The sequence below is a fragment of the Thamnophis elegans genome, chromosome 9 (assembly GCF_009769535.1).
Source record: "Thamnophis elegans isolate rThaEle1 chromosome 9, rThaEle1.pri, whole genome shotgun sequence".
NCBI lineage: Eukaryota > Metazoa > Chordata > Lepidosauria > Squamata > Colubridae > Thamnophis > Thamnophis elegans.
In genome coordinates, this window is record NC_045549.1 from 28,392,971 (window position 1) to 28,537,149 (window position 144,179).

Sequence of the window (144,179 nt, forward strand, 5' to 3'; positions counted from 1 at the left end):
TCCAGCGAAAGAAATAGCAAGCGCTGGTGTCCAAAGAATGGGTCTCTCGGGCTTACAAGAAAGCACCTCTCGCTCGCTGCGCCCACCCCATTTTCTTGAGACAAGCGTCCGTTGGCCCCCGCCCTTCGGCTTCCCACCGCAGTCGGAGGTCGCTTCATCCCCTCGCATTCCTCAGCCGCGATTGCTCTTTGCTGCTCCAGATTACCCCCCTCTCCCTCCCTCTCCGTTCTCCTTTTGTTTTACTATCAGGCGAGAGTCTCGCTTCCTGTTGATACCGGAATGTTGTGAACAGGCGAGGGAACCGCCACCTTCGCCCACTTCTCTCTTTATCTTTATCCCTTCCACCGTAGTGGAAGTAGTCGCCCCTCGTTTTCCTGGAGGGACGGTCCTGGAGCTGCTTCGGCCCAGAACCCTTAAAGGCCTGGACTTGCAGCTTGGCGAGACGGACGGGAGGGAGGAGAAAGCAAAAGCGAGGGGGAGGGCAGCGTCGAAACCGGGACTCCCCGCCCTCTCCGGCGGGAAGCGTCAGGTGCAGGTGCGGACAAAGGGGAGCCGAGAGTCCGCCTGGGCGCAATGGTGGACGCCGCTGCCTAAAGGCCGCCTTTGTCCCGGGAGCCGATGGCTGAAGCCTGGCGACTGGAAGAAGACGAGGAGGAGCGGAAAGAGGTGGCCAGAAGGCACCGCAGGGCGCTTTTGAACCCGGCGACAGGTAAGCCGAGGAGGTGAGAGGGCCATGCCGGCGGCGTTGGGCGGGCGAAGAGGGAACTTCGCCGGAGAACTCTGCCCGCGCTGCCTCCTTAGCCGAAGGCGGGGGCGAGTGGGAAACCGAGTGCCGCTGGATTGGGGATCAAGGCTACAACCCAGAAGGAGAGCGCGCTCTGTGTAGCCACTCGGCGTTGTTGTGTGTCAGAAAACCCTGCAAATCGAAGACAGCTTCTTGGGGGCTTAATGAATCTAACTTGATTCCACAAGATATCTACCTACCTACCTACACCTCTTTCTCTCTCCCTCTCTCCCTCCCTCCCTCTCTCTCTCTCTCTCTCTATCATCTATCTCCCCCCCCTACCTACCTACCTATCTACCCATCTTTAAATTTTCTCTCCAGCACAATAGTGCTTTTGTTTCTCCTTGACTTTCAGTTATTCTGTCTATGCCACCGCACAGATAATGCTGTTGGACCCTGTCAAAAGGAAATGTGGAGATATTTGGATTTTTTCCTTGATAAAGCAGTTTTATCAGTTCCTGTTTAAACAAGAAAAGGATGGGTTTCTGGATGGATTGAACAGTTACCATTACATCATTGTAACGCTGTGGTAACAGCTGGGAGTTGTCATGTATCTTTGGTATTGTTGGGGTTTATATTTTGGACCTGCTCAGAGTTGGTTGGAAACTTAACTTTATAGTGATTTCAATAAACCTTGGCTAAAGAAATTATGGCTTAGTGTGACGTATAAACCCAGATTATGGGTTAGTGAAAAAAGCAAACAGCTACCTTACACCCTTTCTTATCTCACAATGAATTATAAGAAGCCATTCACACAACTTATGGTTGGGTAAAAGGAAGTTCAAAGTTTAATACTTAACATTTCTGATAATCAAGTGATTAATACACAGACACACACATACACACTGGTGATGGAACATTTTATAAAAGCACTTTTTTTTCTAAAGGGAGTGACATGAAGCTTTGTGCAACAAGTGTCATGATTTAGTTCCTTGGTGATCTCCTGGGAGGATTGGGAAATACTCGATTTGAATTTCTGAAAGCATTGCCAGTTCATATAAAATGGTTAATAATGAACACTATAAATCAATGCTTTAGCTTAGTTTCAGGAAGCTTTTTTAAATTCCTGTGGTACACGATACTTATCAAGTCTTTATAAAAAGGGAGGGAACATGAATGACCATCTCCTCTTGGCATACTTTAAACTTGAGTTGGACTGCTTACTTTGCAAACTTCCTGAATTATCAACCACGTCATTATGTTTGCAAAGCACTAAAATGTTCTGTGTTAAAGTGCTATTTTCCCTCCTCACCCTTTGGCTGAAAGTTTACTAATCCCTTATCCTCACATTATCTGCTGGCCATTTTTCATGCATTTCAGTTGTATAGGAGCAGTGGAGTTTCACAAGCATTCCGTAAAGTTATTGCATGCAACTTAATTGTCATATATACAATTGCATTTGAGGCATTTCATTTTGTTTTATACATATTACACCGTCCTTGCAGATAGGTATGCAGTACAGGTAGATGTCAGTTAGCATCCATTCATTTGGCAACTATTAATGTTACAGAGGTGCTGAACGAGGGATACTTATGAAGGGTCCTCATAGTTTTGGCTGTTGCAGTGCCACACAGTCTCATGATCACCATTTGTAACCTCCATTGCTGACTAACAAGCAAAGACATTGGGGAAGTTCGCAGGAGGTCACAACAGTGATAACGTAACTGGGGGGATGCTGCAATCACATGGAATTCAATTAACAATGGCAGCTGGAACTGCCAGAATGTATCTGGAGAATATCAGGAATCAAATAAGATACTTGGTGGCATTATCTTATTGTAGGATGGACTTTGTCTATATTTGAGACCTGGTTGTATGTGTTTAAGTAGTCATGTATTAACTGGAGTAACATTTACTTTTGATAAATATTGTAAAAATAGAAGAAGAGATCGGATAGAGAAAAAGGCTATTGGCAGTTTGTGGCACTCATTTGTCCATTTAAGATAATCTTCTCTGGTAATCTTGCTGTTGGGTCTCAATTTGCTGTTCATCAGTGCCAATTCTGGATATGGAATTGAAGTCATACTTATTGTTTTCATGCACAACCATGATATCCTTCTAAACCAGGGATGTCAAACTTGCGTCATCATGGCATCATCACGTGACTTATTGTGACTTTTTTTTCCCCTTCACTAACCTGGGCGTGGGCATAGCCAGCACATGACGCATCCAGCCCACAGGCCACGAGTTTACACCCCTTTTCTAAACTATCTAAGAGGATTATGAATTGAATACATTGGATTACAGTGTTACACTTCATCCAGAGTGGGTTATTCAAAATAATATTAGCCAGGGCAGAGTATATCATATTCCATTTGTGTAGTCTGTACTTTCCCCATATTACATAAACAGTATCTCTGGAATACAGCAATTTGTTAGTTCAGATGAGGCAGTATCAGTATATGGATGACATGTAATTGTAGATTACAACTATGAGCTGGACAGGAGATGCAGTTGATGTTCTGTTGATTGTAAGGATCTGGATAGAGTGAGCCAAGGTAAATCCCAGCTAGTCTTGCTGTTAATCTAGAAGCCTTTGGGCTTTCTGACACATTCTTTTATTTATAAGGAAGAAGGTCCCATTAAGAAATAGGTCAGTGACTTGATGGTCATTACAGTTACTTTTAGAATCACAGTTACTGTTAGAATCACAAATGGTGTTTATGAGGGTACGGTCTTTCTCTGCTGCCACTGGTGTAGCAATTGTGGTCCAAAGTAGAGATGGATATTTTAGTAATCATAACACACATATTCTTTATTTGCCAGTTAAACCAGGGCGACGCTCTTCATCTAAGACCATCCCTGAAGACAACTTGAAAGCTTCATGCACTCTTCCATGTGCTATGGAACAGTATATTACCTAAATTGGATGCTCCATTAGCTAGCAATATATTTCGGATAAAGATGTTGGTCATTATCTTATAAAGCCCTAAGTGATGCTTCAAAGTTTGTGACTTCTTTTGAATTTTCAATATCCTTGCATAAGTATGATGTAAATCATAGTCTATACTTTACACAAGTAAAAAAAAAACTAGATAAAGGGAATCCAATTAAACAAATGAATAAAATATTAGATGTATTTATTTATTGAGGAAAATGAAACATTGAACATTCAAAAGGGTTCGCAAATATTTAAGCACCACTGTATATTATTTATGTCCAAGAAACCCAAGGCCATCTCTTTCAAAGGGAATCTACTTGTAGCCTTCAATCAGCCCAGGAGTCATGGCACCTTCCAGGAAATTTAAAGGATGGAAATAAGCCTAGAAGCAAGTTTTTTTGCTGCAATGTCCTCACCATCCCGGTCCCACTTAATGGAATATGCTTGCCCAGAAAGTTCTTGCCTGCTTTTCAGTTTGGAAACCCATGAAATCACAATACGTGGAGCGTAGAGTTACATCATAAGCCATCTTACACCTAAGGTGTACTATTTTATCATGTAACCTTATTATATGGGCTACAAAATTTAGTATATCAAATTATAGGATCAAACTACTTGTATGAATTTGTGTAACAAGCAGCTATCTTCATTGTTTTTGTGCAACTACTCTTGTTACAAAACACATGCTTTTTTTTAAATGTCAGAAATGTGTGTTTTGATATGTGACAGAGAGCTGGGTAGACAGTTTTACATTTTAGTAGACATTTAAATTCATTGTTCCTTATTTTCCTATTTCACTACTTTGAATTTACAATTGACCGTATTCCCAGTAATCAGTGAGCACGTATGCATTGAATAAATCCAAAGCAAAAGATTATCCCTATGACTTTTCTTTAGGCAAAAGAAGTCAGTAGGAAGAATCTGTTCAAGTCAGCTGGTTCTCGCTCACGTACTGTTGGAATAAATTAGGGATGGTAACAGAGGCTCTTTGACTATTATCTATCGCTGCTTGTCCTTGGAAATGAACCAGCACCACTAAGCACAATGCTGTTTTAATTTTACAGAAAAGTACTTGTCTGTTGGTATTTGTACCAAAGGACACATGGAGCTACGAAGAAGTTGCAGTTTTTCACTAACTGTAAAAACATTATATGTAAAAAATATAACTCTTAATACAGAATGAAAAAATATTTTTTTAAAAATCCAAAGGTAAAGAGTAAAAAGCAGTTTCTTTCTCTGGAATAGTCAAATGAATAAAATTGAAGTAGACAAATTGAAGCTAGAAATTCAAGTTGTTGTTTTAAGTATGATGCTTTTCCTGATGAACTTGGACATTCATATTTATCTAGATAGTTATGTCAGAAAGCCACTCCAAGGATGAAAGCAAATAAATGCATAAAACATTTAGCAAAAGTTTAGCAAAAATATTATATAAATACTGTAAATTCCTTATGGCCCTTACTGTAACCTTGCATGAATAAGGTGATAGTCATGAACTTAACACAGGCAAAACTGTTATTACAATTAAGATCCTAATATAACACCCTAATGTACACTGAATAATATCTGTTTCATTATAAATTTCAATTTAATTTAAAATAGTTTAGAGTAGACAGATAAAATAGTCGGGAATTTCTAAACCTTTGGCTACATTTGGAATTTAGAGATATAATCTAATCATCATGAAAAGTGACTGTTATGGTGGGAGTACATGACTACTCATTTCAGAAAAATGCATACAGGCAAAAAAAAAATGTATTATCCAAGTCCACTTTTCATTCACATCTCTTCATCAATGTTGTTTTTCTTGCCACATTTTTAGAATGCAAAATCCATGTATATTTTACCCTTCATACATACATGAAACCCAGTCACTCCAATAGTTTCTCCCAGCATTCAGACAAGAAAACTTGAGAGAAATGAGTATGGACAATGTAGTTTATTCCTCGCTAAAAGATTTGGGAGTGCCCAGTTTATAGGCTCTGAGTAGATTGATGCAACATATTAAGTAATTGTGGCTTATAAAATTTGTCATAGATTGGATGTAGTCATACAACACCCTTAGCCATAAACATTATTAGCTTAATTCAGTGGATAAAATCAAGAGACTATATTAAGGCTTATTACAGTGTGGGAGTTGTGCTCTCACCCTTAATGGTATGTTATTTTCAGTTAGATGTGCATGTGTATGAGTGTGTGTGTGTGTGTGTGTGTGTGTATGTATGTATGTATTATATGTATGTGTATGTATATATATATATATGTTTTCTGAGGTTTTCGCGGGTGTTAGTATGTAGGTCTCTAGTTGTTCGGGTTTTCTCCCGCGTAGAATATATATATATATATATAAAAACAAGAATGTAAGTGCTTCAAATCACATTGAATGTGTATCAGATATGTGTTTGAATGACTTAGTTTACATAATGCTAAATTACAATTAGATGATGTGTTCTTTTGCTTGCCTTTGTGGCAATTCAAACTATTTTTAATTTGATGAATCAGGATTTATTTATGAAATTTATATGCTTTCCATCTCACTCTGAAAAGTGACTATACTGTATTTAAGGTTACATGCAAATCTGCCAGTAAATTGACCATATCTTCTGATAATAAATCATATGGAAGACCATGTCTGTGACATTGGCATGGTATTAGATGTAGATTAGATTAGAAAAGTACTGAAAGAAGATGACTAGAAACAATTATTTAGATAAGAAGATAGTATATTTGTTTGGAAACTATAAGGAAAAATAAATAAATCTCGTGTTTGAATTATGTATAAATAATATATTTTACCTAGACAAATGGTTGGTACCACTAATACCAGTGTTGTCTAAATGTTTATTGGGTTATAATTGAACTCAAAGATAACAGATTAAATAAGTTATTTAGTTACTTCTATTTTTGTGAGCTAATTTTTGGTGACCGGTGGCTGCATTTTGGAAAGTTATGGTCACTATGGGTGGCATTCAAATAAAATTAAGGCACTTACAAAATGATACAAAATACGCTAACATCAGAAATATTAAAGGAGATATTAAAGAAGAGTGAAAACAGAAATTAGTAGCTACAATATCAACCATCAGTAATACTATCTTCTATGGAAAGTTTTTTAAAAATAAAGAAATATAGTAAGAAAGAATGTAAAGAAGAAAAATTATAAATAATTGCTTCTTTACAACAAAACCATTTTTCTTTATATTCTCCTATGTACATAATGTTAGATTGGGAGCTGCTATTAACCCGTTTATACTATACATTGAATATGTGATCTAATGACAGAGTAGTTGAGTTTATAATTGTGCTAAAGCCAGAGGTGGGTTCCTACTGGTTTGGTCCAGTTTGGCCCAGTTTGGCTGAACCGGTAGTGCCATGCCAGCCTGGGTCACAGAACCAGCAGTGACCCAGGCTGGACACGCCTCCGAACCGGTTCCCCAGTTCACCGTCACCGCCATTTCTACGGTATTGAACTGTGCATGTACACGTAAAACACACGCATGAGCGAACTGGCAGTAACACTGGCCAGAACCCACCCCTAGCTAAAGTAGAATATGGCTTGTTTTTGTAAAAAAACAAGCAAGATATACTGCATCAGTAGTGGGTTTCAGGCGGTATGCCCCGATATGGGCATATCGGAGCCTTCCTGTAGCACCGGATACTGTTCTAGTACGGTGCTCCGGAGGGCCTGCTCGCCCACCCGCGCTCCTTACATGTCCTTTAAAGCCTTCGGCGGTTCCACACATGCGCGTGGCAGGTACAGTGCCTGTGCGACGCTCCGCTGAACAGCTGGAGCATTGTGAAGGCATTGTTGGAAGATAAGATGCATGCGCGTGCTGCTCGCATTCATGTGGAGTACACCGGGCCTCGTTGCAACCGGAACACACCACTGAACCGTATGTAGGCTTAAGTGTAAAACTATGACTAGATTTATACTTTGTGTCATAGAATGAGTATGGTTTGTTGAATAAGACACAGTCAAATATAATTCCAGATGGTCCTCAACTTACAATTGGGAGCAGGACATCCATTGCTAAACAAGGTAGTTATTAAGGGAATTATGCTTGAATTTACAACCTTTTTTGCCACGGCTGTTAAGTAAATCACTGCAGTTGTTAAGAGAATCACAATCATTAAATGAATCCAGTTTCTCCAATTGACTTCAAAGTCGGAAGTTAGCTGGGAGTGTTGCAAATGGTGATCAGATGATCCCAGGATGCTGCAACCATATACATGCTGGTTGCCAAGCATCTGAATTTTGATCATATTGACTAGGGAGATGCTGAGATGGTTGTTAAATGCAAGGACTGGTCACTTTTCTCAGTGCTTTTGTAAATTGGAACTATGACTAAATGAATGTTTGGAAGTCGAGGACCACCTGTATTCAATATGCTGTAACTGAGTAAAACAAAATCTATTATGGCTTAATACTGGGGTCCTTAAATATGATGCTTATGGTTCATGATGTGTTTTTTGTTCAGGCTATGGCAGCCATTTTGTGAAGGGCAACATCTTTCACAATAGCTGCAATAAGCATCCATACATATTAAATTTTGAATTTTCAGATTAGCTCATTGGCCAGAAAAGTTGGAGACCCAGGACTTAGCATGAGATCAATTTCTAAACACTGTTGCTTAACAACATATTTCTAATACAGGTAATCTTTGACTTACGACCATAACTTCTGTTGGTAAGTGACATGTTTGTTAAGTGAGTTTTGCCATATTTTATGATCTTGTCACATAAATCACTGCAGTTCTTAAGTTAGTAACATGGTTGTTAAGTGAATCTGGCTTCATCATAGTCTTTGCTTGTCAGAAGGTTGCAAAAGGTGACCACATGACTCCAGAACATTGCAACTGTCATAGATATGAGTCAGTTACCAAGCATCTGGATTTTGATCATGGAGCCATGGGATACTGCAATGGTTGTAAGAATGAAAATGGGTCACAAGTCACTTTTTTCAGTGCCATTGTAACTTTTAATTGTAACTGAATGAACTGTTGTAAGTTGAGGACTATCTGTAATGGCAGGCATGTTGTAGGCATATACAAGTGAAACTCAAAAAATTAGAATATCCTGCAAAAGTTCATGTATTTCAGTAATGCAACTTAAAAGGTGAAACTAATATATGAGATAGACTCATTACATGCAAAGCAAGTTAGTTCAAGCTGTGATTTGTCATAATTGTGATGATTACGGCTTACAGCTCATGAAAACCCCAAATCCACAATCTCAGAAAATTAGAATATTGTGAAAAGGTGCAATACTCTAGGCTCAAAGTGTCCCACTCTAAGCAGCTAATTAAGCCATAACACCTGCAAAGGGTTCCTGAGCATTTAAATGGTCTTTCAGTCTGGTTCAGTAGGAATCACAATCATGGGAAAGACTGCTGACCTGACAGTTGTGCAGAAAACCATCATTGACACCCTCTGTAAGGAGGAAAAGCTTCAAAAGGTAATTGTAAAAGAAGTTGGATGTTCCCAAAGTGCTGTATCAAAGTACATTAATAGAAAGTTATGTGGAAGGGGAAAGTGTGGGAGAAAAAGGTGCACAAGCAGCAGGGATGACCGCAGCCTGGAGAGGATTGTCAGGAAAAGGCCATTCAAAAGGAGTGGACTGAGGCTGAAGTCAGTGCATCAAGAGCACACACAGATGGATCCAGGACATGGGCTTCAAATGTTGTATTCCTCTTGTCAAGCCGCCTCTGAACAACAAGCAACATCAGAAGCGTCTTATCTGGGCTAAGGAAAAACAGACCTGGTCTGTTGCTCAGTGGTCCAAAGTCCTCTTTTCTGATGAGAGCAACTTTTGCATCTCATTTGGAAACCAAGGACCCAGTGTAGGGAGGAAGCATGGAGAGGCACACACTGCAAGATGCTTGAAGTCCAGTGTGAAGTTTCCACAGTCTCTGTTGATTTGGGGAGCCATGTCATCTGCTGGTGTTGGTCTACTGTGCTTCATTAAGTCCAGGGTCAATGCAGCCGTCTACCAGGAGGCTTCGTTCCGCAGATGAGCTGTTTGGGAATGCTGACTTCATTTTCCAGCAGGACTTGGCACCTGCCCACACTGCCAAAAGCACCAAAACCTAGTTCAGTGACCGTGGGATTACTGTGCTTGATTGGCCAGCGAACTCGCCTGACCTGAACCCCATAGAGAATCTATGGGGCATTGCCAAGAGAAAGACGAGAGATATGAGACCGAACAATGCAGAAGAGCTGAAGGCCGCATTGAAGCATCCTGGTCTTCCATAACACCTCAGTAGTGCCACAGCCTGGTAGCTTCCATGCCACACCGCATTGAGGCAGTAATTACTGCAAAAGGGGCCTAAACCAAGTATTGAGTACAAATGCATGCTTATAATTTTCAGAGGTCCAATATTGTTCTATGTACAGTCCTTGTTTTATTGATTGCATGTAATATTCTAATTTTCTGAGATTGTGGATTTGGGGTTTTCATGAGCTGTAAGCCATAATCATCACAATTATGACAAATCACGGCTTGAACTATCTTGCTTTGCATGTAATGAGTCTATCTCATAGATTAGTTTCGCCTTTTAAGTTGCATTACTGAAATAAATGAACTTTTGCTGGATATTCTAATTTTTTGAGTTTCCACCTGTATATGTATTCTACTTTTTCTTCCCTGTGTTGAAAGCGTGGGAGGCAATGCATTCTTGAAAGAATGTTAGATTTAAAATGTCCTATATTTGAAACAAAAACTTACGCAAATATGTCATGGCAAAAGTACATTGACACAGCATGATGTCAAGAGCAATAAGGAAGCACATTATAAAGTTCCCTACAGGAAAGATTTTGTGCAGGGTTGCCAAGTAACTTATCCTTGATATATTGTTCATATTCTGAGTTTCAAAATCCAAGGTACTTAATAGTTTAAAATAGCTTTGATCCTGCTAGATACAGAGATTCAGCATTCTTCCATATACAGCAGTGGTTCCCAATGTGGGGCAATTTGATTTTTAATGGGGGCAATCTGAACCTTGTTTAAACCAAGTTAATGGCCTTTTAGGCTTCCTCCGCCTGAGTAGAGTACACTTTTTGAGTAAAAATTTTGAGTAAAAAAGTAAAAATTTTATGTCACAAGGGGCTTCAGGATTTTAGAGAAGCTTAGGTGGGGCATGGCCAAAAAAAAAAGGTTGGGAACCACTGATATATAGTAATTGAAATAACTTAATTGTTATATTTGATCATCATAAAAATGCGATGTAGATAAATGATAAATAAAAATGGACTTCATCCTTGTTAATATTGTATGAAATCTTTAATATTTAAGTTCTGTCATTATTGTACCATCGCCATTTCTTATATTTAGGTTCATTCATTTGCATAATTTTAAAACTTCATTAGGCCAATAAGATAACTGAGATGCATTTTCTTTCCAGTAACTAAATAAATTAACTCTACTTTCGATGAGTAAATTAATTAGTTTCTGTTCACTCTTTATGTATCATTTAATGCAGAAAACTAATGAACAATAATTTTAGAATTTGTGGTATATTATTTTTAATAATGGAAATATATCAAAAACTGAATAGTTATAGAAGAAATACGTTGTGTTCCTTTTTCTTCACTCTTAACAATTAATCCAATTAAAAACATCATTAATTGGAATAGTTTTCTTATCCTTTTCAGATCAAAGAGCTTGGTTGGTTTAAAAAAGAAAAGAAAATTATTGGAACTCTTGTTCAAAAGTAGAGTTTTAGTGATAGAAAATTGACTATGTTCAAGTGAATTCTGACCTCCCCTATAGTCTCTCTTAGAACCTCACACTGAAGTTCTTATGAACCTGAAGTTCTGTAGGACACAGTATGAAAAATTGTAGAGAAGCAAAGTTGACCTTGGTAGAGGTATGTGGGGAGTGCTAGCAAATCATGAGCTGGATCTGCAAAATAAGAAAGCATGTGAAAGAAACTTAAAATTGCCCTGACTTGAATCTCTTTGGTATAAAAGGGAAATAAAAGAATGATTCATGATTATTGTGGCCTATATCAATATAATAAGGTACTAATATATTTTTGTGTCTGTTTCCTGAATTGGCCTATCTTGAGGACCTGGCATAAGCCATAGTATGGAAGATTATCATAAACACCATGACATAGGTATTAGCCTGGTAGATTTAATTGATACAAATTAAATACAAGTAGTCCTTTACCTATGACTACATTTGGAATTGAAACATGTGCTACTAAGCAATGCAGTTGTTAAGTGAGTTGTACCTAATTTTACAGCCTTTTTTTATCATGGTTGTTAAGCAAATTACTACAGTAGTTAAGTGAATCAGGCAGTCATTAAGAAAAATTGGCTGTGCTCTACATGGGGCAGCCCTTGAAGAGCGTTCGGAGACTTCAGCTTGTCCAGAACGCAGCCGCGCGAGCGATTGTGGGTGCACCTCGGTACACCCACATTACACCTATCCTCCGCGAGCTGCACTGGCTGCCTATTGGTCTCCGGATATGCTTCAAGGTGCTAGTCGTCACTTATAAAGCCCTACATGGTATTGGACCTGGGTACTTGAGAGACCGCCTCCTGCCAATCACCTCCCAAAGACCTATTAGATCCCACAGACTAGTCCAGTGTTTCTCAACCTTGGCAACTTGAAGATGTCCGGACTTCAACTCCCAGAATTCTGGGAGTTGAAGTCCGGACATCTTCAAGTTGCCAAGGTTGAGAAACACTGGACTAGGCCTCCTCCGAATTCCATCTACCAGCCAATGCCGACTGGCGACCACCCGGAGGAGGGCCTTCTCTGTGGCTGCTCCGGCCCTCTGGAACGATCTCCCTGTGGAGAACGATCTTACCACCCTTCAGGCTTTCCGTAAAGCCGTTAAGATCTGGCTGTTCCAGCAGGCCTGGGGCTGCTGAGTTCCAACCCCACTCAAATTGGTGTGCTTGTTGAGACCTTTTAAACTGGCTCTGTATTGTTGTCTGTTTTTGTTTTCTTTTTTTTATGTATTGTTCCCTTCCCTTCCGGTTTGTGAGCTACCCTGAGTCCCTCCGGAATAGGGCGGCATACAAGTTGAATAAAATCCAAATCCAAATCTCATTGACTTTACCTGTTGAAAACGCTCTGAGAAGATTGAAAATGGCGATCTTGGGACTTTGGTATGCTGCAACCATCATAAATACATGTTGCTTGCCAAAGACCCATATTTTGATCACATGACTACACAGACACTGCAACAGTTGCTAAGTTCGGGGACTGTTTATAAGTCCCCCCCCCTTTTTTTTTTAGTATTGTTGTAATTCTGAAAAGTGTTTAAATGAATGGTTGTAAGTCAAGGACTACCGGTAAAGGCAAAATGATAATGAAAGAGCTAAATCTGAGAGCATGGAAACCAATGGTTCTGAGGATAAACATAATTAATACAAAAACGCTGAGTGGATCATTCTTGATTTCAAGGCTGGTAAGAGAATGGGCAAAGTTTATTGACCTAAAAATTCAGGACTCCAAATCACATATAATGATTGATTTTTAAATTGTTCAATTGTCAGATCTGTGCATATGTGGCTTCTGTCTTGTCTGCAGTAAACTTGGCTAGCGTGTCATGCCTCTGATCTTCCACTATAAGCAAGTTTTTGAATATGTTGTGAAACATCTGGAGAGACGAGATTGAATGTCATGCATTTTCAACCTCAACCAGAATAGAACTGGAAGGGACCTTGTAAGTCTTCTAGTCCAACCCCCTGCATAAGCAGGAGATCCTACACCATTTCAGACAAGCGACTGTCCAGTTTCTTCTTAAAAACCTCCAGTGATGAAGCACCCAATACATCATCGGGTAAAACACAGAGAGCACCTGGAGGAGTGATGGTGAACCTTTTTTGGCTTGCGTGCCATACGTGGTGAGCGCATGAGGGTTGTGCATGGGCGTGCCACACCCATAATGCAACATGCGCCCCCCCAGTGCGCATGTGCACATGAGAGGCGCTCCCCCCATTTTTTGCATGCTTTTTTCGCCCTCCCCAGGCTCCAGAGGCTTTATAGGAGCATAGGGAGGGCAAAAAAAACCACCCTACGAGCGAACCGGAATTGACTTCCGGTTTGCTCATAGGGTTGGTTTAAGCCTTCCAGAGGCTTCAGGGAAGCCCCTGAAGGGTCGTTTTTAGTCCTCTGGAGGATTCAGGGAAGTCTCCTGAAGCCACTGGAGGGCTTAAACCGACCCTATGAGCAAACTGGAAGTTCGGAAACGGACTTCTGTTTTGTCCATAAGGCCATTTTTTTGCACTCCGGAGGCTTCAGGGAAGCTCCTCCAGAGTGCCTCTGGGGGGAGAGGCTCTTTTCGCCCTCCCCAGGCTCCTATAAAGCCTCTGGAGCCTGGGGAGGGCAAAAAATGGCTTTAAAAAAGGCAACGTCTCACCTGCCCTGACAAATGGCTCCGCGTGCCACCTGTGGCACGTGTGCCATAGGTTCGCCATCCCAGACCTGGAGGAAAAAAGACAAGGAAACTCCCTCTTTTTATTCACAACAACCAAACAGAACTCAGGTTGGCTCGTGAAGTGGCCAGCTGTCTTTAATTAATTAGCTATGACTGTGTATTCTTACTCATTGTCCAACACTTCATTACTCCAGCTATTAAATTTTAAATAACATCAATGTGTATTTATTATAATCTGCATATATTGCTGTTTTAAAAGTTGGATTTGGATACTAACATTCTTGCAAATAATATTACTGTTAATGTAGTTCTTTGACAAACAAAATCTGAAAAAATATTTTAAATGCCTAATACCAGTTTCATATTTCAAGTCTCTTTTTTCTAAATTTTTCCTAATAACTCCTCCCCATGTATGTAGTACCAAGTTGTAGGATTAAGAAAGTCACTTTCACTGACTAATAATCCTATTTAATCTAGAATAAAATGGTTCTTTAAAAAAATAAGTGCCTCTTTTTATTGAAAATAAGTTTAATACTTATCAGACTTTTTAAAAAATTGCTATCATTTTGGGATGATTTTTTTAAGCAGTAAATTATGCAAGTTCAGCTAAACTATTTCCTGTTTAAACAAAGAAAGAAAGGGGGGAAATCGAATAACATTCACTTCCTGAATGACAGCATTCCAATTCTGAGATTGGCTACAGTATAACTGCCAATCAGAATCCTCCTTGGAAGGATCATTTCGAATGCTGTTTACATAGTTTGTGATTTTTCTTTCTCATTCTTGGTGTTGTACCATTTGAAAAATGTCTTGATTTGTTCTGCTGGACAGCTGTATGAAAACCATAAAAGTTTATTTTCTACACAGGATAGCAACATGAAGGGAAAGGATTGTATGTTCCTCTGTAATTTCAGGTATGGTAATTACCAGGTTGTGAAGACAGAAAAGGACATCTTTTCTTATGTTTCCCTATGGAAAGCTTTTTTAAAAAAAACTAATTTTATTAAAGCTTACTAATAGATTAAAGGAATTAAGAAAAATATAAAAAGTTTTTTAAAAGAATAGTAAAGGAAAGTAGAAGACAGAAAAGAAAACAGGATATATATATATGATGACTGCTTAAGATATCTTGAATGTTGACTTTGTTTTTCAATGTAGTTGGTGCTAATTATGTTGCTATGTTGGCATGCATCAGTTGCTAGGAATAGATGGCAGTAAATAATCTTGCTTGCAAAATAGAAAAATGAAGTACAAATTAAAAACTACTGCGCCGTTTGAGAAAGTAGCAATACAAGAAATGATATAGATGAGGGTATTCTGTTTATTAACATCATTTTAAAATATAAGATATTGCATTAAAAGTATGTTAATCTAGTTTGGTGGCTTATAAAATGAAATGAGACCTTTATATAGTTCCAAATATTGTAACTTAAAGTAGAATACTGTGCAAGTCTTTGGTAATATTATTGTATTTTTATATTTGAATAGCTGTATTTGTAAATTTCCTGTGAGAGCCAGTTTGATGTGGTGGTTAAGGCATCAGGCGGCAAACAGGGAAACAGAAAGCCAACTGAGTGACCCCGGGCCAATAATTTTCTCTCAGCCATAGGAAGGAGACAATGGTACTTCTGAAAAACCTTGCCAGGAAAATTGCTTAGACTTGTTCAGGCAGCCTCCAAAAATTGGACAGAAGTTTGTGGAAGAAAAAAAAATCTGTGAAAAATGTAGCATAGAATATTTTGCAGAGGAAATGATCTGTCTTGGGGAACTGTTTATATTTTGGTTATATATACAATACATTCATTGTAGTTTTAAAACTCCAAAGCGTTTTCTAATATAGTATGATTTATAATAACTAATGTTCAAGTCATCTTTGCCCAGTACATGTAATCTTCACCCACTGATTAAAAAGAAAATCAGTCTAGTAATAACACTTCTCTGGAAAAAGAACACAGAAAGGCTTAAATGCTTGCAATTGTAGAAGATCATGGAGAAAGGCATAATAGAAATATAGTCTGTATTTGCACGAACTGTTGCTGTCACTGAATGTTTCTCCTATCCTTTCCTAGAGTCTGCCAGCTGTGATTCATGAAATGATTCTTAGGCGCTGACTAATTCTGTGGTTTTCTTTTCCACTCCTCTCCTACATTCTTTGGAAAACTGTTGGGTTTTTAAAAAAGGACAGCATCTGTTAAACATAAAAACCAAACTTACCAAGCATAAAGAAAATTATATTTCTCAGTCATACGCTTAAATATTCTCTGCAGATGTTTTTATTTCTTTAGGCAAATAATCCTCTACAAAGTAAAATCTAGCTTTTAAAAATATCATTTTAAAAAGTTCATATCTGTAGGATAGTGAACTAAATTAACATCTTTTGTGGCCGTTTTTTTTTAATTCTAGATCGTTCAGAAAGAAATAAACCAGACCACCGTTCATCAGGGTGAGATTGTTTTTCTGTTTTTGTTCTTTTTATATTCTTCTATATTATACTAAAAAAAAGTTAAGAAACTGTAATTGAATGAAAATATTAAAAACATTAATTTTGCAGTTTAGATTTGCTCTGGTGATTAAAGTGTATAAAGGATCACATTGAGTCCTTTCAAATTTTCAAATAGGGTAAATATTTTATTGGTTCCATATGTACTCTCTCTTTCTTGCATTTATAATATTCTTTACGTAGGACCGAAAAACAAAAAAAATGCATGGCTTTAATAATTGTGAAAATGGAAAGAATTCTATTTTTTTTGTAACACAATGGGCAAATGTGCCCTTCAGCCCAGAAAATTTCTGTATCTCTAACTCTGTACATTTTATAAACTATGATTAAAAATTATTAATACTATATCATAAACTGTGAATGTAGCCATTGAAAGATGTAGGGACATTATGGAACTTAAAATGACTAGAATGTATTATTTTGTAGATTTATTTTTTTGTGTAATAAAGCATCTACAACGTGTCTTTGTAGAATAGAATAGTTTATTAATTTATTAGTCTTATGATCTTATCAATAAAATAAAAATACATAATTTTATTCTGGGATAAAATAATTAAAAGGAACCATAGTGATAAAATACATATGTGGTAATATAAGGAGTGCAAGTCCTTGTAGTTAAATACATATCCCTCATGTGAGACTATTTGTCTTTTTTATGTGTACAACTGTACAGAATATTAGTCTCTGCTCCATTTTAAGATACCTCTTGAAGATATTAGCACCCAGTCTGTAAATGTAAACAGTTCATAAATAAGGAAGAAAGAGATATGGTTCACTTGAAAATGGTTACAGTAATATATGGGTGATGGCAAATTGTATTTCATAAATTGATATTTCTCTATATTGATAAGTGTGTTTACCCATGGGTATCACTAATCAATTTATTGGCAAATGGAAAAATTTACTTTTTTATAATTATAAAGAAATATGAAAGGAGTATAATCTGATTTGATTGCTGAGACAATGTTTTCTACCCTCCAAGTATTTTGTTTACTTTAAACTACTGAATGCTGAGCCCTTTAAGATATAATTGCTAAAAACCGTTACAGTTTTCCCACATTTCAAACTTGGAAATGTTTTTGACTGGGACAAGGTCATATGTAATTTAACTAAGGGCAATATGTGGCTTTAGGGCCATAGATTGCTCAACCCTATGTCTAATTTAATGTGCTGTAAGCATTGTTAGTATTTGTTTTTTTAACACAAGAAATATGCAGCAAGGAATTTAGTAATTACTTTACTTGACTCTTTTAGTTCATATCTTTACGTGACATGAAAGTTTTAATTGCCCTGCTTCTCATGTAAGATATTTTATAATTGCTCAAACTTAGTTGAAAATGTGCAGTAGGAAACTATCAAAGTTGAATTAAGCTTATAAAAATACATTACACTGAAGAGTATTGTGTTTATCAGGTATTCATATCAGTGGTGGGATTCAATTTTTTTTACTACCGGTTCTTTGGGCATGGTTTGATGGACGTGGCATGGCTTGGTGGGTGTGGCAGGGGAAGGATGTAAAATCTCCATTTCCTCCTGATCAGCTGGGATTCAGGAGGCAGAGAATTGATGGGGGCGGGGCCAATCAGAGGTGATATTTACCGGTTCTCCAAACTACTCAAACGTTTCTGCTACCGGTTCTCCAGAACTGGTCGGAACATGCTGAATACCACCTCTGATTCATATCCCTAACAGGTATGAAATGTGACAGCCCTGTGTCATATACTTTAGAACAGTGGTCCCCAACCTTTTCAGTTTGGAGGCTTGGTCGTGGAGGGGGGGAATGGTTCTTTGTGAGTGGCAGGCACATGCAAGCAGGCACAGGTCCTTCTGCTCAAATGATGGGAGCAGGCACCCACTGCTCACACAAATGGAGCTTCACACACAAGTGTGAGTGCCTACCATTTGCACAAGTGGAGTAGCACGCACAAGTACCCACCACTCATACAGCCTGGTTCTGAATGGGCCAAGGTCTGGTAGTGGGCCCCAGTCCAGGGGTTGTGGGACCCTGCTTTACATGTCACTCCTATAATTTACAACAATTTATAAACTTCAGGTAAAAGGCACTTGAATATTCAGAGCTAAGAAATGCCACCGTAGAAAAGAAAGTTTTATGTGGATAAGTCAACTCTTTTTACTAGATTTTATATTTTATCAGTTTTAATTTCTAGTATAGCAGGTTTATTAAAGTCAGAAATGGTTTTAAAGATACAAATAAAACAGTAGCTTTGCTAACTGAACTTACCAAACTTAGTTGGCTTAATCTATCTGGAATCTTTAATCTTTGAGAACATTTAATGAGCAGTTTCTAACACATCAGACATAAATATAATTACCATAATTTTTGGAGTATAAGATGGAGCATTTTTCCTCAAAAAAAGAAGCTGAAAATCTGGATGCATCTTATACACAGAATACAGCATTTTTTGTCTCCCGAAGCCCCACCCCTCACCAAAATGGCCATGCCTACCCTTATGGAGGCTTTCAGAGAGCTCCTGGGGGCTAGGGAGGGCAGAAATGAGCAAAAAATGGGTCATTTTTGCCTTCCCAGCCCCTAGCAGTACTCTATAAGCCTCCATAAGGCTATGCATGCAATTTTTTGACAAAAAATGGGCCCATTTTTGTGGAAAATGGACCTTTTTTTGGCCATTTTTGTCCCTCCCGGAGCACTCTGCAAGCCCCCCCCCCAAGGCTATTCATGCCTTTAAAAAAAAAAACCAGGCCTGTTTTTGTGAAAACCGGGCTGTTTTTGTGAGGTTTGCAGAGTGCAAAAACTTTTTTCCCCTTTTGGAAAGCTCGTTAACTGATTGATGAGAATTACATTGATCAAGTGCTGTGCCAGCAGAAACACCTACCTATCTACTGTATTTCTCTCTATCTCTATTTCCCTCTCTCTATCCCTCTACCTACCAACCTACACATACTCTCTCTCTCTCCTTACCTACCTACTGTATTTCTCTCTCTCTATTTCTCTCTCTCTATCCCTCTACCTACCTACCTACACTCACTCTCTCTCCCTACCTACCTACTATATTTCTCTATTTCTCTCTGTCCCTCTACCTACCTACATACCTACCTACCTACCTACCTACCTACCTACCTACCTACCTACCTACCTACCTATACTCTCTCCCTACCTACTGTATTTCTCTCTCTCTCTCTCTCTTCCCCTTTATCTACCTACCTACCTACCTAACCTAACTTAACTACTCTCTCTACCTATCTACTGTATTTCTCTCTCTCTCTCTATTTACCAACCTATCTACTCTCTCTCTCTCCCTACCTATGTACTGTATTTCTCTCTATCTCTTTCTATTTCTCTCTCTCTATCCTCTACCTATCTACCTACCGACATACTTTTTCCAGTGGAAGAGAGGGAGGGGTTACGTGTGGGTATTCTCAAAGCCTGATTGGTCCAAAAACTGAGAGAAAACTTCTTAAATGCCCCTTCCTTCTCCTTATCTCCCAGTTTCCTCTCAGTCTTTTGGTCCAAGCACTGTTGAGAATTTTAGGTAGGAATTGAATTATTTAATTGGATACGTGTAATTCGAATTATTGGAGACTCTAAAATTTTAAATTTCCAAATTTACTGCTGTGGCCCAAGGGACAGTCTTTTCTGCCCTGTGCTGTCAGGGAGAGCCCCGTGGGGCATTGCCACTCCCTCTCCATGGGCCTGGAGCTCTTCTCCATATCCCCGGGCCAGTGGGGGTGACAGGCTCCGAAGCGCAGATTCGGGAACTTCTTTGGAAAGTGGACAGCGAAATTGAACATTTTTGACTTGCCGGCGCTTGCGAGGAGTGTGCGAAGAGTCTGCAGAGGCGCTGCATTTAATTTGGATGGCTGCCGTCTTCCACACTGCACCAGACATCGAGGGCACCGCGAAGCTAAAGACTAAGGCAGACAAGCTTTGGTGCCGGGGTTTCTGAGCCAGGAGAGCCCATTTCAGCGAGGAGCCCGGCTGTACGTTTGACAGCCAGTCGCGGCTGCCATTAGATCGCACCAAGCGCTCGGGAGTTCTGTCGGCCATTTTGGGTGCCATGTGCGGAAGGCCGCTAATGGCCATGTGGGCACTAGAGGAGCCTCAGACCGGAGAGGCTGGATTCATCACAGCCCTCAAAAGCTCCCGAGGATCCAGGCTCCAGCGGGGCCTACAGAGGCCTTATCAAATACATGAGTGGGGTGATGGAGGCGAGACCAGAAGTTTCCCAAGGCCCTGCGGCCTCTATGGCAGCTGCGGAGGACCAAGGCCTAGGTTCCAAGACAAGGGTGGTTGCAGCCAAACCCATGGCGTCTCAGCGCCCCTCTAGGGCTGTGACCAGGGAGGAGGCAAGGAGGCAGAAGGCCCTGGAGAAGACCTTTGCCAGGGCCGAGAAGCAGGCCCAAACAACTAGGCTTAGATCAAACTGCAGGTCTAGGTCCCCAGTCAGGCCCTCCTATATTCAATCAGCGTCTCCCAAGGGCTTCAGCCCGTCCTCTCCTTCGGTCTCCCCATCCAGATCTTCCAGATATCACGTTTATTCCAGACAAGGGGTGTCACCTTCCCCTTCTGTTTCCCCCAATCCTGCAAGTGGGGTGGCGGTGGACCCTTTGGAGGGTACCTCTAGAACACACCAGCCTTCATGCAGATTAGCTCCACAGGATCCAGGATCCTCTCATGAGGAGCTAGAGGAACTGGAACACCTCCCTGAGAACATTAAGAAGCTCATCTCTGCAGCCACCACCCGGGCATCGCTCAGAGGGACAGGAGTTTCCATTCTTATAGAACTCAGGGTGGCCATAGCCTACAACATCATAGGGCTCCCTCTCCATCCATGGTCAGTGAGGGATCCACTGGGATTGTCCTGGGGGAGGACAATCTCCAGGACATGGGTTTCTCAGAGGATGAGGACTCTGTTTCTCCTAACCCCTCTTCTTCCACGGGCCTTTTTTCCCGGCAGTGATCAAGACCCTATTGCACAAGGCCAGGAAGACCACCAAGATTGGGACTGGGGATCCGACAGTTCCCCCACCTAGAGACCCAGATATGGCCATGTTTTCCAACACAGCCAGGAGATCCCGGCTCCTCCTCTGTTTATGGAACTGGTTAAAAACCAGTGGGCTCACCCCTCCAATTTTTCTAACCCGGGGAGCAATGACCGGCACTTCTATAATTAGAGCAGGCCTTCGCTCAGGCCCTCCAATTACCATCTATTGACACACCCATTGCAGCCTTGGTTTCCTCATCTCCGGTGGTCTCTGGGGACGCTGCGGATAAGATGAAACCGGAGGACAAGCAGGTGGAACTTACCTTGCGTAAGAATTTCAATGCTTCCGCCTGGGCCGTAAAGTCCATGGCGGCGGCCTCATATTTTAACCGCACCACAGTGATGTGGCTCCGCCAGCTCCAGGATTGCATTCCGTTCCAGGGCAAGCGACTCCATCAGGATATTACTAAAATAATGGCTGCCGCCCAATTTTCTGCTGATGCGCCCCTGGACGAGGTCAAATTCACCCCCAGCGCCTTGGTCACTTCGTTTACATCCCGTCGTCTGCTGTGGTTGCGTAACTGGTAGATGGACAATAAGGTGAAATGGAATCTAGCTGCCGCCCCTTTCACCGATCCCAAGCTTTTTGGGGAGGCCCTCGACCCCCTCTTGGTCGAGAATAAAGACAAGAAGGTTCTCCCTTCTAACGCCAAAAAGACTAAGGCCCGCACTCACCCTTATCGCAGACCTTCGTAAAGGGCCCCTGATTATGACCACCAGCAACGGTACCAGTCGTTCAGGTCAGACAGGCAGTACCCACGGCAGGCTTATCAGGACTGTAACAGGTTCCAACACCAGTCTAGGCGGCCCTTTTGAGAAAGAGGCGGCCATCCTTTCCACAGGGGAAGTGACTTAAACCCGAGCCTTCCCATAGGTGGCTGTCTGTCCCACTATGCAGATCATTGGGACGAGATTACCTCGGACGTCTGGGTCAGATCCACAGTCCATCACGGTCTGAGACTGGAGTTCCTCTCCACACACCCTGATCTCTTCAGGTCGTTCCCACCATCGCGGTGCTTGGATCGCCGCCGCCTGATGGATCTGGCCGTAAAACATCTTCTCGACATCCAGGCGGTGGAGGCGGTCCCTCCTATGGAACGAGGTCAGGGCTACTACTCCAACCTGTTTGTGGTCCCGAAGAGTTCGGGGGGCTGGAGGGCGATTCTGAATCTCAAATGCCTGAACCGCTTCCTGGTCTACAGGTGCTTCAAAATGTCCTCCCTCAAGTCAATTCTGCAGGGCATTCGAGGGGGGACCTCTTGGCATCAGTAGACCTAACAGAGGCCTACCTTCACATCCCAATCATGCCGGCTCATCGCAGGTACCTAAGATTTTCACAAGGGGACCTTCATTATCAATACAGGGCCCTCCCCTTCAGCCTGGCGTCAGCTCCTCGCACATTCATAAATGTCTTGGCGGCTCACCTAAGAACTATCCCGGTGAGACTCCAATGCTACCTAGATGATGTCCTAGTTCAGGCAGGGTCCCCTCCGCAGGCAGTGGCAGATCTTCAGCTCACCATTCAGTACCTTGTAATTGTAAAGGTAGAGTACCTCTTTAAAACAGGGTTAGATAATGTTTCTGATAGGGTTTGACACACCCTTAAAAATGGTTTCTACCCCCTGAAAGTTACATACATGTTCAGTGACAGTTATAATACTGGGAGTAAGACAAATAGTCCAGCCTTTCTGGAGTGGGTTGCAAGAGAGTTTGAAGAGCCATTTCTTAATACACTTTTAAAGTATTTTAAAGGATGAGAATCGCCATAATCTCCCTTTTCTCAAGGGGAGTAAAATAATGTAGCATCATTTTAGTCTAAAAGGTTTCTGAATGCCTTAAATATTGCCCTGTACGTACTGGAAGTATTTTGAGCTAGTCACTTTTTCTCAGCCCAACCCATCTCACAGGATTTTTGTTGTGGAGAAAATAGAAGAAGGAAGGAATATTAGATATGCTTACCACCTTGAGTTGTTTGTAAAAAATACTAAAAGTGGATTACAAATAAATAAAATAAAAATACGTAAACATTGAGGTAAATATTGGTCAGCACTTAAAAATATGATTGCATTTCATGAGTATATCACAGGTTAGGATATAAGAGAGTTGTGTTAGGATATAAACAAGTATTGTTTTCTTCAATGTAATGTAGTAGAAATGTAATTAGAGACAGAATAACATTAAACATTTTGTTACTATGTCAGTGCACGCTATATTACTGCATTTGGAAAGACACGTTTAGAAGAGGTGTGGTTGTATCACACTAGAATTCATAAATGGCCACTCTTCAAAATGTATAGAGGGTGTAACTCAATTGAGTCATGGAGAATTTGGAACAAGCTGTTACTGAGCAGAAAGATAATGGTTTTGTAGATGAGATTCTTCCTTTTATAAAGATTTGATCATTTAAAATTATCTGTAGTACAAAATATTTAAAAAAAACCAGTGGGAATGAGTTCTCTGGATCTTAAAAGCTTAAAGTGGGAAGTCTTAAGTATTAAAATTGTTTAGATTCTGATCCACAAAGTTTATTTCCAAACACATTTATTTTATAGCATTAATGCTTTAAGAATAAATCTGTTGCTATCCACTTTTGTTGTATTGGACCTCACAATGATTTGATTCAATTTAATGTTTTTATCCTACTGCTATACAGTGTTGAAATATACGATTTGTGCCTTAGTTTTATGTTGAAACCCCAAACTAATTTGTCCATTTGGGAAAGTTACCATTTAAGAACAAAACTAAGGTGAAGGATAATTCATCATTAATATTATCATAGTAATGGTTTGAAATGGGAAATAGCTGAAGATCCAGAAAACGTCAGTGATTCATTTATGCGAGATAATAGACTCATGGGATTTTTAACCTCTTCTGTTATTATAAGAGCAACTCCAGATGCTCTCATGATATTTTTTTTCCTCCTGTATTTTGGTTTGTACTTGGGAATTAAGAGATTAGATAATTGCAACAGTGATGAACATGTGTTGTTGTTGACAACAGGTGGCAAAAAATTACAGGTCCTTTTGTAAGCACCTTTTTAGAAACAACCTCTATAACATTTGATAGATTTTATAATGCCTATAAAAATTATTTTTCCCACTTTAGAAGTTTCTACAAAAATATTCTCTCTTCTCAGTTCTCTGTATTTTCCTTAAGAAGAGAAGGGGTTGTTTGTTCCTACTCAGAGCAGGAATCTTCAAAATTATAGCAGAAAACTCACCCAATCCACGAGGGATACTCTATTGTTTGCCTTCACTTCTGGAGTTACTTATTAAGTCACCTCAGATTTTTTTTAAAAAGGTTAGAAGCTGTAAAGTGAGAAGGGTTGCCTCTCTTTTTCTCTCTTGAAACTTGAAAGGATCAGTAGGGTTGTGCATTCAGAGCATTGAATAGGAAAATAGGAAGTAAAAAGTAAAAAAAAATGTTCTACTACAACTTCTAGACCTATTGCCTCTCATTCTTGGGTAATGTATAACTTCCTGTATTATTCACCCTCAGAATATGCATTAATCTGTTTGTAGTTAGACTTCATTACTGAAGCACAATAAAATTATATAGATGAATTTAGTTGAAGAATGAAGCTTTCACATCTTTAGGGTTATATGAAATATATTTCAGGATAAAAAGATAGAAAAGGAAAGAGAATAATATGTCAATTAGCATTGTGCTATGTGGATTTCAGCCACCAGAAATATTAACATCCTGCCTGTGCTGCCCAGAAATTTTTAAAATAACTTTTCATAGATATTTTTCAATAATTATGTGCAATCTATTGCTTTAACAGTAACCAGAGAAACGAAATGTTTGTGGCAATGGCTGTTTTATTGTTTATACTTTTCTAGGGTTGACCTTTTTTTTTTTTTTTTGCTAAAGTTTAGCATGCAGTAGATTAAGTTATACAGATTAAAACAATAGAACATAAAATAGATTCTATTACTTTTTATATAAAATTACTTTCTCTAGTTATCAGCCTCTTGAAGAGTTAAGGTCTGAGTGAATAGAATGAAGGATTCTATTTTAGTTAATAATTGTACCGAAGTTTCCAATAAACATAGTTAAAACTAACTAGAAGATAAAAATGGTCAGAAAGTGCAGAAAAATAAAAAGAGAAAACAAAAATAAAAAGTGGTTTTCAACCTTCAACACATCAACATAAACTAACGTACTAACTTTTCCATCTATTTTAATGTTACAAATAAAAAAACAGCCCTCCTCATAGCCAAACTTTATCTAAACACAATTCACAAATCATCCTCTTTTCAATCATAGTTCATCAAAAAGAGTTTTAAGAGTTACCAGAAATATCAAACAAGGTTTATCCCTGAACAAATGGTTGAACTTTACATTCGTCCTTTTTGTTGTTGATAATCTTGATCTAGAAATTTAAGCTGCTGGAAATAGTTGATTTGGAGCACAAGAATTTGCCTGTATGTGATGATTTTCATTGTCCTAATTTGGTTTCTAGATTTTGGAATATATACTCCAAATATAGGAAAATAATATATTTTACCAATATACATTTGGGAGGGGGGGGGAATCCCAGGGTGAAACAAAATAAAAGAAATAAAAAACCCATCATATATTGTATGCAAAAATGTTTATAAATTTCAAGGATAATACAATAAATGACAAAATGAATGAATTCAACTAGCATATTAAATTGTGGTTGACTTAAACAGGTTTATATTAAGTTGGATTAGCTACAAACTATGAAAACTGAGTTCTCACAATAGTAAAACATAATCAATCAATCCATACTACAACTTCATACAGTATAGAGTGTATACCAAGCAGTGTTAGTACTAAAAGCATCATTTCTGCCCCTTTCTGTATTTTAGCACATAGAAACAATTGCCACGATACAAATACCAATATCCTTAAATAACTGATAAATTGGTAAACAACTGAATGTTTTTCTGTGGGTATGTGGCAGTCCCTGTAGTTCTCCTTTCCATAATTGGTTTCAGCCAATCAGTGAAGAAGGAAAAAAAAACATTTTTTTTGCAAATCTGCTCATATGCAATAATGTCTAATATATGTAGTCCTTGACTTACAATCATAGTTAAGCCCAAAATATCCATTGCTAAGCAAGGAATTATTAAGTGAAATTTCCCTTTTTAAACAATCTTTCTTGCCACAGTTGTTATGTGAATCACTGTAATTGTTAAGTTAGAAACAAAGTTGTTAAGTGAGTCTGGCTTCCCCATTGACTGTTTGTCAGAAGGTCACAAAAGATGATCACATGACCCCGGGACATGGCAACCGTCATAAATGCATGCTTTACTAGATGATCTATATTTTTGTGTAATGTGTAATTGTATTTTTTGTTCCACTTTTCATTTTTTAAGCCAAGGTCCCTTGTCATCTATTAAAGCAGCAATCAAGAGAAGTAAGTAGATTTTTGGTCTGTTATATGTGTCTGATGAATGCTGAAGAGATGAACAAATGTTTATTAATATTTTCATTAAATAGACTGCAGGTGCTTTGGTTTTTAGTGTTGTTTGTAAGTTGCTTTACCATTGAAAATAAATTACGTTTCTTTCCTGCACTTTCTTGTAGATATTGCAAATTCCAGGATTGATTATCATCATTATACACGACCTGATTCTTGTTGTTTCGTTTAACAGATAAATTTGTTTCTTTTTGAGCTCTTCTAAACAGAATTCATGTAATTTATCAAAATTATGTAAATTACATCCAATGTATTTTGATTAAAAATAAATGGGTTAAATTATTCAGATCAGTTGTTTGCCTTCTCACCGAACATACCTGTTTAAAGAAAAAATGTTGATAAGTCCTTAAATATATTTCTTTGTTATTTACTCATTTTATGAAACAAGAAGATGCTAGAACTTGTATTTGTCATGTCTTCTCTCCAACAAGTTTTGGAGAAAGATATCAGAATTTCTATTTTATATTATCTGCACTTTAATAGAGCATTTGATTTCTATTCTGTAGTTAAGCTGAACAAAGTTGGTTGAACGTGTCACTACCATAAATTAAAATATGACTTTGGATTATGAGGAAATTTATAGTTAATCCAAAACAAGCTTTTTCAAAAATTCTCTTTGTAAAGGAAGAAAAAAAACAATTGTAAAACTTGTTATGGCTTGTTATTGTAATGCTAAGTTATGATTTAATGTTAATTCTGAACCAAAATTAAAAGCAGGCTGATAGAGGTATTACATGATCCCACCTGATCTGGAATCCACAGGAAAAGAACCTGGTTCTTGCTTCTTCTGTCTAATAAATGTCAATATTCATTTTTTTTAGATGAGCCTGTAACCATGTCATTGTATTTAGTGGTTGTAAATTATACTGTGATATAGCATAGTGGGATATTATTAGCATTCATTGGATTTTAGAGTTATTTGAATAGCTGAAAGATTTGTTTATTTCTGGTGTTTTACGTCATTTCAGTCAGTACAGATCTAAGCAGCTTACAATATCAACAGCTTATGTTATAAGAAAATAAATATGTTTATTTATAAAGCAACAGCTTATGTAATAGCAACAGCAAATGAATAAACATTAATTGATAACCATAACAATAACACACATGCTATCTTATAATCAGTCAAGAATTGTATACTTTATTAATAGTGCCACCATTGTTCACCACAGGCACAATTATCTCTTACTTAGGGTTGTAAAGATCCAGGCACAAATCATATATATTATGAAAAGGTGTTCTCCAACACACAAACACCCCGGCAACCTTTTGGATGCCAGGGACTGGTTCCATGAAGGGTGGTTTTTCAGTAGATTGGGTGGGGCTGGTTTCATATGCTGTCTGATTGGTGACCCTTTTTCTATTCAACAGAGCCCCTGCAAAAAATGCTTGCTTTTGAGTGTCTTCCCATTATATTTCATATGTGTTGGACCTCTGAGCATATGTTCTCTGCATGAATGCTTTAGTTGGGATAGCTTGGTTCTATCATCCAACAGATAACCAAGCTTCCAGCCATGAGGACTTTAAAAGTGACACGTAGCACTTTGAACTGCAACCAGAAACAGAATGGCATCCACTGTAGCTGCTACAATAATTGATGCTATAGAACAGTTTGTAATTCCTTTAGCCAAAATTTGCATCAGTTGTAGTCTTGGGATGATCTTCAAGGGCATTCCCATGTAGAATATATAATAATATTCCAATAGTGAAATGATGGGGTGAGCAACTGTTGCCTGTACTTCTGGCTCCAGATAGAGTAGCACCTGGCAGGCTAGCTGCAGCTGGATAACTAAGGCTACCCCTGAGTACAGGTTTCACCAGCTATTCCAGCAGCAGCTGAGAGTTCCAGAGGACCCACAAATTATGCACTAGCTCTTTTTAGGGGAGCACAGCTACATATCTACTCCAGGCCACTTGAGAGATGTGGCATGCTGATCTGTTGTCTGAAAAGTCACGTACTGTCTGACAAGGGCAACTTTCCTGCTATTATTTGCATTGTAATAACTGAAAATATATTTGACATAGTATGACTATATTAATTCAGGCTTAATGATAAATTATTTGTAATGTTCTAGATAATATAAATAGGTGGCAGACTAAATTAACTCTGATAAACGAATACTGTTTCACTTTCTTCTCATCCCTTCACCCTTAAGCATTTTTGTCAAATTCTCACATTCTTTTACTTCAAACTAACATGGTTGCTTGTATGGAATTGTCATATATATAAATACAATTTTACTAAAACACTTTTCATATTTCCTCTAACCATTTTTCCAATTTTCCAATCAAAGTAACTTTTCCCCAACTTTTGGAGAGGGGGGAAGCATTAAATTAAAGAGAAGAACCAAAGTTTCTAAATATCAGAGTTTTTTTCAGAAGATATTTTTAGGACACATATTTAAAGTCACAACCCCTGGTATGCCCAAATATGGGAGGAAGTTCACTGGGATTGGAACCTTGCCTAAGATGCAATACAGCACAGGTTCCAATCCCAGTAAGGGTATGGCTAGCTGATGAGAGCTAAATAGCTTGAAATAGATCTATACTAGTCTCCCTTTATTTATTTATCAGCACAAATACAACACACACACACACACATATATGTGTGTGTGTGTGTGTGTATGTATGTATGTATGTATGTATGTATGTATGTATGTATGTAAGTTTGTATTTTGTGTCACAACCCCTGGTATGCCCAAATATACATGTCATATGCACACATGCATGCATACAGGCATAGAGGCATATTTTTATTTATTTATTTAATATTTACTACATTTTATGCTGCCTATGTCTCACCTACAAGGTGACTTTGTGCCACTCTGGAATATTATTATAATTAGCTGGTAGCTTTTACAAAAGGATGCACACAATTATTGTATGCATGCTTACAATATTTTTGTTTGGAAAGGTGAATAGGGAAGGAAATGTAATGCAGTGCCTGAGTTAGGAACATGTTTTGTTCCTAATTGTTTTTAACCTGCATTTCTTTTTAATTGAACTGCCTATTACTACAAATGGACTGCCTATTACTAAAACTGACAGATTGAGTTCCATCCTTGAGCTGGTGAAGCATTGAAGTTGTGCAGTGCTTTCTGGAATTGTTGAATTGTTGGCTATATATTAAACACATGTGGCTTCAGTGATACCTGAAACGATTGCACAGCTTCAGTGCTTTGTGGGTTCAAGGAAGGCAGTGCTGTTCACCATTTATAGTAATAGGCAGCCCATTTGTATCTAGGGGTTGCCTTTAAGTTGGACGTTCTTAAACTGGACATTGTATGCATGTAAAAGAAATTGTTTAGCATTTATTAGGTTTCAGTGAGTATGGTTCCATAGCTCTGGGGGAAAAATAACATTATTATATGTCATCGAATTAGATAAGGTATACCAGGAGATTTTGAATGACTTAATGTTCCTAAGGCTGAACAGGACTTGAAGGTGGATCTCCCTACACCCAGCATAACAATCTAACGCCCCAGAGATCCTTATCTCACTGCCAGAAAGCTTTTTAAACTCAAGAAATTCTCTAAAGCAATTTCAGTTTAAGACCACATGACTAAAATGAAAAAGGAGATTTTGTTTACAAGCAGAAATTATTTATGCATGGATCTTGACTGAAAATTTTCTTTAAGATTCCTTATGTGCAGATTTATAGGAAGCATAGTGAGCAGAGATAGGTTCCTATGGTTGGACCGGTTTGGCCGAACTGGTAGTGGTTTGTCTGCCTGGGTCGCTGGAACTGGCAGCAACCCAGGCCTGCTACGCCTCTGAACCGGTTCCCCGGTCAGCGTGGCATGTTTTTTTAATGTTCTGTGCATGCGCAGACCTATTTACGGGCAAGTGTGCATGCATGCAGAGCACGCGTCTGGCACACGTGCAAAATTGCATGTGCACCAAACCGGCAGTAATGCCAGCAGCAACCGACCCCTGACAGTGAGCCTTTATCTTTTAAATGCAGTGATAAATTATGATAATAACAAGAGAAAAATTGTATTTCTCAAAGTTAAATCTGTTTATCTGAATGTCCAAAACCCCAGAGAACCAACACAACCCACCTGGTCTCTTAGGCAACACATCTACAAGTATTCAAAGACTAGTACTCAGTTTACTATATCACTCTTTCCCTATTTTACTGCAGCTTTACTACAACTACTACACGGTTTCTCTATGTAAGCCCTACTTCTGAAGAACAGTAACTCTTCTATTTGCTTTAGGCTGCTGCAGGCTGTTTTAGTTTCCCAAGCGAGCACCAACCATCTTCCCGCTGATTCCCACGCCAACACCACCATACTAAGCTATGTCTCTGCTCAGCTTTTATTGCCACACTTTGCTGGGCTATAGGTGCTGGCTAATTTGCAGTTAGCCTGTCCTCTGACACTGAAAAAGACTATAAAAGGAGCATGTGTTTTTCCCTGAAAAAGTCATTAATAAGGAAACATGAACATTTGTTGCAAAATTGATATTTACTAAGACAGAGAAATCAAAACAATGTTTTGCCATTGTAGAACATAGAAGTTTTGAGTAATTCTACTATCTTCAATTAATATACGTGTTGAAGAGTCAGGGGGAAAAAGTACCAACACCTTCAAAATAAGGAAATTGTTTAATTCTGTTGTTTAAATAGATACAGTATGAAGCTGCTGGTTATTTCCCCCCCTCCTTTTTAAAACCAAATTTGAATTTTAAAACTGGCATTTAAAACAGTGCCAGAGTTCATTTGTGGGGGAAACATACTATGATACCCTTATCTGACTAACAAAAACAGTCTAATGGATCTTTACTGTTCATCTGGTTTGTTCTTTTTTCTATTTCTCTATCTTCTTCTGTAACCCTTCTTTTTCTCCTTTAGCACTCATGAATAGTGCACCTCAAATATGCCCCGTAGAAGAGGTATGTCTTTCCTCACTTCCCCACCTGGTGCTTTGCTTCTATAAATTTTAAATGGTGCAATTAGAATAATTTGCTGCTGCTTAATCAAACAAGAGTTTCTGCTAAATCATGTTATCTGGAGAATATTCCTCCTAATTTGCTATTGTTTAATTATATACAATGATGATTTCATTCAAATAAAGCTTCAGTTATTTAATAAGATTTATAACGAGAAAATCTATAGTTAAGGCATTTTACATAAGGAATGTACTCTAATATAACTACCTAACATAACATTTAATTTTTTATTAATAGTACTATTGCCTGAATCTTACTGAGGTTATGCTTGGAATTATGGTATTACTTACTGGAATTCCCAGTCTACTTTTTGCTTGTCATTTGAAAGCACAGACATGAAATGGGGGTCTCAGAAAAGTAGAACAAATTGATAGATCCAATCACATATTCTTTTGGTTAACATAGTATGCTAAGTCAAATTTGATGAATATATATGATGATGAATGTAGTAAAATCTGATGAATATATTATTCAATGGATCACAAAGTAATGTCTGATTTATAAACCAGAAGTGGCTCACTTAATAATGGCAAGCCAAAGTCCATATGGTTTAATTGACTGTGTGAATATTTCTCATATCAGACTTTTTGCCTTTGTACTAAAATGAAGTCAAATCAGGTATATGTGAATGTTAAAGACTTTAATAAATCAACCATGTACAGTATACATATAGTTTAATATTGTGGAACTAATTTTGAATGCTCTATATTTTCTCATTGGCCATAAGGTATGTCTAATGAAATTTCCTTAATCTCAAAGCCATAAGGAGATGCTGAACAAATGCTGGACTCAAAAACACTTTAATCATGTGTTTTGAATTAAATAATTAATGATTTTTTGATAATCACCTATGGATAGTAATCATTTCTGAAGAATTTTGGGAAACACACATTGAAATATTATGTTAGCAGTGGTAAAAAATTAATTGTCTGCCTTTTGTTTAAAATTAGCTTCCCGGACAACTTATCACAGTGAACAGCAAAGAGAAAGAAGGTATGGTGATAATCACTCAATTTCTAATTATTCTACCAATAAAATAAGTGTAAGAAGTGACTTATAACATATAAATGAAAATGTTGTTACAGAGTATCTAAATATTCCACTGGGTTTTTTTATTACACATGTTTAAAAATGAGATAATAAATAGATTTAAATATGTTTTCTTTGGAAATTATATTTTAAAATCAATCCTTTGTCCTGTGGCATATTCATTGGACTGCATTAACTGAAAAAGAGATTTGGGATTGGAGGAACTCACACAAAGTTTCAAGGACTTTGTTCTTTTATTTATTTAATTTCTACTCTTTCTGTCTGATTCTTCAACAATCAGGATGGCATCTACTGATTAAAACATAATGTAAGTTAGACTAATAATACAATTAAAATGAATATTGATATTAAGTTTATAATAAATTAACAATTACAGCCTTGATTGAAGACAAGTGACTTTATCATTTTCCAAATATTAATACTAATGCAGCCCCACGAGGTAATAAAACATATAGAAAAATAAATGAAGTTTGTTATTCATATAGTACATTAACTATATTACATATTTTATATGCAGCCCAAGACAATTATTCAATGTGGTATGGGCAAACGAAAAGCTTGGACAATCATGGTTAAAGCAAATTTATGGATATTTCAAAAATTTAATTCTTGCCAATTATAAGAATATTGGAGATTTTATTTGATCTCTTAGATATAGGCAAAAAAAACAAAACAAGGTACTAAATGGACTTATCTATGGGCACTAATGTGTTGAAAAATGAGAAAAGGTGTTTCCAAGCAACTGAATTAGAAAGAGCCAATCACTTTCCAAATACTGTGTAATCATAAATTGCTGAATTTGGTCCTATTCTTCTCCCCCCACTTCTCCATCCAGACGACCTGAAATCACAATAGTTGCAGCTGAGCCACTTGGACCATCCTCCTGGTTTCCAGGTGGAAACTGTGTCCCTCAACAAGGGCTACTGTTCCAGTCAACTCATAGCCAGACGCCTTGGAGAACTACTGAACTTGTTCCAGCAGAGGTGAGGAATCACAGGATTTCCTTCTTGGTTCAAGTTGATGTTTGTTTGACCATTATAATGTAGTGAGATAACTGTAGTTATCAGAATTCATGAACAGTGAGTTCAGGAGAAGAAATGGCGAACTGAAGTGGCAAAAAATAGAACTGACGATTATGACATAATAAAAAGCCAGCAGGTAGACTGGCTTTTGAAATTCCTCTCTGAACAAAAAGATAACTTGAGATTGCCATAAATTCTTCAGACAATTTCTTCTCTATGTTCTTGACAGTTCATTTAGTAACCATTCAAAGTTCATTTAGTAACTGTTCAAAGTTACAATAGCACTGAAAAAAGTTCCTGTTTTTCACACTTATGACCATCGCAGCATCCCCCTGATTATGTGATCAAAATTTGGATGTTTGGCAATTGGTTTTGCAACCTTCTGACAAGCAAAGTCAATGCGAGTGCCAGATTCATTTAACAGCTACTAATGTACTAATTTAACAGCTGCAGTCATTCACTTAACTGGCAAAAAAGGTGGTGAAATGGGGCAAAATTAAAAACACTTAACAAATACATTTTGGACTCAATTATGGCTGTAAGTCATGGACTATCTGTAGTCATTTTGCTCTAAGCCCAGTTGATGCCTTCAAAAGACACTGGGTTTATATATTTCCTTTATTAATCAGTATTGGAAATTGCTTGTAAGCTGCTTTTCAATTACTAGGAACCTTTCCATCGACAAATTGTATGTGAATGTCAACCCTCCTGGGTAAACCAAACAGGAAACATGAGTTAAATCTACTTGATTCCAAGGCTACATTAATAGAGTCTGAAAGTACAATCTTTGCATCCTCCACTTTTAACTGCTTGCTCCATTTGGGTGGGTCCTTCCTCAGTTTCCTCGGAGCATAAAGTGACTTGGACTGTTATTTGATTGTTTCTTAAGCAACATCTCTTTTCCCCTTCCTTCAAGGTCACCCATGTATTCCATTACATTGAGTTTCCATCAAAATACATTTTAAATGCAAGTTTACAGCTTTAATTTTTTTTTTCTGGAATAAACAGCAAAAGAGTGAAACGTTTTTGGAAAAAGTAAAACTTTGATTTTTAGAAAGTTGCAAACAGATTTAGGGTCCAAGTAACTTTGAAATAAGATTTTATAATTAATTATAAGAGTCCTCTTCATGGGAAAATGTATTGGTTTTGATTTTTAAAAAAATGATATGATAGGATTTTGAGGCTTGGACATTAGCAGGAACGAAAAAGAACAAATATTACCATTGAAGAAGAATTCTTAATTTTGACTTACCTATACTGGATGGAGCAAAATATTTTAATATTCAACATATTAAAGGATATTTTTTGAAAAAGGGAGCCAGAAGTTAATTTTAAGAGTGTCTGCTTCTACAGATAGATTGTGTTTAAAAGATGTTATGGAAGAGGAACAAGTTTTACCGAACGTTGAACTGAAGCTGATTTGAAGGTGAATTTGAAGATTTAAATGACAAAATGATCTTAAACAAGATTTACATTTTGCATACAAAAGAAACCAGCTGAAACCTTAATAATTAATAAGGATATATACATATAGTGATCTGGATAATTCCTATATTGTATTTACAAAAGATGCTTGTTAAGGCATTAAAGAATTTTGGGAGAAAAATATATAAAGAATAAATGAAAAGAAACAAAGTTTTAGAGTAGGGGTGTCAAACTGGCGGCTTGCAGGCTGGGTGCGTCACACCCATCTTGGTTCTGCACAGACAAAAAAGTCACGATTCATCACATGACGTGATGGAGTTTGACAGCCATGTTTTAGAGCATTATTTGAAGGGACTAAAGATCAAGATTCTTAAAAGTAGAAGGAATATAAAGTCGGTTTATGTAATCATGGTTAGAACAGATGTTGTTATCTCTTGATACCTCTTAATGTACATTAGCTGATCAGGACTGAAATGATGAGATTTTAAGGATTTGTTTTTGGATAATAGATGGGAAATGGGAACAAAGAATAGGTTGTATTTTAAAAGAAGGTAACAAGTTAACTAAAATTGTTTATGCTTGTGATGAAGGGGGATACCATTTATTTCTTTTCTTTTTGTTTTCCATATTATTATTTTTTCCTTTCTATTGTTTTGTATTTCATTTTTTGGATCCCCCCCCTTTTTTTTTCCTTTTAGTTTGCATTAGGTTTTTTTTATCGCAGTTGGAATTTAAAAAAAATACTATTAAAAAGCATTTAGGAGATGGACTAGGATTTTATACATTTATAAATGCTGAATTTCTAACATGAATAGTGTGTACATTTGGTATTTTTATTTTTCAGCCACCTTCGTATGAGCAGGTAATCAAAGAGATCAATCAAGTGCCAATCATCCCAGCCAGCAATAATAATGCTGCCTGTGCTGCTAATTCTAGATGTACTACTACATCTTCAACACAGACTGACTTTCCAGAAGAGATAATCAGCAATTTGCCAGCAATAAATGTGAAAAATAATTTCTCCATTATCCCTGAATGCAAAAATACTCCAGGTATATTGCTGTTAATTTTAGTTTGATGATGTATGTATGAATATGTTTTCGTAGATTTTCACAGGTGTAGGTATGCTGGTCTTGTTGTATTCATGTCTTTTCCCGTGTAAGATGTACACGGGAAAAGACCAAATACAACAAGACCAGCATATATTGAAAAGTACTGGGTAATTGAAAATCTAGGAGAATATGTCAAAAATACTTTTCAGAAGTTATACATTTATAAAAAATGAGCTATAAAATATGAACTCAGTGAAAAGACCTTTCTTGCTCATAATATCCAAACTTGAAATTCCAACTTCTTCCAAACTGAAAATAATTTTCCAATTACTTAAAGAAATGAACAAATATTTAGCCAAAGACTACTACAAAGAACATATTTTGCAAACTGATTTATATGGTAAAAAAGGTGTACAGTAATTTTTATTAACAAAATTTCAGTGCCAATCCAATCCCGGAGGTATATATCTCAACATTGTCATTAAAAAAATCCACCCACAACACATTTTGTATCCCATCAGTAAAACACTCCATCAATGTTACATATGTATAATTGGTGATCCCCAATTATCATGATTGAAATTAGCAAAAATAGTTTAAAGAATCTTATTTACTCAAACTGTTTATCAGCAAGTAAATTCTAATGCACAATTACTTTAAAGCTTATATCTGGTTAAGATATAGTAGTGAAAAGTAAACATACATAGGCTTAGTTAAGATATAATCTTATTAAAGCTTTTCCCAAATTAAATAAATTCTAGTTTATGAATGAATTATCTGAGTCATTTTATATTTGTATATAAGTAACGTATTTATGAAACATATTTTATTGGAATTTATGGCACATTTATTTTAGTAGACACTGACCAAAGTTTGAAAGATAATTTTTGCATATGTTTTCAAAATATGCTTGAACACAATATACAATTTCTATAAATTCTTCCATGAAAGTATTTTTATAATCTATTTGTTCTTAGCACTGATGTCGTATTCTGCAGATAATTGAACTGATTTTATCACCACGGAACGATTGTATGCAATACTTATTTTAAAAACAATTAGCCTAATGCAGTGGTTTTCAACTTGTGGTCCATGTACCCCTGGGGGAACGTGATGTCATTAGAGGGAGTCTGTGAAGGCCTGAAGAAATGTTATTTAAATTTTGAGTTAAGTCTTGGTGGTCTGTGGCTATGGTCCGTGGCCACAAAAGTATTTAAAGGGGGGACCATGGTGAAGAAAAGATTGAGAACCACTGGCCTAAGATGTTAGTTGATGTTGTAATCTTTCAATGAAACCTATTGTATATGTACATTGCTTTTTACAGCTATACATATTTCTCAGAAGCCACCTAGACCTTCATCATCTCTGATAAACAACAGTCTTCCCATAAATGAACAACTCTTAGTTATTTTAGAAGACCAGACATCTCAAGAGACGTCTAGTGCTGCAGTATGTCCTGTGCCAAAACCAAGATCAAAGGGCAATCTGAAACCAGTGGCTAAAGACAATCAAGCAAACAATCAGGAACAAACGAGCTCATCAAGGAGCAAAAATGATGAGTTAACTAATCCTTTGATGTTTTTACTAGACAATAGCCTTAGGGAAAGTCATATAGAAATGGACAGCATGGATACAGACAACAACCAAAGTAACATATTATCACGGATTAAATCATTTGAGATGCAAGGGAATGCTGAAACTTCAGGACTAACCAAGAAACCAGAAGCATCTCCACGCTCATTAGGCCCTAAACCTACCATTAGTGCAAAAAAGCCTGTCCTGGCACCCAAGCCAGGTGTTAACAGAGCATCAGGAGAATGGGAGTCTGGGACAGAAAAGAAGCAAAAAGCTGCCTCCCAAGAGAAGTCCCTTCACACTGAGGAAGTTGGGAGCAACATGATAACCAAGCCTGAATTGCCAAAGAAGCCAACATTAGTGACTGTAAAGAGTAATAGCAATGGGCTCCTTAATTCAGGAAGTGGGTCAGCTTTGGAGAATACTGATGGACAAAGAAAACTTCCCATTCCTGCTCCTAGGCCACTTCTTCCCAAGAAGTCAGTCTCTTTTGAAAGTCCTTCTCTTCCTATGCTTCCCCTGAAACCAACAAGTATTGTTTCCAAGCCCTCGATAGCTGTCCAATCAAATGCCGTTAGATCCCCCGTGGAGTCTTGTCCAAGCAGCGTTGCAGCATCTCCAACACAAAATATTACTTCTGCAGAAGGAGATCTGATCAGCTTTGATGACAATGTTTTATCCTTTAACCCTGTCAAGGCTGTTCAAGAAATTTCTCATTCAGAATCAGGTAAGCTTTAAAAAGAGAAAATGAGCTTTTGTAAAATGAAAACAAAAACCAGTTTCAGGTTGTATAGTAAATGCAGGTGCATTTCAATAGCAACATTAGTATGTATATAAAAATGATAAAATTCATCTGCAAATGTTTCTGTCTATAATGGATTTGGGTGGATGCACTGGAGAGTTTTCCAGTTGACATCTATGGTATCAAATCAGTGCCTATTAATATTACAGTATTGCTGTTTGATGTTATCCTAGAAATACATGGTTTGCAGAAATTACTGGATTTTTGTTTGTTCGTTTGTTACTATGTTCCATGTTCTCCAAGATAACCGAAATGTGATAAAAGTAGATGCTATTAATTTGAATTACAATAAAAGGTCAAAGACTACAGATAAGCTTTCAGATTCTAGCCAGGATTGGTATGTGTGCTTAACTTTAAGGAAGCTGTATTCTGAAGTGGCCCTCCTTATCTTTGATTTCTTAGAAAACATGTGCTTGGATTACACAAGGGAAAACATTGTTTTGAAAATACTATTGCCACATCTAACAGTAAATACTCTTAGATTGCAAGATGTTTCTGTAAAAGTTTCAAACTGGATAACATTGGGTCAGGAACTACACTCCTTAGTAGCACTGATGATGTTACCTAGTTTAGCAAATGAAATGTCTGCAAGAAAACAACCAAGCTCAGGGAGCACCAAGAACCCCACAGTTCAACCCCAAGCTACATTCTGCTTTATTTTATTCTTTCTGTTCTGCTGTCATTATTCCTTTTGCTGCTTATATCTTTTGTGCTTATTTATCTGGATCCCCTCCACCATTTTGCATATTTGAAGAAAGGCAGTATATAGTATTGTATAATATATTTTTTTCAGATTATTCTTAAGGCATAACCATGCACATATTTGCCTTGGTATATTTCATAATAATTTGCTTTCCAATTTCTCAAATCCTTTCTCATTAAAATTTGTAAATATTTGGTCTTCTTTGAATTATGAGATTTTAGTTATTTCAAATACTGACAGAATTATCGTTCAGAATCTACAACAAATAGAACTGAACATTACTCTGTAATTGAACAGAAAAAACAGGCACTGCCTAATGGTTGGTTTTTTTGAAATTCAGTCCAATTATTCTTTTTAGACTTTCATAAGGCTTGCATTAAAAATACTAACTTTGAGGTCTGATAATAACATTGAGGAGCTATGTACCAGAGAGGTTAAGAGCTAAATAAATGTACTTGTATGAGTTTACATATCAAATTCCATTTGTTGCAAGAGTGATTGCAATTCTGGGAATCACTATGAACACATTTGAAATTTAATAAATTAATTATTGTTACTAGAAAGGCATGTGAAACATACTGATGCTGATAATTAGCTGATATAAGTACTATATTAGCCTTAGTAAATTTTTAGCTCTAGAATAGTAGAAATAGACTACATTTGTGTAGATCTGTGTATATTAGAAATACCGTTTTATATACTGATTTATGAAAGATTTTCAACCAGTGTATAGCAAAGGCCCAAGTCAAAGAAGCTTATAATATTCAACAATGTTTATAGGCAGATTTTTAAAGTAGGTCAGTAGTGCTTTATTTATACAAAAATAAAATGGTACTGAAAAAAATCCTGATTTTCTATTAAAGCTCTAATTAATATAGATACAAAGAATGAAGGTTACAATTTATTTTAAAAACTATAGAACTGGTTTGTGAATTTAAAACCAGACGTTCCTGCAGTTGCTTCCATCCCATCAACGTGACCAGCTATGGTGGTTAAAAATTATAATTATGAGAATAGTTCTTTCTTTCTGTTTGGTGTGATTCATGTGGCAGCACTCAAGCTGAGTTCATAGTGTGATTGGCTGAAGAATTCATACTTCATCTCTCAAAACTTTCTGGACTTCATCTTCTGGTCCCACCTCCTGTTCTGCGGTACTAGCTTGGTAGTTCCTCCTGCTACCATCTCTGTTCAAGAGATGAGAGAAAGAGGCATTGTGGCCTTGTAACCTCCCCTTTTAAGTTGTGAGCAAGAGAGTTGGCAAGTAAGAAGCTAAAATTAATAATATGAAGGTAATTGCACCTCCTGGCCATATAGCATCAAGACAAGTGACTAGAGGTGGTATCATTCCATTTCCACCCCTTCTACCCTGGGAGAAAGACCTCACAAGAGTAAATAAAAACCAGTTGTGTATGTGTGTTCTACAGATAAATTTATATGAACTTGTGGCCTATGTATTGTTGTAAGAGCTAGTGTACTGAGCTGTTGAATTACACCATCTGGCAGATAATTTAAACTCAAAAATTCAAAAGGCCACAAGATGGTACTGATCTGATCTTTTATTTCCAGATTAAGCACAACAATTGCTCCCTGGAACTCCCTAGAGAATAACACTTTTTCCTTCTCAGGAAAGAGAGGGTCTGGTGCATTTGCCTTTTCTTTCTGTGAACAAAGTCATGTATATTCACTGTCTTAGTAACAGGCTGTCATTCCTGTGAATGTGGACTGGCATCATCACATTGGCATTGTGGGAAATCTGATTATCAAGTTGCTGCAGACCTATGCAGAACTGAGGAATGAGATAACTGGCAACGGAAAGAGGCTTTTGTTGCCTTTCAGTGTGAAGCCAGATATGACAGATGTTATGTGTGTTTTGGAAAGCTTTATAGGAAGTAAAAAAATAATAATAAACCAAGAAAAACATCAAATTGCCAAAAAAAGCAAGCTCAGCAGCCAAAGAATGTTCAGGGCAAATTGAAAAAAAACAAGAAACCTTGAGAATGAATGTGAGTGAAATGCTCTGTTTAGAAGGAAGCGGTCAATCCCCTAATAGCAGTTCCCAACCAAGGAAGCAGGATTCACATAGTTAATCAGTTTTAATGCAAGACTTAAATTTTAAAAAACCTTGTAAACTATTTTTTTTAAAAAATATTCCTTATTTATTATTGAACCTTTTAAGGAGAGGCTTGTATGTGTTATTTGAATTTAATTCTTCAAATTCCATAAGTGATGCAGATGCCACACACAACAGATAAGGCTGAAATGCCCATCTGTTACTCATTTGCAATATTTTGAAAGACAGCCTTATCTTTACTAGGCTGGAATTCCCTTTTTGAAATTTACTGTAAACTTTAGACAGTGTGGTTGGTGTAGGTATTTCTTTTAGCATACAACCCTAGATTTCTATGAGTGTTACTGATGTTTCCTCTTGAAAGGAAACAAAATTAAATGCTGTGTTTTTTCTTAGATCTTACCAATTTGCCATCCAAAGCTGAATCTGCAAAAGAGCAACCAGTTCAACCAGCTGTTGTGCGCAAACCTACTGTAATCCGAATCCCATCTAAACCAGCAAAAGGTAATATCCATAATATCCATCCATCCATCCATCCTTCCTGTATAAAACATATGATTGTGAAAAAGCTATTTTTGCCTAAAGTTGTTTTTTATAGAACATATTTACCAAGGGACACAATGGCTCGGTGGCTAAGACGCTGAGCTTGTCGATCAGAAAGGTTGACAGTTTGGCGGTTCAAATCCCTAGCACCGTGTAACCAAGTGAACTCCTGTTACTTATCTCAGCTTCGACCAACCTTGCAGTTTGAAAACACATTAAAAATGCAAGTAGAAAAATAGGGATCACATTTGGTGGGAAGGTAACAGCGTTCTAAGCGCCTTCAGCATTTAGTCATGCTGGCCGCATGATCACAGAGACCTCTTTGGACAGTGCTGGATCTTTGGCTTTGAAACGGAGATGAGCACCCTAGATTTGGGAATGACTAGAACATATGGACTTGCAAGCACCTGCACCTTCCATCCCAGACCTTCCTATCCCGAACACACAAAGGCAGCCCCTTTCCCCAACTTACATGCAAGTAGTGCTAAGGTCTATCCCACCCAGCTGTGAACTCTGGTGCTCCTTACCAGGAATTCCTGCTGCTTCTTGCTTAATGACTTGCATGTCTTGGGAGTATGATGGCAACCAGGACTAAGCGATGCAGTCATGTGATGTTTTGTTTAACAACCCATTGCTTGGTGTTGGCAATCCCGGTCCCAATTGCCACTGTACCTGGAGGACTACCTGTAGTGCAATTCTGCTGTGTGTGATTTGTTATAGTTTTCCATTGAATATTTTTGTAGAATAACTTTAATAATATTTCTTTAATAATCAAAATCTGAATTTTGATAGTTAACATTGGAAAATTGTAAATATTTTTACAGCTTTAAATGACATTCTGGAAAGCCCTCCTCCACTACCTACAGAGAAACCAATTGGAAGCACATCTGGTATTGCAGCTGGAAAACTCAATAACATCAACATTATTAACAAGGTAATGCATTTCCTTCCTTCCTTCCTTCCTCCCTCCTCCCTCCATCCCTCCCTCCCTTCCTTTCTAAAAAATGTCACATTATATTAAACCATTTTACTTAATCTTTAAGTGTTACAATGCTTAATGTGCATATTTCACCAATTATGTTCTCTCCGTCTCCCCAAAATAGTACAAGTGAGAAAATAGCTGCAATCTTCAAATAAATAAATTCAGATTCCTTAGTTTCCTTGCATTCAGACCTAAACGGTTCCTGCACTTGCCTTGCCTCATTCCAACCAATTTTCCTATATAGTATGTAATCCTGCTTTCGTTTGTACTATGTGTTGTTGAAACACTCATATGAAAGACTATTGCAATTCTGAAAAATTGTCCATTCCATCTTGTAATTTTTGACTTTTTAACCATATCATGTATTGAAGTAAAAGTTCATCCATTTTTAACAAGGTCAGCAGCCACCCTAACCCTTCAGCACTTGCATTGAAGCTCCCCTGCCACTCATGTTCCCTTGCACACTCTGCTTGAGTTGCCCCTCCCCTGCCACCTACACACACCCTCATGCACCTCCCTGAGCCTTGCTATATTTGCATCTCTCTCTGCACCTTTGTGCATTCTCCTCCTTCCAACGATAACTACCCCAAGCACTGCCATGTCTATTTCACGTTTCTTTAGCCATCTGCACACACCTCACTCCCTCACCACCTACTGCCAGCAGTAGTCACTACTGGCCTATATCCAAGCTACCTATGACTTACAACTTTCTGATGACTTCCCCATTGATTTGTGGTTGTTGGAAACCAGCAGGAAGTTGTGAGGAGCTGCTCGCTTAATGACCCACAACCCTCACTTAACGATAGCAACAGGGATTCCATGGACTGCCATCCCTAAGCAATGTGATTATGTGACATGGCAATTCGCTGTCAGGTTGTTTAGTGACAGACATTCTGGTTCCAAGTGCAGTCGTAACTTGAAGACTACCTGTATATACACAAAAGCAACTGTGGTGTAATGGCTAAAAGCACCAGGCTACAAACTGGGAAACTGAGTTCTAATCTACCTTAATCGTGAAGTCAGCTGGGTCTTTATTTCATAATCTTAGGAAGAAGGCATTTGACCAAAAATGTTGCCAAGAAATTTGTATAGACTTGTCCAAGCAAATACCAGACCTTTTCTTATCTGACATTTTACTTTGAAATAATCATAACAATTCTATTTTTTTGTCCAAATAATAATAACATTTAATCACCCAATAGGAACCTGAACAGCCCAGTTTGATACAGCCAATCAAGAATGAGCCAGTTCTGCCTCCAAGGTGAGTAGCAAAGAAACAGCAGTGAGATTGGTGTTGCACAGTACATATTCTGCTACCACTTTATTATATTGATATTAGTTGTATAGTTTTATATAACAAAATGAAAAATATTCTACAATTCTAAAAATACATATGGACTATAAGTTATATTGATTATTCTGTAATTTCACCCTAGAAGATACAAATATTTATGTTCATAGTCTGATCCATTCATAATACTTAGGAGAATAGTATATTATGAAGTTATGGGAGAGTATACAGTAGTAAAAGTGCTTGCTGTCATTGTGAATAACCCAAAGCGGATCTCCTGTTTTAATTTTAATGAAATCTTTATGTACATTTTAATATTCTTAACAGATTGCAGAAGGTAAACTGATGTATTGCATTAATTAGAAAAACAAAATGAAATGCCAGCTATTGAACAGGGGAATCCAACAATGAAGTTGCTTCAAGTGTAATTCTAATGCAGAGGTGTCAAACTCTATTTCATTGAGGGCTGCATTAGGATTATGTTTGAGCTCGGGGAGGGGTGTATGTGGCCAGGATGAGCAGGGCTAGCTCGATGTCATTCGTGTTGGGGGTGCCTGTGGTGGCCTAAGTGCTCTGTCAACAAAAAAGGGCTCCCGAGCTCCATTTTCAGCTACAACAGCTTCCTGGAACTCTCTGCCAGTGAAAATGGAGCTCAGGAGGACTACGGCGGGCTAGTTCTTCGCTGTTTCCAGGGCAGTCCCGCGGGCCAGATCTATTCGGCCCACGGGCCTTGAGTTTGACACCCTTATTCTAATGGTTTTAGTCAATGGGGATTGCATTGTGTTTCCTTGATTGAAATTGTCTAACTATATGAAAATCTGTTTTACAGAACGGTTTCCATGTAGGATACCATTCTCATTTTATTTTCAGATAGCTAATATAATGTTGCTGAGATTTATACATTTGGCATTTGAATTTCATTTTTACAGAAGAGAGACAGTTAAATTGTATATTGTTTATTATGCCTAAGAATATAATTTAATAAGAAGCCAATTGGATCTAAAGAGTGTCTAGTGCTCTTAGCAGATTCTTAAAAAAACCTCTTTAATGGGGATTAGTATTACTTCTAACATATCCATAATTGTAATGGTGGGTGGAGATGTTTTTGGGAGACAAGGAGGAGAGCAGAGATGCTGCTTGCCTAGGGAACAGTCAGGTGAGAGAAAATTAGGGCTAGATCATTATGGAGAAAATCTACCTTCATAGTCACCGGGAATCAAAAACAACGATGGCACATAATTAATCTAGCAATAGTTTTTAATAATTCAGAGTGTATTTGTAATATAATTGGAATAGAATGTGTTTTCTAATACTATGCTTTCTTCATAATTTCTAGACCCGTTCAGGGGAAAATCATACCATCTCGGCCTTCTCTACCTAAAGTGGCCCCAGGAAGACCACCACCGCCAAAATCCAACAAAATCTCATCTGATACTGATAGATTTCCACGCTCGTCATCTGATGTGACACTCCATAAGAAACCTAGCATGCCTGGATTGGGAATTAAAAAAACAAAGAGTGATGATTTTAAAAAACATGGCTCAGATTTACCCCCTCGACCCAAACCAGGTCATCCTCTATACAACAAATATATGGTGAGGAGATTAATTTTACTATGGGGAGATGTAACTTTGTACATCGCGTCTCTTATTAAAAGAGGAGGAAGATTGATTTTTAATTGTATGAAAGGTCAGCAAATAAAATATATCACATTTCCTGATGTACTTTCTGGTAGCACTGGAGTTTTATAGAGTTCCATCATTACATCATAGAATAGAAGAGTAGAATAGAATAGAATAGAATAGAGCTGGAAGGGACCTTGGAGGTCATATAGTCCATCCCCCTGTTCAAGCAGGAGACCCTATACCAGTGATGGCTAATCTTTTTGTCGTCACGTTCTGAGAGCATGCACATGCCAACACCCATAATGCAATGCATGTGCGACACCCCACTGCTCATGCGCACATGACCCCCCCCTGTGCTCCCCCACTTCCTTATGCATGCAAGCGTGACCCAGTTTGGGCCTAGCAGGCCTCCCAAAAGCCTCCTGGGACCAAAAATGGGTCACGGCGCTGCACCCTTTGTGCTATCACTGTCCTCGCATGTGTGACCCCCCTGCCCCCCTATGCTTGCACTCATGGCTTCCCCATGCCCCCCTGCTTCCTGTGCATGTGCAGCAGAGACCCAAAAATCAGCTGGCCAGCGGGAGGTGCACACACATGCGTGGTACAGCTAAGCTGGGGCGACGGGTCACATGGCATGCATGCCATACATTCGCCATCACAGCCCTATATCATTTGAGACAAGTGGTTGTCCGGTCTCTTCTTTAAAAACCTTCAATGATGAAGCACCCACAACTTCTGAAGGCAAGCTGTTCCATTGGTTAATTTTCATTGTTAGGAAGTTTCTCCTTAATTCCAGGTTGCTTCTTTCCTTGATTAGTTTCCATCCATTGTTTCTTGTCTTATCCTCTGTGCTTTGGAAAATAAGTTGACCCCTCCTCTTTGGGGTAGCCCCTCTAATACTGGAATACTGCTATCATGTCACCAAAGTCTTTATTTTCTCTAGACTAGCCAAATCCAAATCTTGCAACCATCCTTCATATGTTTTAGTCTCCAGACCTTTAGTCATCTTAGTTGCTCTTTTTCGAAAGTCTCAACATCATTTTTGTAGTGTGGTGACCAAAACTGGATGCAGTATTCCAGGTGGTGTTACTAAGATTTTTTAAAGTGGTACTAAATATTTCATGTTATTTTGATTCTATGCCCGTGTTTATATTACCAAAGATTGTATTAGCTTTTTAGCTGCTGTCGCACACTACTGGCTCATATTTAGGTCACCATCAATTAGGATTCCAAGGTCCCTCTCACGGTGACTGTTTTTGAGCCAGGTTTCACCTAAACTTACACCTTTGATTTTTTCTGCCTGTGTAAAACTGCTTTTCTCCACATTAAAATTTATTTGTTCGATAGATCCCATTGTTTAAGTCTGTCAAGATACTTCTGGATCTTGAGCTTGTCTTCTGAGGTGTTGGCTATTCCTGCCAACTTAGTGTCATCTGTAAATTTGATGAGTTCCCCTTCTATTCCCTCATCTAAGTCATTTATGAATATATTGAAGAGTACTAGATCTAAGATGGAAACTTGTGGTACCCCACAGCTTACTTACTTCCATGTAGATGTAGTACCATTAAGTACCCTTTGTTATACACACCAGTGTAGCTCTTCAACAATCCAGAAAAGGAACAAAAACTAATATGTCCTTCATAGCAAATAGAATAGAATAGAATGGGAATGGGAATGGAATGGAATGGACACACAAGGAATTTGTCTTTGGTGCATTTGTCTCAGTGTACATAAAAAGACAAGATACTTGTCAAGAATCATATGGTACAACACTTAATGATAGTCATAGGGTACAAATAAGCAATCAGGAAGCAATCAATATCAATATAAGGATACAAGCAACAAAGTTACAGTCATGTAGTCATAAGTGGGAGGACATGGGTGATAGGAACAATGAGAAGACTAATAGTAATAATAATGCAGCCTTAATGAATACTTCGACAGTTGTGTGGGAATTATTTGTTTAGCAGGGTAGGAGTTGAAACAATTTATGTCCAGGATGTGAGGCATCTGTAGATATTTTCACAGCCTTCTTTTTGACTTGTGCAGTATAATGCAGGTCTTCAATGGAAGGCAGAATGGTAACAATTGTTTTTTCTGCAGTTCTAATTATCCTCTGAAGTCTGTGTTTTCCCTTTCCTAAGGTGGACCAGTCTATATCTTTTAGGAGTTGAATAAAACTTAATTTAGATAATAACTAACAATGTAGCCATATGGGCAAGTATCAAGTCTTGAAACCTATCAAGTAACAAATGAAGTAATTATGTCAACGTGGAGTATTTTCCATCAGCAATTATGCACAGAATGTTATGGGAAATAAAAGGAATACAAAACCTTGTGCAAAATTTAAACCAGGGATTTCTCATTTTGTGAACAAAGAACTGGAATTAACTAGTTGTGGGATTAATGGGGCAACAGTGCCATAGTTCATTTGGATCCCCCAAAGTGAATCCCAGAAAAGAAAATGACATGCAATACTTGAATACATTTTGACGACAAATGTATATTAGATTGTCAAAAGTTATTTTTGATTGAAATGTGAATAATTTTTTTCAAGCTTCCTGTGCATCATGAACTTGCTAAAGAAGACCGTTCATCTCAAAATGCTGGACATCTCTCTTATAAGGTAATGTTCATTTCTACATCAATGGAAGGTATATGTGTGTGTGTATAATATGTTTAGTCATCTAACTTTTTATAATTTTAAATTGTGGAGATGTACTTTTTTATGGTGGATCAAGTTGAGAATATCTATGCAGAATGCATAAATGAAGAAGAAACTGGCAAAGTTCATTTATTTCCAGTGCAGTTAATAACTCCCCTGAGGGTGCAAAGCAAACAGCAGGTATAAAGTGCAAAGAAAACAGCAGGTATAAATTTCAATAATTAAACACTATTCTAGGGATACAAAATTGCCTAGAATACATATCCCAATCCCAAATATAATTTTTGCAGCATAGTAAGAGTCCGTTAAGTATTTTATCATGTTGGAATCCTTCGAATATTTAATAAAAGACCCTTAGATGGCTGAGGCAGCATATGAACTAAACAAACAAAAAATCTTCCAAAAACATGTTGTGTTTTAGAACGGTAACTGTCAAAGGGATTCAGTGTTACTGTCACTCCTACTTTGTTAACATCTAGAAGAATTAGAAAATATGAAAAACAAGGAGGAAGGAATATTGAATTTAAAGTACCCAAAGCAGATTATGCAAAGGTGATTTTGATTTTAATGATGTATACACTGTATTGGCTTATTAATTTTCAATAGAATTGGCTGTATTAAAATCTAAATTGATTCCTCTTCGCGTTTGGGAATTTTGTATTTGAAATCAGTGAAGAGAGTCACTGTAACTCAGCAATTGATGTTCCAAAGGTCAGTTCAGTGGCTCGAGATATGATAGAATATCAGTTATTCGTAATTTCCAAATTGTGTTGTGTTTTTAAGGAGTCAGCTAATATGCAGAAGATTACTGATCCAAGTGTTCCTCATGCAATAGTACTGCATAATTTCACAGCAGGTAAGAAGTGACATCAGAGTAAATGGAAATATAGTTTTTGCTTTTTGAACGATTCTTAATATGCTTTGGTTTACTTTCTGCAGCATGCTAAAATTTGTATTCCTTAGTCCTCCTGATCTTAAAGCTTAGCTTGTTAGTTGCCATGTCCTGACATTAAATTCAAAGCCTTTTGCTTCTGGCAAATTCCTTGGTGCAAAGATTGGTGGGAAGAAAAATATTAGCAGATGTTTGAAGCCTCTTTCCTCAATTATTTCAATTTCACTTCTTTTTCCCTTTGGTTTTTCTGCTTAGGTTGCTTTCTTCTCCGCAGAGAGTCTTATTGCTGTCTTTTTAACTGCTTAGTAAAACTCAGAGCATTGACCTTTAATGCTGTTAGCTGCCTGTTCCTTTGCTCTACATTTATGTAATGTATTGTAGCTACCAAAAATAGAGTTTAGCCTAAGTGAGATTTGATTTCTGATTTGGTAAACTAAACCAGTTTTATTTTTTATTTTTACATAGAGCATACTGATGATTTGGACCTTAGTACTGGAGACACAGTTTTTCTCTTGGAAAAAATAGATGATGAGTGGTACAGAGGAAAATGCAAGAATCGTACTGGGATTTTTCCTGCTAGCTTTGTTAAAATTATTGTAAGTATATTTCTCATTTCAAGTGGAATATAGTGCATTTCATCTGGGTTTGCATTTGAGTTCTAATTTAATTTTTTCCCCTGTGCATTTTATTGAGCATATCATGTAGTTAAATCTTGCTTGAGTGCCCAAAGAAGATATATTTTTTGTAACATGCAGCAAATCTATTTAAATTTGCAACTGACTTGATCTTTATGGTTTTCATTTTTACAATAAATTGAAATTGTGAGAATTATTAACCTATTAATAATTTTATTAACCTATGCTTAATTTCAGCTGGTATATTAATAGTCTACCAGCTACACTGGATTAACACTAACAATCTCACAACTACATTATTGCTTCACAGTTTGTGTGATTCTGAGGATAATTCAAAAGTGTCAAGCCGCACAGAGCTGATATTAGTAAGAAAGCAAGAACAACATCGGTTTCACAAGAGTGTGTCTGGTGTTAGTTTGGTATAAATAGATAATTTTTCAATACTGTAATACGATTTTTCAGCTTTCATTATAGTGAGCTAATTAAAGTGAAGTCTTTAAACCATCTTTCCCTGAAATTTCCTTAGAGATGCAATTACCGTATTTTTCGCAGTATAAGACGCACCAAGATTTTGAAGAGGCAAATTAAAAAAATAGGTAGAGGGATAAAGAGAGAGAGAAAGACAGAAAAATACCGTAGGTAGGTAGGGAGAGAGAGAGAGTAGGTAGGTACATAGGTAGATAAAAGGGGGGAGAGAGAAATACAGTAGATAGGAGAGAGAGAGAGAAGGTAGGCAGATAGATGTTTCCAGGTGTATTTATCCATGGGCTGGAGAAGGAAATCTCTGACAATCTGCAGCACCTAACTCTTTGTTTCTGCTGGCATAGCATTTGATCAATGTAATTCTCATCAATCAGTTAAAGAACTTTCCAAAAGGGAAAAAAAAAGTTTTTGCACTCTGCAAACCTCCCAAAACTGACCCATTTTTCGTGAAAACTGTCCTGTTTTTTTTTCCCCCAACAAAAGCATGAATAGCTTTGTGGGGGCTTGCAGAGTGCTCCTGGGGGGGCGCAAAAATGAGCAAAAAACGGCCTGTTTTTCGCAATTTGTCAAAAGAATTCCATGCCTAGCCTTAGGGGGCTTATAAAGTGCTGCTGGGGACTGGGGGTTTCCATTTCTTACTTCTTATCCTGACTTCAGATGCTTTGGAGAACAGGTTGATTGCCTCTTATCTGTGACAGCCCCTCAAATATTAGAAAATTGCTATCATGTCACCCCAGTCCTTTTCTTTGCTAGACTAGATAGATACCCAGCTTCTGCAGCCATTAGTTTTAGTTCTTTAGTTCTTTAGTTTTAGCCTCCAGCTCCCTAATCATCTTTGTTGCATTTGTAGAACATTTTCCCTCCTTTTTTTCTCACCTGGCCACAGTATTTTCAAGTCTTATGGTTAGTCGGAGTTCTTGCTGTCAGGGAAACAGCAGTGGGACTCTCCAGCAATTGCAAAACATTAAGAATATCATACTAGAAACTCTGGGTAACATATTATTACAATTATATTCTTACTTTTTTATTTTGTATAAATATAATGGTAGCATTTGAGACATATATTTTTGGGGTGATGAAAGGGAAAAAAAACCCTGCTGAAGTGAATAATGTTTAAACAACAATGCTAACCAGTATGAAGTGAAAAAAAACTGCAATAGACCACAGTGTCAATTAGGAGCAGAAAGCAAAAGCAACAATAATTTTTAAAATTGCAAAATATGTTGATTTTCGTCATTATATGAACAAACAAGAGAGGATTGCTAGTATAAAATTTGCAGTTAAGCCCAAGAAATGAAAATCAGAAAGAAGTTCAGTGGGGCATCTTCTAATATACTGACTGAAGAAAAATGACAACAAAGAAAACTTCTTACTAAATTATTGCAAATGCTCAGGATTTCCATATGAAGAGAAACAGTGAGAACTGCAGTTTGACCAAGCAAGTTTGATAAAAATTAGGCTTGCTGTTCAAATTCAAAGGCTAAGAGAAAGCACAAGAATATTCCTATGTTGGCTTTATAACAACTTCTTTTTAAAAAATCCTGCCTTTATTATTTTTATTAATACAGGTAGTCCTCGACTTGTGATCACAATTGAGCCCAAACGTTCTGTTGTTAAGTGAGTTTTGCCCCGTTTTATGACTTTCCTTGCCAAAGTTGTTAGGTGAATCACTGCAGTTGTTAAGTTAGTAACAGGGTTGTTAAGTGAATCTGGCTTCTCCATTGACTTTGCTTGTCAGAAGGTTGGGACACAGCAACGGTCATAAACATGAACCACTTGCCAAGTTACTGAATTTTGGTCACATGACCATGAGGATGCTGCAGTGGTCGTAAATGTGAAAAGTGGTATAAGTCACTTTTTTTCATTTCATTTAATTTGTAACTTCAAATGGTCACTAAATGAACTGTTGTAAGTCGAGGACTACCTGTAACTCAAGGCAGCAAACATTCCTCATAATTCCTCCTCCTATTTTTCCCACAACAACCCAGTGAGGTTGGTTGGGCTGAGAGATAATGATTGGCCCAAAGTTACCCAGCCTGTTTTTATGCCTAAAATGGGACTAGAACTGGCAGTGTTGTGATTTCCAGCTTAGCAATAGCAATAGCATTTAGACTTATATACTGCTTCATAGTGCTTTTACAGCCCCCTCTAAGTGGTTTACAGAGTCAGCATATTGCTCCCAACAATCTGGATCCTCATTTTACCAACCTTAGATGGAAGGCTGAGTCAACCTTGAGCCGGTGATGTTTGAACTGCTGAACTGCAGCTAGCAGTCAGCTGAGATAGCCTGTAATACTGTACTCTAACCACCACGCCACCTCAGGTCTTGCTTGCTGCCTTAACCACTAGACCAGGGCTTTCAAATTCTTGGCCCGCAAGCCGGATGCGTCACATGCTGGCCACACCCATACCTGGTTTAGCGAAGGGGAAAATAGTCACGATACATCACATGATGCTGCCATGACACCACTGCACTAGACCAAACTAGTGACTGGGTTTTCAGGAACTCAAAAAGAGCAGCTTTCACCAGCCAATATCTACACAATTCTTGACTGCAAGAAGTCAACTGTGCTGTCACAAACATTGCAACCTATTTGTTGGTCTGGGCCAGCCTTAATGGCTTGCACAGCTGTCTTCTGAAACTGTGGTACAATCCAGAATAAAAATGTATTTGGTTTAAACAGCTGCAACTCCTTGATAATAGTACACCTTCCTGCACTTCAAAACTTTTTCTGACCTTTGAAGGAGGAATAGAGCCCTAATAATTTTTTCAAAAGAAATTAATTAAGGACATAGATAAAGTAGTTAAACGTTTCTATTGTCTCCTTTCTAGATTGATACTCCAGGAGAAAATAGCTGGAAAAAAGAGCAGCTTTCACCAGCCAATATTGTGTAAGTGTTGACATTGCGGTCTTGAACATACAGATTTATTTTCCATTCATAAAAGGTATTCTGGCTACCACTCACAGCAAGTAAAATCCTGACTTGGAGACTTGAAACACAGAATAATTCTGTGTTTCACATAATTGCATAATTACAAATCACATAATTGTTTAGTTTAAGGATTTTAAATTTTTAAATATTTATGCTTTGTGTGGCTTGACTAATTGGAAAAATATTTATTGAAAGCTGTTTTCTTGTCTATGCTGTTTGATTTCTATGAACTATTTTTTTAAAACTTTTCTTCTTTTTCTTCAAAAGCAATGTTAACATATAGTAAAGAATATATTTGTATATAGAATATAGATGTTATTTTCTCCTGTAAATTAAGGTAAATGACAAACGGCATATCTCAGGTCTTTTGGAGACTAGCTATATTGTTTATAACTCTCTTTGTTAGACCATTAACCACTGTTGGTGGTATCCAGATCTCATTGTCTTGATGTCTAAAATAGCTTTCTCTCTTGAAATCTCTTTCTCTCCAATCACTCCTTTCAACAGCAGTAGGAGAATGGTCAGGCAAAGGAGACATTGTGTAAAAATGCATTTCTCCCCCCCCCAGCCGCCAACCCCCCCCCCCGCCCCCCAGACAAGAGAGACTGGAAAGAAAAATGCAATGCAAGCTGTTTGCATAGGTCACCAATGGCTCCCTGACAAAGGCTACAACTGGGATCAAATTGCTTTCAATTATACAAGAGCAAACAGCCAAATTCTCTTGCAATCTATTCTTTCCCAATTTCTCTGCTCTGCAGAGGTCAGCAACAATCACATGACAGGAATTCTGCGAAGATTGTAAATGGACCTTAAAGTTATGTTTTCAGCACCGTCATAACTTATAATGGTTGCTGAAAAAATTATCAATAAATGAGGACTAACTGTACTAATCCTGGAATATCTAAATATAGATATTTACTATATCTACTACAGATACAGATACAATGTATGATAGAAATATATATATATATATATATTGTGGGCAAAAAAAAAGACTGCGCAGTGTATATTTCTTTGAAGTTCTAGTAGAGAAATCATTCAAACAATAAATATATGATACAGGTCTAACAACAAATATAAAAACATGAGCCTAAATGATGTAAAATGGTTTTACTTTTTTTGTGTTAATAGTGAATATATATTTTATGCAATGAACTCAGAAGAATACCGTATTTATCGGCGTATAACACGCAGTTTTAAAACTAAAATTGCAAGCTTAAACCCTGCCTGCGTGTTATACGCCGATACTCCGGGTGGCAGAAGCCCGGGACCCAGTCAAATTCGCTGCGCAAGGTGAAACGGCCGGCAGCAGCCCTGCTCTCCTGCTGCGGCTTCTGTTTCAATAGGGAAGAAAACTTCCTTTCGCTTCCCGGGCTTCTGCCGCCCGGCAGAAGCCCCGGGACCCAGTCAAATTTGGGAAGCGAAAGGAAGTTTTCTTCCCTACTGAAACAGAAGCCGCAGCAGGAGAGCGAGGCCAGCGTCCGTTTCAGTCGCTTCCCTTGTCCGTCTTGATTGCTGGAAGCAGTAACAAACGGCGCGTCCGCTCCGCATCGCCCTGACAACCACCCCAGCCGGCGGCTGCCAGGCCTCGCTGGAGTCAATTGCAAAGCTGCGTTCAGCGCTTTGAGGACCTGAGGCATCTTGGGAAATGTAGTTCCCTATCAGAAAGAATGGAGTAGCTGCGAATTTGTAACAACATAATATAACTTGGTGCTTCGCAGGTTACGAAAATCTCGTTTGATTTGCACACTGTTTTTTAAAAGTTAGATAAAGAAATTATGCTGTGAAAGCGACTAGATAGCCCCCCTCCCCTTCCTGTGTGTGAGAAAGGGAAGGAGAGGAAGGAAGGAGGGAGGGGGGAGGAAAAGAAGAAGGGAGGGGGGGAGAAGATGGAAGGAGAAAAGATGGATGGAAGGAGAAAGAATGGAAGGAGAAGGAGGAAGATGGAAGAAGAAAGGAAGAAAAAGAAGAAGGGAGGGAGAAGGAAGGAGGTAGGAAGAAAAGGGGAAGAGAGGGAAAGAGCAGAAAGACAAAGAGGATGAAGTTGATAGGCAAGAGGAAGGGGGAAGGAAGGGAAAAAAGAGGGAGAGAGTGAAGATGAGGAAGAGGTTTTTGGTTTTCCAAAAAGCAGTGATTCTGATTAAGTTTTTTTGCTCAAAGAGGTGTTTTTTTCATTTCATATTTGCCTTTTAAGAGGAGTTAATGTTATAATTCATGTTCTAATGTTATAAATTTTAATCCAACATTAAGTTCCGAGCTTCCAAGTCATTTATTTTTAATGAAAAAAATTTTTACTCAAATTTTTGTGTTAAAATGGGGGGTGCGTGTTATACGCCGGTGCGTGTTATACGCCGATAAATACGGTAAGTGAAACGAACGTAAGAATGATAGTTTTCCTTTTACTATTTTTCCTTTCTTTGCTATTTTAGAGGCCCAAGATGTAGAGCTAGATTTGAATACATTGGAGACCTGAAAGATGAATTAAGTTTTTCAGAAGGTGAAGTTATTATTTTAAAAGGGTATATTAATGAAGAATGGGCCAAAGGAGAGCTGAGAGGTACTTCTGGAATTTTCCCCTTAAATTTTGTGGACATTATTGAAGATCTACCTGAATCAGGTAAAAACACTAACCAACTGGTGAACAAAAAACAGCATCTCACAGTAGTTAATTAATGTGATCAAAATACTTTAATAATAAAGACAGTTAGATGTTTGGATATAGAAGAACATATAACAAAATTAGAAATTCTTATCATTCGTCATTGATATTTTATGTATTATATAAATCAGTATTTTTGCATATTGTTGTATTATTGATCGTGCTGTGCCTGTGTTAATATGAAAGCACAATTTTAAACATATGTATGCTACATGTACACAATACAGTATGAGCTGAATCTTCGCACTTCTACAAAATGTTATAGTAGCTGTTGTGCAGGTAATCCTCACTTACAACAGTTCATTTAATATCTGTTCAAAGTTACAACAGCAATGAAAAAAGTGACATGACTGTTTCTCACACTTACGACCATTGCATTATCACCATGGTCACATGTATCAAAATTCAATAGCTTGGCAACTGACTCATATTTATGGCAGTTGCCATGTCCCAGGATCACGTGATAATCTTTTGCAACCACCTGACAAGTAAAGCCAATGGAGAGACCAGATTGACTTAATAACCATGTTACTTAATGTAACTATTGCAAAGATTCACTTAACAATTTTGATTTGATTTGATTTTTGATTTTATTAACATTTGTAGGCCGCCCTTTTCCTTGAGGGGACTCAGGGCGGCTCACATAAAATCAGGGAGGGGAAGTACAAACAGTAACATAGACACATATAATAAAAGTAATAAGCAACATACATTCATCATTCGGGAGGGGCAACTATCCTTGTCCCCAGGCCTGACAGGCTAGCCAGTTCTTGAGGGCTGTGCGGAAGGCCTGGACGGTGGTGAGGGTACGAATCTCCACGGGGAGTTCGTTCCAAAGGGTCGGGGCAACTACTGAGAAGGCCCTCCTCCTTGTAGTTGCCAGCCGGCACTGGCTGGCTGATGGAATACGGAGGAGGCCCAATCTGTGTGATCTAATTGGTCGCAGGGAGGTGATTGGCAGGAGGCGGTCTCTCAAGTATCCAGATCCACTACCATGCAGGGCTTTATGAGTGACTAATAGCACCTTGAAGCGCATCCGGAGATCGACAGGTAGCCAGCGCAGCTCGCGGAGGATAGGTGTTATGTGGGTGAACCGAGGTGCACCCACGATCACTCGCGCGGCCGCGTTCTGCACTAGCTGAAGTCGCCGGATGCTCTTCAAGGGCAGCCCCATGTAGAGCACATTGCAGTATTCCAGCCTAGAGGTCACAAGGGCCCGAGTGACTGTTGTGAGAGCCTCCCGATTCAGGTAGGGTCGCAACTGGCGCACCAGGCGAACCTGGGCGAATGCTCCCCTGGTCACAGCCGTCAGGTGGTGGTCAAACGATAGCTGTGGATCCAGGAGGACTCCCAAGTTGCGAACCCTCTCTGAGGGGTGTAAAATTTGACCCCCCAGCCTGAGTGATGGAATATTGGTCGAATCTTTGGGAGGGAAACACAACAGCCACTCGGTCTTTTCTGGGTTGAGTACAAGCTTGTTAACCCTCATCCAGTCCATAACGGCCTCAAGGCCTCGGTTCATCACGTCTGCCGCTTCATTGAGTTGGCACGGGGCGGACAGATACAACTGGGTATCGTCCGCATATTGATGGTATCTGATCCCGTGCCTGCGGATGATCTCTCCCAGCGGTTTCATGTAGATGTTGAATAGTAGGGGGGATAAGACCGAGCCCTGAGGCACCCCATGTGTTAGGGGCCTAGGGGACGATCTCTGCACCCCCACTAACACCGACTGCGACCTGTCCGAGAGGTAGGAAGAGAACCACCGCAACACGGTGCCTCCCACTCCCACCTCCCGCAGTCGTCGCAGAAGGATACCATGGTCGATGGTATCGAAAGCCGCTGAGAGGTCAAGGAGGACCAGGATGGAGGAATGTCCTCCATCTCTGGCTCTCCAGAGATCATCGGTCAATGCGACCAAAGCGGTTTCTGTGCTGTAACCGGGTCTGAAGCCTGACTGGAAGGGGTCGAGATAGTTTGCTTCCTCCAAGGACCGTTGGAGCTGAAAGGCCAATGCTGACAAGAAAGGTTGTAAAATGGGACAAAACGCACTTAACAACTGTCTTGCTTAGCAACCCAATGTTTGGTCTCAGTTGTAGTCATAGGTTGAGGTATGTGTATGTGTATGTGTATGCATACTATACTAGTGTTAGGTTGCATTAAGGAACCATTCAGTGCATTCTGTCGTATCATTCAATCCTAAACTGTACAGTCCCCCAAATACTTGGTCAAAGAATGACAGAAATCACATGCTTCCTCTTATGCTTGTTTAGAAGGTAATTTGAGAAAAGTCACCCCTAAAATGTATTTTTCTATATTACTCAGTGGATTACTCAGTGCAACAATAGGGTGTGATACCATATATTTTTTATAGTGAATCAAATTATGTGAAGAAACTATGTTTCCTTTACATTATGTATAAATATAATCCAGATATTCAGAGAAACATCTGCTGTTTTTAGAGCTAAGATAGATAAACGCACACACACACCCCTTCTGAGGTCGGTTTCACAAATCACACAAAAGTGAGAGATAACCCTGTTTTGTTAAATAAACCTCATCTGGCTGGGTTCACTGGATACACTGATTCAATGATAAAGTGGGTTATACAATTTATAAATCGGTTAATTATAGTTTATTAACCACAATGGGTTTCCAATCTGCAGAGTGTAAAACACCTCATTACTGGTTAGTGTGATAAATGAATCCAGCCATTATGTGGCTTGGATTTTCAACAATTGTTTCGTGGAATGTTTTTCTCTTTATGCATTATGTTATGATCTTTTATCTAGGTGATGGCAGTTTCCCGCTGAGGAGGAAACATTCAGGATCAATGACACAGGTAATGTATTTATCGTTTTATAGCATGTAATCAGGAGTGGGCTGCTCTGGGTTTGCCCAGGTTCGGGCGATCCTCTAGTGAAGATTCTGCGCAGTTTGGCAAACCCCCAAATCCACCCCTGTCTGGCCCAACCCACCCACCCTGCTCCCAGCAATTTCCATACGGCACATTTTGGATGTTAGGTAAGCACAGGGGCCTCAAGGAGGGCAAAAAATGGGCCTCCCGGAAGGCCAGAAATGGGCCCATTTCCGGCCACCAGGAAGCCTCCGGAGCCTGGGGGAAACCATTTTCACCCTCCAGGAGACTCAAGAAAAGCCCCCAGAGCCTGGGGAAGGCAAAAGCACTTCCTCCCGCTGTGGTGCAAGATACTGCCTGGGCCTCACCCACTCAGCAACCGGGCAGAGAACCCATTGCTTAACTTTTTGAAGCCCACTCCTGTAATCATTCAGATGCAATCTTTTATTCTAATATACATGATTAGAAGAAACAAAAAGATTCACCAACTTTTCTTTGTTCATTGCAGGGTTAAAGATTAATTTTTCTAATCTGTTAATTAATGGCACTAAAGTAATTAATCTGTTTTAAGCCTATTAAATGAAGTGTATAGAATTCATAGGATAGACAGTGTTGTTTTCTCAGTAACACCAGAAAGTTTATAAAACTTACATGCCTATGTTTTCTTTGTTTTCAAAGCTGGAAGGAGAAGCTGGACAGTGGTGTGATGCTCTTCATGACTTTGCAGCAGAAACACAGGAAGATTTATCATTTAAAAAAGGAGATCGTATTTTGATATTAGAACAACTGGATTCAGAGTGGTATAGAGGCAGGCTAAATGGAAAGGAAGGCATTTTCCCAGCTGTGTTTGTTCACCTTTGTTCAGGTAGGGTGCTGAAAGAAAAGCGGAACTGTTTTCATCCTGTTGTACAAGCTATAAAGATACAGGTGGTCCTTGATTTACAATTGTAATCGAGACACAATTTCCTTTATAGGTCATGATGGTCATAAGCTGGCTCAATTTTACAACCTTTTTTGCAACAGTTATTAAAGGGAACATGATAGTCATAAAACGAATACTGTGGTTGTAAAGCAAACGCTGTAACTGTAAAGTGAACTCATTGTTCTCTAGGGGTCGAGTTCTAGTCCTACTCTAGGCATGCAGCTGGCTGGATGATTTTTGGCCAGTCACTCTCTCTCAGCCCAATCTACCATACAAGTTGTTGTTATGGGAAAATAAGAGGAGGGTGGAGTATTAATATGATCACTGCCTTTAGTTATTTACAAAGTAATAAAGGCGGGATAAAAATCAAATAAATTCTCTGTGATATAAGTAGCATATGCCTTCTTCACTTACTTACTTGCAAAGGATAATTATCATAATAAATGCTTTCTCTGCTATTTCATACAGAAAATCATGATACCCACTGTCTGCCCTCATAAATTACATAGAATATATTGCAATGATTTAATAGTTCATTTACTGTATTCTGGTAGTGTGCCTAGTCAGTGTACCTTGTAAACTGATCATGAGCACACCCTGGTGGTAAAATCTGGAATGGTTAAATATGTCAATTAGAATCCCCCTAGTGCAGCGTTTCTCAACCTTGTCAACTTGAAAATGTCTGGACTTCAACTCCCAGAATTCCCCAGCCAGCGAATGCTGGCTGGGGAATTCTGGAAGTTGAAGTCCAGACATCTTCAAGTTGACAAGGTTGAGAAACACTGCCCTAGTGACTTGATTAGTAAAACACTTTTTAAAATAAATACAAGTAGTTTTTTTTCCCCAGAGGAAAAAGGCATAAGTTAAACTTGCAGTGTATGTGCCATGAAAATGAGTTGTGCTTTTCATTCCCTTCACTCAGTTAACCTCAAACCTGATTTAAGATATTTGCCAAAAAAAATTTTTTTTCTTATATTATCCCAAAGATAGAAACTTAATTGGATCGTGGTATCTTACAGGTGGAATGCAGTCATCAGAATCTCAGGGAGGGAAGAAACCAAAAGCCAAGGCGCTGTATGACTTCCAGGCAGAGAACATAGATGAACTTTCTTTCAAAGTAAGCATATTTAAACATACAATTCTGTAGTGATAGACATTATATTTTATTATTGTGAAAAATACTGTCCTACATTTCTCCTGCAGCATAAAAGTTAGGGAAATTGTTGCAAAGTGGTGTTTATTTTGGGTTGATAATAAGTTTCTTCTTTTTAATACTGCAAAAAATTCTGTTTGAGAGAAAATAATTAAACAACCTATAGACAAATCCACTGTTGGACTTAAGATGATCTTGATTTAGTGTGATGCATGAACCAGCCAGAACATGGTATCTGTTTTTGTAATGAACTGAATGCAACTGAAAAGTGGGCTGATATTCTGTTATAAATTATTATAATCTATAAAAAATACTTCAGTGAAACTTAGCCACTTAATTTTTTTCTTTAAGAAATTATCCAACTGCAAAGCTTCTCGCTGACCCAACTTTAAAACACTTTTCCTAAAGAATGTGAGGCCTACTTTGAAATGTTTTTCATTTGACATATTAAGACATTTTGTTTATCTAGTATAAAACACTGTTTTCTTATCAGTTCTTTTGATCTGATGTAAAACTAATTTAAAAATGAACAACTCTGACTTGGGAGAAGAAAAGAGTCCACAGTTTTTTAAGAGTATTAAATATTTGTGAAAGATATTATGAAAAACAAATAATGTTGGTTTCAATTTTTCTTTCAACAGGTTGGTGATATCATAACAAGTGTAGAATCTGTAGATGAAGAATGGATGTGTGGAGAATTACAAGACAAATTTGGAATATTTCCAAAGAATTTTGTTCAAATTCTACATCTTTCCTAAGGTGAAATCCAATTCTGGAGCATTGTTGTACAAGTGAATACGCTGGAAGAAAACCGCGCTATATTCTGGGCAGCGGAGAAAGAGTGCTATCTGTGATCATTTTATCTAGACTATCAAATGCATTTTTGCACTATTTTTGAAAAATGTTTACTAGACTGTATAATATTTCATTTTTAGTTTATACTGAGCGTCAGACCCTGGGCAGAATACGAAGCCTTATTATTTCAACTTGGTGCATTTTAATCATTTTATATACTTTCTGTGGGGGTGCAATGGTTCAGCAATTAAAGATGCTGACAGCCCGGGTTTGAGACCTCAGTGCAATGCAACAGGGTAAGCTCCTGTCACCTGCTCCAGCTTCTGACCACCTAGCAGTTTGAAAGCATGCAAATGTGAGTAGATAAATAGGTACCACTTCAATGGGAAGGTAACAGTGTTCTGTGTGCCTCAGTACATAGTCATGCTGGCCACATGACCACGGAAATGTCTTCAGCCAACGCTGGCTCCCTCAGTTATGAAACAGAGATGAGCACCTTCCCCTACAGTTGGAAACAACTGGAAACTTTTGCCTTTACTTTTTATTCTTTCTGTGATGTCCAATTAATTATTAAACACTGCTCAAATAGCTCTTGTTTTTACAATACATATCCCACACACATCCCAAAACTTGTGAGTCAGGTTTTCAGAAACTGAAATGTTTTACCATATGGACATTAAATCCTGATACATAAATAAGATTATCACGGTAAAAGTAGTGGGTTTTTTCTTTACTTAAACCAGTGTTTTTCAACCACTGTGCCGCGGCACACTAGTGTGCCGTGACATAGTATAAGGTGTGCCATGGGAAAAACACTTTATATATAGTCAATATAGGCACAGAGTTAATTTTTTTTAACATTTTCTAATGGTGGTGTGCCTCGTGATTTTTTTTCATGAAAAAAGTGTGCCTTTGCATAAAAAGGTTGAAAAACACTGACTTAAACCAAGTAAGTTAACTTGTCTAAAAGTGCATCAGTTACTTTTAGTCTGGATTGAAGTATCTGAAAGAATTGGATAATAATGGATTTATGTGCCTTAGACTAGGAAGACCGTTAGTCTGTTTGATCCAGTTTTCTATCCTAGCTATTAATGGCTCTCCAGGATCTTTCAGACAGTGCTGAGTCCCAATACCTGTTGCCTGATCTTTTTTTTAATGGATAAATGCAAGATATACACAATAAGGCTGGACAAAACAATTGAAGGGGACCATTGCAATGTTCAGCAGATACAAAATGCCTGCTTTCATTATAAGTATCCATGTTTTTGCAAGCCTCATATTACACACGCACAAGCTTTAACACTTTGCGCAGTCCTAATGAATAATAATTGTGTTTATTTTATAAGAAAGGCTGGTAACTTTTCTTATTACTTTCAGTAAATAAAATTACACTTAAAGAGATTTCTTACTTTTTGCAATCGGTTCTGCTGTATCATAATCTTAATTTGTATCTAGAGTGGCTTTTCAAAGATTCATCCTCTTCCTTGGATCTTTTTAAAAATCTGATATCATTTGGGATCTTTCAAATTCTGTAACCCCCCCCCCCCCCCAATTGCCTTATTCTTATCAAATCTACTGTCAGAAATTAAGTGTGTTCAGAAAACTATCTACAGTAAGTGATGGAAGAATAATTTTCACGGGTCTTGCTGTCATGACTATCTCATAAGAGTAGATATTATGATAAACTTGTACTACAGCCTGTAGCCTGTATTGTCTTATCTCCGACTCCTCAATCTCCAACTTTGTAAATGTAATTTAACGTAAAAAAATGCATCTTAAAATTAAACTTCTAAGTCCCATTTTTGCACCATATTTCTTAAGATTACATTCTTTAAAAATGCTCTGATTTCCTGTCAGTTTTGCCAGGAATTAGTATTCAATGTTTATAAATCTGATAGTGGTGAAATATAAGACCTAAAACACAGATCCTCCTCTCTCTCAAAACTGTGTAAAAAGTGCCCCAAACCCATTTTCTTGTTCAATACCAATATTATATTTTGACTGTTAACTGTGTGGCCTTTTATTGAGGGGGTGAAACAGTATTTAAGCACGCAGCAGTCACAGCTTTGCCTATAATTGCTGGAAACATTACTTTTGTGTGTAAGGCACAACAAACAAGAATAAATAACGAAGGCTCGATAGCAAAACAATCATGTGAACAAACCTAATCCCAAAGAATGAAAAAAAGGAAAAAAATACTCATAGGGTCCTGTTTTTTTCTCCAAACTATGCCTTAGGAAGGTGCAGGGGAAGCATGCAGGAACAGCTTCTTTGCAGACCTCTTATTCTCTTCTTATTTTCCAGAACTAATAGTTAGCTGCTAAGCCATAAAATACATAGCAGCCTGTAATTCAGAAGCAGTCTCGTGGTCATAAGCAGGCCTGATGCAGTTATTCCTGGTTTCCAAGGAATGCTTTGACCACAATTCATCCATGCTTTTAATTAGGGCCAGTTTTTAAAACCAAGCTACACTTTGGCATATTGTGCAAATCAAATTTTATTTTAGAGGACAAAAGCAATGAAAAATCTTACATTTTGCTTTTGAATCAATCCCTGTATTGCTTATTCATAAAATGGTAGTTTCCTATTTTAAATTCTTAAAGCTTCCTTTATACATGATTTCTGTTCACAGTGGGGTGTTTTGAGACTTACAAAGGATATCAATGTCATTGGACAAATTAATATTAATCAAAATTTCCATTTAAAAACTGGAGGAAAATACACACCTGTTCATATAGTTGACTTTGAGTGTTATCTTGTTCCCTAGTTGTGGCCATTCTTTAAGAATAAAATAGTTCCATGATATGAAAATAGTTAAATAAACAAAATTCAGCTTTCCATTAAGATTTAAGAGCTGAAGTACTTGAAAATAGTATTATTACCATCAAGTACAGCAGTGGTTCCCAAACTTGGCAACTTTAAGACTTGTGGACTTCAACTCCCAGAATTCTCCAGCAGAGCTGGCTGGAGAATTCTGGGAATTGAAGTCCACAAGTCTTAAAGTTGCCAAGTTTGGGAACCACTGAAGTACAGTAATGTGAAATTGGGTTAGTTGAAGGCAGAACCAATTATTCACAACTGCAACCATTGTTGCCAGCTCATATGTTGCTGTTTTTTAAGGAACGTTGGACCTTTTTTGTTTTGTCAGCCTCAGCATTTAGGCTTTTGAGGGTCATTTCAAGTACTGACTGAAAACCACTGTGTACCAGACTCAATGCAATGCTTGTTAAAAGACTTTCATAATTTTTCTTACTCGTATTTTTTCAGATTTTGTATTTTTTCCATATTCATTCTCAACATGTAATTTTCCAGTGACTGAGAAATGGGTTTTTTATGTTACTAATGAAAATGCACTAATTTCTTTTTTTTTCTACATGAGTAAATATGGCTTTTATATTTATCATTGTTTAAAGTAAGCAAGCATTCACCTGACCAAGCTTTGTTATCTTACCAATTTATGTATTCAGATTGCCAAATACAGCTACTTCACTTGGAAGAGTGCCATTTAAAGGGCTTTTAATACAATGTTAATAATGTAGATAAATACAAATGACATTCCCATTTTAAAAACTGGCATCAGTTTCTAGAATGAGGCCATAAAGTATTATAGATCACTTTGCCATAAGATTTTCAAATGAATATAAATACAGCAGTTAGCTGAAGATACAAATACTACATTATGTGTATATGTGTGTGTGTGAACCAGGTTATTATAGTAGCTATTTAATCTCCGGATCAGTTTAATGAATTTTCTTCAAAGATTACACAAATCTACAAAAAATACTTTTGCTTCAGGAAATTAATATTAATTAAAATGTTGTTCCTCAGCTTAATGGCATTATTACATTTGTATATAACCAATAAATGTGTTTGTTGCAAACAATGGACTGTGCAAACTGGAATGAAATTTATCATAAATGAAAGCAGTTTTTTTAAAAACTTCACAATTAAAAGAAGTTTTCTTCCATTTGATTTAATGCATTTAAATTTTACACATTCTCTAAGACTTGAAGTGATTGGGAATCAAAGTCCAGAACCAGTAGATGAGAGATTAATGGTACTGAGGTAGCACACAGTATTTGCTAGTGTGGTTGTTTCTTCTTTACCTACAAATCTTGCTGGTCAACTTCAGATTCATTGCCTCTCTAAACCCAACATAGCAGAGTTGTTGGGAAGGTAATAGTTAATTGGGAGTCTTATGTATGAGGTTTTGAACTTTCAGAAAAAAGGAAAAACATAAAATACAGCAAATAATGGGTAAATCTCCATTTCTCATCCGTTTCTACCAGATGTAATATTCTGAAAGTGTTTTTAAAAACCTGTTAATTACAAGCTACTCACAATAGATGCTGCAATAATAATAATAATAAAAAATGCCTTTCCAGAATATTTCATCTTCCCTCTCCATATTACCAGTTTAGTACTTTTTTTGGAATTGGACACTTTTAGCACCGCTGGATGTTTTATACAAACTCATCTCTTGGCTTAGAATGCTCAAGATACTGTAGCCCAGTGGTTCTCAACCTTCCTAATGCCACAACCCTTTAATATAGTTCCTCATGTTATGGTGACCCCCCCCCAACCATAAAATTTTTATTGCTACTCTATAATGTAATTTTGCTACTGTTATGAATCGTAATGTAAATATCTGATATGCAGGATGTATTTTTGTTATAAATTGAACATAATGAAAGCAGTGATTAACCTCAAAAACAATATGTAATTATAACCCACTAAAAAATGAAAATGCCCACGCTAAGCAAAACCGGTAATAATAATTAAAAAAATATCTTCATCCAAAGAACTGGTAATTAGAGGGATCAAGAGTTTTTTCTATGATCGTTCAGCGGCTGCCAGGGAGTTAGCTGGGGGTAAAAAGCCCCGCTCGTGCAACCAAGTAGCGTTAATAACCGGGTTTCTTCCCAATAGGAAAAAGAGTGACTGGTGCAGTAAATGTATAGTCCCATCTTGCTCGCCTGTAGATGCACAGCCCCCCAAAAAGGAGAGACATGCACAAACCAGGACTACAGACTTGGCTTTTTCCCCTGCCCCACTACACACTTTCTCTTTCTGCAGCTTATCCTTCCTCAGCTCTTTTCTAAGCCAATCATAGGCTGTATCCAACGCTCATCATGCCAAAACCCCACTCCTCGGCTCTGATTGGCTTGGAACCCAATAACTGTGTGCAATGAGAAGCTCCAAATCTGACCTCATTCCAATTTACACAAACTTTTTAAAAGGGCCAGAAGTACAACTGAGATTTCTAACTCCCCTCACACACATATAGACTCCCAATTTTTTTTTTACATTTGCGTTTCTCCTACTTCCCTGCATGTGCACTTGCGTATTTGTGGATGTGTGCGTGAAAGAGTGCGACAGCACGCTTTGGAGTCTAAAGATTTAAGAGTTCCGATGGTCTTAGGCGACCCCTGTGAAAAGGTCGTTCGACCCCCCCCAAAGGGGTTGCAACCCACAGGTTGAGAACAGCTGCTGTAGCCCATTCTAGCCATGTTTTAAATACTTATGGTAAGTATGCTGGAATGAAATTTAAGTATTTCTTGCCCTCCTTAAAACACATAAAACCATATGGCATGCTACCTGGAGGCTTCTGCATTAGGGTACGGAATGAGATGATTGGATAGAAGCCTCTTGATACACCCAGTATTTATTCATGGATTTTCAGGAATTCAATCTACTTAATTCATGACATTCAATAGCCTTGCATGTCTTTACTGAACATTTTTGTGGATGGGAGGGTGGGGCTTGCACTAAAGTTTGCAAACTTAAAAAGAGAAGTGTAACATAGTGATTAGTCCATATTGTTATACTTCTTATAAAAGATCAGTAGTTACAGCTGAGTACATTAGCTATAACTTTTGTGCACTCACTCATATACTGGTCATCTGGTTCAATTATTCAACAAACTCTGCATGGGGCTAACCTTAGAGTAGTAAGCAGCTACAGATGGTCCAGAATGCAAATGTGCTGCGCTGGCTGCCAGTTTGCTTCCAGGTCCAATTCAGGGTGTTGGGTCACCCCTTAAAGGCATGGGACCAGGCTTTTCAAGGAAATTACATAATGGGACTAACCCACCCTACTTGTTCCAGTGGAAAGGGCACAATTCTGATTCCATCGGCCAAAGAATTTCAGCTGGCAGGGTCCAGGGTCCCTTTTCCACCGTGTCCCCTATTCTCTGGAATATTCTCCCATCAGAAGAGATTTGCCCACAAACTCCTAGACTTCCGGAAGAGTCTAAAAACCTGTCTCTGCTGCTTGCCTGGGACCCTGTTATATTGGGGGCAGCTGACAGGGCAGAAAAGAGCCTTACCCGGGCTGCCCATCATTTTGTTACTTATTAATCCTTTTTTCTATTTTGCTTTTCACTTTTTAACTATTATATTGTAAGATACTCAAGAGTTGCTATATTAAGTGAAATGGATGGCATAGAAAATTAAATACTTTTGCATGACTAGAAGAGGCCTGATCACAATTATAAATGCTCTATAACCTATAATAACCAAAACTGATAACAAATATACATGCAGATTACCTTTAAAAATATTTAGCTTTGGCGCACTATTACCTGGATCTTTAAAAAACAACCAGACATGAAAAAAATCCAAAGCAGCCTGAATGTGTGCTTTTTAGAGTGTTATTGAACATTATTCATATTACCCAAATTGCAAAACTTGTATGAAATAAAATATACATCTTCACCAATTCTAGTTTCATCAGTGGCTCAATTGGCAGCCAAAGTAGCTTAGCAAAATTGTAGCATGAATGCAAAATATAAGTAACTATTCCATAAAAATGCACATTACCACACTATTTATATGAAGTCTTTTATTTTGTATCTGGTTTTAAACAGATTCTTGCACAGGGGGCTCATATCCGTCAGCTCGTTCTACTTTGGCACCAGTTTCATCACCAGATGGTTTTCCAGCACCACCACCTTCACCGTGCAGTTCCATCAATTTGCCCACTGCAAATAATTAAGGATGTAAATTAATATATGTAATTCCATGAGTTACATTTTAAAAGAATGTTGCTATATTTTCTATTAAAATATTCACTTATTCATTATACATCTTACAAAAAATTAGTAAAAATATCCTTGTGTTTTATGGGAATGTCAGTATTAGGATAAAGTAATCATTTTTTCATCTGGGACCGAAACAAAGTGTCATCATTCATTCCCATTTCAAGTAAACATAATCAATGTTAACATAGTACTTTCAATGACAGATACTTACATTCAAACTTGGGCTTCTTAAGCATTTTGACTTTGCGAACATAGACATCATGAAGGGGATAGATTGATTGACATGCCTTTTCTATGTCTTTACCAATGCTGTCTGGAATCCTAGAATCATAAAGAAATATTTTATTTTGAAGTTTCCAAACTAGAATGTTGACAAAAAACTGCAGAATTGCTAGTGACTATGGCATAGATTAAAGCAAATATGTGAGGTAAAGAAAAACAATCTATCATAAACTAGAACCTAACCTTCGGAATTCACAAAGAATCAATTTATTCATATGAATATTAAAGTGTCAATGATTTGGTTTGTACAATATGTATCCACAATCTGAATAAACAATGTCCACACATTAATATAAAACAAACAAACCAGATTATGTATTACCCCAGCCTGAAGCAAGGCAATGAGAATGATTCTATGTGCGGTTAAATAAAATATTAAAAAAATGTGCACATCTTATTACAGCATAATTTATTTTGCCTTGGCTAAGAATGCTGTGGCAGTGAAACCGTCAATTTACTTATTTTATTAAACCATTAGAGAATATCCACTAAATTCACCCAAATCTAATCTTACAAATAATCATCAGAAATACAAATTTTCAGTTCTTTAAAAGGGACACAATTACTTGAATTGTTACAAAATCTAAAACACTTTTAACAATAAATATGATTAAATAGCAAATCCAAAAAATAGATTACAGGTAGTCCTCTACTTATGACAATAGAACTAAAAATTTGTTGTTAAGTGAGACATTCGTTAAGTGAGTTTTGCCACATTTTACAACTTTTCTGGACAGTTAAGTGAATCCCTGCAGTTAAGTTACTAACAAGGTTGCCCCAAAGGTGCTTTTTCAAGAGACAACTGGACTTTCTGCTTTTTCTTTGAAGACGTTTTGCTTCTCATCCAAGAAGCTTCTTCAGCTCTGATTGGATGATGAGGAAATGGTGGTGTCAGAGCTGAAGAAGCTTCTTGGATAAGAAGCAAAACCTCTTCGAAGAAAAACCCCCAAAGTCCAGTTGCCTCTTGAAAAAGCACCTTTGGGACAGCCATGACCCGCATGACTGAGAATCTTCATAGACATACTAACAAGGTTAGTGAATCCAGCTTCCACATTGACTTTGCTTGACGGGTTAAAAAAAGTGATCACATGACCCCTGCACACTGTAACAGTCATAAATACGAGTCAGTTGCCAAGTGTCTAAAATTTGATCATATGACTATGTGAATGGTCATAAGTATGAAAAAGTCATAAGTCACTTTTTCAGTGCTGTTGTAACTTTGAATGGTCAGTAAATGAAGTCGAGGACTACTGCATAAATTCTAAGGTAGCATGCCATTGAAGACTATCTTACTAAACATAGATTTTAAAAAATCCACCTACAGTTTATTGACAACTTCTTTCAAGTCATTTGTTTGTACTTCACGTGTCATGATTTCCACCATTTTTTTGCGGATTTGGCGGACCTGTTGGTGCTGAGCATAGGAAGTCTTGCGAATCTGGTTGGTTCTTTTCTTGGTGAAACCAACACAGAAAAGGCGTAGAAGATACCCATCTGTCGTTTTGACATCGATGTGGGCTTCAATCATAGTCTGGAACATTGTAAGAGTTACAGATATTTTAATGCATCAAATTGCTATGTCTGGATGAGACTGACTACTTTTAAAGCATTTGTACAAGATAACCATGTTCAGAGGATTTTTTGCAAAGTATGCTTTGCAAAAATATTCACATATTTATATGCCAGAATACAGAGAAGAACTAGCAAGATTTTTGGAAACTTTTAAAATTCTGGATCTGATGTGTGAAAATAGCTTACAACCAATCATTATCTGAAACCTGTATTTTACTTGCCTCCATCATCAACAACAGTGGGTCTCAACCTTCCTAATGCCATGACCCTTTAATACAGTTCCTCATGTTGGGGTGACCCTTAATCATAAAATTATTTTATGTTTTCCGTAGTTTTTTTTAAAACATGTGTTTTCCGATGGTCTTAGGCGACCCATGTGAAAGGGTTGTTCAATCCCCATGAGGTCCCGAGCCACAGGTTGAGAACCACTGAACAGCTTACTCACTGTTCAGCTTAATACATACCAATACTTATACTAACCTGCCATTTCTTAACCATTGAACACATTTTATCCCGTGTGAGATCCATGCCATGAAAGTTTGTCAGGCAGTTTTTCCCCTGGACATCCTCTGTAATCAGCTTGAATTTACGGAAGGCAACTTCATCATTCTGTAGGTCAGCAAGGCTTACTTCAAATACACGGCCTTTCAGTCCATCAGAGGCAATTTCTATAAATAGCAAACAGTTAACTTGTTCATTAAAAACACCACTGAACTATATATCACTTTCTAAGATGTATTTCAAACGGTCCTCTGCATTCAAAATAATTACAATTGCAACATATAATTGTATGTATAATCCTAAGCCGCCCAGAATCGCTTTATAAAGTGAAAAGGGCAACCAATAAATTTAATAAATATAGGAATATACAGTAAAATGTGTAAACAAAACACAGCATTCAAAACAGTAATAATAAAATGGTATTTGGTTAGTATGTTAAGTCTTTCAGAAACATAGCATAACTTGAAAGCCAGCATTTCTTATTTTGGTAACTTACTTGTTCCCTGAGTCCTGGTAACTAATGTCTTTCCAATGTTTCGAATATTGAACATTGCCGGAGCCTTGACATCATACCAGTCTTTCTTTGAGAAGGGGTCCACCCTGATTTTCAAAAGGAAAAAAAAGACAAAATGTTCAGAAGGGCCTTTTTGAAATTTATGGCCTGCATTTTCTAGCTGATCCAACAGCAGCTTGGAATGCCACCTTCTTTCCGAGTGACTTTTAGGGAGGTCTGAATCAAACCGCAAATGTAACAAGTTTGTACTAAGTAGTTTTACTGAAGTAGCATTTTATATGCACAAATCACGAATAGGGCGATCCACAGCTGAGGATCAGAAAACCTATTTCTCTTGAGCATTTATTTAAAGGCGATCTTATTTAGCTCTTAGGGCATTAGGCCTGCACACTATTCTTGCTGCCACTTTTCAAGCAGCCTTCTGCTTCCATCACTCCTTCCCAAATTTGCACACGAAAACCCCTGGAGCTTTCGGGCCAAAGAAGTGGCCCCATCCAGATTGCTTTGCGTTTAATTTCTCGTCGCCGGGAGGCCAATGCGCCCATTCCTGACTTGCGAGCGTCCACGCGCTGGCTTTCTGCTGGAAGCCGCCATGTCAGCGCCTATTTCCTTTGGCCTCTCTCTCTCTCCCCCTCCTTCCCTCCCGTCCCTTCTCCTTCACAATCCAGGCAACATCGTCGGCATCCGACGGCCCTGGGCCGCGACTCCCACCCGGCCGCATTGCTGCCGCCCCGATGCTTCTCCCGGGCGCCACTTACACTTTCTTCTTGGCGCCTTTCTTGCCTCCTTTGGTGAGGCGCTTATTCTTCCCTACCGCCATCGCACCGCACCGGGAACCAAAGAGACCGGAAACCGTAAAGAGCGCGATATCTGCGCGAGAGCCCAGGTCACGTGAGCGCGACTTCAGCGTCTTTTTGAGAAACGCGCTCGGCTTTTCCCCCCCTCAATCGTGGCGCGAAATCACAGCGGCCCCTAGTGGCGGTTGCCCGATGTTCTGGGATCGATGGCCCTCGTGAGCCTTCAGCATTTAGGAAATAAATAAATCCCATACAACGTGTGGGATTAGCATGGGAAGACATATCCATAAAAGTGCTGCCACAGAAAACCTAACAGCATACGTGCCACATTAGGCATGGGCAATCACAAATATACATTTTGGGGATACACTTTGTTGTCACAGTTGCAACCTGGTGGAATAGACCTTAAAATAGTAGCTGCCTTTTTAATAGTTGCATCACATTGTTGGCTCTAGTTCAGTTTGTGATCTAATAGAGTGGGGAAAGGATCTTTATGAGCAGGCAAATATTGACTCTCCTGCTTAAATGATGCTGGCGTCAACTCATTGCCTTGATAAAAATATTCAGCCACACACAACTGACAACAAAAAGCTCTTACAGTCACCCTCCAAGCTCATTTAAGAGTACTGTTTGTGTGGTCATTCATATGAATCCCTCTAAAGCAGGGGTGTCAAACTCAAGGCCCAGGGGCTGAATCTGGCCCACGGGGTGCTTAGATCTGGCCTCTGATGAATAAATAATAATAAATAATGAATATTCTAAAGGGGCTAAAGAAGGAGAATTCCAGAAAAAGGGAATCATCAAAAAATTGTTACTAGCCAACAAATAAATAGGAAAAATAATATGTCAGGATTTGGAAAACCAAATCTTCTCTTATTAGTAGATGGCTGCATACTTTTTAAAAAAAATATATCCCCTGCATATTTTTATTTTCTATTTTCCTTTCTTTCAAAATATATGCATTTTTATTTCTTTATACTATTAATAAAAGCAAAAAACAATTCAGTACTCTGTGTGTGTGTGCGTGTGTGTGTGATGGCGAACCTATGGCATGCGTGCCACAGGTAGCACGCAGAGCCATTTCTGAGGGCACACAAGGTGTTGCCCTATGAACTCCAGCGTGCATGCATGCATGCGCACGCTGGCCAGCTAATTTTGGGCCTTGGTTTCAGCCGTTTTTCCAGGGAAGCCTCTTGAGGGTGAAAAACCTCCCAACACGCAAACCAGAAGTTTGGGAACAGACTTCCAGCTTGCATGTTGGGCTGTTTTTCGCCCTCCCCAGGCTCCTCTGGAGCCTGGAAGTGGTGAAAAACAGACCTACCGGGCCTACCAGAAGTTGGAAAACGGCCAGTTTCCAGCGTCTGGAGGTGGCCGCTTTTGCCCTCCCCAGGCTCCAAGAAAGCAGTGCACACGTGCATGGGGCAACATGGGGTGTCATATGTGCATGAGGCATGGTGTGGGGCATTGGTGGGTTTCAAATTTTTTTTAGAACCTCTTCTGTAGGTGTGGCCTGCTTTGTGGGAGTTGTGGGAGTTGCCGGCCATGTGACCAGGTGAGAGTGGCTTGCCAGCATGTGATCAAGTGGGAGTGGCTTGGCAGTCATGTGACTGGGTGGGTGTGGCCAACTTGTAAAATGTGGTGAAACTCACTTAACAATGCTCTTGCTTAGCAACCAAAATGTTGGCTCAGGAACTCTGGCATTGAAGCACGCAAGTCTTAGCTGTCAAGTTACAAGACCCTTGCACCCCTAACCCTTTGGAAACAAAACCCCAGGGGTGTTCAAACTTGACAGCTTTAAGACTTGTGGATTTCAACTCCCAGAATTCCTCCTCTCGCTCTTCATCTTGATGATGTGAGGATGGGTGGGGGGAGGGAGCTGGAACCGATTCTAAATGGCACTGTAGATTTTTGGAACCTCTTGAGATTAGAACTGGCAGGGGCTGGTGTGGGGCTGCATTAAATTATGGGTGTGGGTACGCGAGCGTGCGCAATAGCACACATGCATGGTTTTGGCAGATGAGGTGAAAAAGGTTCGCCATCACTTATATATTTCAACTTTTTTGATATTTTAACCCACTAAATTTTAGTTTTTAAAACTGAAAAAAAAGAGAAAATTTGTTTGTACATGAAACTGTCAATAATTGTGATGTTTCACTTCTTATAAACAATGTGAGCTGAGGACAGTAAAATGCTGAATTGATATAAAATATCAAGTCTATTAAAATTGTCAGCAATTTTTAATTATAAATAGCTACAGAATTTTTATGATGCTAAAACATATTTTAAAGGCTACTGTGATTTTTCAAAATATTTTTGCCAGATGTAAGATGTTCATAAGTATTTCATATTCAGGATACTCTCCAGTTTTCTAAAGTACCGTATATACTCGAGTATAAGCCGAGTTTTTCAGCCCACTTTTTGGGCTGAAAAAAGCCGCCTCGGCTTATACTCGAGTCTACAACTGGATCCGGCAGTGCTGTTGCCTGTTGGAGGAGGAGGAGGCGAACCAGCCTGCCATCGCCAGCCACCGCTAGCCCTGCCGCTCTTCCCACCCCCTTCCAAGCCCCACAGTCCAGCGGATGGAGCAGCGAAGCCCCGGGGCTTCGCTGCTGCTCCCGCATTTTCTGCACGGGGATCCCTTGGAGAGGGGATTCCAGCCTGCCATCGCCAGCCACCGCTAGCCCTGCCACTCTTCCCACCCCCTTCCAAGCCCCACAGTCCAGCGGATGGAGCAGCGAAGCCCCGGGGCTTCGCTACTGCTCCCCCCATTTTCTGCACGGGGATCCCTTGGAGAGGGGATTCCAGCCTGCCATCGCCAGCCACCGCTAGCCCTGCCGCTCTTCCCACCCCCTTCCAAGCCCCACAGTCCAGCGGATGGAGCAGCGAAGCCCCGGGGCTTCGCTACTGCTCCCCCCATTTTCTGCACGGGGGCTTGGAAGGGGGTGGGAAGAGCAGTAGCGAAGCCCCGGGGCTTCGCTGCTCCATCCGCTGGACTGTGGGGCTTGGAAGGGGGTGGGAAGAGCGGCAGGGCTAGCGGTGGCTGGCGATGGCAGGCTGGAATCCCCTCTCCAAGGGATCCCCGTGCAGAAAATGCGGGGAGCAGCAGCGAAGCCCCGGGGCTTCGCTGCTCCATCCGCTGGACTGTGGGGCTTGGAAGGGGGTGGGAAGAGCGGCGGGGCTGGCAGTGGCCGGCGATGGCAGGCTGGTTCGCCTCCTCCTCCTCCAACAGCACTGCCGGATATCCGCCCAACGCTGCGGGGGCGCCAGCGGGAGCTTTGGCGGCTTCACCTCAGCCGCAGCGCTGGGCAGCAAATGTGCTGGTGCTGTTGGAGGAGGAGGAGGAGGCGGCAGCAATAGCACCTGAGGACAGGACAAGAAGCAATGGAAACTTGTCAGAAGGAGACTCAAGCTGGAAATAACGAGCAATCTGACAGTAAGAACAATTAAAATCCTAGGAAAATGTCCTTTCATGAAAAATTACTTTTTCAGTTAACTCTGCCTGACATTAGTTGGGTGAACAGAAATATTAGTTGGCCAATTCTAAAAGGGAGCACCAGAAAGAACTTAAAATATTTTTAAGAGAGCTGGGTTTTTCATTTATATTATATGTATGAACAGAATTAACACAAATTGCAGATACCAATCAAACATAAAGAAAAAAAGGATGAAATAATGCTCATTTTAAAAAACTCAGTGAAAATAAAAACAATATACCAAGAAGGTGGCATACTGGTTGTGATTTGATCTCTTCGGGGGATCCCGGGGATCCCCTATACAAGTATTTTAATATTGCAGACTTGCAGTATTATAAGTCATACTGATATTATAGAACACTTTAATTAAGTGGGTCCCTTGAATAAACATAACTTTGAGTTTCAAATAACACTGATTTTTTATTTTTGAAATTTACCGTAGCTGCTGCATTTCCCACCCTAGGCTTATACTCGAGTCAATAACTTTTCCAGCTTTTGGGGGTAAAATTAGGTGCCTCGGCTTATATTCGGGTCGGCTTATACTCGAGTATATACGGTAAATGGATATAGGCGTATACATTTAATAAATAAATAAATAGTGAAAATAAGCAGAAGAATAGGAACATGTAAATCTCAAATAAAATACTATTTGAAAGAACTTTTAGTATAGTATATATGTCAGAGTTCTGGAGTATTATTAGATGGAGAACTTATATTTCTAATCCTTTGTATATCTTTTTATTCCTTGTTGCTGTACCAGGTGCAAAGCTCATTCAGAAGACAGAGATTTTGGTGTCATGAGACTTGGTGTGCACTGCAGTATAGAAGTGGAATCAATACAAATTAGGTTATGCTTCTGTGTCACCATTCATATCATTCCAGATGTTCCATCAGGAATAGTTCTTCAGGCTAAGAAGCTGCTGCAATAAGAAATATGGACATTTGTTTAGTCATTAAGACTTATCCGACTGTTCTCGATATGCCTTAGCGACACTCCTTGACCATAGCATGCCAGGCACCTCTGACCTCCACTGTTTCCCAGAGTTTGCCCAAATCCATGTTCATTGTGTCGATGACACTATCTAATCACCTCATCTTCTATTGTCCCGTTCTATTTTTGTCTTCAATCTTTCCCAAACTCAGGATCTTTTCCAATGAAATCTCTCTTCTTGTTTGGTGGCCAAGGTATTTGAGCTTCAACATCTATCTCCAAAGAACAGTCAGGGTTGATTTTGTTTAAGATTGACTGATTTGATCTCCTTGCAGTCCAAAGGAATCTCAAGGATCTTTTCCAATGCCACAATTCGAAAGCAATATGGGCATACAAGTTCCCATTACTGTACCTTCCTATTTGTGTTGTTTTGATTGCCAGCTTAGCTTCATATCCCTGTCCTGAAAAATAGAAATGTCAGATGCAGCAATAAGGAATATATCTGTGACCTGTTTTACCTTCTATTATACTAATAGTTCATGTTATATTAATTGTTCATGTTAGCAGACTTTATGAAATCACTTTTTAGTAGCTTCATTAGTCTGATATTGTTATGGTACTCATTAATCAATCAGAATTCTCAGAACACCGTACTTTATATATAAAACAGTGGTCCTATAATGTTCCTTTATGTGGAAATTTTGCTTTGAAATATTTACAAATTTAGGCAATTATTAAGCATCTCCCATATCACACCAAATAATTATTTGTCTATCTAGATTAACAACCTGCCATCCATATTAATGAAAGGAAGGCATAATAGCTTTCTGATGCCAGACCACGGGTGAAATGCTACTGGTTCGGATCGGTTCACCCAAACAGGTAGTAAAAATGCTACCTGTTCATCTGAACCAGTAGTAAAAAAAATGCTACCAGTTCAGGCAAACTGGTTTTAACGATGATGAGCTGTGGCACATGATTTATATTAGTCAGAAAGCAGGATTTCCTGCTTTCTAGCTAATCTAAATCATGTGGCACAGTGGATGCCCCCCCCCATTTTTGCAGGGGTGCTTGGTAGCAGGCTCCGCTCACCCACCCGGATGTCATCAGATCCATTTTTGACGCTCTGTGAATGCGCGGAAGGTCCTGTGCATGCAAGGAGGTGGCATGTGCGAGCAAAGAGAGCGCGTGGGCGCACATTGCTACCGAACTGGTAGCAAAGGTAAGTGGATTTCACCCCTGTGCCAGATAATTTATGCCCTTGACCATTGGTGAAACATGAATCAGCCATGAATATGGAACCATAGTCATTAGATTTTACACACTAATAATTCCTTTATCTTAGTGTGAATCCGATACTTTTTTTTTTTGATTTCTTGACCTATCATTATAAATCTTGAGACTATTCATGAATATCTTTTCCAGAGACATTGTGACTGGGAAGCTATTGGCATAGCTTTCTTTCTTTATTTCTTTTGCCAATCCTATGAATACATTTTACTTATCTTTCAGAAACATTATTTCAGTTTAACACTGCCCAAAATATTGAAATGAACAATCGGACTTTGATTGTAAATAACATATGCTGATGGGAATTGAACAAAACATGCATACATACATTCTGTATGTCAAATAAATGCTAGGTCATTTTGGATCGTAGTGGTTGTGTGAACAAAGTATCGATTGTGCAAAGAACCATGGTCCATACTGATGTTGTATGAAAATGCTACTACGTAAGACAAATTAATAAAGATGTCCTTGAAGTATGTTAAATTAAGAAAAATAATGTACAGTAGCAATATTGTTTGGAAGACTATATTATATGTGACCTGTTTTATCAACCATTCAGAGATATTTCCTTATTTAAATACAGTGGTACCTGATACTCAACTGCTTTGAAACGCATCTAATTTGGTACTCAATGCATTTTGATTATTCTGATACTCATCGTTTGTTTCACACTTGATGTACAAGCTAGAAGTTGTTTATAGTTGCCTTGTGAACATGATACTTCAACATTATTCCTTATGGGAAAAATTTGTTTGGTACTCATTGTTTTTGGTATTTATTGTGGTTTCTGGAACCAATTAATAAATACTGAGGTACCACTGTAGAGAAGCAGAATGACCATGGGTGGGCAAAAAAGCAGAATGAGCAGGAGCAGCTTGTTACTTCTTGCCAGCTTCTTCATTTAATTGATTTTCATTGTGGGAAGCTGGCAAAGAGTATTGAAAATCTCCCTCCCTCCCTCCTTCCCTCCCTCTGCCCCTCCCTTGTTTGGGATGGATGGTGTCTGGGTCTGGGAAGGTGAGAAGTGCTGTGCAGATCAGGGAGGGGATGCGACGATGTGGTGTAAGTTGGAAAGGGTGCATGGGAGTGTGGAATAGGAGCGGCATGGGTTGAGGATGAAGTGGAAGAGGAATATTACCACTATAATATTCAGTGATTGACACAATGCATTAAGCCATGGTTCAATCACAAATCACAATTGTATATATGTATGTATGTATGTATGTATGTATGTATGTATGTATGTATGTATATATCAGTGACGTGTGGTGAGCTTCATGGCCGGGGAGGCAAGCGCGAAAGCCCCGCTGAAGCCCCAGCGCCGCGTCTGCCATAGAGTGGGACCGGGAACCGCTCTATGGCGGACGGCGCCGGGACTTTAAAGTCCTGCCGCCGGGGCCCTGACACCACTTTAAAGCCATGCCCCCAGGCACCGACTGCTCCAGCGAGGCTTCCAGCTCCATCCCTGCGGGCGGAGAGGGAGGACTGAAGGCGACGGGCGAGCAGGCGGAGAAGCGAGGCTGCTCGGGTGGCTGAGGCTCGGCCGCCCCTCGTCCCCCAAGCTAGCTCTGCCGGTGCAGTGGCGCTGCTGAGCCCACCCGCCTGCCCGTCACCTCCAGTCCTCCCTCGCTCTCTCCATCCACCGGGATGGAGCTGGAAGCCTTGTTGGAGCAGTCGGTGCCCTGCCGCCAGTTTAAAGCCATGCCTCAGCCGCCCGAGCAGCCTCGCTTCGCCGCCCGCCTGTCGCCTCGTGTCCTCCCTTGCCCTCTCCGCCCGCCGAGATGGAGCACATCAAGCATGTCCCACTGAATGGCCGGCCCGGAAGGCATGCCGGCACTAAAAAAAAAATAAAAAATAAAAAATAAAATGCTAGCCTGCGCACCAGCAGAGGCGGGTAAAAAACAAACAAACACACACACACACACACAATAAAAACAAATTACAATTACTTACATTTTGTAAATTTTGAATTCCTCCCCCCTGCCCCCTCCCTCTGACCCACATACCTTCCAGCTGCGTCAAAAATGCAAGATTTGGTCTAGCCAGGGCCAGGCAGGCTAGGATAGTTGCTGCTAGAGTCACCACATGGATGACTCTGCTTAAATGTTTTTAAAAAGCCTCTAAACAAAGTGCCCTCTGCAGGAGGAGGCGAGAGAATCACATGCATTGTTTGCATAAGGAATTTTTCGCTTTTTAACCCTTGCTTAACTCTTAAAAGGTGAAAAATTCCTTATGCAAACGAGGCCCATAGTTCTCTCACCTCCCCCTACAGTTAGCACTAAGCAGACTCAGAGTCACTGTGACTTGGAGTCTGGCAGCAACTACCTTGGCCTTTTTAATTATTTTAAAAATTATTTCCTTTTTCTCATGAGACTGGTGAGGCCCCACCTCCCCTGCCTCCAGTGATTGCACGTCCCTGATATATATATTTTGGGAACCTACTTTGTGGGTGTGGCCTCCTTTGTGGGAGTGGCTTGCTGGTCATTGACCGGGTGGGAGTGGCTTGGTAGTCATGTAACCGGATGGGAGTGGCCAAGACGATGTCACTGAATTCTTTGCCCCAATGGATGATCTACAAAAAGAAGATATAAAAAAGGAAATTTATTATTTTGTGCACTTACTAAATAAGTACACAAAACAATAAAAGAGCTACTTACTACTACTTACTACTTGTATTTCAAAGGGAATAAATCAGTGGTGGGTTTCAAAAAAATTGTTGGAACCTCTTCTGTAGGTGTAGCCTGCTTTCCGGGTCCACTGGTGGAATCTCTTCTAACTGGTTCGGTAGATTTGACGAACCGGTTCTACCGAATAAGTGCGAACTGGTAGGAACCCACCTCTGATTTATATATATATATAAACTCAAATATTGGCTGAACTGTTATCCACTACTGTTTTGCAATTGGTTACCATCTGTATAGCGCACTCAAAATGTCTATTTCTGTATGAGCTCTTATAATCAACTTTTCTAATAACTATATTCTAAAAATAATAAAATGATTGCTGTTTTAAGCTGCACTTCCTTGTCATTAAAACATATCCTTGTTGTATCCAATTGGAACAGTAATATTATTTATCAAATTAAACTTAAAACCACATTTTATCTCTCACAAAATTGTCTTATGTATCCCCTGAAGAAAATAAATGTTGAATGTTCCAATTTTTATCTACTTGTGCTAAATATAGTATTTTTCTCACAATGTAGTATATTCTCAGAAACGGAACTTAAGTTTTGCTACATTTATATATGTAGCACACAATATTTTACTTGCGAAAAGCATGACAGTTGGAATAGAGGTTATCTTTCAGAACCAACCCATGAGAGGTAACATAATACTTCAACAAAAGAGGAAGAATCCAGTGTTGAAATTTTGCAATGTGAGAAAATGGGTTCATTCTGCTTGTAAAGAAAAGGCAAAAAGAAAACTTAATGTAGTATGAATATCCATAGATTTATAGGAAAGTGCTTGTCATATTTATTAGATAAATCACATAAAAATAAATTCTCAAGAGAAAGAACAACTTCCATATACCAATATTAACCTAATGTGGTCATGTCAAAAGCCACAACGTAAGTCAGCATATATTGAGCTGTGGTGACACAGTGATTAGAATGCAGTATTGCAGGTTGATTCTGTCCACTGCCAAGGGGTTCTATCTTCACCAGGTTAAGGCTGACTCCTTCCGAGGATGGTAACACGGTGACCCAGATTGTTGACTCTGTAAAACCGCTTAGGGAGGGCTGTAAAGCACTATGAAGCAGTATATTCGTAAGTCTATTGCAACAACCTCTGAACAAGGAAGACCTGGATAAACGAAACCACAGTATCTTCATACAGATTTTAAAACAGTCTTGCGAATTGGAACATTTTTAATTGGCTTTATCAAACCAAATAAAATTTTGGTACATTGTCAAAACAATTGTATTTGCAGTATATTACCTTGGCCTTTGCAATGAAAATATTTTTTCACATGTATTGAAGGGGTTTTCCCACAGGTACTATTGAATTTGCAGCTTCCTTGTTTTCTATTCTCATGACAAATCTTGTTACCGTTCTACTAAGTTAGGTAGGTTATATTTTTAAGCACTATTCCTAGTGTCCAGATTTCTTTAGCAGAGTTTCTGTAAGAAGACAGCAGATGAACTGGTGGGTTTTTTTAATCTGTGCATCAGAGAAATGAATATAGCTAAGGTGACCAGATTTTCAGATTGGTAAAGAGGGCCCCCACTGACGGGGGGAGGGGGCTTGATTAAAATTTTTATATTTTGTCAAAAGGTCACCCCAAGACACTGAAACCAGCATAAATACGAATCTGTTGCCAAACAAAATTTTGATCACGTGACCATGAGGATGCTGCAACGGTCGCTAAGTGTGAAAAATGGTCGCAACGGTCGCTAAGTGTGAAAAACGGTCATCAGTCACTTTTTTCAATGCCATTGTAACTTTGGTCACTAAATGTTTCCCTCCTCCTCGAGACACCTCACTTCTTCCTTCATCCCTCTTGCTTATCTACCTTCACCTTATCCGTCTTCTGCTCTTTCCCTCTCTTCCTTCCTTTCTCCTTCCATCCTCTCTTCTTTCCTCACTCACTCCCTTCCTCCTTTTCTCTTCCTTCCTCCTTCCATTCTTTCAGCTTCATTTCTTTTGCCTATCTACCTTCTCTTTCTGCTCTTTCCATTTCTCTCTTCCTCTTCGCTTCTGTTCCTTCCTCCTTCCATCCTTTCACCTTCCCTCCTTCCTATTTCTTCCTTCTGCCTATCTACCTTCACCTTCTCTGTCTTTCTGCTCTTTCCCTGTCTTCCCCTTTCCTCCCTCCCTCCCTTCTTTCCTTTCTAGTTCCATCTTTTCTTCTTTCCTCTCTCCCTCCCTTTTTCTTTCTTCCTTCCTTCCTCCTTCCTCTTGCCTATCAACTTCATCCTCTTTGTCTTTCTGCTCTTTCCCTCTCTTCCCTCTCTACCCCTTTTCTTCCTACCTCCTTCCCTCTTTTCTCCCTCCCTTCTTTTTTCTTCCTTTCTTCTTCCATCTTCCTCCTTCTCCTTCCATTATTTCTCCTTCCATCCATCTTTTCTTCTTCCATCTTCTCCCCCTCCCTTCTTCATTTCCTTCCCCCCTCCCTCCTTCCTTCCTCTCCTCCCCACTCCTTGCAACTGCAATCGGAACCGCAGACAGGGAAGAAGAGGAGGAAGCGGTGGCCGAGCCGAATCCTTTTGAGAGGGGACGGGCGCGACCTGGGAAGCGTCGGCACGGCCTCCACCATTGCCAATTGCACCCGTCCCCTCTCAAAAGGGGTCGCCGGGGGGGGGGTGCGGCTGTTTCACCTTGCGCAGAGAACTTCCACTCGGAGCAACAGCCCGGAGCTTCTGCTGCCGGTGGCGGCGCCTGTGCTGCGGTGGGAAGCGACCAGGCCTCGTGGACTCGGGCTCTGGAAGAGGTGGAGGGAAAGAAGGCGGCGGCGGCGGGGGACCCGCAGCTCGGTGGGCATCTCCTCGTGGGATGGAACCCTCTCTCTCTCTCTCACTCACTCTCTCTCTCTCGCTGCCGCCCCATCCATCCTGTGACTGCCACCATGGATGGGGAGGAAGAGGAGGTGGAGGAAGAAGAAGAGGAGGAAGCGGTGGCTGAGCCGAATCCTTTTGAGAGGGGACGGGCGCGACCGGGGAGACACAGGGAAACTCCGCAAAGGGGGAGAAAGAGAGGAGGGCTGTCTCCTCCCCCCAGTGCCTCCCGATTTCCACCGGTACCGTTACTCACCAGTTAAGCAGCAAGCAAAAGATGAAATGAAATGGAGACTCGTGCGGCGTGCTAAACGGACTCCAGCCAATCAATGAGCTGGCTGGGATGGAAAACTTTAAGCATGCTGCATGCTTAAAGTTTTCCATCCCAGCCAGCTCACTGATTGGCTGGAGTCCAGGCCAATCAGTGAGCGTCAGGCTGGGCTGGCTTAGATTTTTAGTGTAGAACGGAACGAACGAGCGAGCGAGCTAGCAGCTGATGGGCGGGGGAGCGAGGGAGTTGCGAGCGCCAAAATAAAGCAGGGTTTTTTTAGAACGGCCTGGGACGCGGGAAAAATTATGGAAAGGCGTGCCTGTTCCGCCAGATGCGGGACGTCTGGTCACCTTAAATATAGCTGTAACAAGGAATCCGGCCTGACCAATCATCACAATTTTGTAATTAGTTATCTAGTATTGGTTGGCTAAGATGCTAAACATAGGAGACTTTTATTAGCATGCACAATGTAATGTTTTGCTTAATATATTATATTAAAATATAAATCCATTTTCTTATATTACAGTGGCACTGAAAAATATACTGATAAGTCACAAAAATCAATGTTCTCTTAAAGAGGAAGACAGCATCAACACAAGTCACAGAAAGGAAAACAAATTTAACATTTTCTTCCAGCTCTTCTTATGACAAGAAATTACCCAGTTTTCTTACTACTTATTTATTTTCCTCTTATTTATTGTTGAATGCCAGTTACTTCAACTCAAAAATTTCATTACCTCTAATTTAATGACTAAGAAACTTTTGTTTTTCCATGAACTATATGTAGTTTTTATTATTCAGTTTTGAAGCTGCCTGACTCCAAGCATAATTGGGTTTAAAGAACAACATTAAAATAACAAAATTATCAGCCACACTAGGTAGATCATACCAGGGGTGGATTGCTGCCAGCATTACTGCCGGTTCGGTGTGTGCACAATTTTGTATGTGTGCGATTGCTTCGCTCACATGCACAGTTGCCTATAAATAGGTCTGCACATGCGCAGAACATTAAAAAATAGGGAAAAAAACCATGCCGTACCAACCAGGGAACCGGTTCAGAGGCATGGCAGACCTGAGTCACTGCCAGTTCCAACGACCCAACTACATTAAGTCTAATGTAGACTTAAAATAAAATAATTCAGTCTTAGTTTGCTTGGGTAACTGCTTCTGCATATTAATGCTAAGGTCATCTTCCTTACTCTGTACAAAAATACAATACATTAGATTAAAATAAATTTAAAATAATTCCAAAAATAATTCATCAGAAACAGGGGAGTCTTATCCATTCTACTCAGAGGTGGTATTGAGCCAGTTATGACCAGTTCTGGGGAACCCATAGGGGAAATTTTGAGTAGTTTGGAGAATCGGCAAACACCATCTCTGGATGGCTCCGCCCTATCTATTTGCTTCCTCCCAAGTCCCAGATGATTTGCTGGGTCTTCTGTTGCCCTGCACAGGAGAACGGAGTTGTACAGGTTAGTGAGGTGGGGTGGAAATGGAGATTTTACAGTATGCTTGCCATGGAATGAGGTGGAAATGGAGATTTTACAGTATTCTTCCCCTGGAGTGGGGTGGGAATGGGGATTTTGCAGTATCCTTCCCCTGCCACACCCACCAAGCTATGCCCACCAAGCCACGCCAAGCCCACAGAAGTAAAAAAATTTGAATCCCACCACTGATTCTACTCCAAAGCTTCGTAGAATAGACAGGTTTTGAAGACCTTCTGGACCAAAATCGTGGGGAAAGTCACATGGTGGGACCTTGTTCCAAAAGGCAGACACTTCAGAAAAAGTAAACTGACTCACAAAGCAGGTGTGTCAAGTGGATGTGTTGATGAAAGCATATACTATTTGTGTCACTGAATTCTGGACAAGTTGAAACTTCTGGATAGCCTTCAAGGGCAGCCCATGTAGAATAAGTTGCAATATTTGAGCTATGAGATGACCAAGCCTGAGTGACTGTTTGGAAAGCCATTTGACCCTGGAAAGGACACAGCTGGCATGCCAGAGGAGCTGTGCAGTACATGTAGAAATTCACTGGACCTACACATCCCAATAGGCACAGCCACTATATCTTGGAGCTGAAGTTGGTTCTGGCTCACACAGGAATTCAACAGACTTATTTGGCTGAACTGACGTTGACAGATATAATTTGGTACCAACAACATATTTGCTAGAAATGATGGAACTTGCTGAAATTGCTACATTAACTTCTTTGATCAGAGAAAAGACCTATGCAAACTTTTTGTGTAAAACAAAAAAAGTGAAGTTATGATTTATGATTTTTATGTTTAGATAGGATAGATTATAGAAAGAAGAGTTATGTTGTAACCATAGAGTAAGAGATGAATTCATAATTGTATTTATAACTGCTATAACACCATCAGAAACTACTTCTTTGTATTTCCTTTTCTACCCTTTTTTGCACTTTTAGTTTCCTATTTGATTTTTCTTACTTTATATTTACAAGTATACAAATTCATCATTGATTTCAAGATAGGTGGCATATAACTTTAATCATTAAATATTGGTTTGTATTAGTTTTTTTTAAAAAAAAACTTTAATAAAAATTTAAAAATGAATACTACTACATTTAACAGAGATTTAAAGTAATCAGTCCTAAAGCATTTTTAAAAGATTCTTTGTTAAGATATTTACATAAATTTAATAGCTGGTATGATGGGTTGTACAATAAGCCAGAACATACAGTTCTAGTTGATTGGTTGGAGACTGCTGGCTCCTGCGTGAAGCAATCTGCGCTGTGATTGGTTGCTATGGGTGTGTAGGGGGAGTTTCCCTTTTTCCCCATTTTTTTCTTCTGTTGCCATGTATGCCTTGATTTATCTCAGGATGCTCCTGTTTGCCTGTTTATCTTGTTTGCTGTAAATATACTGTAGATCTAAAATATATTTATTTATATAAAACTATAAATTCTTGTCAGTGTCAGACTTCATTTAGACACCTGCTGCACAATTTCCTGAAATCTCCATTAGATCTTTTCTTCAGATCAATCACAGAAGCTCTTTGCTGTTCCTTAAATCAGCTCAGTTGTATCTGCAGGGTAACAAAACCAGGAAGATGGCAGATGGGGGCCCCTGCTCCATAAGCTGTGTTTTTTTCGCACACTTGCCAACATCACATCAAAATGAATGGTACTGGCACGGTGATGTTCCATCTGCCATCTTGCTGATTTTAAACCCTCCTCTGCAGATTCTGCTGAAGGTTATAAATCTGAAAAAGGAAACTGCTACTTTATTTTTTATTAACAATTTTATTGCTTTATAATATAACATACAAAAAAGGTACAAAAGCAAATAGTAGGGAAAACAGGGAAGGAAAAAGGAAACAGAAAAGGGAAGGGAAAATGTGGAATCTGCTAATTTAAAAATTAAGATAGAGAGATCTTTTTCAGCCCTGGGTGGAAGCTTGCTTTAATTTGTAGTAAAACGAGCAAAAAAAACCCGCCCCGTTTTTTTAAAAAATAGGCCATTTTTCACAAAAATGGGCCGTTAAAAAAAACGGCATGCAGAGGCTTTGGGAGGCTTGTAGAGTGCTGCTGGGGGCTGGGGGGGGGGGAAACGGCATGTTTTTTGCTCATTTTTGCCCTCCCCAGCCCTCAGGAGCACTTTGCAAGCCCCCCAAACCCTCTGCACATCCATTTTTGCAAAAGGGGCAGTTTCAGTAGGTCAAAAATGCTGTTTTCACTGTATAAGATGCACCCAGATTTTCACCCTCTTTTTTGAGGGAAAAAGGTGCGCCTTATACTCTGAAAAATACGGTAGATAGAATAAAATACCTGCAAATGCTTTGATCCAGTCACAGAAGGGGAGGGGAGCAGGATGGAGGGAAGTGTATCTGTTGTGAATCAACCACTGTGATGCTCACCCATTGGGCCACAAACTAACTGCAAGAGGCAGGTCTTTAGGCCCTTTAAAATGTTCAGGAAAATTGAGGCCAACCTCAATGGGAGGGGCAGGATGTTTCAGAGAGCAGATGCCACAGCAGAGAAGACCTTTCTCGACCTTGCTAGCTGGAATAATTGGACAAATGGAGCCCTCAGTATGTCTTCTCTGCTGGGATGCATGGGATGGGCCAAACCCAGTGGGATGAGACAGTCCCTCAAGTAGCCTGGATCCATGCCATGAAGGGCTTTAAAGATGATAACCAACATTCTTAAAAGAACAGTAATAAAATGGGAGTATAACGGTAACAAAAACTTTGAGGTACTTTTAAAGCATTTTTCATTATGGACTTATGAAGGGCACAATGTCATGTAAAGGATTTGTGTTAGTACTTGCATCACCGACGATATGTAAATCACATCATTTTTGTCAACATGCCATCATTTACCCCATTGCAAACACCTGTGCTTGCAATATATCATTTACATTTTGTTTTGCATTTGCACACTTTAAAACATAAGAAAACAGGAAATTCAAGAGAAGATGAAAAGTATGGGGTTTTGCAAACCACGCAGGTTCTCTGAATGAGTATGAAGCACAGCTACTCTGAAAGCTAGGTTATTATATGTAATAGGACTTTGCAACTCACCAGTCACTTGCATACTGAATTTTGCTTGATATTACATGTGTACTATTTATATGCTAACATTAGATTTTTCCAGATTCTTAACTAGATATAAAAATATGTGGCAGTGCATTCAACTAACACTATTTGCTTACGTGTGCTTCATTATTTCAGTAAATGCAAAATATATAAAATACATTCAAAACCCAAATCCTTAGGAAAATCCTTATTTCCCTAACCCATCTTCTAATCCTAGAGATGCTTGGTCTTTGATTGTGTTGAACCTGCAATATAGCAATGGGCTATTGTCCTCCTTTTTAGCAATATTTATTGATTCATCCCCAAAGAAAGATTTTATTTATTTGCAGTTGCTTCAGCAATTTTGGGAGGTTAAACATGTTGAACCTAGATTCAGATGCTCAAAGAAAATTATTTCAATTATATGCAAGCCTATTTTTTTTCTTCTTCTTCCATTCAATCATGCCTGATTCTTGGAGACTTTTGGAGGCTTTCAAAGAGAGACTGAACTTCTTTTGGAGGCTTTAAAAAGAGTCTGGACAACCATTTGTTTGAAATGATATGTCTCCTGCTTGAGTAGCAGACCTCCCACTCTATTATTCTTCTATGACTGCCTGGACAAGTCCTTTCAATTTTCTTGGGAAGTTTTATTCAGAAATGATTTGACATTGCCCTGTTTATAGGGCCGAGAGAAAATAACTTGCCCATGGCCGTCCAGCTGGCTCTATGCCCAAAACAGGATTAGAATTCATAGTCTTCAGATTTCTAGCTTGATGCCTTAACCACCCTATTTAGTATGACACAAATGCAGTGGGGGAAATCCACCTTAAAATTTTTTGGGGTAAACTGCAGTGAAGCCAAAAGAAGTTTCAGGTTCTTATCATTATCACAGGAGCAAAAAAATGACATTTTCCACCCAATGTGGTAATTGTCCTGATTCTTTTTCCAAGAGAAAATACATTTCCTGCTGAATTCAACAGGATGAAAACCCAAATCCTTATTTACAAGACGGCACTTCCAAATGAACCATAACATCTAATATTCCACCCGACTCTTATCAACCATCAGTTCTCTTCCCCAAACAGGATTTGCTTTCAGCGTCTAATCCAATACTAAAAACGGATTTTACATCTTCCTTCTGAACGGCGGTTTTCACTGCCTCCATTCCCGTAGGGAAAACAGAGGCCAGCCCCCTTCTCCTCCTCTTCTTTCTACTTTGTACGCTGCGTCTCTTACCTGGACACACCTAAGTCACCTGAGGCTGCGCGGAAGCCTCCTTTTCCGAGCCCGCTGCGTCCCGCTCGCGGCCCGCCCCGCCTGTTCCTGACCGCGCATGCGCATTGTGACTCGCCCGGCAACTCTCCTCGGGCTCGGCTTAGCGCTATCATGGCGGCAGCAACCGGAGCCAGCAGGAAGCGATGGACGAGCTAACCGTGGCGACTGCAGAGTGAAGTAGCTGCACGGGGGGGGAAAAAAAAACCAAAAAACTTTCAGGCGTCTTCCTCCCCCCCCTCACCCAAAGCGAAACCTCCCGCTTGGTTTCCATCCAGCTCAGGTCGGCATAGTGCCAGTCTGGTGGCGGGGAAGCGAAGAAGGCATCTCTCTCCATGCCTGGATCAGCCGCCGGGCATTAGAAGGCGCGTCTCCTTGCCCTTTGGCCCCGATCGTCCCGGGAGCGGAGATCTCGGCTGGGTGAGTGTGAACTTCCCCGCTGGCCCGACTTCGTCCTTGCACCCTGTGACTGCGCGCGCGAGGGGCAAGAAGCAGGGCGAGCGCTTGCTGCTCCTACCGGAGCTGCTGAAAGACGAGGACAGCAGCAGGAGAGAGGCTGGAGGATCGCTCCGGGGAGGGTGCTGCGTCTTCAAATCTACAATATATATACATATATATTTTTAAGAACAGTCTTTTAGGAAACAATTTCCCCCCCCACTCCGGTGCGAGCAAGTTGAACATTTGCAGCGAGGAGGAGCTTACCTGTGTGGTTGCTCCTGCTCTGGTTTTATTGAGTGAGGCGTGTGCTTCCAGGAAAGGGAGCAGAGTTTTATAGTTAGGTAGATGGCAGGCTTTGTAGATATTGTTTAACAAAGTGCCTGCACTTACACTGTTGTCTTTCTGGAATGACCTCCTTTCCACAGACCATTGCCCAGGCCCTGCCACTGAGTGAAGAAGAGGAGGAGTCTCCACTCAAGTCGCTTTGCTGCCGTTCCAGGTGCTTTCAGAACTGGACCTGAAGGTCCAGGCCAAGGTGTCTGCTCTGTATTTTTGGAGGTGAACTAACTATGGCTAGTGAAGAAAGACAGAGCTGTTCCTCTCCGTCAGCAGGGGATAATAAAGGAGGAGGCGGAGGAGGTGGTGGTCCTGGACAAGGAAAAGATGGAAGCTTAGCTGAAAAGCAGTCTTTGAATCCAGGCATCCCTATCCGGGGTATCAGGATGAAATTCGCTGTGCTGACAGGATTGGTGGAAGTTGGGGAAGTATCCAACAGGGATATTGTAGAAACTGTGTTCAATCTGGTGAGTCACTTATTTTTCTTTTTTCTCCTCTCCAAATGAAGAAAAGCATATGATGATGAAATAATGTACATTCTCTCCGTGTTCATATCACTGTGGTTAAACACAAATATACACAGCTGGCCATTTGTAACAGGGGGGTGAGTCGAGCAAGCTGCTGCATTTCCCTGGAAGTAAAGCGGACTAACTCATTTAAGGTTGCATTGCTTTTTTCCCCTCATAGTTTTTATTTTTGTTTGAATTTTCTGGGACTTTGTTTCAAATTCTTGTTTCTGCCACTTGTAACTTTATAAATGAAAGCACAAGGTAGATGTTAAAATTTGCACCCTAAAATATGCTTTTGTATCTGTTTGTAATATTGGTCCAATATATCCTATTGTAAGTTTGTAATTGATGGCTCTGCAAATGTATAGATATATCTGTAGCAGGGGTGTCAAACTGGTGGCAGGATGCATCAGGTGGAGGCCACGCCCACCTCAACTCCACAAAAGGAAAAAATGTTACAATACATCATGTGACAGCAAGTTTGACACCTGTGATCTATAGGATATATCATTATTTGTACTGCAGACCCTCAACTTTTTGTACTCTCAGCTTTTCTTAACAGTGGAAGTTCTCTTAGAAAAGGCATTAAGCTGATTAATATTAAACACAAATATTAGGTTTTGAAGACAGATGACATTAAATTTGAGTATTACAATTTTGTGGCAGAGAGCAGTAATTATATGATAATCTGGACAATTCATATATATATATATATATATTGCATAAACTTTAGAATGTGAGAATAATTATTTCCTCTGGCTCAGTCAGAATTAATGATTGGCCTGACTTTTAAGACCATGTCTCGCATCTGAAATGGTCTTAAAAGCTGAAATAAAATTGTTTGGGCACACAATATGCACCATTTCACATTCCTCATGAGATCTTTGCTTAAAAGTTATAGCCTACATTTTCACAAAGTTCTACTTTGATTTGCTATAACTAGGTTTAGATAAAATCTGAAATGGTTACTTAAATTTGGGCTCCGCAATGTAAATTAGAGAAAGAACATTTCTAATTTAATAAAACATATAGTAAAAGTATAAAAAGAGAAAATTTTGTTTTGTTTTATTCCTGATATATTTATAGTAATTCTTTACTTTGAAGTATGAGTTAGGGATTATGTATGTATATTCATTTAAGCCCTAAACATTTGCTAGAAGTAAGCTGCAGAAATAGAAGATTTGTCAAGGATAATTGTGGCCTAGCTTTATTATGCCATAAACATAAAAGTGGTGACTTTGACTTAAGTCTTTAGCGTCGGTACGGCATCGCCAATCCCTTCGCTGTAGAGTCGCATGCATCCCGGAGCGGGATCCATGATTCTAGGCTAAGTACTACTTGAGCTCGCCGGGCCCAAGAGTCGACAGAGCCCCTTCTGTTGGAAACGGTGGGCACCTCGAGAAGGCAGGGGTTGTCTTGATAATGAGAGGCTGTATTTTCGCGTCAATTATCCTTGCCCACCTAAAAGTGGTGATTCTAGGCTATATATATTGCATTGTCTCCATTGTCTTTAACTAGTGGATTTTTGACTTAAAAATCCAAAATAATATAACTTTTTTTTCTATAGCAGTAGCAGAAGACCTCACACATAAATTCCTGGGTCCAAAAAGTATTTTACAGTCATACTTTTTATGCTTATGAATATATAAAAGTTTATGAAACTCTCTAGAGCATTGCAGCATTTGTACACAGTATTGCAAATGTGTATCAGCAATTTGTATCAGAGGTTTGGTATATTTTATTTAAGCCTATTTGAAAACAATCATAAGTCATGTTTACAATATGAGTTTTGTTAAAAATGATTCAAATTAAATTATAGAGCCTTGCAGAAACTAAATATAGAATTGCCCCCTCCCTTCCCTACTAGAGTATACCAAAGTGAACCTAACAGTGAATTGGATTTTTGTCAATGTCTGCCTGGCATATTCCTATATGTGACTAGACTGTATAAATTGGATGCAGCTAGAAATATTTTGGAGGAAATGTTATCAAGTGTGATTGGCTTTTCTTTTGTGAAATGGTAGGCATTTTTTTTGTCATACACAGTGTTTTGGGAGGTGGGTAATATGCAGGATTTGAAGCAAAGGAACAGTTTCATTGCACATATTCTTCCCAATCCCATCTCCATCTGGCATCTTCCATCTAGAGTACTGTGACATTAGTCTGGATGTAAGCTTAGACCTGTTCTCTAGGAATTCAGGTATAGATGTGTTTTATTACTACTGAGAAATAATGTAATGCTAGAGTAGGACTTCACTTTGAGAAGTATATATACCCTTTCCACAAGATAATGCTTTCTTTCCTCATAAGGAAAATATATTCATTTCTATGAGTCACTTCTGTTTATTTTTTAAACAATCATAGTGAAAATTTCTGAAGTATTAATTTTAACTTTTTAAGGTAAATAGTTTGCCAATTGGACAGGGCTCATAAACCCTCCCTTCCTGCCACTGAATATGTTCCCCATCTTGTGCAGTGTGATGTGACTCTTGGTCATGTTCTGATTCAGATACCAGAGGTATAAAAACACTCTTATTAGGGCAGAACACTAGAGAGAGAGAGAGGAGAGAGAGAGAGAGAGGGAGGGAGGGAGGGGGAGAGAGAGAGAGAGAGAGAGAGAGAGGGAGGGAGAGGGAGAGGGAGAGAACGAACAGTGGGAATAGCTGGAACAATATTTTGAAATTTTCTTAAAAAGAAGGAATTAACCAGCAGGTTCAGCAACATCAAAAGGCCTGGAAAGTAATGGAAGATAACTAAAGTAGATGACTACAGAATTCTGCCATTGGGTAAGAAAACTCTTTCACAACATCTACCCAAGTCAAGAACGCTCTTGAGGTAGATGTGTCATTGTTAAAGTTTACAGCACAGCCAAGAGACAGTGTTATGAATGTAAATACAGAGGATTTATAACAAGGTGCGAACTCTGGCCATGCTCAGGAACAGGAAGGCCAGATTAGAGTTTGCCAGAAAACACCTTAAAAAGCCTTCCCAATTCTAGAATAGATTCTTTTGACTGACGAAACCAAGATTAACTTGTACCATAATGATGAAAAAAATATGGAGAAGGAAAAGATCCGAGCACACTACATCATCTGTCAAACATGGCAGAGACAGTGTTATGCATGGACATGTATGGCTGCCAGTAGACCTGCGTCACTGGTATTTATTGATGACCTGGCTGCTGATAAAAGTAGCAGGATGAATTCTGAAGGGTATAGGACTATACTCTCTGCTCAGATTCAACCAAGTGCTGCAAAATTGGTAAGATGCTTCTCAATGGTGGGATTCAATTTTTTTACTACCTGTTCTGTGGGCGTGGCTTGGTGGACGTGGGAGGAGAAAGATACTGTAAAATCTCCATTCCCTCCCCACTCCAGGGGAAGGATACTGTAAAATCTCCATTCCCTCCCCACTCCAGGGGAAGATCACTGCAAAATCCCCCTTTCCTCCCGATCAGCTGGAACTTGGGAGGCAGAGAATAGATGGGGACAGAGGCAGTCAGAGGTATTTACTGGTTCTCCGAACTATTCAAAATGTCCGCTACCGGTTCTCCAGAACGGGTCAGAACCTGCTGAATACCACCTCTGATGCCGCTTCATATTGTAGATGGATAATGACCTAAAACATACAACAAAACCAACCAAGAGTTCCTCAAGGCACAGAAATGGGATATTCTTCACTGGCCAAGTCAGTCACCTGATCTCAACCCAATGGAGCATGTTGTTACTTATTAAAGACAAGACTGAAAGCAGAAAGACCCACAAACAAGCAACAGTTGAAGGCAGCTGCAGTAAAAGCAGGCAAAGCATCTCAAATGAGGAAATTCAGTATTGGGGCTAGTCCACGAGTTCTAGTCTTCAGGCAATCAATGAGTGCATTCATCCAAGTATTAAAAACAATCTTTATATTTACAATTCTGTTTGGCCAACATTTATGAGCCATCAAAAACGGTGTTGAGTGTATTAAAATAACTGTAACCTGCTCAATGGTTAATGCCGTACTTTTGTCAAACCCCTTTAATTAAAGTTGAGAGTCTTCACTCACATCTTGAGTGTTTCATTTCAGATTCAATGTGGTGGTAGCGCAAATGCCAAAAAATGTATCTTTGTCCCAATACACACAAACCTGACTGTGTATATATGTTTGTATCTACCAGTAGCCAATACAAAGCTAAAGCTAATAATTTGGTCAAATATTTGGACCCTTCAGAGATAATTTTATGTGGCTAGTAAATTATGTAACACCGCAAACTAATAGAATAAACTAAGAGTTAAGAGACAGGAATGTTAAGAGGTGCCCAAGCAGACATCAGATTCACTAAATATATATATCCACAGAAAACAGTTTTCCAATAAGGAAGTTTAAGTTTCCTGTTGTAGAGCTGACTGAGCTTAATGAGAAGTGTAAACATCTCTTACCCAACTATGCTAACCTCCACGGTTTCAGCCTATTTTGGTATATGATTTAGTGCTTGGTACTTTCCTAAAGAAAGTCTCTGACTCTTTTCTACCAAATTCATTGGCCACCTGCACTGAATCATACCTATCATTCATAGATGACTATTGACTGGTTGCCTCTTGAATTGCAAGCTGGGAGACCTGTAAAGTTTTACTCTTCAACCTCAGAGAACTCCATAACAGGTTGTGCATGAAGATACCAATTTTCTATATAATTTTCTTGTAACCTATCAAATTAATTTGAAATGTGTAATTAGTTCTGTTGTTTTATGAGGCTTCCCAAACTTTTTCATTTGTTACCCCAAAACACTTATCAGAAAGGCTTACTGAATTTCAAGGATCAGTTGTAGGTCTCTTCCTTCAGCATTGTCATAACTTCAAATAGTTGCTAAATGAATGGTCATAACTTGAATACTTGAATTAAAAAACAATATCATTGAATAAACTTTATGACATTTCATTTAAACAATTACTATTGGTAATTTCATTGGTTTTCATCTTAATAGGGATATTTTGGGAGATTTTTAATGTATTTTAGTACATATGACAATCTTCAAGTAAATATAAATGTCTCTGTTGTGATTAGTAATGAGATTATTGTTAAGGTGTCCTTAATAATAAAGAAAAATCACTTTTATCCAATTTTGGGTAATTTACCCAGGATCAGGAAGTATTGTTTTAGAGCAAAATAAATTAAAAATGAGCCATTTGTGACAAAACACTACTGTCTTATAATATTTTTAGAATATTGCATTTTTCCCCATGTATTTCTTTTAAATAGCTTTCTAGTATGATTGGCGAGTTCTACCAAGTAGCCTCTTTTGTATTGAATATTTGTATTTTTATATTTAACTTTTACCTTTTATTATTTATTTATTATTATTTATTTTTTGCTTTTTAAAATAAAGTTTGATTTTCTTTATCTGTGATATTGGTTTGTTTCCCAAGAAAGTTTTGGTTTTCCTCACTCCATACCTCAAGACTAGATGACCAGGAGGTTTGTATTTTTTAAAATTAATTTCCTTTTTTGAAATTGTATATTTTAATCCTCAGAAAACAGCATACAGAGACCCTGTATCTCACACGCATAAGAGTCAGAGGATTGTAAACAGGTAGAACAGTTCTTGAAAAATAGGTAGTAGCATTAAAAATAATCTGTGTGCTATCCCAAACAGAATTTTGATTTTTTCTCTAGATCAGGGGTGTCAAACTGGAGATCTGTGGGCCCTATGCGTCATGTGCAGGCCATACCCACCCCAGCTCTGTGAATGGGAAAAACATCACAAAATGTCATGTGATGGCAATATAATGGCACGAGTTTGACACCCATGCTCTACACCATCCTGCTTACCAGTGATGGGTTCTGAATCCCGTTCCAACTGGTACGGTGCAACGGGGCCGGGTGTCCACCACATGCATGTGCGCAGCACGCAGCGCAAGCAAGCATACTTACCGTCCGTGACACTCCAGCTGCTTGATTGAGTGTCGCACAGGTGGCATACGATCCGTGCGCATGTGCGAGAGCTCTGATCAGCTCAAATACAGGTATGGAGGGAGGGCGGGTGGGCCCTCCGGAGCACCGTACCGGCACGGTACCTGGTGCTCCCAGCAGGTATCGGTATGCCTGTACCAGGGCGTACCGGTTGTATCCTACCACTGCTACTTACATACAACAAGTTTTAGTGTACTGTTTTCTATAGTCTGAATAGGCTGTTTATTCTTCCGTTACTTTTTATCGGTCATAGTACTAAATAATATTGTAACAAAATATATTTAGTTTTTAAAGTTATCTGTAAATTTCAAATAATTATTGTCATTTGTTTCAAAATTGCTTATACTGAGTTCAAGTCAAATTGAGAAACAAAAGTACAGATATATTATGTGCATTCAGTTTGGTTTAACTCTGCAATCATACAGACTTCCTCCATGACAATCCATCTCTAATCTGGTCCTTCAGGTTTTCCAATGAAACCTGAATTGCCACTGTAACTGATTCCATCCACTTTGCTGCTTTTCCTGGCATTCACATTGTTTCCAGAGAACCAAGTCTTTGCATAATTTGTCAAAATAGGATTATTTGAACCTGATCATTTGTGGCTCAATTGAAAACTTTAGGTTGATTGTTCAGTGATCCTTATGTTTTCTTGGCTATACGTGGTTTTTCTCAGAAATCTTCTCCAACATCAAAGCTGTACTTTTCTGATTTCACTTTTAATATAATAAAGCAATACAAAGTATTAGAATTACAGTCTTGATAACAACTAATATAAAGATATATTACCTTTAACAAGGGGCATTTCTCCTATCCCTGAGAAGAGTCTTGCCACTGTCGGGAGGAGTTCTGCAGATCTCATTTCAGAGGACTATTTGTCTATTGGTGAATGTAGTAAACAAAAACGTAGAACAATCTTAAATACAAGTAGTCTTCAACTTATGATCACAATTGGGACTGAAACTCCCATCACTAAACAGTGTGGTTGTTAAATGAGTCAGGACCAATTTTATGATCTTTTTTGGTGCGGTCATTAAGTGACTCATGATAATTAAGCAGATAAAGCTTTCTCCATTGCCTTGCTTGTCAAAAGGCCCTGGGAAGATTATAAATGTTGATCACATGACTCAGACCTGCAACTTTCAAAAATACAGGTTGCCAAGCAAGTTTTGATGACATGATTGCAAGAACCGGTTGTAAGTCACTTTTTTCAGTGCCATCATAAATTGAACAGCCATTAAATAAACCAACTATCTGTATTAGAGTAATTCTTGGAACTTTATTTGTTTAATTTATAGCTTATATTAAATGCATCACAGTGTTTCCAACTTTTGTCTACTTCTCGCTTTCTCGGTTTAAGAAGATGGGGCATTGTTTTCATTTACTAAACTTCTAAAATTTACTTTCTCATTATTCTTCTGAACTCTTCACTAGGTAAAAAAAGTTTAAGAAGATGGGGCATTGTTTTCATTTACTAAACTTCTAAAATTTACTTTCTCATTATTCTTCTGAACTCTTCACTAGGTAAAAAAAACCTCATATTATAGGGTGAGTTGCTATAATATATGCAATATATACCATATTTTTCGGAGTATAAGACGTACCTTTTTCCCTCAAAAAGAGGCTGAAAATCTGGGTGTGTCTTATAGACTGAATACAGCCTTCGTTTGCCTCCTGAAACCCCACCCCGTCACCAAAATGGCTGTGCATAGCTTGTAGGAGGCTTTCAGAGAGTTACTGGGGGCTGGGGAGGGCAGAAATGAACAAAACGTGGGCTGTTTTTTGCTCAATTTTGCCCCCCCCCCAGCCCCCAGGAGCACTCTATGAGCTTCCTAATGCCCTTTTTTTTTTGACAAAAAAGAGACCAGTTTTTGCAAAAAAACAGGCCTTTTTTGCTCATTTTTGGGGGGCCCATCCCCCCCGGAACAATCTACAAGCCTCCTAAGGGCTATTCATGTCCTTTTTCTTTGGAAAAAAGGGCCCGTTTTCATGAAAAACGGGCCATTTTTGGGAGGTTTGCAAAGTGTAAAAACTTTTTTTAAAAAAATTGCCTCTTCAAAACCTTGGTGCATCTTAGACTCAGAAAAATACGGTAATTCAATATATATTGAATTGCTGACATAATTTTGATTATGGTATTAGAGAAGTATAAGCCATATTGCTGTACCATCTTTTTTACATTTCTACCCACTTTCAGATAGTATATACAGTATACTTGATCAGACAAGTATATTGTCTGATTATTAGGCCAATTTCTATCTTTATAGTTTAGTAAGAAAGGAACTCTAAACTATTATCTATTGCTCTCTGCAAAGTAATACAATGCTAATTTTGTTTTCATAGTGAAATTTAAAATTTTCATAGTGAAATTTAAAATTTTCTTGAAATGTTCTAATGTTAGAATTAGCCAAACATTAATTATACAATAGCAAAGTTGGAAGGGGGCCTTGGAGGTCTTCTAGTTCAACCCCCTGCCTAGGCAGGAAACCCTATACCGTTTCAGACAAATGGCTATCTAACATCTTCTTAAAGACTTCTTAAAGAGTGTTGGGGCATTCACAACTTATGGAGGCAAGCTGTTCCACTGATTAAGTGTTCTATCTGCCAGGAGATTTCTCCTCAGTTCTAAGTTGCTTCTCTCCTTGATTAGTTTCCACCCATTGCTTCTTGTTCTACCCTCAGGTGCCTTGGAGAATAGTTTGACTCCCTCTTCTTTGTTGTAACCCCTGAGATATTGGAACACTGCTATCATGTCTCCCCTAGTACTTCTTTCTATTAAACTAGACATACCCAGTTACTGCAACCGTTCTTCATATATTTTAGCCTCCAGTCCCCTAATCATCTTTGTTGCTCTTCTCTGCACTCTTTCTAGAGTCTCCACATCTTTTCTACATCATGGCGACCAAAACTGAATGCAGTAATTATATCAGTATGCCAAATTATTTTAATTTGTCAGTAATCATTTGTATAACTATTGAAGACAGCTTTAGGCTATATTTAATGCCTTCCAGATGTGATGAAATTGTACATTCCCAAATTCACAGGTTATAATATTATCACCAGACCTTGAAGAAGCAGGACCAAAACAGTATTGTTACTTTTGAACTTTGATGTTGGAGAACTCCTGAGAACACCATTGACAGTCAAGGAAGCAAATAAAAACAGTTTTCACTTGAGATGTAATGATCATGGATACTTTTGAACTAAGATACATGCTGCATCCAGTGGTGGGTTTCAAATTTTTTAAAAACCTTTTCTGTAGGTGTGGCCTGCTTTGTGGGAGTGGCTTGCTGACCATGTGACCAGGTGGGAGTGGCTTGCTGGCCATGTGACTGGGTAGGAGTAGCTTGCCAGCCATGTGACTGAGTGGGAGTGGCCAACTTGTAAAATGTGAAACTCACTTAACAACGCTCTTGCTTAGCAACCAAAATGTTGGCTCAGAAACTCTGGCATTTGAAGCAGGCAAGTCTTAAAGCTGTCAAGTTACAAGACCCTTGCACCCCTAACCCTTTAGAAAAAACTCCAGGGGTGTTCAAACTTGACAGCTTTAAGACTTCAAGTCCCAGAATTCCTCCTCCAGTCATGTTGGCTCAGAAACTCTGGCATTGAAGTATGCAAGTCTTAAAGCTGTCAAGTTACAAGACCCTTGCACCCCTAATGCTTTAGAAAAAAAAAAACAGGGGTATTCAAACTTAACAGCTTTAAGACTTGTGGACTTCAGCTCCCAGAATTCCTCCTCTCGCTCTTCATCTGGATGATGGTTCTAAACGGCACTGTAGATTTGTGGAACCTCTTCTATAGAAGAGGTTAGAACTGGTAGGAACCCACCCCTGGCTGCATCTTATCTACTTAACTTCACTCTTCTTTTATCATTTTTTTCTGGTGCTGAAGCATGTTATGATTTCCTGTATTCCAACAAAATCTTTAAAATGTTTTAAGAAATGTTTTTTTCATCTGCAGTTTTCAATACAAGCACAGTATAGTGGAAAGTTGTGATTTGTCCCCACTGATTTTTTTCAAAATGTCGTTCCTCAGCTTTTCTTTATAAATGAAGAATAGAATAGAATTCTTTTATTGGCCAAGTGTGATTGGACACACAAGGAATTTGTTTTTGGTGCATATGCTCTCAGTGTACATAAGAGAATAAAATACATTCATCAAAAATAAAAAGATGCAAGATAGTCAAGATTACTAATAAGCTATCAAATCGTACTAGGAAACAAATAAAAACAATATAAATTGAAAGATACAAGCAACATGGTTATAGTCATAAGTGTGGAGAGATAGATACTAGGAAGGAAGAGAAGAATAATAGTAATATAGTCTTAGTAAATTATTGACAGTGTTGTGGGAATTAGTTGTTAAGCAGAATGATAGCATTTGGGGGAAAACTGTCCTTGTGTCTAGTTGTTCTGGTGTGCAGTACCCTATAGTGTCGTTTTGAAGGTAGAAGTTGAAACAATTTATGTCCAGGATGTGAGGGGTCTACAGATATTTTCACATATTTGACTCGTGCAGTATATAGGTCCTCAATGGAAGGCAGATTGGTAGCAATTGTTTTTTCTGCAGTTCTAATTATCCGTTGAAGTCTGTCTGTCTTGTTTGGTTGCAGAGCCAAACCAGACAGTTATGGAAGTGCAGATGACAGACTCAATAATTCCTCTCTAAAACAGAATCAGCAGCTCTTTGGGCAGTTTTGAACTTTCTTAGTGACGCAGAAATAACATTTTTTGTTGTGCTTTTTTGATGACGTTTTTGATGTTAGGTGTCCATTTTAAGTATTAAGATATGATAGAACCTAGAAACTTGAAGATCTCTACTGTTGATACTCTGTTGTCTAGTATTTTAAGAGGTGGTAGTATAGGAGGTTTTCTTCTAAAAACCACATCCATTTCTTCGGTTTTGAGTGTATTTAGTTCAAGATTGTTCTGGCTGTACTACAAGGCTAGTTGTTCAACCTTCTGTCTGTATGCGTAGATTCAGCAGCTGTATTCAAGACTGATTTTTATTTCTTGATGATTTGGCAAAATATTACAGTGATTATTTTTCTTGCTCAGAATTTCAGGACCAGCTGGTAAACTTTAAATTGAATTGAATTGAGTTGAATTGAATTTATTATATTTCTATGCTGCCCTTTTCCCCGAGGGGACTCAGGGCGGCTCACAACCCAAGTCAAGGGGGGGGGGGTATAAATAAGGAATAAAAAGACGAACAAAACAATACCAAAATTTAAAACACACAACAACCATACCATTTGAGAGCTCATTAGCCCCAGGCCTGTCAGAACAGCCAGGTTTTAACGGCTTTTCGGAAGGCCTGGAGGGTGGTGAGGGTTCAAATCTCCACGGGGAGCTCGTTCCAAAGGGCCGGAGAAATTCACCTAGATATAGATTTCTTATTGGCTGATACATAGAGAAATTAACAGGCAAAACTAAAGGGAGATGGCTTTTGTTTACAATTGTTCCTTGGCAACTCGTATTTAAGGCATGTTGTCTCTGATTCGGAAAGCTGTATACAACCATTAAGACTAAGATGCTATAGTACTAGCCACTGTCAACAATTTCATTGTTGGGAAAGAATATTCTCAACGAAATCAGGCAAAGGTTCAAAAAACATGCCATTTAGATTGTTTCCCCACTGCTAGTCAAAAAGCAGTTTTAAAGAGTTTATACAAATTGAGAAGCCATGTTGATAAAGCAGTAGAACTTAATGAGAAAAGGACATTAAATAAGGAAAATACAGTTTAAAAAGCCATACGAACAGCTCAAGGAACCTGGTAATGTAAAGCTAAGAAAAATTAAAAGCTGATATTAAAAAAAGCTAGGACTAAAAATTGTGTGATAAATGTTTAATCCAAGCTGCAAAAGGACACAGAATCCAACAAAGATTTCCATTTTGCGGGGTTTATCAACCATATTAAGCTACCTATATATTATTTTAAGTTTCAGTTTCATTTTTAAATTATAGTATGTTCCAACTGTGCCACTTTCACTTTCATATTGGTTTTTAGCTAGGAATAGGGAGACGGCTTTATGAACGTGTCTCAACTTGTCACTTGGCTTGTGGAACACTTCTTGTCAGAGTTTGGTTTGGCATCCTTTAATCTGAATGTTGATGTATTTTTTAATTTTTTTCTTTTTTATCTCTTTCATCCCACCTAGGATTCTTAAAGGTTCATTCAAAATATGAAGACAATAGAATGTAGTATAAGCTTATATAGATATACATAAGTCATATGTTATTTTAATCTAGACGTGTCTACCACAAAATGGAATAATAGAATTTGCTTGCTTTCCATATTTCAAACTGGAATGGGATAATTTGCCACTACAAATTTGCCATGGCCAACTCATTGCTGCCAACTCATTGCTTCAACTTGCTGAAGCCAGCTTGCCACTGTCAACTTGCTGTGTGACAATTCAACAATTTTATTTAATTATTTAAAATAATTAAAAATTATTTTAATTTTTATCATTCACATTTCATTTTGTCCCTCCTTTTGCATTCGTCCTTGAATGATTCTATTGCACCATTTATTTGATATTATATAACTTCTGTCCCGCAGTGAGTTGTCCCATGACAAGTTGGCTGTGGTGACTTGTCCCACTGTGGCGAGTTGGTTGTGGTGAGTTGTCTTAAACCCATTTGAAACACAGATATGGCTCTCAGAAACTTAACTGTGATCCAGAGGAACTTGGATGGTAAAAGTGATGAAGCTGTCATGTTATCTTTCTAAATATGTTTTGTTAAACTCTGCCATGAAACAAAATATTTTGCTTGGAGAAATTTTATCCTTTTAAAAGTTGCTTTTGATTTTTGATATATTGCAAAAACTACAGGTAGTAGCAGGCAGGCCAGCTAGAGCATCCTACCTATAAGTGTTGAGTCCCACAGCTAATAATTTTAGCAGGCTGAGAGTAGCTATTTTGTAGGCATTTCATGGCATGACAATTACTTTTTGTGGATGTCCTGCAGCTGCGGTATTTGAGTTTTGAGTACATTATGATCCTGAGATTACATTGTTTCCCTGATGAAAGCATATTCTAATTAAAGTATGATCCCAACATTAACAAAATTAGCCTCAATATATATTCTCTGTGTTGAATGAAGTATGCTTTATTGTTGAATAGTTAGGACTTGTGAATTAACATGATTATAAATTAATATCACTATTCAATTCAATTAATATATTAGTTTGAATTTGCAACTGATTGTTTTGCCTTTTTCATTAAACGGATATACAATATAGGATTTTATTCTTACTGTAAGACTATTTGAGTGAAGTCATAGAACAGAACAAAGTAGAGACTACTGATGTCAAATGAGGTTCTTTGACAAAGTCGGAATGCTTGACATTATAATTGGGAGAGGTTATTAATTGGTTTTTTAAAATTCTTTTTGGTGTTCCTGATTTGTAACAATGAATAACCAAGGTCCTCCAAATTAATTAGGTTATCTAGTAATCCTACATCTGGTATCAATTAACCATTTTCAGAATACTTTTTTTTCATGTTCTTTGCGATTTTTCCAACCTGTTTCTTGTTCCTCTGTTGCAATTGTATACGGTAGAACATGACATCTTGTCAATAAGTGCTACAGTTTGTTATAATGAAGTAGCTTGTAGTTATCGAAGACCTACTCAAGCAGTATAATTGTTTACAACCTCTTTCTGCTTAAACTGCTGCTATAGAAATCAGATGTTTGTACAAATAATGACTTTAAAAATAACAGCTTTTCACCTTGCATAGAGTAAATAATGGACCAATGCTTAAATGATTAAGATCTATTTAGTTTCAAAATAGTTTATGTATGCTAGTGTTCACATTGTACATGGTTGTGTGAAACATAAATAGTTAAGGATAGATAGTAATGTTCTTTATTTAGAACAAGGCAGCCAGTATACTCCCCACAAGCAGATTGCATCTCCATTTCCTAAATATCATTAAAGAAATACCAGTGTTGTGTTATTTGTGCATTCCTTACATTTCTGCTGCTCTATTTTCTTTTATAATTAAAGCTGTTCAGAACATGTTACAAATAGCAGATTTTTCATTAAAAGCCCAAATCCTGGACAAATGGGCAGCTTATGATTGTAACCATTAAATTAAGAATTCTTGTATGGCAACAGACAAGTATTTTTCACTACAACCAAACCCATCAGAGAACATAAATGCAGGAAATCTTTGAGATATCAATTGTTGATTATGTTACATTTCAGATCACTGTTAATTGCACTGAAAGCTCTTGGCTCCTTAAGTAATAGAAGAAAAATGTGTAACATAGGGCCCTGTGAGAACTAGCTACCTGGTTAGGTGACATTAATTGGAATTAATGCAGAGTTGGTATTGTGCCAGTTTGGACTGGTTCGCCCGAACGGGTAGCGGAAATCGAGGTGGCCCCGCCTGCCTGTCCCGACTCTATGCATCTCATTTAGTCACTTTTTTTTAGTCAAAGTGCATGCACAGAAGGCTGAGTGCACACGTGCTCACATTTGCAAACCAGAAGGTAAGGTAAGTGAATACCAACCCTAAATTAATGGTTAACTTTGATACCAGCTGATTAATATTTCTTGCTGGTTCACATCTGTATAAAAAATAAAGAAACACTTAGGGGAAAAAGCACAATTTACTACCAAGCAAAATATATTTAATAAATCAGAGCAAAAGAAATATTATGGATAGAAAAATTTGATATATGTGTATGTATAGGTTTATAATTCAATTTTGTACATGTTCAAACAAAAGTGCTGCTATTTTAATAGAGCTTAATAACAAAATGTATTTAAAATATATTTCTCTATGTAAAGTTAATAGTCCTTATTGAAAAGCAAACATGTGTAGGGTTGCTACCTAGAAGCATAAATCCTATGAAACATACAAGTTTGAATTATTATATTTTAAAAGAGGTATATGTATTTTATAAGGAAAGAATATTTGCATAAATATGTTCTAAAATCATGAAATTGTGGTTGACATTTATGCAGTACTGATCTTTGTAAATTTTTAAAAATGTTGAACAATTTTCCTTATCTGAATATAAGAATCTTGCCAATTTTCTTTGTAGTACATTATTTCTATTGTCCATTAGGTGGCACTCATGCCTTTTTCTTTAATGAAGCAAACAAAAGTTCTGTGGATGTCCAGAATAACATTAAGCAGCGTATATAAATGCAAGCAAATGGGGACAACTTTAATCAATCAGCTTGATTCTGGTATTGTATTTCATTAGTGGTAAAAGATTCTCAAAGTGGGAACACAGAGAATGTAAACATGCAACTGTCATTAATGATTAAGTGTGGAAAATGAGAAGGGAGAAGTATGTTTCGTGGAAGAGAGAGAGAGGAAAAGAGGACTCAGTGACTAGGAAACGAGGTTCTTCAAAACAGGTACAAATTTGGCTGAAGCTGCTATTGAGGAACCCCTTATCTATTGTCACTCAGGAATAGTAATCATTACAAATAGTTGATAGTCACTGAATGGCCCAAAGGTAATTTAGAAATTTGCATTTCCTCTTAGTAAAAGCCAGTACCTTTTTTTCAAGATACAAGAGAAACTGTGATATAATGGTCACTGGTACATTCTCAGTTCCTTCACGATCTTGAAATATTGTCTTGACAGCTTGCTGGATGGGCATTTTTGGTATTTGATTCAACTGACTCCTTTTGTAATTGAGCTTTGTATCAAAACAGATTTCAACAATTTCTATTATTTCTCCTAGCCTTAGTCAGGCAAGGCAATTGATTTAATGCAGCTCTTTACTAGCTGCTAGGGATCTTGGTTCACGGTTCCTCTAGGCTAGGGGTTGTCAAACTTGCGGCCCATGGGCCAGATGCATCTTGCACTGGTCGCGCCCACCCCCATGTTTAGTGAAAGGGGAAAAGTTGTGATAAGTCATTTAATGACAACCTGTCATCTCGAGTTTGACACCCGTGCTCTAGACCCCTAATACAGACTTACTTTTCGCAGGGAAGTATGTTCTGCTTTGACAGGTGTTGAGTTTTACTCTAAGGGTGGCCCACTTCAAACCCTGTCATAATCTCTCATCTGCATGATAAATGAGTCATCTTTACATTCACCAGTGTTCAGGCACTAAAGTTAGGACATGCTTATGGCACATCTAACTTCTGCTGTATGTTCAGTATAAGGAGCATAACCGTATATTAGGTCTGTCTCTTCAGCCCATAACAACATAGTTAGATTGGAAGGGTTAGTGGGGTGTGAAGCTGTTCCTAAGCTTTGTTGAAGGGGAGTGGTATCAGGCTTTTACAAGTGGCAGGAGATTCTAAGAGCAGGAAACATGGAGAATATCAACATAGTTTTACAGGTAGTCCTTGCTTAATGACTATCAGGGATGGTTCAAAGTTGTGGTGGTAATGAATGAACGATAGTTACAACTGATCCTTGAAATTACAGCTATTGTAGTACCTCTGCAATCACATGATGAAATTCAGGCATTTCAACTCTATATTTATGCCCCCACAACTTGCAATTCAACTATCTCTAACCCTGCCTTTTGGCCACCCTGCATTCTGGCATCCACACAAGTCCCTATCAACCATTGTTGTTTTCCTCCTGCTGTTGACGAGGCACACACGGCCAAGCAGTTGCTGGCCTTCACAGGGCTACATGAAGCCTCTCTACAACTTCATGAGGCCTGGCACAGTGTCATGAAAGCCTCTCCAGGCTATGAGGAGACCTTGCGTAAGAGCGGAGAACTTGCTTGGCCAAGTGTGCCTCATCAGCAACAAGAGGAAGAACACAAGGGTGGTCAGAGGGAAACAGAAAGGGCCTTTCACATTATATGTTCTTTCTTAGCCAGTCTTCAGTGATACCAATAAAGTTTATCCTGAATCTATCAAGGTCGTCTTCTTGATCTTAGCATTCAGCCATATCACCCTGTGGCTTCTCAAGGTCCCAACAAAAGAGAATGGAGGCCAAAAGCCAGGTATCTTAAGCAGATTGAATCCCCTTGTTTATAACTAGTATTTTCATCATAACTCAGCCAAACCACAATGGAAATATGTTGTTTAGCATCCACATCATTTCAGTTTAATAATCTGAGAAGCCTGAGTTAGGAAAAACTTGTAGTCAAAATGTGGATTACTTTAAAAAGCCATTAAAAAACATTTCCCTCATTTAATTCCATGTAGACAATGGCTGAATACCAGTAATGATTTTCTATCCTATATTTTCTGATAGTAGATTTGAAAAAAATTAATGGTATCTGATTTATTTACCATAGCCACTTATTTTAGTCAAGTATTTAACAAATTAGCTGTTGTTAAAATTAGGTATTACTTGCATTAATCTTAAAATATAGACTTTAATGCAGATTTCTGTGTAAATTTGATAAAATGCACTTGATAATGTTTAGAAACATTTTGAAGACAAATATCGATAATTACTATAGGTAAACAATGGCAATTATTTAGTTTTAGTGTTTCTTTAGTCTTGAAAATTTGCACAAATGTTTTGTTATATTCTTTTTTTGTGCCTCATTATGCTTATAAATAAATGTTCAAAACCTTCTCAATAACTCTCTAAAATGATACTTGTTTTAAGAAATAATTGTATATCATACTCAGATAGTAAAGACAATAACATGAACAATGTGGTACATGTGGCTGTGATTTTCGTATTACATACGGTAAGATTTAAATTCTGAGTAACATAAGTTGAACTGATTTTTAAGTAGATGGCATACAGTGATGGATTTCTGATTTTGAAAATCTGTCACAACCATAAATCAGCAGCTTGCTAAGATTGCAGTAGCAAGCTATTAAAGAACATGGTAGTATTTACTATAGGTAGATGCAAATTTTAAAAGAGTTTCTTTAGCATAGTTTAAGTGATTTATTGGCTTTCAATGCTCATGTATGAATCTATGATGTAATGGATTTTGAAATCTATTTTCTGTAAGAAGATGCCTGCTTTCTATATGACTGTAGGTTACACATTTTACCTTTATATATTAATGTCTATTACAATAAAGTTACATTTTGATTATTTGTATGATTAGGTTTTACCTATAGGGCACCTCAAAGTGACAATCTGATTGTAAAGATCACGTTTTTAAAAATGTGAACTTGTTACAGTAAAAATCAGAATAATATAAGTATATTTTTTTATAATTTCAGTTGAATGCTTATATGTAAAATTGAGCATTGTAATAACCGTTTTTATTTTACAGGAAAATTAGAAATAGTCTATAAAATATTCTTAAATCTGTAAGCTCTGAATATCATATTGCTTAATGCGTGGACAAATATGAATTAAATATAGTATTTTTATCGCTTTGAAAATCCTTGAAAAATTGAGACCAATTTGATCTAGTGATTAAGGCACCAGGCTAGAAACTGAGAGACATTAAGTCCTAGTCTGAGCATAGACATGAAAGCCAGCTGGGTCAGTTTGGACCAGTCACTCACTCTGCCCCCTGCTTACCTCACAGGATTGTTGTTGTGGGGAAATAGGAGGAGGGAGGAGGATTAGGTACTTGTGGTGTCTTAAGTTATTTATAAAATCAATAAAAGTGGGATACAAATCTAGGTTAATCAATATATTTTTAGAAATTTATTGCTGGAAACAATTCTATCTGGAAAAATTCTGTCAAACTTGTATATTGTCTGTTCTTTTTATATTTTGAACAATGTAATAGTTTGGTTAATGAAAAATCTAAATCAATAATGAAATAAAATTTGTGATGGTAATTCCCTAGTTTTACTTCCAGATTTTAGCAGAACTCTCATGATGAAACAGATTTTTTCTGGCAGCCTTCCCAGGCAGATTACACTGGAAACATGATGAGATTAGCTAATTAATTCCATTTTATTGTAAGAGTACATTAATATACTCTTGCCGGTCTGAAGGTATAAATCTCCTGTGTTCATTTTTAACCACCTGATCAATTAGGATGGGTCCTTCCTAAGTTTCATCTTCTAACATTAAGATCTCTTCTCTTGTCTCAGCATTTTCTAGACAGCATCTTTTCTTCCCCTGATCTCTCAAAATCAATCTCCTATACCATTACATTTCTCTTCTACTATCGGGGTAGGTGGTGGAAAATACACATTGACATGTTACAATAAGATAGACTTCATGTGAAGTGTTAATACCACTTTATAATGCCTTGGTAAGGCCATACTTGGAATACTGCATCTAGTTTTGGTTGCCACAATGTAAAAAAATGTTTAGACTAGAAAGAGTGCAGAGAAGAGCAACAAAGATGATTAGGACACTGGAAGCTAAAACCTATGAAGAACGATTGCTGGAATTGGGTATGTCTAGTTTAATGAAAAGAAGGACTAGAGATGACATGATAGTAGTGTTCCAATATCTCAGGGGGAAGAGGGAGTCAAGATATTCTCCAAAGCATCTGAGGGCAGGACAAGAAACAATGGATGGAAACTAATCAAGGAGAGAATCAACATAGAACTAAGAAGAAATTTCCTGTCAGTTAGAACAATTAATCTGTGGAACAACTTGGCTCCAGAAGTTGTGAATGCTCCAAACGCTGGAAGTTTTAAAGAAGAGATATGGTATAGGGTTTCCTGCCTAAGCAGGGGGTTGGACTAGAAGACCTCCAAGGTCCCATCCAATTCTGTAATTCTATTCTATTCATTTTAGAAAAAACATTTTGTGGACTGGAGTCCATTTTGATGTATTATTGTTTTGATATTAAAACTTATATTCAGTTTTCAGAATTCAGCTATGTTCAGTTCAGTTATATTATAACATCAAAACAAGATTTGACATTGCATCAATGAATCCTGTCAGTCATACCAGCTATGTGGCCTTGATGTTTTTTATTCCTTCTCTCCATTCTCCTTTAAGACAAATATAAATTTTTCTTTTTTTGCAAATTGTCAGTTTCAATGAATAGAAAACTCTGTATTTTACTAAAATGAAAATGGCCAAAGTACAAACAGTAATAGGAGGAGGAGGAAATAAAAACAAAAAAAATCTTATGGCATAATGCAACATTTGGGCTAACTTGATGGTACAAATACAATAAACAGAATGAGAATTTTACTAATAAATAGATAAAGGGAGTAATTGTTTTTTCCTGAATTTTCCTATACTTGCTTTATCAGTGAGATGAGCAGCATATAAATTTAATAAATAAATTCTGTAAATAACTGAGAATTGGTAAATTGTAATATGTTTTTGTCTTGCTAATAGAGATTTGTATGCAACTCTTTGGGATAATTGCTGCAGAAATTAAAATTTGGATTTGAAGAATGCTGTCATTATGTTTGGTGAAGAGGTTGAAGAAAGAGTTTATTTTATTTTCAATCTCTTGGTGAAACTTAATCCCTGGGAATGTGAAAATATGATTGAAAAGGAATGATCTATAGATACCAAAAGTTCCATTGCTTTTAAATTCATCCAGATATTGATATATTTATGACATATTTAAATTTATAAATATTCAGGAAATATTAAAATGAAATGTAAAAGTTAGGAAGATGTATTTGAATGCTTCAAATATGTTGCTTGGAAATCATTGTATGCTACATATCATTCCACGGTCTAGAAAGAGAAAATATTATGTCAGCCAGTTGGTTGTTATAAAGATTGTTTATGAAGTTGAATCTAAGACATACATTGAATTGGGGAATTCTGAAAAATGAACTGTATGGCACAGAGACCAAATCATGTAAGGTGCAGAGAAAGACTATACATCAGTTCAAAGCCTATATTATTAAAAAAATACAACCATAAAAAAGGTAATAAGATTACATTCTCACACTTCATGGCTAGTAAGGTGCATTAGGCTGCTCAGATATTCATAACTTACTGTGACATTTCATGAGATTACATTTTGCTGTTCACAGCCATTACTGCTGCTCAGATAATAACTAGCTGGTGTACATACCTGGATATGCGATCCCTGTCTTTGGCAGCAAAATTTGTGTCTTGAAGGTTGATCAGCTGCAAATTATTATTAGAATTGGTTAATATGAAATACTGTTATTGTATCCGCTTATACGTATTTATTATGTGTTGCCATATTAATAGTATATCAAATTTTTCCACAAATTGTGTGTAACTCTCCCATTTGTAAAAAAATACTTTCATAAAACATTTAAATGAAAATTACTTAAGTCTGATTTCCTGAATGTACTATTTTGAATTGCTAGTGAATTATTTGTGTTTTGCAGATTAGATAGAAAAAACTAATATGTCAACTTCTTGGATGGGTGGTTACTGTCTATGTACATGTAGCTAAAAGTGAAAGATGACTGGAAGAGAATTGAGGTGAAGGTGAGGTCACTTTACTTAAGAGCGAAATGTACGGCCTATAAGGTGCTGGCATGACAGTTGATGGGTCTTTAGAACCAAATATATTAACTCAAGCAACCATAAGAAGATTAATAGGCCAGATTTATTTATTTATTTTGGTAATACTTGACAGTGAGCTTAGCATTGGCTAAAAGTTGTATTCCCAAACATAAATTCAAACTTTTCCTTTAATAAAATTCCTTTGAAGTTGATTATAACTGCACTTATGTGATCTTTCTATTGAATAAAGTTCTTAATTGCTATTATTGCTAATATCCAGTTGTGAAGAGAACTTGCCCAAGTCACATATTCTGTATTATTTGATCATCATTTTCTGATGAAATTGTTTATTATCTGGGTGTTGTTATGTGGGCATCAGAGAATAGAAACTGTAGCTTCTTAGATGTACATGAAACCTGCTAGGTTTTATAATTAAAATAACCTGAAATAATGATAGTTGTAAAATATGTAGCTATAAACTTCCCTGCTAAGGAATTCACACTGTCATCAGCCATAAAGCATACATCTCACCATTAGACTTAAGAAGTGTGCATGTATTTCTTGGATTTGCATATAGTTACACAAACACATATTGAGAAATATATTTGAAGATTATTACATATGCTATTACTCCTTCATTAAGAGAAATTTAGAAAAGAAAATATTAAATTTTTGTTTCTGTCTGACTATACTATTTTAAAATGTCAGATATATTCATTATATATTCCCAATCTTGATGTATATGACACCATTGATTTATTTTGAGAATGCTGAAAAATGTGTTTTCCAAGTTACATATTTCTCCAACATTTCTGACCTTGAGTAATGAATGGAAGCTGCTTGATTCATGGAAAAACATGGAAACAGACTTGTTTAGCAAATCCTATAGCAGAATTGCTATATTTTAAATGAAAACCATCTATGATTAGTTTCTGTTTAGTAATAGATCTCTGCCACTAACTCATATATACCCATTATGTGACATTCACCAGAATTAAATAGGCCCAATAGAACACCTGTCATCCATACTAGCTGGCAGGCGGCAGTATACACTACACGATCATCAGCTTGAGGAGTCTGTTCAGTAATATTGTGAATAACAATATTAACAATTTATGTGGAAAAACAAGGTGATATTAAGTGAAAATTCTGCCAGTCCACATACTTATGGTAGTCTGTTCAAATTATGAAATAGGTAAGAGAACATTAATGTATGAAGATACTAAGGAAGGCCAGTAGGATCTATGCAGACTATGTAGCCTTATTTTGACAGCAGCAATAGTCCAACATCTTCACTGTCTTTGATCACAGACAGCTGTATATCCCAGACTAGGAGTAACATTTCTTTTTTTTTGGAAGGGCAAATAGGTTTTTGGTTTCTTAGCTCTTTGCCTTACAAACCATGCTTAGGTTTGTTTAGAGATCCCGAAGAAGAAATTGCAAACAAATGTTTCAAATAATTGGTTCAGTCACATAATTCTTTCCTATACCATGTCATGCTGCAGCTGCTCTTATTATTGTGTTTTGATTTTACTTCTATTTTTATCAAAATTTTTAATTGTGTAGTAAGCTAGAAGGGATATTTTAGCATGTAATAAAGGGTGGGGATTGGTATGAGAAAATTTTTTGAATGACAACTGTGTCGCTGTGACCCAGAACATTGTTTTTATTTGTCAGCTGGGAAACAGACCTAGTAGCATTTGGACAATTATTTTACCTTTGTACTGAATGATTATATGATCTTTTTATAAAATGCAAAGCCATTAGCAACAGCTTGATGCTATTTGGAGAACTCTCACAGGTGAACAATTTGCCTTTTCTCATTTGAGAACATTTTATATAATTGGAAACAGAGCCATGCATTCAATGCAATTTACACTTAGGCTCAGTTGAAAATAGCTGTATGTTAACCTGGACGCATATACAGTCTTCGATTTACAACAGTTCATTTAGTGACCATTCAAAGTTACAACGGCACTGAAAAAAGTGATTTATGATCATTTTCACACTTACGACGATTGCAATATCCTCATGGTCACATGATCAAAATTTGGGCATTTAGTAACTGACTCAAATTTATGACCGTTGCTGTGTCCTAGGGTCACGTGATATCCTTTTGTGACCCCCCTGACAAGCAAAGTCCACGGGGAAGCCAGATTTGCTTAACAACCGGGTCACTAACCTATCAACTGCAATGTTTCGCTTAACAACTCTAGTAAGAAAAGTCACAAAACGGGGCAAAATTCACTTAACAAATGTCTCATTTAACAACAGAAATGTTGGCTCAATTGTGGTCGTAAGTCAAGGACTATCTGTATACGCAGTTTGCCTTGTCTATTCAATAGACCTTTGATAGATTTAACTTGGTATATACTAGGAGAAATTGAGGAGAAATTTCCTGACAATTAGAACAATTAATCAGTGAAACAGCTTGCCTCCAGAAGTTGTGAATGCCCCAACACTGGAAGTTTTTAAGAAGATGTTGGATAGCCATCTGTCTGAAACGGTATAGGGTTTCCTGCCTAGGCAGGGGATTGGACTAGAAGACCTCCAAGGTCCCTTCCAACTCTGCTATTGTATTGTATTGTATTGTATTGTATTGTATTGTATTGTATTGTATTGTATTGTACTAAGTGTATCTGTACCTGATGCTACTTAATTATAAATAAATCCCATTTAACTAGGTGTTTCTTACAGCTGAATAAACATAGATTTGTTTTGTTAAAGCTTATTTTATTTTATTAATATTGGTAATTTATTTAAAGAACATATAGTATATAAATAATACTAATACTAATAACAGCCCCTCCATGTAGCTTTACGTTGTCGTGGTGGAGGAGCTTGCACGCTCTAATGATCCTAAGGAATATGCTGAACAGGTATAACCATATCAGACAGGTCTTAGGTGAAGGGCCAGACAAAATTTGCTCCACAACCCATACAAATATGGTGAATACAAAAAAAATGAAATTTATGCCGGCTGAACCGTCGCCCAGCTTAACAAGGGTTCCGTTGGATGCTATGGCTCCTGGGCATTCTGCGCAAAATGAACTACAGGGCTCAGCTCCCTCTGCTAGGCAACCAGGGCATGGCGCTGACAAGCTACTGGAAGAAAAAGTGAAAAAAGCGAAAAATCTGGACTAGGGAAGAAAACATCTCTATTATGAAAGCTTACTATCAGTGTGAGCCAGCAAAACGTGGATTTCAAAACGAAGTATTAGATTTGGAAGGTGAACCACATGGACTGTGATATCAGTGAACAAAGGCTAATGGACCAATGATGTGTAATTCTAAGCCACAAATTTTTCACTACAGCAGAATTAATAGGAATCGAAGAGAAAGCAAACTAATGGTCTGAATATACCAACAAAGAAGAGTAACATCAAGGAATGATTTGCAGACTCAAAAACAAACTGAGGACGAAAGGGAGGAAGAGGATGCTGAAATGGATGAAGATAAAGAACAAGGGATCACTGAAGAACAAACATCAACAAGATATTGCTCAATTAGCTGAGAAAATAAAGCATCAAATGGAGGATGCTGAAAGAACACGTTTGCCAAAGCTGAACCAAGTGACCGGAAAGAAATTGAGAAAGGTACCTAAAAAAGGTCAGTGAGGCTGTGCAAACCATTCAAACCACTACATTAGCTGAAACAAACCAGCTGATGGTATGCAGCAGCCTTCATAACCACCAAAGAATTGGGTTTGAAAATACAAAAGAACCAAAGAGGCAAGAAGAAGAAGCCTAAATGGAAATTCGGTTGGAATTGAAGATCAAAAAATTTCGTGGAGACTTGAGCAACTTGAAGAACCTAAGGCAAGGTCAGCTAAAGAACAAGCAGGTCAAAAGCAGCCTGGAAGCAAGATACGATTTGGAGAATAAGAGATTGCGATAGTAATTGAAGAGCTGAAGCTGAGGGTTGTTGCCGTTGCTGAAAAAATTAAAAGATATGAAAACCGAGTAACTCAATTCAAGGAAAACTTCACAGTTCAGAGCAAATCAGCACCAGTTTATAAGAGCTTAGAAAGTGGAGATGGAGTAAACAACAAATGAAAAGCCTCGATAAAGAGAAAGCTCTGAATTCTGGAAGAATTTGTGGGGAAACAACAAGAAGCACAACAGAAATGCAAAATGGATCAAAACAGATTGAGGATTCTATTAAAGTGCATAAATGGAAGATGTGAAAATAACAAAGAGAAATGGTTGCAAAGACAGTCAAGAAAAGTGAAGAATTGGAGTGCACCTGGACCAAACTAATGACATGGCTTCTGATTAAAGGCACTTACAATTGTGCACAAAAGATTGACAGCCCAAAGGAACCAGATCTTAAAAACACCTGAAAATGATGAATGGACAACTGGAAGGACATTTTTGATCCAAAAAGATAAAGAAAAAGGAAAGGATCCTGGAAACAATAGGCTAATCACCTGTTTTCCAACAACATACAAGCTCCTTACTGGTATCATTGCAAACCAAATTTATGGATACTTGGAAGAAATAACTTGCTTCCTGTCGAACAGAAAGGATGCTGCAAAAATTCAAGAGGAACAAAGGACCAACTGCTGATTGACAAACTAATCATAAAGAATTCAAAGAAAAGACGAACCAACCTGTTATGGCTTGGATAGACTATAAGAGAGCGTTTGATTCAGTTCCCCCAACAGCTGGATCAAGAAATGCCTGAAAATCTTTGGCATCAGCTAGCAGCATACAAAAATTCATGGAAACTTCAATGAAACCTCTGGAAAACAAAGCTTATGGCTAATGGAGACGAACTGGGTGAAGTTGAAATTAATGAGGCATTTTCCAGGGTGATTTCCTTTCACCCCCTATTTTTTATACTCTCAATGCTACCACTGACAAACCATTTTGAAGAAGGTGAACTGTGGATACGAACTTGCAAAGAAAGGACTGAAAATTTTCACACTTAATGTACATGGATGATTTGCAGCTGTTGGTATAAAACAAATAGCTGAACTGAATTTATTAGTTGAAGCCACAAAAGAATTTAGCCAAGACTTTGGTATGCAGTTTGGAATTGATAAATGTGCAACAATGGCCACCAAAGCAGGCAAGGTCATAGAAGATGATGGAATAGAACTTGAGAATGAAAAAAATGATAAAGGCAGTAAACCCAGAAGAAGGCTACAAGTACTTGGGGATTTTAGAGGCCCTGACTTAATGCATAACAAAGTCAAGGAATTAACTTCAGCCAAGTACATTCAACGAATTCTCAAGATATTAAAGTCCAAATTGAGTGGAGGAAACATAAAAGCCATAAATACCTGGCTATACCTGTGATTTGATACTCTGCAGGAATAATTGACTGGGTCCAGATGGAGTTGGACAATTTGGACAGAAAAACAAGGAAGCTTATGACAATGAATCATGCTTTGCACCCTAAAAGTGATGTTGACCGATTATATCTACCAAGAGCAGAGGGTGGTCGAGGACTCCTACAAGTAAAACAGACTGTGGGAGAAGAAAAAACACAGCTTGAATGATTACATCCAGAAAAGTGAAAGCAAAAACCACTGGGACCATCAGATTGAGAAGGTTTTAGAGAATAAGAAAGTCAAGATCTTGTGGGACTTCAGAATTCAGACTGACAGGCACTTGGCCCACAACACACCTGACATAACAATAGTTGAAAAGAAAAAAGTATGGTTCATTGACATTGCAGTACCTGGAGATGCACAAATTGAAGATAAGCAGCAAGAAAAAATCACAAAGTACCGGGACTTGCAAATTGAAGTTGAGCGACTGTGGAAAAAGAAATTGTGTGTTGTCCTGATTGTAATTGGTGCCCTTGGAGCAATATCTAAAGGGCTACCTCGCTATTTGGAAATTTTAAATTTATCAGACTTGAACATTCTGATTCTACAAAAAACCACCCTTCTTGGAACAGCTTATATCCTCCGACGTTACCTTAACATTTCCTAGGTCCTTGGTTAGGACTCGAGCTGTTGAGCTACCAACCATCCCCAAAAGCTGTGAATCTCACCAAAGATTAACCACATAATAATAACAGAATGATTATAAATATAACTTGCATATATTCCAATGCTGGGTTATTATATGCTTGATCATATATGTTGATACTAGTTCATGTATTGCTAACATAAAACAAGAATTCAGTCAACAGTTTTATGTAAATTTTGTTAGGAACCTTAGTCATTTTGTAAGATTTGTACCTGATATATATCTGTAAGTTTGCATTATCAACCTCTTCATTAATTGCACAGCCTAGTGTAATATTTCTATTATCTGTCACAAGGGAAAATGCTAATCCTGAAAATTACACATTTAAAGAGATAATTCTGAAAATAAATCCTAATGTTCCTTCTTTATAAATTTCAGCTTGTAGGTGGTCATTTTGATCTGGAAATGAATTTTATTATACAAGAAGGAGAAGGTATTACATGCATGTTGGACTTAATGGATAAGTGTGATGTCACTTGCCAGGCAGAGATATGAGCATGTTCACAGCCATCCTGAAAAAAAGTATCCGGAATCTGCAGATTTGCACAGAAGTAGGTCTCATTGAGCATGTGCTTCAGAGGATTGATAGAGCTGACAATATGATTGCAGGTATGACTTCTTAAATGGTCCTTACTTCCAATGAACTAATATGAAACCCTTTTCATACATGACTGAAAAAAATAAATATTAACCTATGTCTAATAACCTTTGTTTAATTTTCCACAGATCTTTTAGTAGATATGCTTGGAGTATTAGCAAGCTACAGTGTGACAGTTCGGGAATTAAAGCTATACTTTAGCAAACTTCAAGGAGACAGAGGGAAATGGGTATGTAGAAATCTGTATTAGTAAAAAAGTATTTTTTATTTTAAGTAGATATCCGTACTTGTCATATCATAAATTAATTTTATCAGTAAGGTAAAAGGTAAAGCTTTCCCCATACATGCATGCTAGTCGTTTCCGACTCTAAGGGGTGGTGCTCATCTCCGTTTCTAGCCAAAGAGCCAACACTGTCTGAAGACATCTCCGTGGTCATGTGGCCAGCATAACTAAATGCTGAAGGTGCATGGAGCGCTGTTACCTTCCAACCAAAGATGGTCCCTATTTTTCTACTTGCATTTTTACATGCTTTTGAACTGCTAGGGTTGGCAGAAGCTGGGACAAGTAATGGGAGTTCACTCCGTTACACAGTGCTTGGGATTCGAACCGCTGAACTGCCGACCTTCTGATTGACAAGCTCAGCATCTTAGCCCCTGAGCTACCACGTCCCTCTAATTTATGAGTAATCGAAATAATGTTTTATAGTTATAAGTTATAGTTAATAATGAAAACTGGGAGTCAGGTAGTGATTTTCATTTTTGTTTATATGTCATTGTGTCCAACAAGATCCAAAGAAAAATAATTGCAACTCAAAACAAAATCAAAGTAACATGCCCAGAGGAAAAGCATACAAATACCTAGGAGGAAGGTCCCCTTTGTCCCTGCTCTATTCCAAAGCTCTTCAGAAGAGTCATGTTTTAATGATTTTTTTCATGGGAGGCATCCCAATTTTGGGAACCATGCTGTTCAGAAGAAGAGCAGCAGACACTGTGAAGCTTGTCCCTGTGCAGATGACCTGTCTTAAGAAGAGGTAGCTGGAAAGACAGATCCCATAGATAAAGCAGGTTTAAAGCCCTGCAAGGCTTTAAAGGTGGTACTTTGAGTTCCATTTTGAAGTAATAGATGTATTACATAAGAAAACATAGTAATTCCCATGTGTATATAAGATACTATGTTCTAGCCCATGGAAGTTTGGATGCTCTTCAAGGGTAATCCCATATACAGCACATATAATCCAAACGAATGTGTCAGAAACGTGATCCTCTGTCTAAGAAAGGTCAAATTAGGGGCTTGAAAATGTGAAAAAGGTTTTCTTGCCCCAGAGGTCTTGTTCTTTAAGCAATAACTGCAAGTCTAAGGGGACATCTAAGTTACGAGGCCACTCTACATGGAACAGCACAGCCCTATCCAAACCCACATATGTCCCTACTGTCAGAAGGCTACTGAACTCATAACTTTTCACCTGGTTGGGATTAACAAGTTCCAGACACCAATATAGACTTCCATCCTGTTTCTATTTTGGCACAGGGTAGAGATATACAGCTGGGTATCATGTGAGGACAAATGGATGATACCTAAATCTGGGCTGGTAGATAATCCAATTCAGTGGCTTTATGTAGCTATTAAAATGGGAGAGGAGAGAATGTATAGTGCACAATGTTTAACGCCCCATAATGGAGAATTCTAGAACATGACTTCTTCTCCTTCTTACTATTAAAATATAACTTGAAGGAGAACAACTACAACACAGTGCTTCCCTCTCCCAGTTCCAGACAAGTCAGTAAAATACCATGATCAATGTATTCAAAAGCCACTGAAAGGTCCAGCAAGATCAGGGCAATTGAATTCCATTTCGCTAGTCTCATCACAGGTTAGCCACAAGAGCGATAATTGTGTTTTCAGGACCACACCCAGGACTGAAATAATTTCCTCCAGGATCCTTCCAGGCCAGCTAACACCATTCATAAGAAGGGTAAATTGGAGACTGGGTTGATAGTTGTTTAGTATTGCTAAGCCAAAGGATGACAAACCTCTTTAAGACAAAGCTCGTTGTCCTCTTTCAAGGAAGCATTGTGATTGGCCTGACCAGCCTCACATTTCCTTCCTGGAGGTTTTCACCAGCCAGGAAAGAGAGATTTCCAATACACAAATGCCAGGGCTAACATTACAAAGAACCCTGTCTACCTCCTCAGGATTATAGGCTCAGATTCCTGCTAGGTAATCTTTGAAAATGATATGTCAGGCATCTCACTTCTAGCCAGCATTCATCTTTGAGCATTTACAAGTGACTTTATCCTCCACATAACTTGAAAACACTTCACAGTAGTCAGCAGGTGTTTTTGCCTGGGTAATTTTAAGCAAGACAGACAATTTTTACATGCAGTACAAATGGAGGAATATTGATGGTTTTACTGTCAGCAGTATAAGTTTGAGACTGGGATATTAAGGAAATTTCTGCTTATACCTTGCACCCAACCTTAATTGTACAGCATCATACTGAATTATCTGTAGAACAATGCCTTTGGTTGCTAGGTTGCTACGATGACCACCTAGGACATCCCTCAGATGAATTTGGCATTAAATAGCAGCAGCCAGAGCATGGAGCCTTCAGTAGCTGGATCCCAGATAATGGCAGAATGCTAGAAATAAGATTTGGTTCTTAGAAGATCAGTCCTCTTCCTGGGAGGGTGGCCTGCTCCATCTCATTACATGTCTTCCTGCCTGCCTTAATCTTAATTTTTAGCTGCACTGTCAGACTTAAAATATCCCTAGCCTGTAGCAGCACAAATAATTTTGATAGAATAGATGTGGTAGAGCCTTACATTTTTAATAGCAATATTCTGATGTATAATTAGTATATGTAAACTATTGTTTAAATCCTGATTGTCTGCCCCAAAGGCCTTGGAGAAACATTTAAAATTATTAGAGGTATGAAAATTGAATAATTTTTATTCAATTTTGAATCATTATTATTAAATATTTAATGTTCAGTTCAATTCACAGTCTGGGATTGGTAAAAACTTAAAAGTTCAAATCCTAACCAAGGACCTAATAGCTATGGGTTGGTTTGTTTTTTTTTTGCAAAATCAGGAAAGTCAGGTATTCTTCTTCTTCTTCAACACCATAATAAGAATTTGTTCTTTGAATAGCCTCTGTATGCTGGAAAGCTGTTGTCTGTGTTAAAATATATGCCCCAGAAATATGGGCCTGATGCCTTCTTCAATTTCCCAGGAAAAAGTGCTGCAGTAAGTAATTTTATCTTATCATGTTTGTTTTTTAAAATCTTTGTTTTGTAAGGTACTTGGTCTTTTTTCCTGAAATCAAATAATATATGTAATAGCTTAAAGAAAAGTAATTCAAATCTTTCTCTGCCAGTTTTGGAAACTAGGATCTATATACATACAGAGAATGTTTAATAAGCTTTATAGCAGTTGACTACAAGTAAATCTGATGCATATTTTTTTTAAAGAGTCATGTATTAATAAACTCAACTTAAAATAAATTAGAAGGAATTGTCATAGATTTTGATATCATGGGTTCAAGCGAGAAGTGGTTTGCCTGAATAAATACTCAAGCAGTCATAATTCACATCATTTCTTATACATTTATGCATTTGTTGTTTTTTAAGTAGTTCTCCAGGTCCATTTTTAAATGCAATATTTCCATCTCTTTCCTGTACGCTAAAATTTTAGGATACTCAATAATACCTTTTCTATTTTATTCAAAGAGACTTGATTTTCTTCAGCACTTTTTGATTGCGATATAGGGTTAAGTATTCTCACAGTTCTTGAGTCCACAAATCATAAATTTCCTTTAACATAGCCATCTGGTGGTTAACTTTCAAAGCTTTCTTATCAGCAATTTAAAAAACACAGAAATTCTTTCCCACAGAGAGGATATTTTTAGTTAATGTCCACATCTTTCTTTAAATCAAATCATCCAAATTCTTCACATTTAAAAACTTTCCAAAGGAAAATATATAGTCATCTTTTAGTTGCATATTAGAAAAAATAAAATCTTTCTAAGCTGGAAATAGGTACTACTTCTTTTTCTTTATAAATACATTAAAGAGGGAATCACATAGCAAATACAAAGTTTGCACTTCTGAAGGGTTTTCAGTCTTCAAGGGATAAAAAATTAAATTAAATTCCAGCATGATTACAAAAGTGAGGCTAGGTCAAAATTTGAGTCCTTAGAAAAGGCTATATTAATAGCTCAGATGATGATGTAAACTGTGGTTCCCAGCTGATTGCAAATACCTCAATTTCTGTGTCCACTAACCAAAGAAACAAAAAAACAATTGCCATAATATAGATTTACTTTAAATTTAGAATATTTTATATAAAAGGATGTAATAACATTATAGTCAAATGAATGTTTAATAATCATAATAATTGTGTGTGTATGTATGTATAATATGTGTATATATATATAATGATGATGATTGAGAATTTGTGTAAATTGCAAGTGGGGATATTGTGAGAAAAGATCAGAACAGGAAGAAATTGTATAGGAACTCAAATATTTGCAGCAAAAAACAAGAAACCGTATGATGGACGTACATTGTTTTATAAACTGTAAGTAACAAAAGTAACAATAATCAATATAAAGAATAAAATCATATCTAGGTATAAAATCTGACTGATTTGAATTAAAAAGCAAACAAAAACCAAATGCCACCAGCTATGCAGAATACATGAGGGCGATCTCAAGATCTATCTTTACTGCAGAGAGAATTATACGTAAGCAGTCTGGATCAGGATGGGCACTTTATGCATGTGCATGTGCGTGCGCATGCGCAGTGCAATAAATTTCTCTGCGCATGCGCAGAAGCAAAAACAAGATGGTGGCACCATAGGCTTTGCCCAGAGAACAAGTTCGGGGACGTGGCAGGCCTGGGACGATGCCGGTTCCAGCGACCCAGGCTGCCAAACCACTACCGGTTCGGCCGAATTGGTAGGAACCCATCATTGGTCTGGATTATATTTTGGCTGTAATTCCTCTACAATAGGGGTCCTCCAACCTTGGCAACTTTACAACTTGTGGACTTCAACTCCCAGAATTCATCAGCCAGCACATACTTGTGGACTTCTGGGAGTTGAAGTCCACAAGTTGTAAAGTTGCCAAGGTTGGAGACCCCTACTCTACAAAATGCAGAGTGTCCATTCATCCACCTTGCTGGAAGGTCTCATGATTCAATTGTGAACAGTCAATAATTCTATCACTGTACTGGTAAATAACTATCCTTTCTGATCTTATATTGAAATGTTCACATTTATATTAAAACATCAAAAAAGCAAAACACAAAGGAAAATATTGCCTTTTATGCATAAAACAGACTTTAACTTATAGCAAAGATTGAAATAAAAATAAGGATATTTATTAAACATGTTTTAAAGTTTTTTTTAACAAAAACATATTTCATTTATGATAATCATTTGCTTTTTTTAGGCTATTGCCTTACTCCTATAGCAAAGTGGCCGTACCAGAATGGATTTACCTTTCATACTTGGTTAAGAATGGATCCTGTAAATAATATCAATGTAGACAAAGATAAACCTTACTTATATTGGTATGTATATATATGTATATATTTATATGTTTACTATATTTTGAGTGATCCTTTGTGCTCTCTGATTGTTGTTTCTTGCAAATGTTTCGTTACCCTAACTAGGTAACATCATGTGTGCAAGGTCTAGTACTTTATTGGTACTATATATTTTATTATAAATATGTATAAAATATCCTGATATTTACTATGTTGAACTATACCTGCTTGTAAAATTGACTTTCATAACATGTAAAAATATAAGCATAATTTTATTTACTTGTTTCAGTTTTAGAACAAGTAAAGGGCTTGGTTATTCCGCTCATTTTGTGGGAGGGTTTGGTTGTGACATCAATTAAGTCAAAAGGAAAGGTTTCCAGCACTGTGTGAAATTTGATTTCAAGCCGCAAAAGGTACGTGTCATGCATGGGTTTGTTTTGGATGATCCAGCCACTGGCAGACAGCCAAGTAGCTATTGGTTTCATCCTCAAAAGGTTTATTCCTTCTAAGGTAGCACTTAAATTTAAGTAACCTGAAGTATCAAGCTTATTCTTATACCTCATTTAACCTACATCCCAGATAATTTCCCTATAAGTCTAATTTACAGTGTTTTCAGTCTTTGTTTAGTTTTGTAGATTGAGTCCACCTCAGTTTCTGCTTTTATTTCTTCTATTTTATTGTTTCTCCTTTCAGTGGTATAGAGGTGGGTTGTTTTTTTTTTGGTTCTCTATAACAGCTTTAACATTCATATTTTTTTACACAATATTTCCTAATTTACTGCCTCCTAATCAGAGGTGGTATTCTGCCGGTTCGTCCCGGTTTGGTAGTGGTGGGAGGCTCCGCCTACCCATCCAGACTTCATCACGGACGCTCTGCGCATGCACAGAACATTCTACGCATGCGTAGAAGCGCCACGTGTGTGCTCCCAAGTCCAAACTGGTAGCGAAGATAAGAGGATTTCATGCCTGCTCCTAATGTAAGAGGTTGGTTTCTATCAGAGATTCCAGATGGTGACTCATTTAGAAGTAAACTTTATCTTTTGTCTCAAAGTGTAGATTGTTTCTATTTTGCTAGTAAGTAACTTTTTGCTTTAGTTTTTTCTTTTTTTTTTTACTTTTTATCAGTTCCATGGTGATTCAGTTCTTTTCTATTTTTATTGGGAACTGTGAATTGTGCTTTATTTGTTTGACCTGCATGCTTTAGGCTCAAATAAAATAGTTCCTTTTCTAACACATTCCATACTCAGCGCCAAAAGCCGTTCAGCTATTCAGTAGTCCAACTATCAGCAACATGGCTTTGCTTCTGCCTGAATTCTATGTATCATTCTATTTATCAACTAGTAAGTTGATGGAGAACACACAGAGATTCCTGGTTCTTTAGAATAGTTATGAATCCATTGTACAGGAAATAATTTATATCTTCCAGAAGTTTGGATTCTTTCCAAAACACCAGACAAGGGAAAAAACCTCTGCTTTTTTCCCAATCTATTACAGCTGGACTTATATGTGAAGGAAGTGCTCTCACTTCCATACTCTGTTTGGTGTAAGCTTTCTTCCACAGTATGTTTAATCTACAATTAATGTATAATACAAAAAATGTATAATAGATATTTATGCTTTGAAAATAATGATCATTGGCTTTAGCGGTATTAGGTTGACATTTATTTTCATAATCTGTATATATATATATATATATATATATATATATATATATATATATATATATAATTTATATTATATATTATGTATGTATGTATGTATATGTATGTATGTATGTTATTTGTGCTGATAAATAAAGGGAGACTAGTATAGATCTATTTCAAGCTATTTAGCTCTCATCAGCTAGCCATACCCTTACTGGGAATCGAGCCTATATACACACACACACACATATGCACACATATATACATACATACATACATACATATACACACACACACACACACACACAGAAACTTATAATACAAAATTCTATAATAATTTAAAAGGAACAACTTTAGGATGTCTAATTCTGTAATAACTAGTTAGTAAAGATCAGTTCAGGAATTTATTCATATGTTTTAGCCAGAAAGATAAAATGGAATACAGATAAACCTCAATTTACAACAGTTCATTTAGTGACCATTCAATAATACAAAGGCACTGAAAAAAGTCAGTTATGTGACGTTTTTCATACTTACAACTGCTGCTGCATCCCCATGTCATGTGACCAAATTTAGATACTTGGCAACTGATTATATTTATGACGATTGCAATGCCCCAGGGTCAGGTGCAGCCTTCTGAAAACAAGTCAGTGGGGAAGGCAGATGCACTTAACAATCATGTTACTAACTTAACAACTGCAGTGATTCGCTTAACAACTGTGGTAAGAAAGGTTGTAAAATGGGGAAAAACCTACCTAACAGATGTGTCACTTAGCAACAGAAATTTTGGGCTTAATTGTGGTTGTGAATTGAGGACTACCTTTAGTGGCAGTCATAGATTTAAAAAACAACAAAATAAGAACAGAATCAGAAGGCAAAACAAATTTTCAATAGTGTTTTCCCGAAAAAAACATTATTTTCTTTTGACTCCGAAATAAGCACTTGGCCTTATTTTCGGGGAGGTCTTATTATTTTGAGGTGCAGGAGATGGCGAGTGTGGTCACCTCATGGCTGCTGCTGTGTTGCAATATTTCCGGGGAGGGCTTATTTTCAGAGGAGGGTATTTTTAGCTCATGCGCTCAAAAGCTCGTTTGGGCTTATCATCCGGGGAGGTCTTATTTTGGGGAAACAGGGTAGCAAAAACTAAGTAACATTGTTACTTAAAGAATAATGCTATTAAATGGATGACTGTCTGTTCACTATGTGCAGACTGACTAATTTTCAGTTGACAGTCTATATATTTTCCTTTTTGATTTTACAAATGGTTTCCTTCTTACACATTTATATCATTATTTTGTTATCTTATGTCTTTTATAGAAAGTATTTTCATTGAAGAAAACATTTTATTTCAGCCATTTTAAATTTTTTATTCAAAATAAATTGTATCTGGTAGCAGGCTTATTTTGATGTGTCTGTTCAATTTGTATTGCTTACAAGTTAACAATTCATGATTTAATTAGGGCATCCATTGGAACCCTGACACTCTTTCTTTACATTTTGTATATCAGTAATTCATCTATATTTCCTTACATAGTGGTACATGGTTACTATTGTTCATATCTATAATCGCTGGAAGAACAGTGAACTCAGATGTTATGTGAATGGAGAACTAGCATCATATGGAGAGATAACATGGTTCGTCAATGCCAGTGATGTAAGTAATTCACGATATCAGTTTCAGGAAATATTGTATGCCTTTTCTGTCTTGTGTTCCTCATGTTAAAATTGAAAATGAAAAATGGAAATTTACTGTTTTCTCAACTTTTTGCACTAGCGTTTAAACAATAATTTGAAGCATGGATCTTGAGATTTGATCCAGATATATATTTTTTCATTTATAAATATGAGTAGACATGTCACAATTTTATAGGGTTGTTAGCATGGAGTAATATGAATATCCGCTTGAGATGCTATTAAAAGATGGGATGCAAATCTAACGAATAATAAATATTATTGATCTTTAGGGCTAATTGACCTTGGTCTAGATAAGAGATTTCCTGATATTGTGACTGGCATCTTCAGAGAAAGGGGGGGTCTTCTAGGCCCTATTTTTCAGTTATTTTGTCGTTTAAGGCTTCAGAGCCCAATTCAGAATAGTTCTTATGATGAACCCTTTACAGCAGATGCAACACTACAATGTATTTTATTCCAGGTGGTATGGTGGTGACTATAATGTTTTTGTTGTATGGTCTATTTTTACATCGATCAGAGTAGTAATGTGAGTATATTTTGCACTGAAATAAATTAATAAAAGCAATAAGTAGAAAAATACATTTTTTTTCTTATTCACATTTATTTCCTTAGTTTGTCATATGCATCATTTAAATTGTAACTAAACTCTTCTTTTTATTATTTAGCAATATTTATAGATTAAAATATAGGATAAAATTTCTATATCTTCTCTTTGGCCAATCTGTGAGAATGAATGAATGAATGAATGAATGAATGAATATGTAAAAATAGTCTTACCAACTAAATAAATACATGTGGATAGGAAATAATTATGTGATTTTTCTACTTTATTGCTATTGTTAATTAAATTATGTCAGTACTGTATATTACTCACCTCTCTACTCTGATCAATGTAAAAGCAATCCATATAACAAAAAACATCACAATCACTACTGCACCACCTGGAGTAACTGCTACCTAAGAAAATATCATAAGTAAGAAAAAAAGAATAATGAATTATATTCTGACTTCATTAAAATTGATTTTAAGGAAGCTATGTCCACAACTTCAGTGACTGAACTACTTTACTCATCCCAAATACATATACAACAACAAAAACAAAGAAAGAATGGAAGATATTTTATCATGTATGTAGTCTTCACTTTCAGTAACAAATTAAACATTGACTAGATTTTTTAATTTACTTTCTTAGACATTTGACAAATGTTTCCTGGGCTCTTCAGAAACAGCAGATGCCAATCGAGTATTTTGTGGCCAGATGACAGCTGTTTATCTTTTCAGTGAAGCTCTAAATGCTGCTCAGATCTTTGCGATTTATCAACTTGGTCTGGGATACAAGGTGCGTATAGTCCTAAACAAGATTTTGGTGGAGCTGAAAAAACTTTAATTTCATGTTGGATTGATTTTAAAAATGTAGCAACATTCCTGTTAAGTGATATGTGGATTTTTAAATATTCTGATTTCCATTTGCTTTATACAGAATGTAATAGTAAAATATTACTAATTTAAACTGCTTGTAAACTCAAAAATAAGGCACATGGTGGCTCAGTGGCTAAGATGCTGAGCTGGTTGATCAGAAAAGTCAGCAGTTCGTCGGTTTGAATCCCTAGCCCCACGTAACGGAGTGAGCTCCAGTTACTTGTCCCAGTTTCTGTCAAACTAGCAATTCGAAAGCATGTAAAAATGCAAATAGAAAAAATAGGGACCACTTTTGTAGGAAGGTAACAGCGTTCCGTGCGCCTTTGGTGGTTAGTCATGCTGGCCACATGACCATGGAGTATCTTGTGCTGGCTCTTCAGTTTTGAAACAGAGATGAGCAGTGCCCCCTAGAGTCCAGAACAACTAGCACATATGTGCGGGGGGAACCTTTATCTTTACCTTTAAACTCAAAAATGAACCATTTGACCCTCTTGTCCCTCAGCTAAGCTCCAAGAATAGAGTTCAAAATTGTTTTGCTCTTCAATTTTTACAATAGACAGTATTCAAATTTATTTTCTCCTATCCATATTCCTTTTTTTTTAGAAATAAACAATGCCAAAATACAAATGTAGAATTTCTTTTCAAAATATTGTACATTGCTCTTTTTACTCATTAATGCATCTCAGACATGTATAGTTGAATCATCCTGAATCACCTACATGTGAAACTTTGTATTCCAATTGCATCCTGGTTAAATGGTATCTTTCTTTTAATCTTTCATTTTAGGGAACTTTTAAGTTCAAGGGAGAAAGTGATCTGTTCCTAGCTGATCATCATAAACAGTTATTATGATGGGAAACTGTCTAATGCTATTGCCTTTACATACAACCCAAGGGCTACAGATGCACAGCTCTGCCTAGAATCATCACCCAAGGACAATCCTTCTATCTTTATACATTCACCACATGCCCTCATGTTACAGGTATTTTGATGACTTCAAGTTCATAGGCAGATATATTTGACCCCCTCCCCCCTTGGGTGTGTTTTGATCTTTTAGTGTGTTCTCCAAAAGATTTAAGGTTTATGGTTCGATCCTTTCAACACATAGCCTGTTTTCAGACCAGATGTGAATGATTAGTGATGTAGTCATAAGCTCCCAGGCCCTTGCATTTTCTTCAAACTAAACATATCCATTGCTTTAAGGCCTGATAGAAGTTCTGTTCTTATTTAAAGGCCTTATTTAGGTTTCCTGTGTAGAACATGATTGTGCTCTCTTATAATTGTATGACCTAGCAGTGCACTATAAGTACCATATTTTTCGGAGTATAAACTCGCCGGTGTATAAGACGCACCAAGATGTCTAAGAGGTAAGTAAGGGAAAAAAGTTTTTGCCTTCCCTCAGCCCCAGCAAGCATTCTGCAGGCTTCAGCAGGCTGGAGCAAGGCAAAAACGCCCTCATTTTTGTGAAAATGGCTCATGTTTTGCAGAAATGGATGTAGGCGGGCCTTCAGGAGGCCAAAAATGGCTGTATTCGGTGTATAAGATGCACCAACATTGCCGCGTTCTTTTAGGGGGGGAAGGTGTATCTTATATGGTAAATAATACACAAAATCTTACTGAACGCTTTTGATACATTGATACATTGAAGCCTAAAGTAACAATAGGGGGGAAAAAGAACCACATTTAATGTGTTCAAATTTGGCATTACCGGATGTGAAAGCAGTCATTACCCATTCTATCCAAAGTGCAATGCATTCTATTGGAGGAGTCCAGGTGTTATTTCCTCTATTTAGCACAGTTGGACTATAGGCAATATTCCTCGGATCAGCCAGACACCACTCTTTGGTAAGAATCTTCATTCTCCACTTCAAATTGTCTTTCATTATGTGTGGCCTAAATGTTAGACAAATACTGCATTCTAATAGTAAATATTTTTTATGCTTGATCTCTTAGTGATAATTCCGTAGCAACTACACTAAATTGGAAATGTTGTGATGATAGAGTAAGTTGAAAACAAAATGCATGTTACAAGATAGGGACACACATATAAATGTATCGTGAGGTGAAAATACATGAGAACATGTTTAGCTTTTTGGGGGGGGAGAGGGGAATTTATCCCCAAGTAATGCAATTATATTGCAGCATGGAGAAACATTATTTATATTTTCAAGTTAGAGCATGTTAAAATCTGTTGTACAGAGAGACCTTGAGATGAAGTCAGATTATTTGACACTAAGTCTTCTACACAAATGGTGTACATCATTCAGTAGCTATGTAATTTATGGAGTCAGGGAGGGGGAGATATGAAAAATTCCTCAGGGATGAATTCCTTTCTGTCAAAAGGTATACAGGGTTATTTTTTACACAGCTGATGGTTCTGTCCAAGGAGAGTTTATCTTCCTGACCCAGTACTTGATCAGTAGAAAATGTCTTACATGCACAAACTACCATTGGATTGTTAAGAACAATGAGTGTGTTTTCAGGAATTGCTGCAGAAATTGTCCTAAAAATGCCTTTAGGATTTAAATGCAATAGCTTTCAAAAGCAATACAATATTTTGGTTATTGCAAATGTAACATTTTTAATGAGACATATTCTGGATTAGAATACATAATTCTCCAACCCACCCCCACCCCCAGTAAATTATGCAGCGTGAATTATTTGCTTTGGCTGCAATAACAATATAAATATAAATCAAAGCTATAATGTTTGATTTTGATCCAGATGTCATAGTATTTTACCATCTAATGAAAATGTTATATTAGAAATAAGAGCTATTTCTTTTCTTCATCCTGCTGATTCTGTCTTTATTAAACTACTTGTTTTTCTAAAGCAATTGCAAATGTTGGCACCAAAGCCACAACCTTTTTATTTACTGAAAATTACTGAAATATTTTAATTAGCCAATGTTACCTAGATTTGTACTTGGTTCCTTCCATTTTTGTGGTATTATTCCTTGATTGAATTTTGTACAATAACATAGTCATAACCTTCTAATTGCTCAGCTGTCAGACTAAAGAGTTGCTTAAAATAGTGTTTGCATGTATTATTTTTCTAAATTGCATACTTTTAATTCTATATAGTTTAAAGTCATAATATTGGAAAATGAACTATATTTCATGACCAAAAAAGAGAAATCTATAGAATTCAGTTCTAATCTGCAATCTGTATGTATTCTGGTCCTCTAGATTCAGTTTGAAGTATAATGTGTTTTAAACATGGCTCACTCTCTGACTCTCAGAGTCTGTTGTCCTTACAGATTGGATTATGTATTGTATGCAATAATGAAGCTTCTTCCTAGTGTTTAATATTTCTTCAAGGAGAAATATTAATGTTTATCACTCTTGGGATTGCTATAGGGTGATAGTGGTTACTTGGCAAAGATGTGGTAAATTACACAACTGCAGTAATTTTATTTGAAACACAAAAATAATGTAGTCTGGTGAATTGAGAAGAATGATCCATATCAAACAATTAACAAAAATGTGCAATCCTACTCAAACCCTAAATATGCTAATTTTTAATATGCTGCATCAATGCAATATGTTTTCAGTTCTATTTTACTGGCTTTCATTATGGAGTTGCTGAAGAACTCAGTTGCTATGCAAGAACAAATGCTTTCTTGTAAGGGCTTCCTCGTAATAGGATACAGTCTTGAAAAGGTAAAAAATGTTTTTTTCTTTGCATTTGTTAATATTTTGGCCATGTTCATCATTGCTTAAGTATCTTTTTTCTTCTACAGTCTTCCAAAGCACACATTACAGAACTGTCTTAGACCTTTGCCTGCCTTTGCTAAATATTTGAGCAATTTGCATAAGGAGGTCCCTTGCTGAAGCAGCTCTGTGATCATATTCTCCTGAACCCTGTATATGGATTTATACTCCAGCCAAGGTAAGATGCATTCCATTTGTGAACAGAGCATAAAACAACTTGATTTTTCTTTTAGTACTAATGTGATATATGGATTCAATAATTTATTTTCCCATTCTTGTGTTAAAAGATATACAGTATTTTGGAGAAACATAATATGAACTAAGAGATAAGAGATCCAGTTTAGTGTAGTAGTTAAGCAGTCCAGAAACCAGAGTTCTAGTCTTGCCTTGAGTAAAAAGGCCCAAGTGATCTTGGACCATTTACTTTCAGCCCTAGGAAGCAGGCAATGGCAAACCACTTTGAAAACCTTGCCAAAACTGCAGGTCGTTGTCAGGCAGTCTCCAAGAATGAGACACAATTGACAAAGGGGGAAAAGTGAATTAATGATACAAATTAATGAAAAACGTTTCACTTGTGAAACTGTTTTGAGTACACAGCAGCTGTTTCAGGTGTTTCATTCTTAAACAAAAGCACACTGGTCTGAGGGTTTTGTTTCAGGTAAGTAATTACTAATAATCGATTACTACTGAATTGAACATTTTTGATAGTCTTGTTTTTTTAAAGAAATTGTCCCTTTCATGAAGAATTTTGCCATTTGGCTAGTTGAAGCAAGCTAATGTGGATGACCCTCTCCTTCTTGCGATACTTAAGTAAAAAAGAAAAGTAAACCCAGATCTTATTTCAACTATTTGCTTTTACTTTTTAGTATATAGCTTGGAATATTCTGAGTTTTAGTCCAATGAAATAGAACTTTTGAATTGTTTCAGATTTTATTCTGTGGAAAGCAGATCAGAGAATGAGCTTTGGTGGGTTGCTTTGTTTTGAACTCAAACCCCCAATTTTTCTGTTTTGTACATAAGCCCAATATAGACATAATGCAATGATATGTCACAACATATTTGAAAATCTTTGCAAATGTTATAAATCATATCTATTGGTATTAATTCCAGATAAATAAATGTATAAATAAGAGCTTTGGAAGTGCTCATTTCGTTGCCTTTATTTGATTTTCCTTATATATGCAATCTTAGTTACTCTCCTTTTTTTTAATTGGATGATACAGATTCAATTGATCTTGTACACTTACTTGTCACTGAATTCATTGGCATAGCAAATATATATAATGCAGTTAGACGAGCTGGTACAGTTCTATTGGCAATGCATACCTTGAAGTATTACTATTGGGTAGTTAATCCTCAAGACCGTAGTGGAATTACTCCTAAAGGTTTAGGTATGTATTTATTTCTTGTTTTACAACAATACGCAACATTTGCAACTGAATAAATTAGAAGCTGAAATAACTTAATATAACTTAATATTTATAGAATTTAAGCATAATGTGTGTGATATTGGGTGATCTGTATTCTTTTAAAACTGTGTGTGTATGTATATGTATATATGTCTATGGCATCACTCTTATAGTTAGATATATGCAAAACATACTTCTTGAATAATAAATATACTAAATGTTGAATACTAAAATACTAATATGTTTCAAGAAATATCCAAATGTTAAGTTTTCCTTCTGGAGCATGCTGTTTCGGTTATTATGGAGATATTTTCAACATTTTCCAGAATGAGGTGGATTTACTTTTAGAAAACTTTTGACCATCCCTGCAACAGCAAAAAAAAAAAAAAAAAAGTCAAAATAGTCAACGAAAAAAATATCTGGTGTTCAGGGAGTATTTTCTTCATGGAAAAATATGTTTTTTTCAGATCCCTAGTAAAGAATAAACACATCAAGATAATTATTTATACAAATGTAGGAAGGTGTTTTTAAATTAGTTTATTTAATTTCAGCCTCCCCCCCAAAAAAATCTGGAAATACACATAAAATATTACAATGGATAAGAAATTCACATGGAATTTACAGTATGCATTTCTGCTGAAGAGAGCCAGTGTGGTGTGGTTCTTAAGGTGATTTCTATTCCACCTTAGCCATGAAGCCAGCTGAGTGAACATTGAATCAAACACTCAATTTCAGCCCTAGGAAGCAGGCAATGCCAAACCACTTCACAAATATTTGCCAAGAAAACTGCAGAGATTAGTAGGCAGTCACCAAGCGTTAACATTGACTCAAAGGAATCCAAAAAGGTTGAACACCGCAGTTAAAAATCAATACAATACAATACAATACAATACAATACAATACAATACAATACAATACAATACAATACAATACAATACAATAGCAGAGTTGGAAGGGACCTTGGAGGTTTTCTAGTCCAACCCCTGCCTAGGCAGGAAACCCTATACCATATCAGACAAATGACTATCCAACATCTTCTTAAAGACTTCAGTGTTGGGGCATTCACAACTTTCGGAGGCAAGCTGTTCCACTGATTAATTGTTCTGTCAGGAAATTTCTCCTCAGTTCTAAGTTGCTTCCCTCCTTGATACAAATATTATCTCTTTTCATAATTCTTTTGCTGTTGTAATGATGTCATCGTAAAACATGTCACATGACGGCAATGTGACCCCGCGAGTGACTTAGGAGGTTCTGCAAATCCAAGCACTGTGAATTATATAGATATTATTTGTGACTTAGCACAGCATCAGCTGGGTGACTGGACCACCCACTCCCACTTAGCCCAACCCACCTCACAGAGCTGTTGTTGTCAAGAAATTAGAAGGAGGAAGATGTGTTGGATATATTCATTGACTTGAGTTATTTGTAAAAATAAAGGTGGGATAGTAATAAAACAAAAATTATTGCTCCTTATGGTGCATGCAAAACTTGTAATGCACAGTTACAACAAACCATGACTTAGTATTCTTCTGTAAGTAAAAGTACATGCCAAGGGATATTGGCTATTTGAGATATGACCAAGAGACTGGATGTGGTTTGCAGTATTCAGAAGGAAAATCTCAATAGCAAAAAATACTGCTCAGGCATTGGTGACATAAAAAGAAAGGGGGGGGGGGCAAGCCTGGTTTAAGCACAAATGAGGACACGAGGAGCTGTTTCCAGAAATTAGAAAAAAAAGAATAGTTTTTCCCTAGGAAATATAGATATATTTCATATTTCTGACACACAGCTTTCCACTGAAAAGGATTGAAGCAATCCACTGCTTAAGTTAGATGAAGTCATTCCAGCTTAAACATTTGATTTGAGTTTTGTTAAGATATTAACCTGATTAAAGCAAATCCATAATGATTGAAATATCCCATGTGTTCGAAATAATAACATTTTCTTTAATATCCAGCACAAACAATTAGGAGTTAATGTAATTGCATTGTAATAATCACAGACTTTTAAGTATATGATGTAAATATAATGTATCTTTCATATTAAGATGGACCTCGGCCTAATCAGAAAGAAATTCTTTCTCTGCGAGCCTGTTTACTGATGTTTATTAAGCAGTTGGTGACAAAGGTAAGAAATCTTCAAATTGAGATTGTATTGTTCAGTTTTATTTTCTTACAGAGCTATTTGCCCTGCTTATTGAGTAATCTGTAATTCATATAGCACACACACCCTTTAAATAAATGAAGGCTAAGAGTACAAAATCCAAAGCAACGATGCCCTGGGCACCAGGGACCGACCGGCTCTGTAGACAGAGGTTTTTCCGTGGACTGGCGTGATTTTGTGTGCGCCTCATCCCATGGATGGGCTTCGCTCATTTGTGCGCTCCTGTTTCTGACATGCTGCAGACTGATGCCAATCTACAACTGAGAGTTGGGGAGCCCTGATCTAAGGGATCAATATATGGGGATGTAGAGAATCTATGTGTGGTACACATAGTCATAGGGACCTGTATGGAAATACTAATACTAACTAAAAGTAATACTGAAGTCATCTATTAATGAATCCAAAATATTTCACTAATATTTATGTTAGAGGGCTACCTTCTCTTCTGCTTTTAAATACATTACTTGAATTACATTTCTCTTGATTTATCTTTTAAGGACTATGGAGTGAAAGAAGATGAACTCCAGGGCATTCTGAATTATCTTCTTACCATTCATGAGGTAAACTAAGTTAGCAACCTGCTTCCAAGAAGCTTTGAATAAAATATTCCCTCCTACCATCCAATAAATTGAAGTAAGAAAACATGCATAACATTGATTGAATCTACATATATGATTTAAGAATCCTTATCTTGAAGTTCATTTCTGTAACAGGATTCTATAGGGTTCGTTTTTATTCATTTCATCGAACTGGAATATCAAGGAGACGATGACTGAGAAAAGAACAAATCATGAAGCTGTACCCACAAAGGATTTTTTTTCTATGAAAAACAAAAAACAATAATAATGCCATTTTAAATGAAGTATTTCTGGATACATGTGAGAAATGTGCCACCTGCAAAAAGCTGAGCCCTTAAAATTTACGCAAATTGCTTATCCACAAGTAGCACATTTTTCATTGTATTTTGGTTAAAATGTGAGGGTCTGCTTATTTATGGATGGGTTTATCCATAATTATGCACCATCTGTATGGATATTTTTAAAAAGTATACTCCCTGATAAGCTTGTTCATGCATAAATTGAATGCAATTTTGAGGGTGAACTTTGCCACCTAAAATTCTTGGCTTGTTTGCAAGTATATACAAATAAATACAATAAAGCAGTAAGTACAAGTAAGCATTGGTTACTGTTGTAATTATCTATAGCTTCCTGCTTTTGTTTCAAGAAGAGTTGATGCAAGCAGTAGTACAAACATTTATAAAGTAGGATATAGGTAAAGGTAAAGGTTCCCCTCGCACATATATGCTAGTTGTTCCCGACTCTAGGGGCGTGCTCATCTCCATTTCAAAGCTGAAGAGGCAGCACCATTGGAACTACTCAGAATTGCTTACAGTTACGATGAGACATTTAACACCCTCAAACATCAACATCTGTCTATTCCACTGCCCTTGGAAGGGACTCGATAGGTGGATAAAAATGTGAAATCAAGGCTAAACATTTAGCTGACTATGTGATGAACAATTATAATAAAGTATTTTGCCCCTTAAACAAGGGGCAGAACAAATACAAAATTCCATTCAGTGTATGTAAGTCACAATTTAACAGACAATCTCTATTAACAACTAAAGCAAGTCCAAACACAGCCATCCTGCCTATGGAAAACATGCTAAAATATAGTAGATTGCATACACAAATTATCTATTGCTTTTATGTATAATTGTAAGATAGATACTACCCTGGGAATACCAATATTAATATTATTATTTCTTTTAGCATAATTCTTTAGCTATTAGGTTTTATTCTGCATGTACTATATGTATACAGTCAAATTATGGCAGCAAACATACTATGTAATCGTATTACTTCCTATTTTCACCACAACAACCACCCTATGAGTTGAGTTGATCACAAGGAGAGTAATTGGCCCAGTGTCACCCAGCCAGGCTTCTAGACCAACCTCTTGACCACTTTTTACCAAACTGGCCCCATGTTCTCTCTTGAATCACAGTCTCTAATTCTTCAGGTGCTATAGCTGTTATTTCTGTGCTTTCATTTTTAATTTACACTTCTTGATTTAACCCCTTTGTGTCTGGTTCTTAAGCTTTTTAGATCTGACCTTCTTTGTCTTATTGTTACTTGCATGACTTTTAAATGCCTGGCTGCTAGGTTGACATTACTTGGCTCAGCTGTTTTTGAAATGCTGCCATAGCAGCCATTCTATCTTTCAGCAAGGAGGTGGGTTGGGGGCTGGACTGTCTTTTTGATTTGCTTCTGCTGGGCTTGCAGGTGCCTGAGCTGGGTTTGGGCTGCATGCCAGAGTCTATGAAATGTAATGATGCCTACATATTTATGCTGCACCTGATCTCATTCTCCAATCGGCTCAGTCTTTGCCAGTTGGTTGGCCACTTACAAGAATTCTTTCTGCTTTCTTTCCCATCCCCAATGCCTCCTTATCCAATCTCAGTTTCTAATGTCCTCTGGTTATCTTTCTTGTGAGACTTCAGGTCTTTCTTCTGTCTTTTCTCCTTTCTTCTTTTCTTTTTCTTCTCTTCCACTTTTCCTCTTCAATGCCACCATAACTAGTTCCAGAGTCAAGCACTTTTAAAAGTCCCCGTCAATCAATTCCACAGGGTGGGGCCTTAAAGGAGAACAGGTAAGGGGAGCATGGGCTTTCCATTCACTGCACATTCTTATTTATACAGTCTGCTTATATTAAACTTTCTAAATATGCTTTCTAAATATGGAGTGCATTTATTTAGTACTTTGGTCAACTTTGTTATTGCCAATTTCTTAAAGTATCACTGGACTACAATATTATATTTATGCATTTTATAACATAGTTACTACTTGATTTGTAAAAATATATGGGTTTTTTTGTATAGCAATGCTATTCAGTTTAGAACTGAAGTTTGAAATAGTTTAGCAACACATTGTTTATATTTTTGTATAACAGGATATGTACTAACCAGTGGTTTTGTTGTTAGGAATCTAAAATAAGAAGCAGAAAAAGCTGTTATTTGCATAACAGTTTCCCCGCCATATTAAATTGCTTCTGAGTGTCTCTTTACTTCTGAAACTCTTTGATTTATAGCATGGAATAAATGATTGTTTTGTTTAAAATATATCAAATTTCATGGGCCAATGCATCTATTTCCTTCATCCTAATATGGCCTGCTTTTATATATTCACTTTTTTTTTAGTGCTGGGAGTAGGGATAACTGTAAGTTCCTTAGGTTGGTTTGTATAGATCTGAGTTAAATTTTGATTTTGTTTTGTTTTTTTAGTTTAGACTGTCAGTTTTTTCTTACTACTCCCTCCTTTGGCTTTTATGACTTTCACCATGAAATTTTATAAGTATCCTTTACATATTCTTATGAATATAATTACATGAATACCATTATGTGAAGCTGCGTTTTGTATTCATTAAAAAATGATACAGCCACCCATCTTGCTTTGATGACTGAATGGCTAAGAATAAATTACAACTATAACAATAAAACTCAGAAAGTTAGAAAAATAAATACTACAACATTACAGGTGGTCCTTGATTTACGACTTTTCATTTAACAGCCATAATTACTATGGACTGAAAGGAAATCATGACCCATCTCAGAACTTATGACATCTTAGAACTTATGACTGCTGCACCACCCCTGCAGTCACACAATCACATTCTGGATGCTTGGCAATTGGCTGGCATTTATGACTGGTTGCAGTATCTCACAGTCACGTGAGCACATTTTGTAATGTTTTTGCCAGAAATTGCCAAAGCCACCCATTAGATAAAAGCGGATTCACACTTATGATCATATGATTCACTTAAGAATGAGGTTGATTTGCTTAATGCCTTCTGTAAAAACGGTTGTAAAATTGAGTATGATCATGTGCCTGAATTTATGACTGCAATTTACTACTAAAATTCCAATCCTAATTTTGGTCATAATTTAAGGATTATCTATAATGTAGACAAGTTTTCAAAATTGTAATCTCACAGTCATATAGACTTACAGTTGAGTTTACCTGTTTTCTTGACCCCATACCTGAGCGAACAGCAAAGATTTTAAAGCTTTTTGGAAGGCCCAAATTATTGGGGCCTACTCAGTTTTGGGCAGGAATAGAGCAAACAGTTAGGCAAGCTCTGAGTCAAAGAAAGCACCTCTTCTGGTTCCCACTAGATGATACTGTTTCAAGAAAACAACTTGGAACATGCCCGCTCTGCCAGTCCTGATAGGACTGAAAATATCACGAATGTGTCTCAAGCATTTTCCATTCTGTCTAATCCTAAATTTAGCAAGTGCTTATTACTATGGTCATCAATGAAGAAAACACTGTGTGAAACACTTTTCTCTTTGTCTATAACAGGGGTATCAAACCTGCGTCCCGCAGGCCAGATGTGTCATGCACTGGCCATGCTCATCCCCGTTTTAGCGAAGGGGGGGAGTTGCAATATGTCATGTGACAACAATGTGTCGCCGCAAGTTTGACACCCCTGGTCTATAATGACAGAGGAGGAATCTAGTAGTAATTCATAAATTGATAAAAATATACAAAGTTTGAATTGCAGTATCAGCTTTAACATGAGTTTCTTTATACTTAGGATGAAAATTTAATGGATGTTTTGCAATTGCTTGTTGCTCTCATGTCTGAGCACCCCAGTTCTATGATTCCTGCTTTTGATCAGAGGAATGGATTACGGTAAGAATAGATTCCGGTAGAAATAATAATAATCAGTTGAATTTTTGGTTGTCTTGTCAGATAAATGTCTTTTGTTACATATTAATGTGGAAGTTACTTTGTTAAAATGTTGTCCTGTTACATATGTTTTGTGAATTCATATTCAAGAATGTAGTTTCAAAACAATAATTCTATCTACCTTTATTGTTTGAAATTGAAAAACATCATAAAAATCAGATCTGGTGACATGGTGACCCTATTTACAACTGTCACGACCTACAACTGAAATTGTAGGGTCAATTATGGTTGTAAATTGAGGACTAACTGTATTTCTATCCCTCACTTTTCTGGATGCTGTCATATATGACTAGCAAGGGATACATGTCAAATGTTATAGTTAACATAGCTTTCTTTCAAAAAGACTGGTATGTTAAATCTATCACTTGGAATATAGACACATTAATAAATATTTACCTATCATTGTAAACTGGGCAAAAAGTTAGAAAAAGGCTGCAAATATATGGTTTCTTCAGTTTGTGTTCTCCATATATTTCAAAAACTATGTTTTTAAAAATATGTATTATTATTTTCAATAAATATTTGTGTTAAGATATTGAATTTAGTGGCTGGAACTGTAAAGTGAACAATAGGCCAGAACACACAGTTGTAGTTGATTAGTTAGAGAGTGCTGACTCATGCATGATGCTGAAGATCTAAAGGGGGAGTCCCCCCCCTCCTTTTTTTCTTCTGCTTGTTCTGCTTGGTTTAAATCAGTGGTTCCCAAACTTGGCAACTTTAAGACTTGTGGACTTCAACTCCCAGAATTCTCCAGCCAGCAGAGTTGAAGTCCACAAGGCTTAAAGTTGCCAAGTTTGGGAACCACTGGTTTAGATCTTATATTCTTTCTTTTCTGGATAATGACAAAGACTTCTGTAAATTGAAATGATAAATATATTATTTTATAAGTGTAGCTTGATGGTTGCTTAAATAAACTATTTTACCCATTTACATTTTTAAAAAAAATCTTTTTTAAAGTGTTATCTACAAGCTTCTTGCTTCCAAAAGTGAAGGAATCAGAGTACAAGCACTGAAGGTGATGGGCTACTTTTTAAAGCATCTGGCAGCCAAGTAAGTATTAGATGGAAAGAAAAGTAAGCCATGAAAACATCTAACTCCTGAAATATCATTTTTCTGGATTGTTTTCTATAAGTCCTTGATGTACAATCACAATTGAGACTGGAATGTTGGTCACTAAGCAATGCAATCATTAAGCAAGTCATCACATGACCAGACCAAATTTTACGACCATTTTACAATTGTTGTTAAGTGAATTGCATGGTGTTAAATGAATCACGCTGTTGTTAAGTGAATCCAGCTCTCCCAATTCACTTTGCTTGTCAGAACATGGTTAGGAAGGTTGCAAATCATGACTCTGTGACCCCTAAATACTGCAACCATTATAAATGCCAACTGGTTGCCAAGTGTCTGTACTATAATCATATGACTGTGGGACTGGTACAAAGGTCACATCCTTGAAGACAGGTCATAAGTCACTTTTCATGAGCCCGTTGTAACTTAAAACCAATATTAAAGTAATGGTTATAGTTGAAGGATTACCTGTAATTGATTTTATATTGTTGAAGGAGATATTTATTAATTACTTAGTGCTGCAATGGTCAGAACTTCAGACAGAGGTCATGAGTCCATTTCTTCAGTTCTTCAGTTGTAATTTCAAACAATCACTGAACAAGCTATCTACCTAGATTCCATTTTAGAGACAATTTGACCTTGGCCAAATATGCATCAACTAAGCTTGCCCATAGCCTTTTAATATTTCCCTTGTTTTTCATTGTAATCAAACTGTAAATCTGTCATAACTTTCAAAGAAGCTAGAACATAACATAGTTTAAATTTATTTAATATTTTTTTAATAATAAAAATTATTGCCCACCCATCTTATCAGACAGTAACTCTGGGGGGCTTATAGACATAGAAATATCTTTATTCATATACAATTAAAACATAAATAATTAAAATTAAACATTAAAATCTAAGGATACGTGGGGAAGACGAGGGCAGAGTGAGGGGAGGTGGGTTCTGTTGTTAATCAACCACCTCCACTGTGCTGTTCTCCCACTTGGGCCTCAAACTAATTAGCAGAGCCACATCTTTAGGCCCCATATTTCATTTTCATATTATGATTTCTTTGAAAGTTATTAACCGTACTTTGTTTCTGATATAAACATAGCAAGGTATTATTAACAAGCTTTTGCAAAGCAGGGGTTGCAAGTAGTTGTGTGTATGTTTCAATTTATTTTATAGAGACTTGATTATTTGATTATACAGATTACGTTTCCACCAGAACACTAATTTTTAAATTAAAAAATATCTCTGAGATGAGACTTGATAATTTTCCTTTTTCATAACATAAAAATTAGCTACAAACCTAAGTATAAACTAAGACTAAAATAAATGAGCATGGGGAAAAAAAGAATAGTTTTGATTTAAATACTGAAAATGATAGTTCTCCAAAAAATATATTCAACAAGTCATTTATTATTATTTAATTTTCCATATAATTTTAGGAGGAAAGCAGAAATTATGATTGGACATGGACTGTTTTCTCTTCTGACTGAGAGGCTTACGCTTCAAACAAACTTAATTTCCATGACTACCTACAATGTACTTTTTGAGGTAAAAGACTTAAAATATGTAGCT

The 144,179-nt window shown here is 37.7% G+C and overlaps 3 protein-coding genes and 1 non-coding gene across 5 annotated transcripts in view; 2 read left to right on the plus strand and 2 right to left on the minus strand.

Annotated features, from left to right (window-relative positions):
- Positions 1–210: 210 nt before the first annotated feature.
- SH3D19 (SH3 domain containing 19) lies at positions 211–62,476 on the plus strand. 2 transcript variants are annotated; one of them, XM_032224185.1, is made up of 21 exons: positions 14,784–14,972; positions 16,462–16,501; positions 26,928–26,968; positions 31,887–31,927; positions 32,935–32,977; positions 33,870–34,017; positions 36,326–36,533; positions 37,858–38,835; positions 42,078–42,185; positions 43,049–43,158; positions 44,409–44,467; positions 45,834–46,092; positions 48,680–48,748; positions 49,571–49,643; positions 50,145–50,275; positions 53,631–53,689; positions 56,161–56,348; positions 59,183–59,232; positions 59,926–60,112; positions 61,189–61,286; positions 61,964–62,476. In XM_032224185.1, exons 4-21 carry the CDS (start codon positions 31,912–31,914, stop codon positions 62,078–62,080), a joined length of 2,901 nt encoding a protein of 966 aa, XP_032080076.1. In that variant the 5' UTR covers positions 14,784–14,972; positions 16,462–16,501; positions 26,928–26,968; positions 31,887–31,911; the 3' UTR covers positions 62,081–62,476. The 2 variants fall into 2 exon arrangements, with proteins under 2 accessions (XP_032080075.1, XP_032080076.1); XM_032224184.1 differs by lacking the exons at positions 14,784–14,972; positions 31,887–31,927 and adding an exon at positions 211–709.
- A 6,469-nt stretch (positions 62,477–68,945) lies between these two features.
- On the minus strand, positions 68,946–72,903 carry RPS3A (ribosomal protein S3A). The gene is made up of 6 exons (XM_032224615.1): positions 72,787–72,903; positions 72,011–72,114; positions 71,494–71,681; positions 70,764–70,972; positions 69,371–69,480; positions 68,946–69,099 (listed from the first exon to the last, which is right to left on the minus strand). Exons 1-6 carry the CDS (start codon positions 72,846–72,848, stop codon positions 68,978–68,980), a joined length of 795 nt encoding a protein of 264 aa, XP_032080506.1. The 5' UTR covers positions 72,849–72,903; the 3' UTR covers positions 68,946–68,977.
- Positions 69,246–69,312, minus strand: LOC116513606. Its single transcript, XR_004256012.1, has one exon. It is a non-coding gene; the product is annotated as a small nucleolar RNA SNORD73 (small nucleolar RNA).
- A 17,288-nt stretch (positions 72,904–90,191) lies between the features above and the next one.
- Positions 90,192–144,179, plus strand: part of LRBA (LPS responsive beige-like anchor protein) — a 383,648-nt gene continuing 329,660 nt past the window's right edge. Inside the window, 29 exon segments of the mRNA XM_032223698.1 lie at positions 90,192–90,523; positions 90,967–91,344; positions 118,982–119,093; positions 119,096–119,212; positions 119,330–119,430; positions 122,352–122,451; positions 124,654–124,774; positions 125,040–125,087; positions 125,089–125,117; positions 125,120–125,163; positions 127,927–128,046; positions 129,277–129,423; positions 130,290–130,348; positions 130,350–130,484; positions 131,213–131,294; positions 131,296–131,348; positions 133,057–133,165; positions 133,246–133,261; positions 133,264–133,284; positions 133,287–133,316; positions 133,319–133,366; positions 133,369–133,394; positions 134,440–134,464; positions 134,467–134,607; positions 136,673–136,752; positions 137,286–137,348; positions 141,385–141,482; positions 142,497–142,589; positions 144,047–144,155. Of these exon segments, the coding sequence (XP_032079589.1) occupies positions 91,111–91,344; positions 118,982–119,093; positions 119,096–119,212; positions 119,330–119,430; positions 122,352–122,451; positions 124,654–124,774; positions 125,040–125,087; positions 125,089–125,117; positions 125,120–125,163; positions 127,927–128,046; positions 129,277–129,423; positions 130,290–130,348; positions 130,350–130,484; positions 131,213–131,294; positions 131,296–131,348; positions 133,057–133,165; positions 133,246–133,261; positions 133,264–133,284; positions 133,287–133,316; positions 133,319–133,366; positions 133,369–133,394; positions 134,440–134,464; positions 134,467–134,607; positions 136,673–136,752; positions 137,286–137,348; positions 141,385–141,482; positions 142,497–142,589; positions 144,047–144,155 (2,361 nt within the window). The 5' untranslated portion in view covers positions 90,192–90,523; positions 90,967–91,110.

Excerpts from the sequence above, each read along its gene's own strand:
- SH3D19 (XM_032224184.1), top strand. The coding sequence starts at position 619 with ATGGCTGAAGCCTGGCGACTGGAAGAAGACGAGGAGGAGCGGAAAGAG. Across the intron at positions 43,159-44,408 it reads ACATCAACATTATTAACAAG|GAACCTGAACAGCCCAGTTT; the intron begins GTAATGCATTTC and ends ATCACCCAATAG. Across the intron at positions 49,644-50,144 it reads ACTGCATAATTTCACAGCAG|AGCATACTGATGATTTGGAC; the intron begins GTAAGAAGTGAC and ends ATTTTTACATAG.
- RPS3A (XM_032224615.1), bottom strand. The coding sequence starts at position 72,848 with ATGGCGGTAGGGAAGAATAAGCGCCTCACCAAAGGAGGCAAGAAAGGC. Across the intron at positions 70,973-71,493 it reads CAATGGTTAAGAAATGGCAG|ACTATGATTGAAGCCCACAT; the intron begins GTTAGTATAAGT and ends ACAATGTTCCAG. Across the intron at positions 69,481-70,763 it reads AAAGAAGTTGTCAATAAACT|GATTCCAGACAGCATTGGTA; the intron begins GTAGGTGGATTT and ends TTATGATTCTAG.